This window comes from Homo sapiens, chromosome 1 (assembly GCF_000001405.40).
Source record: "Homo sapiens chromosome 1, GRCh38.p14 Primary Assembly".
NCBI classification, from domain to species: Eukaryota; Metazoa; Chordata; class Mammalia; order Primates; family Hominidae; genus Homo; species Homo sapiens.
The window spans coordinates 110860376-110999957 of NC_000001.11; the positions used below are offsets into that span (position 1 = coordinate 110860376).

General features: G+C 38.0%; 2 protein-coding genes across 10 annotated transcripts, besides 6 other annotated features; one reads left to right on the forward strand and one right to left on the reverse strand.

Moving 5' to 3' along the window:
- The first annotated feature begins 10834 nt into the window (after positions 1-10834).
- Positions 10835-39547, forward strand: CD53 (CD53 molecule). Of its 6 annotated transcripts, NM_001040033.2 has the most exons (9): positions 10835-10884; positions 12781-12873; positions 31017-31096; positions 31970-32158; positions 33952-34026; positions 34585-34680; positions 36278-36358; positions 37434-37517; positions 38749-39547. In NM_001040033.2, the coding sequence occupies exons 3-9, from the start codon at positions 31034-31036 to the stop codon at positions 38818-38820; spliced, it is 660 nt and encodes a 219-aa protein (NP_001035122.1). In that variant the 5' UTR covers positions 10835-10884; positions 12781-12873; positions 31017-31033; the 3' UTR covers positions 38821-39547. The 6 variants fall into 6 exon arrangements, with proteins under 6 accessions (NP_001035122.1, XP_047290970.1, XP_047290969.1 ...); XM_047435014.1 differs by lacking the exon at positions 37434-37517; XM_047435013.1 differs by lacking the exon at positions 36278-36358.
- Positions 11974-12023: an enhancer, noted in NCBI's record as "active region_1476". NCBI's record gives its function as "activates an Ori minimal core promoter by ATAC-STARR-seq in GM12878 lymphoblastoid cells {active_cell/tissue: GM12878}" and the evidence as "EXISTENCE:reporter gene assay evidence [ECO:0000049][PMID:35858748]".
- Positions 12624-12733: an enhancer, noted in NCBI's record as "active region_1477". NCBI's record gives its function as "activates an Ori minimal core promoter by ATAC-STARR-seq in GM12878 lymphoblastoid cells {active_cell/tissue: GM12878}" and the evidence as "EXISTENCE:reporter gene assay evidence [ECO:0000049][PMID:35858748]".
- Positions 14246-14295: an enhancer, noted in NCBI's record as "active region_1478". NCBI's record gives its function as "activates an Ori minimal core promoter by ATAC-STARR-seq in GM12878 lymphoblastoid cells {active_cell/tissue: GM12878}" and the evidence as "EXISTENCE:reporter gene assay evidence [ECO:0000049][PMID:35858748]".
- On the reverse strand, positions 14582-103547 carry LRIF1 (ligand dependent nuclear receptor interacting factor 1). 4 transcript variants are annotated; one of them, XM_017001769.3, is made up of 4 exons: positions 103246-103547; positions 90913-92440; positions 89476-89748; positions 14582-17310 (listed from the first exon to the last, which is right to left on the reverse strand). In XM_017001769.3, the coding sequence occupies exons 1-4, from the start codon at positions 103311-103313 to the stop codon at positions 17260-17262; spliced, it is 1920 nt and encodes a 639-aa protein (XP_016857258.1). In that variant the 5' UTR covers positions 103314-103547; the 3' UTR covers positions 14582-17259. The 4 variants fall into 4 exon arrangements, with proteins under 4 accessions (XP_016857258.1, XP_005271086.1, NP_060842.3 ...); XM_005271029.5 differs by lacking the exon at positions 14582-17310 and adding an exon at positions 86815-88021; NM_018372.4 differs by lacking the exon at positions 14582-17310 and adding an exon at positions 86815-88024.
- Positions 16852-17146: a silencer, noted in NCBI's record as "tiled region #4566; HepG2 Repressive non-DNase unmatched - State 24:Quies". NCBI's record gives its function as "represses a minimal TATA promoter and a strong SV40 promoter by Sharpr-MPRA in HepG2 and K562 cells {active_cell/tissue: HepG2 | K562}" and the evidence as "EXISTENCE:reporter gene assay evidence [ECO:0000049][PMID:27701403]".
- Positions 103135-103671: an enhancer, noted in NCBI's record as "H3K27ac hESC enhancer chr1:111506132-111506668 (GRCh37/hg19 assembly coordinates)". NCBI's record gives its function as "activates a minimal SCP1, AML or CMV promoter by ChIP-STARR-seq in primed H9 embryonic stem cells {active_cell/tissue: H9 hESC(primed)}" and the evidence as "EXISTENCE:reporter gene assay evidence [ECO:0000049][PMID:30033119]".
- Positions 103206-103415: an enhancer, noted in NCBI's record as "active region_1479". NCBI's record gives its function as "activates an Ori minimal core promoter by ATAC-STARR-seq in GM12878 lymphoblastoid cells {active_cell/tissue: GM12878}" and the evidence as "EXISTENCE:reporter gene assay evidence [ECO:0000049][PMID:35858748]".

Here is a 139582-nt window from a genome sequence, read left to right on the forward strand (position 1 = left end):
GGTGTCATCCAGTCTTGGTGGTTTCTCACTATCCACATCCATCTGAGCTCAAAGAAGATGAAACCTAAACAAGAAAGAGTCACAGCCTTCATGCTGAAATCAAGAGTCTGCAGCACAAGAGACCACTTTTTTTTTTATACTTTAAGTTATAGGGTATATGTGCACAACGTGCAGGTTTGTTACATATGTATACATGTGCCATGTTGGTGTGCTGCACCCATTAACTCGTCATTTACATTAGGTATATCTCCTAATGCTTTCCCTCCCCCTCCCCCCACCCCATGACAGGCCCCTGTGTGTGATGTTCCCCATCCTGTGTCCAAGTGTTCTCATTGTTCGATTCCCACCTATGAGTGAGAACATGTGGTGTTTGGTTTTCTGTCCTTGAGATAGTTTGCTCAGAATGACAGTTAAGGAGACCACTTCTTGTACATCCTCCTGGGACCTACCTGTCCCTCAACCACTGAGTGAGTCAAGTTTGTGATGGTTCCTATGTAGCTGACAGACCTGGGCCAGTCTCTTAACTGCTTTGGGGCTCAGACTCCAAATCTGAAAAACCCGGAATATTGGCTAGGTTTTTTCTAAGGAACATACTAAGAATAATAACTAATATTTATATTGTATTTTAAACTTTATAAAACTTTTCCACACAGTTACTCACTTGCTCCTCATTTAGTTGTAAAGTAGAAACCATCTCCATGGCACAGATGAAAAAACTAAGACTCAAAGATGCTAAACAACTTTCACAAAGTGTCTCTGTGAATGCCTTCAGGTTTCCAACATTCCATTACATCACACTCTTAGCTCTAAGATTTCATAATTCAGTGTTTTTCTTCTGGAGATATATATATACATACATACATACATATATCTCCATCCAAAGTACAGCAACTTCAAAGACTGAAGGAACATCAGCCCACACAGATGAGAAAGAACCAGCTCAAGAACTCTGGCAACTCAGAGAGCCAGAATGCCTTCTTACCTCCAAACAACCACACTAGTTTCCCAGCAATGGCTCCTAACCAGACTGAAATGGATGAAATGACAGAAAGAAATATAATTCATATATAATATATATATATATATGCACACACACACTTTTATATATATTTATATATAATTATAGCTATATAAAAATATATATATTTAATTACAGTTACAATAACCATAATACTGCCTTATCTTTGGGGCTTAATCCAATGTGATACAGATTGGAAAGCTTGCATCCATGGTAGCTGCATGCTGGTACCACTGTCCCAGATGCCATACTGCCAAATAGTTTGGTACTTTTTATATAATCTATGACATATTATGCTTAACTTGAATTAGGCACTAGTAATGATATGGGCTTTTGATAATACACACCCAATTTCTGAAATCCAGATTTTAATTCATATTTAATACGATTTTTTAAAACTTTTATTTTAGGTTTGGGGGTATATGTGGAGTTTTGTTACATAGATAAACATATGTCATTGGGGTTTGTTGTACATATCATTTCCTCACCCAGGTATTAAGCCCAATACCCAATAGTTATCTTTTCTGCTTCTCTGCCTCCTCCCAGACTCCACCCTCCAGTAGACCCAGGGGCTATTGTTTCCTTCTTTGTGTTCATAAGCTCTTATCATTTAGCTCCCACTTACAAGTGAGAACATACAGTATTTTGTTTTCTGTTCCTACATGAATTTGTCTAGGATAAAAGCCTCCAGCTCCATCCATGTTCCCAAAAAAGATATAATCTTATTCTTTTTTATGGCTGCATAGTATTCCATGGTATGTATGTAACACATTTTCTTTATCCAATCTGTCATTGATGGGCATTTATGTTGATTCCATGTCATTGCTCTTATGAATAGTGCTGCAATGAACATTTGCACGCATATGTCTTTATGGTAGAATGATTTATATTCCTCTGGGTGTATAGCCAGTAATGGGATTGCTGGGTTGAATGGTAGTTCTGGTTTTAGCTCTTTGAGGAATTGCCATACTGCTTTCCACAATGGTTAAACTAATAATTTACTCTCCCACCAACAGTGTATAAGCATACCTTTTTCTCTGCAGCCTTATCAGTATCTATTGTTTTTTGACTTCTTAGTAACAGCCATTCTGACTGGTGTGAGATATTATCTCATTGTGGTTTTGATTTGCATTTCTCTAACGATCGATGATATTGAGATTTTTTTCATGTGCCTGTTGGGCACATGTATGTCTTCTTTAGAGAAGTATTTGTTCATGTCCTTTGCCCACTTTTTTATTGGGTTGTTTTTCTCTTGCAAATTTGTTTAAGTTCCTTATAGATTCTGGATATTAGACCTTTGTCAGATGCATAGTTTGCAGATATTTTTTCCCATTTTGTAGGTTGTCTGTTTACTCTGTTGACTGTTTCTTTTGCTGTGCAGAAGTTCTTAAGTTTAGCTCTTAATCAGGTCCCAATTGTCAATTTTTGCCTTTGTTGTGATTGCTTTTGGTGCCTTTGTCATGAAATCTTGCCCATTCCCACGTCCAGGATGGTATTTTCCAGGTTATCTCCCACGGTTTTATAAAGTTTTATGTTTTAGATTTAAATATTTCATCGATCTTGAGTTGATTTTTGTATATGGTGTAAGGAAGGGGTCCAATTTCAATCTTCTGCATATGGATAGCCAGTTAGCCCACTACCATTTATTGAATATGGGGTCTTTCCCCATAGCTTGTTTATGTCAGCTTTGTTGAAGATCAGATGGTCATAGATGTGCAGCCTTATTTCTGGGCTCTCTATTCTGTTCCATTGGTCTACGTGTCTGTTTCTGTACCAGTTCCATGCTGTTTTGGTTACTATAGCCTTATAGCATAGTTTGAAGGTGAGCAATGTAATGCCTCCAGCTTTGTTCTTTTTACTTAGGATTGTCTTGGCTATTTGGGCTCTTTTTTTTGTTCTATATGAATTTCAAAATAGATTTTTCTAGTTTTATGAAGAATGACATTAATAATTTGATAGGAATAGCACTGAATCTGTAAATTGCTTTGGGCAGTGTAGCCATTTTAATGATATTAATTCTTCCTATTTATGAGCATGGGATGTTTTTCCATTTGTTTGTGTCTTCTCTGATTTCTCTGAGCAGTGTTTTGTAATTCTCTTTGTAGAGATCTTTCACCTTCCTGGGTAGTTATAGTCTAGATTACTAGATATTTTATTCATTTTGTGGTGATTGTGAATGGAATTTCCTTTTGGTTTCACTATTGTTGGTGTATAAGAATGCTAGTGATTTTTGTATTGTACAACTTTGCTGCAGTTGTTTATCAGCTGGAGGAGCTTTTGGGCTAAGACCATGGGGTTTTCTAGATATAGAATCATGTAATCTGCAGAGATGGTTTGACTTCCTTTCCTCTTATTTGGATGCCATTTATTTATTTCTCTTGCCAGATTGCTTTGGCTAGGACTTCCAATACTATGTTGAATAAGAGTGGCGAGAGAGGGCATCTTTGTCTTGTGCTGGTTTTCAAGGGGAATACTTCCAGCATTTGCCCATTCAATATAATGTTTCTGGAGTTTTGAAAAACCATTTGTTGTCCCACAGCAAATGAATGGTTTTTTGAAACTCCAGAAATATCCAGATTATATGAAGTCAAATATTAGAATTTTTAAACACTTATGCTTATTTCTAAGTAATAATAGAAATGAAATTATATGATACATTTTATTATTAAAGATGATGTTCTGGCACTGAGCTTAGTTGCTGTCTCCACTGCTCCATCTTCTCTGTTCCAGGAGTCCCTGAGTGATTCTACTGCAGCCTCTGTCTGTCATCCTGTGACCTGCAGGTACTGAGAGGAGATCCATAGAAAAGACTCCAGAACATATGGAGGCTGGGAAATGTACTGGTTGATTCCACCGTGCTGTCATGGCTGCTGGCATACATGAATGAACATAGATCCTGATAAAACACTTTGGCTAGAACCACCCATTGGAGTGTTGTGGCCAGTAGACTAGGAGCACTTTGGCCCCACCAGCATAGCAGGTTTCTAATCTCCAGGGACTGGAGAACAAAGCTAGAAGCTGAGTACCAGCCCCCCAGAGTCACAGCATGCAGATCAGAAGTGCTGAGCTGAGCCTTTGCCCTGTAAAACTTTCCAGATACGAATTCAGTTGACTGAACCCACCTCATGTTGCAATCAAACCACCAAGGGCATCAGAGAAGATAAAAGCCAAAAAAAAAAAAAAATCCAAAGTACAGCATCTTCAAAGACTGAGGGATCATCAGCCCACACAAATGAGAAAAAAAACCAATGCAAGAAGTCCAGCAATTCAAAAAGCCAGAATGTCTTCTTACCTCCAAATGACCATACTAGTTCCCCAGAAATGGCTTTTAACCAGGCTGAAATGGCTGAAATGACAGGAAGAGGATTCAGAATATGGATAGGAACAAAGATCATTGACAGGAGAAAGTCTAAACTCAATCCAAGGAAACTAAGGAATACAATACAATGATATAAACGATGAAAGATGAAATAGCTATTTTAGAAAGAACCAAATTGATCTGATAAAGCTGAAAAATTCATTTCAAGGATCTCGTAATAAAATGCAAGTATTAACAGCAAAACCAACCAAGCTGAGGAAACAGTCTCAGAGCTTGAAGACTAGTTCTCCAAACTAACTCAGTCAGACAAAAATAAAGAAAAAACAATAAGGAAGAATGAACAAAACCTCTGAGAAATATGGGCTTATGTGAAGAGATCAATCTATGACTCATTGGCATCCCTGAAAGGAGGCAGAGAAGACAAGCAAGTTGAAAAACATATTTGAGGACACCATCCATTAAAGTTTCCCCAACCTTGCTAGAGAGATGAACATTTAAATTCAGGAAATGCAGAGAACTCTTCTGGGATACTATACAAGATGATCATCCTCAAGTCACATAGTAATCAGATTCTCAGAGGATGAAATGAAAGAAAAAATGTTAAAGGCAGCTAAAGAGAAGGGAGGAGACACCTACAAAGGGAACCCCATCAGCCTAATAGCAGACCTTTCAGCAGAAACCCTATAAGCCATAAGACATTGGGGGCTATATTTAGCATCTGTAAAGAAGAGAAATTTCAACCAGTAATTTCATATCCAGCTAAACTAAGCTTCATGAGCAAAGAAGAAATAAGATCATTTTCAGAGAAGCAAATGCTAAGGCAATTCATTACCACCAGTCCTACCTTACAAGGGGCCCTTAAAGGAGTGCTAAATATGGAAATGAAAGGCTGTTACCAGCCCAACACAAAAACACATTTAAGCACAGAGACCATTGACACTATAAAGCAACCACACAAACGAGTCTGTATAACCAGCTAACAACATGACAACAGGATCATATCTTCACATATCAATATTAATCTTGAATGTAAACAGACAAAATGCCTCAATTAAAAGGCACAGAGTAGCAAGTTGGATAAAGAAGCAAGATCCAACTGTATGTAGTCTTCAAGAGGACCATCTGACATGCAATGACACCCACAGACTCAAAGTAAATAAGTGGAGAAAAATCTATCAAGCAAACAGAAAACAGAAAAAAGTAGGAGTTACTAGTCTAATTTCAGACAAAACAGACTTTAAACCAACAAAGATCAAAAGCAACAAAGAAGAGCATTACATAATGGTAAAGGGTTCAATTAAACAAGAAGACATAGCTATCGTAAATATATATGCACCCAACACAGGATACCCAGATTCATATAGCAAGTTCTTAGAGACCTGCAAAGAGACTTAGGTAACCACACAATATTAGTGGGAAACTGCAACACCCCACTGACAGATCATTGAGATAGAAAACTAACAAAGATATTTGGGACCTGAACCTGACACTTGACCAAATGGGCCTAAACAACATCTACAGAACTCTCCACACAAAACCAAAAGAATATACATTTGTCTCATCTGCACATGGCACATACTCTAAAATTAACCACACAGTTGGCCATAAAACAACCCTCAGCAAATTTAAAAAAGACCCAAATCATGCCAAACACACACTCAGACCACAGTGCAATAAAAATTGAAATCAGTATGAAGAAAATCATTCAAAACCACACAACTACATGGAAATTAAACAACCTGCCGCCAAATGACTTTTGGGTAAATTATGAAATTAAAGCATAAGTCAAGTAATATTTTGAAACGAATGAGAACAAAGATACACTGTACTAGAATCTCTAGGAAACAGCTAAAGCAGTATTAAGAGAAAAGCTTATAGCACTAAATGTCCACATCCAAAAGGTAGAAAGATCACAATTAACAACCTAACATCATACTTGAAGGAATTAGAAAAACAAGAGTGAAGTAACCCCAAAGCTAGCAGAAGACAAGGAATAACCAAAATCAGATTTGAACTGAAGGAAATTAAGATGCAAAAACCATACAAAAGATCAACAAATCAAAGGGCTGGTTATTTGAAAGGATAAATAAGATTGACAGACTGCTAGCTAGACTGATAAATAAAAAAAGAGAGAAGTTCCAAATAAACACAATCAGAAATGACAAAAGGGACATTACCAATGACTCCACAGAAATACACAAACTCTCAGAGACTACTATGAACACTTCTATGCACACAAACTAGAAAACCTAGAAGAAATGGATAAATTCTTGGAAACATACAACCTCCTATGTTTGAACCAGGAGGCAATTGAATGCCTGAACAGACCAATAACAGTTTCCAAAATTAAATCAGTAATAAAAATCCTACCAACCAGAAAAAGCACAAGACCAGAAGAATTTACGGCCAAATTCTACCAGATGTATAAAGAAGAGCTGCTACCATTCCTACTGAACCATTCCAAAAAATTCAGGAGGAGGGTCTCCACTCTAACTACTTGTATGAGACCAGCATCATCCTAATACTGAAACCTGGCAGAAAAAAAAAAAACAAAAAAGAAAATTTCAAGCCAATACCCCTAATTAACATAGACACAAAAATCTCCTACAAAATGCCAGCAAATTGAATGCAGCAGAACATCAAAGAGCTAATCCACCATGATTAAATAGGCTTTAACCCTTGGATGGAAAGTTGGTTCAACATACACAAATCAATAAATGTAATTCACCGCATAAACAGAACTGAAAACAAATACCACATGATTACCTCAATAGATGCAGAGAAGGCTTTTGATAAAATTCAACATCCCTTCATGTTACAAACCCTCAACAAGCTAGGCATTGAAGGGACCTACCTCAAAATAATAAGAGCCATCTATGACAAACCCACAGCCAACATCATACCGAACGGGCAAAAGCTGGAAGCATTCCCCTTGTGAACTGCAACAAGACAAGGATGCCCACTCTCACCACTCCTATTCAAATAGTACTGGAAGTCCTAGCCAGAGCAATTAGGCAAGAGAAATAAATAAAACCCATCCAAATAGGAAGAGAGGAAGTCAAATTATCCTTGTTCGCCAACAATATGATTCTATATCTAGAAAACCCCATAGTCTCTGCTCAAAAGCTCCTAGATCTGATAAACAACTTCAGCAAAGTGTCAACATATATAAAACCAATGTACAAAAATCACTATCATTTATATACATCAACAGCTTCCAAGCTGAGAACCAAATCAAGAATGCAACCCTATTCACGAACACCACAAAATGAATAAAATACCTAGGAATACAGTTCACCAGGGAGGTGAAAGATCTCTACAATAAGAATTACAAAACATTGCTCAAAGAAATTAGAGATGACAGAAACAAATGGGAAACATTCCATGCTCATAAATTGGAAGAGTCAATATTGTTAAAATGCCCATACTGCCCAAAGCAATTTGCAGATACTATGCTAATCCTATCAAACTACCAACACTATTCTTCACAGGACTAGAAAAAAACTATTTTAAAATTCATATGGAGCTAAAAACAAATAGCCAAGATAATCCTAAGCAAAAAGAACAAAGCTGGAAGCATCATGTTACCTGACTTTGAACTATACTACAAGGCTATCATAACCAAAACAGCATGGTACTGATACAGAAACAGATGCATAGACCAATGGAACAGAATAGAGAGCCCAGAAATAATGCTGCACACCTACAACCATCTGATCTTCAACAAAGCTGACAAAAACAAGCAATATGGAAAGGACTCCATACTCAATAAATGGTACTGGGCTAACTGGCTATCCATATGCAGAAGATTGAAACTGGACCCCTTCCTTATACCATATACCAAAATCAACTCAAGATGGATTAAATTTTAAATCTGAAACCTAAAACTTTAAAAACCCTGGGAAATAACCTAGGAAATACCATTCTGGACAAAGGCCCTGGTAAAGACTTGATGATGAAGATGCCAAAAGCAATTGTGACAAAAACAAGAATTGATAAATAAGGCCTAATTAAACCAAAGAGCTTCTGAACAGAAAGGGAAACTATCAACAGAGTAAATAGACAGCCTGGAGCATGGGAGGAAATATCTGCAAACTATGTATCTGACAAAGGTCTAATATCCAAATCTATAAGAAGGTTAAACTAATTAACAAGCAAAAACCAAACAACTCCATTAAAAAGTGAGCAAAGGACATGAATAGACATTTGTCAAAGGAAGTCACACATGTAGCCAACAGGCATATGAAAAAATACTCAGCATCGCTAATTATTAGAAAAATGCAAATCAAAACCACAATGAGATACCATCTCACACCAGTCAAAATGCCTATTATTAAAAAGCCAAAAAATAACAGGTGTTGGCGAGGTTTCAGAGTAAAGAGAATGCTTATACGCTGTTGGTGGGAATGTAAATTAGATTAGCCAGTGTGGAAAACAGTTTGGAAATTTCTCAAAGAACATAAAACAGAACTGCCTTTTGACCCAGCAATCCCATTACTGGGTACATATCTAAAGGAATACAAATTGTTCTATCATAAAGACACACGCATGTGTATGTTCATCATAGCACTCTTTACAATAACAAAGACACGGAATCAATCTAAATGCCCATCAATGATAGACTGGATAAAGAAAATGTGGTACATATACACCATGGAATACTATGCAGTCATAAGAAAGAATGAGATGATGTTCTTTGCAGCAACATGGATGCAGGTGGAGGGCCTTATCCTAAGCAATTTAATGCAGGAAGAGAAAACCAAATATTGCATATTCTCACTTATAAGTGGGAACTCAACACTGAGTACACATGGACGCAAAGAAGGGAAAAACAGACACTAGGGCCTACTTGAGGGTGGAGCGGGGAAGGAGGGAGAGGATTAAAAAACTACCTGTTGGTCACTATACTTACCCCCTGGGTGATGAAATAATCTGTACACCAAAACCCTGTCACATGCAATTTACCTATATAATAAGCCTGCATATGTACGTTTGAACCTAAAATGAAAGTTAAGAATGATGTTCTACAGCATTTTCTTCAAAACTTTACTCTTAGAGCCCATAAGCAAAATCCAATGTACTACTAGTTAACTTTAATCTCCCATTTGAAGTTTCCAATCTTATAATTCTCACAAAATCTATGCCTCTTAAACTCTAATATCCTTATATACTTAAATAACTCTGAAATAAACTTGGAAGTTCTATCTGTATTCTCATATTTCAACAGTGATTATCTTCCAATAATAAAACAGAACTACTCACTTAGAAGGCTTTTGAAAAAGGCCTAAATGGGGGCTAAATACAAAATGTCTATGTGAGTATTTGTCTATTCAGAATGTATTTTGGCAAATACGACTGCACAGTAGTAGAGTACTCATAATTTGTATTCCCGCTATTCGTCTGGCCAAGTTCAAGTTTCCTAAACTCTCAGATTCTATTATCATCTATGATGGTGATCAATATACCCCGTATTGAGAAGACCAAGCCATGAGTCTGAGCTTCTGCTAAATGCCTTTTCTAATTTAGTTTTTTCAAAGTTTTTGAGCGTTCTTTTGGGTTATTCAATAACATGGGGTTTCCTGATATTGTCTTATTCTCTATTTGTTTTTGTTCTTGTCCCTCCAAATGAATTCTAAATATCTGATGGTCAGAAACAGAATTAATTCTCAATAAAATTTTATAGGTATGGGTATAAGTGGGCACGTTGTTCTCTACCAAACCCCTAAACCCAGGAAACAGCCACCTCTAGTTGTCCGGCACTTGGAACAACCCTTCCCAGTGAAATGATGGAAAGAGGCACATTCAAGGAAAAATGTTCTGCATTAAAATGGTCACCTATTTTGCTGTGAACAATTTGTCTTGAGATAGTCTTCCCGATATTCCTAAGATTCCCCCTTATTTATCACTTCTCTCTCTGCAGATGTTCAGTCTACCTATCTCTTTCTTCTCCTTACTCTCTCTGCCTGTCCCAAATTTCTGGTTCCCCTAACTTGCAGGCCTCACATTACCTGAAACTATTCAAATATTTATAGAACACCTCTTATGTGCCAGACCCAATACCAGGCACTAAAAATACAGTCATGAGCAAGATCACCCAACATACACAGAGTAACACAGAACCTACAGAGCTTTCAGTCTAGTGGGGAAAACAATGAAAAACAAGGAATGACAGAGGGTGGAGGAATGCCTGTGGGCAATGGGAGCAGAGAGCAGGAGTAACTGTTCCTGCCTGGAGGGCTTTCTGGTGCTATGATGGGGGATGAGTAAGGAATTAAGTGAACAGGTGAGAGGATATTCTAGAGAGAGCTCGTGAGACAGAACTAGATTGATTTGTTTAAGCAACTAAAAGGAATTCCATATCCAGTGTTACCCAGTGTGAGGAGATCTTGGGGGTGGGGCCGGGGAAGAAATAGCCGGCTGAGAGTTTTAAGCTGGGGAGTCATGTGATTAAATTTGCATTTTAGAAGGCTCTCCTCCCTTCTTCCTGAGGACAGACTGAAGAAACATCCAAGGTGGTCTTGAAGGACACTGGGATCCTGTAACACAGGTAAAAGATAAAGACTAATGTAATTTCTATGGGGTTGGAGAGAGGTGGTCTGGTTTGAGAAATATTTAGGCAAAAGCATAACTGACAGGACTTGGTGGCTGATAATAGGTGGTGGTGTGGGAGAGAGAGTAGCTTAAGAGGACACCTGGTTTCTCATGAACGTGGCTGAAAGGCCAGTCAGGCCTTTCCTGGATGGTGGACATGGTGGGAGGAGCAGGCTTGAGTGTGGGGATGCCAAGTTAATCAAACTGAAGTTGGATATTGGATTTGAGGTGCCTGGGAGAGAGTGGAGCTCAAAGGAGAGATCATGGCATCTATATAGATTTGTGAATCTTTGGAACAGACAGATAGTAATTAGAGCCATCAGAATGGGTGAGATAATTAGGAAAATATGAGTTCAGCCAGAAGCCTCTCCTCAGCCCCACCACTTCAGGGACCTGTAAGCATGGCAGCAGCTCTGAGTGAGGGTCAGTGATTCCAGCCGAGGTGCAGAGACTTTTTAATAGCATTCCCTAAAGTGTAGTTACACTGAAAAATTGTTCCCCAAGAGAAACTACACACACACACACACACACACACACACACACACCACACAGTTCCATGCTCAGATAAGTTTGGAGAAATCTATATATTATTTCCCCTGCTTAGAGAATATTAAGGACTGACAAGTTCTGCAGTAAAGACCTTTTTACCTTCATTTAATTCAGTTTTCCCCACAAGACAGCCCTGGCTGGAGATTACTCTGGATCTGAATGTCTCAGGGTGAAGGAAGCGGGAGACAGCTAGCTTTCCCAGAGGCATGCCCGCAAGTCAGCACCGCAGAGTGCATCTATCTGTTCATTTATAAGATGAAAACATTGGGGCCCAGTGATTGCTTCCAAGTTTCATAGTTAGCTAGTGATACATTTGGGTTGTCACATACTCCTTTGACCCAATCTAAGAAAATTCCAGTGATGCAGCATAGTGAAACCAGAAACACATTTTTCAAAATATATTGATCACAGTGTTTCTCAAAAGGCCTTCTCTGTGACCTTGAATTTTAATCCTACCTCTGACATGTCTTAGTTGTATGAGCTTGGGCAAATTTTCTAACCTCTTTGAGCGCCTGTTTTCTTGTATATAAATAAGGATGTAACAGTAACCAGTAGGATTATTATTAGGTGTTACCATTAATAAACTGAGGCTGACAGATTGAGACTTGCTCAAGATCTCACAGCTAAAAGAGATAAAGCTGGAACTGAAACTCAGATCTTTGGCTCCAAATGTGGTGTTTCCTGTACTAACCAAATCATTTCTACCAGTGCCCCTGGGATTATGCCTTGGGGACTCACCTTAAGACAGTCTTGCTCTCGAGACAGAGAAGTCTGCAAATGGTGTCCAATTCAAGTCTAGAGACTGGCTGAAGCCAGACAGAGGGAGTATGAGGAGGGGGCAGAGAATCTTCAGAAAGACATTCCAAAGTCTCGGGCCTAGAAAATGTTTAGAAATATTGGTTCCTGTGTTCCCCTCCAGTCTGTCTACCTGAATGGGAAACTGGTGGTGGGGCCAGGCATACTTCTTTTTGAACAAATACACAGTTAATTCTGAGATGCCACCTTGATTGAGAAGCACTGTCCTTTTCTAAGCAAAAATCATTGCCAAATTACCCTAGAATCCACCACTGCTCACAGATCTGTGCCTGAACCAACTTGGTTTTGAAGTTTTCTTTTGTTTCACAAAACTAGTTTAGGGTGGGCTGTGAGAGGAAGCTTCTAAAAAGCCACTGGGAAAGTACTAAATCTCTGAGACTAAAGAGGGCGGACTCAGCCTCACTTCCTCCTTCTTCTCATCTGGGCTTCCTGTCGTCACAGCATGATCATATTTTTTCACCCTTCACTTCTCCTTTTACACAAATAGCCCCGGATATCTGTGTTACCAGCCTTGTCTCGGCCACCTCAAGGATAATCACTAAATTCTGCCGAAAGGACTGAGGAACGGTGCCTGGAAAAGGTAAGGTTGATGACGTTTTAACTTGGCTTGCTGTCTAATGTGGGGTAGGGCGTATTCTTAGGGGTCTCCATATACCTCTCTAGTAACCATAAAATCTCCGGCAACTTCTCTTTCACAAATATTTAGTGCACAAAGTAAAACAGATTAGCAAGATCCTAGTAACATCCCCAAAGGCAATCAGGCCAGAAATACTTTTACTTAATCAGGTTCCCATTATCTAAATCTCTGAGTCGAGGCATTCACATGCCTTAATTGCTTCAGAGCTTGAATTACTCTGTGTAGTAATTCCTGATGCCTGGAGCTTTCTATGCGAGATGACATTGGGGAGATTTCCTATGTGCTCTGGTCTTCAGAAAATTGGTCTTGTGATTTTAAAGTGAGGAAAGAACCCACAGCCAGAGCTGTCTTTAGAAAGACAGCTAGAAGACACAGTTCTTTTTCATTTGAGAAAATTTCAAAAGTAAATTTAGTGACTCCCACTGTGGTTCTTCAAAGCCACTAAATAGAAAGGTGGCTAAAAATCAAAACACCAGGATGTGCTCAGTAACTGTATTTTAAAAGGTGAAAGCTAGACATCTCTAAAGGATGCATAGATTGTTGGCTTTTAAGGAGCAGGAAGCACATTGGGATCCTCAGCATTTCCCCAAATTATCCTTGGTGTACAAAACATGACCACTGATAAATGTCACATGAAATGCACGTATAAAATGCAATCCCCAAAACTTGATACTGCAGTAATTTCCAATCATGTGCTGTAACTAATGACTGAGGTTGCATGGACTCAGCAAAGTGTTAGCAGAGCTTCGGTCCTGACTCTCTGTGACCACCATCGGAAACTCTATGTAAGAGCTTTCTTCTTCCAAGACCTGTGAGAATTTCACTTGATTATGCCCTGGAGCAGAAAGGAGAAAGTTCTCTTTGATTACACCCACCCATCTAAGTATGAGGATTGGGAACAGGGCAGAGGGCTCTAGATTTCCAAGAGGGGTGGGGACGGGGAGAGGGCTCTGGATTCCCAAAACACCTCAGAGTTTATTGAGCCTTGTATTAAAAAATAAAAAGCAGTCTTTTAAATAAATTCACTTAATAATCAAGTGGTAGGTGCCTCCTGAGGCCAGGCACTGTGCTTTGGGAATTGTGGGGGAGGGAGATGAAAAGGTAGAAGGAGAATATTTGTCTAGCAAACAGTCCTACTCTTAAGGAACTCCCATGGGAGATAAGAGATATCATACTATGCGTGTGCTTTGGAAGAAAGCTGAGAAAAAGCAAACTCCCAGCTGCTGGACAAACAAAGAGGTTTTGCTTTCTCAATCTTGAGGAGAATCTGTACTATTTTGAAATTGTGGTTGAATGGGAGCAAAGACTGAACTGAAACATTATTTCCTGTGATGTTTCCTGTGTGGGCCAGTTAAGAACACTTAATTTTTAAATGAAAGGATTGGGTACCTTTATATTCATGAGGAATGATTCCAAGTTCATGCCTTCACAGCTATGGTTACCACCACCTAAGTGACCTCACCTTTGTTCACTGACAAGAGGCACAAACTGGAAAGGACAAAGTCTGTTGGTCCTTGGTTTTTTGTGCCCTCTGATTGACCTCTGACTGCACAGAGGCCCTCGGACTCTGGTTCTCCTTTCCCACTCCTACCCCATGGCCAGATATGGCACTTGGTGCTGGAGATACAGGATAACAGAAAAGATTATCATCTGAAAGGAGTTGTAGAGTTTATTATGGATGACAGTCACAGCAATATACAAATACAGTGCAATGTGCTCTTTTCTATAATAGATGGAGAACGTGCACAAACTGTAGGAGTTAGGAGTGTGCCAAAAACTGCCTAGAGAGGTGACTGGTGGGTTCACTTTCACAGAAGTATGGGTTTGCTATGGAGACATTCTAGACCAAGGGTGCTGTATATTCAAATTCAAAGAAGTGTGTACCTCCAGGCATGTTAGAAATGAGAGAAAGCAAGTGAGACTGCAGTGTAACACACCATGTTTACAGAGCCACATGAAGTGGAAAGCCCTTTCTCCTACTTGGCACCAGAAAGTGGAGGGCAAGATCGCTCACCAGGCAGGTCCTAGGTCCAGCTCTGGGTGGGGCTATGCCCACCATGTTCACACGACAGAATTGATGGGATGTGGGTTTGAAATGAGGGAGAAGAGGCAGGTTTTTGCCTCCTCAACCTAGATTTTCACTTAGAGCAGAAGGAAGGGTGGAGCTTCTTGTGAGGTTACAGCCATTGTTTTCAGCTTAGCTTCTGTTCCAGGAAGTACTGCATTGATTCAGTTATAGTGGTTTGTTCTGCGTCCCTAGATTAGTCAGCCTAGGGCACTTCTTGTACCAAGCAAGCATCCACTGTGTGTAGATCACCCTGGGCCCTAGAGACTGGGCACCTGTCCTCAGGAAGCTCCTAGGACCCATCTGCCACTGCAGGTGCAGGGCACTGAAGCAAAGTAACCCAGAGAAAACAGACAGCTATGCAGAGCAGGACTCCAGCATGGCTGCTGGGGCAGAGGAGGGAAGGATTGAGCTGGAGGTTGGGTGGTCAGTTTGAGAAGGCTGTCTGGAGGTAGGTTTTGGGAAAGAGAAAGACATGCATTTGCAAAGCCAGTGGATGACCACTCAGAGTAAAGGCCAGGAATCTCTATACTGAGAGTTAGAGGTGAGTGCTCTCTCTTCATTATCCATTTCATAAGCACACAGCAGAATTTCTACCCAAGCAATAGCATCAATATGTCATAGCTCTGACCAAGAATTATTGTAAAAGAAAATATGACACAAGCATACATTTTTATAATCATTTAAAATGAGAGTGCTATATTCCAAGAATTAGAATATTGGTACTTCAAGCGAAGTTAGAGATTATTTAGATTCAAATAAAGTATCTTAACTCACAATGAGAGCCAATAAATAGGAGCTGTCGCAACTGTCCAATCTGCTTACTTTTCAGGTAAAATGACTTGTCCAAAAATCATAAAATTACTTAATAGTTATTCAGAATGTCTTCTGATTCTCTATGGCATGCTCTTTCTTCTACATTATACTATAGTCCCTTTTCTAAGAGATTTTTTATTAAGTAAGCATCATTAGACTGTATTCTTCATTTACATAAATTCCTAGTGCATTTTAACATAAGCAAACATAAAAATACCACTTAATTGTAAATGTAATTGATCTTAAGCTACTATGCTAGCAAACTAAATACTTAACATATATTTTATTTTCCAAACCTTTTTGTTTGGCCTTTTCTATTTCAGGAGAACTAGATTGAGGAATAGGGGTAAGAAATGATTTTAATGCCTCATATCTTTTAAAACTTGTTAAAGTTTACTTGTTAAAGTAAATTTGAACTTATGGCTTACCTTATATCAGGAGCAAATAAAGGCATTCAAGAATTATTCCATAGTTTAGTCTTCTTAAAATAACTATTGTAGAATCTCAGTATTTATAACATAGAAGACAAATTGTAATGATTTTGAGATGAGAATCCCTTAGATCATTTATTTATTTCCCATCCCTTTAAAAAAATGACAAAATTCAGACTGATAAAAAGGTTGAAAAAATATTATGAAAAATTTCTAAATCCTTTTCACCCAGATTTCCAAAATATTAACATTTTACTTCATTTGTTTATTCTCTGGCTCTCTCATTTGACAGTAATTAGTAATTTGATTGATGCCCTTTCCCCTAAGAATGTTAGTGTATATTTCTACAAACAAATGCATTCTCTTATATAACTACTTTACAATGATCAAAACCAGGAAATTAACACTTATGCAATATAATTAACAATCTATGTACTTTATTCAGATTCCACCAATTACCTCTTTAATATTCTTTATAGCAAAAGGAAATTTCTAGTCACGCATTGCCTTCAACTGTCACTTTTGTCTCCTTTAGTCTGGAACACTTCCTGAATTTTTCTTGCCATTGATATTCTTGAAGAGTAAGGTCAGTTCTTTTTTAGAATGTTTCTCCATTTGGGTTTATCTGATGTTTCCTCATGATTAGATTCAGGTTATTTAAATTTTTGATAGGAATACCAACAAAGTGGCTTTTCTTATCCCACAAAGAGTCTTGCTTAATCTGAGCATAGCCAGCCTGCAGACACCATGGACAGGCCTCTAGCCGAGGGACCCCGTATGTAAAGTTCTGCATATTTCTACCTAGGAGGACGGAGAACCTCTGGTCTCTTGACTCTGTAACAGTGCTAACTGTTTTAGGTAACTGTTCCTGATTTACGAAGTAAGCTTATTAGAAGAGTCCCTGTCCCACCTCAGCTGTTATTAGTATCTTGCTAAGCTCCCACATGGGAGGAAGTGAGCTTCCAAGATCATCTGGATTTGTCTTTCTTCACTTTTTCTCTCCTCTTTTCTTCTTCCTTATTTCTCTCTTCTTCTATAAATCGCCAAATCCTCTCCCCTAACAGCGACCTAGAAGAAACAAAATTTTTATCAGATTACAATTTTAGGAAGGAATAAGATAACAGATATTCCTTGATTAGTTGATGGAGAGATGAATGGACACGAATACATGAGAGTTGATGCTTTGGCTTCGTTTTATTTTACCCCTACTTCTTCCTCTACAACTGCTTATTACTCTTCAAAAGGACGTACAGCGATAACTTTGATTGCACCTCAGCCACTGCTCACAGGAGTTCAAACGAGCTGATGAAAAATGGAAGGTCTTCTCCTGGATGCTCAACACATTGCACCAAATGAGTTGGGAAGTAATAGGCACAAAACCAGAGCCTGGGACGGTGGAAAGAGCATGGGCTTTGGAGGCTGAAAGAACTTGGCCTTCACCCTGCCTTTGATGATTCTTAGCTGGGTGACCTTGTGCCAGTCCTCGGCTTCTCTATTTGCAGAATGGGGCTAATGACACCTAAGTTGTCAGGCCGATTTGAGGATTATAAATAAGACATTTATGAGGAACTTAGTTATTTTGTGGGATTCAGTGAACTATCTATTATGTATCTCAGTTTGTTTGAGCAAGGCCTACATTTGGGAGCCCTCACTGGGGCAGATTTTCGCTCCTATTTAGAAAAACTTTTTCTTAATCACAGCCTCAATTGTCTTTGCTAAGGAACAAAGACTGCCACAGGCTCTGTGTAGGAAGGGATAGGGAGCCGTAATTACCTTGCGAATGCTCTTGTATGTAAATTGACAATCTGTATATAGAGAAATGTATATGGAGAAGTGTCTGGAAAGACGTTTGCCAAAATGCTAATGATGGTTATCTCTGGGAGGTGGGATTTCAGAAGATTTTATGCTTTCTTCTTTATACTTTTCTTTATTTTTTAAATGTAGAATTTTTTTTTAAAGAAAGCATGCTTACATTTGCTTTCTATTGCTGGATTTTTCAACTTTTTCTAATAGGTTTGAATGGAGTAAGAAATGTGTTCTAATAATATATATTCTCAATCTTAGCTTACAAAGGTGTTTCTCTACCAAACACTTCCATTCACTGAAAGAAAACAATTTATGCATCTTAAAGAAACTGTGCTTACATTTGCCTTTTATTGCTGGGATTTTCCAACATGTCTTAACAGAGTTCAGTGGAGAAAGAAATGTGTTCTAATAACGTATTCTCAATCTTAGCATACAAAGGTGTTTTTCTATTAAACGCTTTTCTTCACTGAAAGGAAGTCTTACAGAAACTGTACTTGCATTTATTTATTTATCTTTTATTACTGAAATTTAACATTTTCAATTTGTTCTAATAGGTACAAATGGAAAAAAAACATGTGCTTTTCTTTATTGTTTGATTTCTTTTTGTTTTTTTATTTTTTTTACAAATGGCACACGAAACCTCTTTTTAAAACGTATGAAACAAGCAAGGGATTATTCTTGCCCCGTGTATGTTTTATTCCTAAAAATCTGTTAGAAGCTAAGGGTTACCCTTAGGAATGGACTGGTAGGTAAGGTCTGAACTTGATCTTTCAGTGAGTTTTCACTGAATAAGGCAGATACACAGGGACTGAGCCATCCTGGAAATAGTATCTCATTTAGCCCTCAGAACAACCTCTGAGGTAAGTATTAATAACCCTATTTCAAAGATATAGTGAAAGACAGGTTAAGCAAGTTGCCCAAGGTCACACTTCTGATAAGTAGCACTAACAGAATTCAAAACTAGACCTGTCTGATTCCAAAGCTAGTGTTTATCAAACTGTGTTCCACAGAATACTATGTTATTTGACCTGTTAATAAGTGATCTGCAACATAAAACTAGGTTTGTAGTTATATAAACATATTTTTGTCTTAGAGACTCACAGTGCACATTAGCATATAACAGGTTTTTCTCTTACACTGTTTTTTTTTCTTTATCTTGGCTTTTGTTTGAGGAGCACTTACTAATATCTCATAAGCGTAATGGTCTATGTAGCACCAAAGCTGTCTTATGTGGCTCCAGCCTAGCTTGTAATATTGGATCAGATAAGGCTGAAGATGAAGAACTGATAGAGGTTCTTTTTTTTTTAACTTAAAAAAATTTTAAAATAGAGACAGGGTCTCTCTATGTTGTTCAGGCTGGTCTTAAACTCCTAGGCTCAAGGGCTTCTCCCACCTCAGCTTCCCAAATGGCTGGGATTACAGGTGTGAGCCACCATGGCGAGCCTGATCGAGGTTCTTGAAGCCTCTATCCAACCTTAACCACTTCTAAGCTTGATTAAATTCAAGAGTAGATTACATGGTGCTGTTAGTACAGGTCAAAAAAAAGACAGGGATGGAATTAGAAATCCGCAGGTTCTACCAGCTCAAGCCCATTGGAGGAAACTAAAGAGCAAAGTTGATCCCTAACCTCCATGTTGAGTTGTGGAAGGTAGCCACAGTTAAGTGCAGTTTGGTCACGCAGGTTTCCTGGAAACTGATATTGGTGGCTTTTTGCATAGAACCATGAGTCATGCATCTAAGAGTCATAGACTTTGACTGTGGGAGGGGTGTCGGTTCCTCTAGATGGTAGTTGGAAGGGGTGGGAGGCTTAATCACTGCCCAGTAACAGTGAAAAGGGGAAGGGGAAACGGAGCAGCATTCTCTCTGGGGCCCTTATGGCATGTGGCAAAAGTAGTGACAATCTTCACCAGGTGAGAAGATTTTCTTACTCAATTTAGTATGAGTCTGGAGAGGTAGAAAGTGGGAGAGGAAGGAAGAAGAGGTTCTTCTTCCTGTCTGTGAAGGAAAGAATCAGTAGGAATGTCCCTAAGTTTGTGGGCACCTAGCCAGCTGGTGTTCTGTGGACAATCAGGTTACACGGGCCTGAACTAATTGTCACAGGATACCAGGATGTTGGGGCTGATGTGACTCTAGGAGGCATCTGGCTCAATTCCTTTCTGTTACTGATGGGTGAGTTAGTTATTTTCCTATGTCCAAAACATCAGTTTATTAGCAGACTGAAAATTCAAGCCCAAGGCTCCTGACTCTGCAGTGTCATGTTCATTCCACTACATCAGATAATTCTGAGGTAATGAGGCTTTGAGAATTCAAAGATGAATAGCATAGATCCTACCCTCAAGGAGCTCACATTCTAGTGAGGGAATAGTCACTTATAAAACAAAATGGTTAGTACAATGGCAGAGGTACACAGGTATTACAGATACTCCTTAGGGCAAGTGAGGGTTGGGTGTGAAGACTTAGACACAAACAGAGAGGACTTCCTGGAAAAGTGACACATCATTAGGATGATGAGTAACTAACCAGAATAAGAGGCCAGAAAGAAAAGAGAAAATTTCAGCAAAGAAACACATTACCAAAGTAAGGAAGGAAGCATTAAGACAAGGATTCAATATTGCTTTGCTAAATTTTAAAGTATAATACAGGGGGTGTTGCCATGAGTGTGGAGTGATGGACAGGAGCAAATTAGGAGGGGCCTTTGACGTAAGTGTACATGCATAAATCCATCACCACAGTCAAAACACTGAGCGTATGCATCACTCACCACAGATTGTTGTGGCCTTCTGTAATCCCTTTCTCTCACCCTTCCCTGCTCCCTCTCTACTCACCTCCTGCCCTCCCCCACCTTCATCCTCAGACAGTCATTGATCTGCTTTCTGTTGCTATAGATTAGTTTTCATTTTCTAAAATGTTATATAACTGGAATCATACAGAATGTACTCTTTTTTATTTAACCTCTTTCACTCACCATGATTATTTTTACATTCACCTGTGCTGTAGAGGGTAACAACAGTTCATTCTTTTTAATTGCTAAGTAGTTTCCATTGTAAAATTATACCACTATTTATTTATACATTCACTTGTTTATGGACATTTGGGTTGCTTCCAGTTTGGGCTATTACAAATAATACTACAAAACTATGAACCTTCCTGTACTAGTCCTAGTATGGACATATGCTTTCATTTCTCTTGGGTAAATACCTAGGAGTAGAATGGCTGGATCATATGATAAGTATATGTTTAACTTTGTACAAAACGAGCAAACTGCTTTTGAACATGGTTATACCATTTTACATTCCCACCAACAGTGTATAAGAGTTCCAGTTTCACTACATCCTCACCAACACTTGGTGTGGTCAGGTTTTGAAAACATTTTAGCCATTCTAGGAGATGTGGAGTGGTATCTTACCATGGTTTTAATTTGCATTTCCTTAATGAGTAATGAAGTAGAGAATTTTTTTCATGTCCTTATTTGCCATCCATATAGTATCTTCTTTGGTGAATTGTCTGTTCTGATCTTTTGCCCATTTTAAAAATTGGATTGTTTATTTTCTTACCATTGAGCTTCAAGAGTTGTTTTTATACTCTGGATACATGCCTTTTATCTCCTGTGTGATTTGGAAATATTTTGTCCCTTCTGTGCCTTGTCTTTTCATTCTCTTAACAGTGTCTTTTGAAGAGCAGAAGTTTTTAATTTTGAAGAAGTCCAATTTATCAACTTATTGTGCTTTTGGTGTCTTATCTGAGAACTCTTTGCATAACCAAGGTTGCAAATATTTCCTTCTGGAGAATTATAGTTTTGGATTTTACCTTTAGATCTATGATTCATCACTAGTTACGATTTCGTATGGAGAGAGGTATAAATGCAAGTTCATTTTTGCATATTAATAGACAATTGTTCCAGCACCATTTGTTGAAAAAAGTATTCTTCATTCTGTAATATATTAATTTTGTATTTTTTTTGAAAATCAGTTGTCCATATGCATATGGACTCTATTCTGTTCTCTTGATATATTTATTTAACACCAGTGCTATCCTGTCTTTATTGTTGTAGTTTTATAGAAAGCAATATAATTAGGTAGTGTTTGTACTCCAATTTTGTTCTTTATCAAACTCATTTTTACTATTCTAAGTCTTTTGCATTCCCAAATGAATTTTAGAATTAATTTCTTGAAGCCTACAAAAAATTCTGCTGTAATATTGATGGGGATTACAATCTATAGATAAATTTGGAAGAATTGACATCTTAAAAATATTGAATTCCTGGTAGATGGACGTGGTATATCTCTCCATTATTTGCATCTTTTCAATTTCTTTCAGCAATGTTTGTTTTTAAGTTTTCAGTGTACAATTCTTTCACAACTTTTGTCAGATTTATGCCTAAGTATTTCATATATGATGCTATTGTAAATGATACTTTTAAAAATACTTGATTTCTAATGGTTACTAGTGCATAGAATGCTATTATTTTTTGTGGATTGAATCTTGTTTCTAGCAACCTTGCTACACTTACTTGTTAGTTCTAGTAGTATTTTTGTAGATTTATTTAGATTTTCTACAAAGACATTCATGATATCTGTGAACAAAGCCAGTTTTACTTTTTTTTCTTTCCAGTTTGGATGCCATTCTTTTCATATTTCATTTGCACTGCCTAGAAACTCCAGTACAATGCCAAATAGAGTAGTTAAGAGTAAACAGACTTATTTTCCTCCTTATATAAGGGTAAGGCATTTGGTGTTATACCATTAAGTATGATGTTCTTAATTCTATGCCCTTCATAAATGCCTTTTATAAGTTTGCATAAGCGTTCTTCTATTCCTAGTTTGCTAAGAGTTTTCATCAAAAATAGATGTTGAATTTTGTCAAATAAATTTCCTGTATCTATTGAGATGATAATTTATTTTCTCTTTCAATTCATTAATATGACTAATTAAGTAGTTTTTTCAATGTTAAAATAACCTTGCATTCCTGAGAGTAGCCCCATTTGTTCATAATTTCTTATCATTGTTCTATATCGTTAGATGCTTTTTACTAAAATCTTGTTTATAATTTTCACATCTTGTTCTGAGGAACATTGGCCCGTGGTTTTATTTCTTGTAATATCTTTCTGCTTTTAGTATCTGAAAAGTCTGGCCTCACAGGATAAGGTAGAGAGTGTACCCTCCTTTTCTATTTTCTGGAAGACTTGATATAGAATCAGTATTATTTCTGCCTTACATGTTTAGTAGAAATCATCAATAAGACATCTGGACTAGCAGTTTTCTTTATGGGAAGACTTTTAAACTCCAAATTCAGTTTCTTATTAGAGATAGGATTATTCAGGTTATCTATTTTTTGAGTGAGACTTGGTAATTTGTGCCTTTCAGTGAATTCATCTATTTCATCTAAGTTGTATTGGCATGAAGTCATTTATTATATTGACTTATATTTTTGATATCTATAGAATTTGTAGTGTTGTTCTCTCAATCCTAATATTGATAATCTTTGTTCTCTATTTTAAAATTGATTACCTGTGTATAAGTTTATCAATTTTATCAGTCTTCTAAAAGAGCCAACTTTTGTGGGGTTTTTAAAATTGTTCTTCTGTTTAATTGATTTCAGTGCTTATCTTCATTATCTACTTCCTTCTGCTTATTTTGGGTTTAGTTTGTTATACTTTTTCTAGTTTCTCAAGATGCAATCTGAAGTCATTAATTTGAGACCACTTTCCTTTCAGCTATAGACATTTAGCACTAAAATTCACCCCAAAATATTGCTTTAGTGACATTCCCACATTTTCAACATGTTTTTAAAGTTTTTCTCAATTCAGAATTCTAATTTTCTCTTTGATTTCTTCTTTCATCTATGAACTATTTAGAAATATGCTATTTAGTTTCCCAATTTGAGGAAACTTTCTAGGGATATTTCTGTTATTGATTGCTAATTCAATTCCTTCTAAATTTGTTGAAACTTGATTTATGGTCCAGAATGGTCTATCTTGGTAAATGTTTCATGTAACCTTGAAAAGAATGTATGTTCTGCTGTTGTGGGGTGGAGTGTTCTATCACAATCAGTTAGTTTAAGTTGACTGATGCTGTTGTTCAAATATTTACTGCTTTTCTGTCTACTGATTCCATCAACTATTGAGAGAAGGATATTGAACTATTCAAGTATAACTTATACTTGTCTATATCTTCTTTCAGTTCTGTTCATTTCTGTCTCATAAATTTTGACTAGGTGCAAAAACACTTAGGATTTTTATGTTTTTTAGCTCAATCAGTCCCTTTATAAAGTAATCTTCTTTATCCTTGATAATTTTTTCTGTAATAGTGTTTGTTTTAGTCTAATATAGACACTCCAGCCTTTTTTTCCCTTTTATTAGTGTTAGTATGGTATATCTTTTTCCATCCTTTTACTTTAAAATGTATTCGCTTCTTTATATTTTAAATGCATTTTTTTGTAAACAACATAATTGGGTCTTGTTTTTTCAATCCATCTATTTATTCCTGCTTCATATTTTAAGTATTCAGACCATTTCATTTACTGTGATATTGGTATGGTTGGGATTTTAGCATATTTGTTTTTTATTTGTCTCATTTTTCTACTTGTTCTTTATTTTTTCCCATTTGTTGTTACCCCTTTTCTCTTTTTCTGGCTTCTTTTGATTAATCGAGTATTTTTTAAGATTTTTACCTTCAAGTGAGATTTCCACTTTACATATAAGAAGCTCACAGTAGTATACTTCCATTTCTCCCTTCCCAGTCTCTACACTATTATTATCATAAAGTTTACTTTTACATTTATTATTAATGCAATGCAATACTGTTACTATTTTTGTTTGAACAGTTCAGTATCTATTAAAGAGATTTGGGCAGGCGCGGTGGCTCACGCCTGTAATCCCAGCACTTTGGGAGGCCGAGGCGGGCGGATCACAAGGTCAGGAGATCGAGACCACGGGGAAACCCCGTCTCTATTAAAAATACAAAAAATTAGCTGGACGTGGTGGCAGGCGCCTGTAGTCCTAGCCACTCGGGAGGCTGAGGCAGGAGAATGGCGTGAACCGGGGAGGCGGAGCTTGCAGTGAGCCGAGATCGCGCCACTGCACTCCAGCCTGGGCGACAGAGCGAGACTCTGTCTCAAAAAACAAAAAACAAACAACAACAACAAAAAAAGAGATTTAAGACGAGGTGCGGTGGCTCAAGCCTGTAATCCCAACACTTTAGGAGGCTGAGACAGGCAGATCACCTGAGGTCAGGAGTTCGAGACCAGCCTGGCCAACATGGCGAAACCCCCTCTCTACTAAAAACACAAAAAATTAGCTGGGCGTGGTGGTGCATGCCTGTAATCCCAGCTACTCAGGAGGCTGAGGCATGAGAATTTCTTGAACCTGAGAGGCGGAGGTTGCAGTGAGCCGAGATCACACCACTGCACTCCAGCCTGGGTCACAGAGCAAGACTTTGTCTCAAAAAAATAAAAATAAAAATGAATTAAAGAGATTTAAATAACAAGAAAAAAAGTATTGCGCATTTATTCCTGTAGTCACCATTTCTGGTGCTCTTTGTTCCTTTGTGTAAATCTGTAGTTCCATCTGGTCTCATTTTTCTTCTACTTAGAGGATTGCTTTTAACATTTCTTGTAGTATGGATCTACTGATGAGGAATTCTTTCACCTTTTGTATATCTTAAAGTCCTTTTTTTAAGTTATTAAAATGTATTTTTATTGGGTATAGATTTTTAGTATGACAATTTTTTTTCTTTAGTATTTTAAATGTGTTGCTCCACTTTCTTCCAGCTTGCCTGTTTTCCAATAAGAAGTCTGCTCTTATCCTTACAATTGTTCCTTAGTCCATAACATGTCTTTTTTTCCCCTGGTTGTTTTAAGATTTTCTTTTTATCACTGTTCCTTGAGTACTTTGATTATAAAGACCTTAGTGTAGCTTTCTTCATGTTTCTTGTGCTTGGAGTTCATTGAGCTATTGAGCTTCTTGGTTCCATAGGGATATTATTTTCATCAAATTTAGGATTTTATTTAGTCATTATTTCTTCAAATTATTTTTCTATCTCTCTTCTCTCCTCAATTTTAGAGACTCCAGTGACATGTATATTAAGCCACCTGAAATTATTTCTCAACTCATGATGCTCTGTTCATTTAAAACATTTTATTTTCTGGCCAGGCATGGTGGCTCACACCTGTAATCCCAGCACTTTGGGAGGCCGAGGTGGGTGGGTCACTTGAGGTCAGGCATGCGAGACCAGCCTGGCCAACATGGTGAAACCCTGTCTCTACTAAAAATACAGAAATTAGTTGGGCATGGTGGCACGTGCTGTGGTCCCAGCTACTCGGGAGGCTGATGCAGAATTGCTTGAATCCAGGAGGTGGAGGCTGCCGTGAGCCAAGATCACGCCACTGCACTCTAGCCTAGGCAACAGAGCGAGACTCTGTCTCCAATATATATATATATATATATATATTTTTTTTTTCTGTCTGTGTTTCTTTGAGGATATTTTCTCTTGCCGTCTTCAAGTTCGCTAGTTTTTTTCTTCAGCAATATCTAATCTGCCATTAATCCAATCCAATGTATTTTTCATGTCACACATTGTAGTTTCATCTTTAGAAGTTTGATTTGAGTCTTTTTATACTTTCCATGTCTCTATTTATGTTTATTTTATTTTATTTTATTTTGAGACGGAGTCTCGCTCTGTCACCCAGGCTGTAGTGCAGTGGCGCGATCTCGGCTCACTCCAAGCTCCGTCTCCCGGGTTCACGCCATTCTCCTGCCTCAGCCTCCCGAGTAGCTGGGACTACAGGCGCCCACCACCACGCCTGGCTAATTTTTTCTATTTTTTAGTAGAGACGGGGTTTCACCGTGTTAGCCAGGATCGTCTCGATCTCCTGACCTTGTGATCCGCCCGCCTCGGCCTCCCAAAGTGCTGGGATTACAGGCGTGAGCCACCGCGCCCAGCCTATTTTTTTGAAAACATAGTATCTGGCTTAATGGCTTTACTAATCTAACACCTGGGTTGGTTTTCATCTATCGCCATATTATAGGTTGTACTTTCTTGCTTCTTGCATGCCTGATATTTTGAGTGAATCTATGTGTAAATTTTACTTTGTTGGGTGCTAAATATTTGGCATTCCTATAAATCTTATTGAGCTTTGTTTTAGGATGCACTTAAGTTACTTGGAAAGTGTTTAATATCTTGGGCCCTTACTCTTAAGATTTGTTGGGTAGAACAGTGTTCAGTCTAGAGCTATCTGTTCCCTATTACTGAGGCTACATCCTTCTGTGTACTCTAGCCTGTGAATCTTGGAGTTTTCCAGTCTGACTGGTGGGAATAGTCACTGGTGCTGTGTGAATGCCAGGCACTGCTCAGATGGTACCTATCCTTGGGCAGTTTTGTACATGCAGGTGCTAATCAGGACTCAGCTAAATTCTTAATGGACACTTTGGTAGACTGAATAATAGGCCCCAAATATGTCCATGCACCTTATAGGGCAAAGATGACTTTGAAGTTGTGATTAAATCAAACATCTCGAAATGGGGTGATTATCCTGGATTAGCCAGGTGGTTCTTATCTAATCATATGGGCCCTTATAAGAATGAAGCAGGAGATAAGAGTGGAAAGTAGCAGATGTGATGACAAAAGCAAGAAGTTGCACGATGCAAGAAAGGAGGTAAGGAATGCAGGTGACTTTAGAAGCTGACAAACACAAGGAAACAAATTCTCTCCCTGAGCCCTTAAGAAGAAATGTAGCCTAGCCAACAACCTGAATGTATACTTCTGACCTTCAGAACTGTAAAATAATAAATTTGCGTTGCTAAGGCACGAAGTTTGTGGTAATGTTTTAGCAGCAATAGGAAACTGATGCAAGCACCCGCTGCGAATCTCTGGGGTTTGCTCTCTGTGCACCTTTCTTTTGTACATTGCGGTGTCCTGTAAACCCTAGCTGCCTTGGTCTCCTCAAAATCTCAGCTCTGCCAGGCTCTCCCTCTATGCTCCATGGTTTGGAAACTGTCTGTGAATATAAGCTGAGGCAATCACAGGGCTCACACCATTTATTTCCCGTCTCTCATGGGTCCGTGCCCTTCATTGTCTCACATTCAGTGTTTTGCAGACCATTATTTTATAGTCTACATTTTTTAGCTGTTTCAGGTGAGGGGGTAAATCTGGTCCCTGTTAATCCATTGGCCAGAGGCACATTTCCCAAATATATGATTTTATATTTTTACGTTAAGAAAAGGAAAATGAAAAAGGTGAAATGAATTTTAATAACATTTTAGTTATCTCAATATGTACAAAATACTATAATTTAAAAATGTAATCCATATTGAAAAATTACTGATATAATCCTTTTTGTACTAAGTGTATATTTTACACTTATAGCACATAGTAATTCAGACTAGCCAGATTCTAAGTGCTCAAAGCTGTAGCACAGCTCTAGGGTACAGTGAATCATGAGAGTCTGTGTTTAGCTGCTCAAGGGGACTACATTCATTTGAATGTTTCAGCTTTTATGTCCTCCACCATGAAATATTCTTTGATCAACCCAGCTGCAAATCTTTGCATCTTCATGGCCTTTGTTACTGTTCTTTGGGACTTGACATATTTTATCTTTTATTGATTGATGTAGCTTGTGCAAAGGGCAACAGGAAGGATTCTCAAGAATTTGGAAATGAGGACTGGCAAATGTCACATTCTAAGAGTTAATTTAATTTTTTTAAAATTCTAGATAAAATGAATAAGATTATTTATTCATAGATGTGTCTTACTCTATGAGATATTTTGTCAGTGTGATACTGATAAAGGGCTGGGAAACACTCAAATTCATCATTCACTCCTGATAAACAGAGTAGTTCTTTAAGACTCAATAATTGGCCGGGTGTGGTGGCTCAAGCCTGTAATCCCAACACTTTGGGAGGCTGAGACGGGTAGATCACCAGGTCAGGAGTTCGAGATCAGCCTGGCCAACATGGTGAAACCCCGTCTCTACTAAAAAAAAATACAAAAATTAGCCGGGCGTGGTGACGGGCGCCTGTAACCCAGCTACTCGGGAGGCTGAGGCAGGAGAATGGCTTGAATCTGGAAGGTGGAGGTTGCAGTGAGCTGAGATCATGCCACTGCATGCCAGCCTCGGCGAAAGAGCAAAACTCCGTCAAATAAATAAATAAATAAATAAATAAATAAATAAAGACTAAATAATCATGGGTTCAATTTATTGAGTACCGGTCTTGCTGTATGCCAGTCTGTGTGATAAGATCATTTAATATTCACAACCACCCTATAAGGGATAAGTGTTGGCCCGTTTTACATAGGAAGAAATTGTGACTGGAACTGTTAAGTTGGTGTGCAATTCTCACACAGCTGTTTAGAGGCATATGTAAGAGGAAAATTCAAGTTTGACCCCAAAGCCTGGGTAGTAAATCATTACACTTTACTTCTGATATATATTCAAATGCATTTATAATCTAATTTATTTTATTTTATTAAAGTAATCATGTAGATTTAAGAATAATCCTGAGGAGTAAGACAAGAAGAAAAGAGGGGAAAAGAGCACAAAGTAAAGGAAAAGGATATGAGATAGATACAAGTATTTGGTGTTTACAACAGAGAAATTCACTTTATTGTGGAAGAGAAGTAGCTCATCAGGCTTATCTACAGCCTGGATGAACTATTCCCTCAAGACCATGTGATTCCCAGGTACCTTGAAACTGCAAAGGAGATACTATGGATTGCACAAGTGACCCATGCACTGGAAAAGGCATAATTTTAATGGAAAAAAATCACTGCCCCAACATTCTGCTTGATATATCAGTCCTGTGCACGGTTTTAAAAATGAGTCACTTTATAGAATATCATTACCTCTGACAGAAAATTCAAAATTCTGGCCAGGTGCGGTAGCTCATGCCTGTAATCCCAGCACTTTGGGAGGCCGAGGCAGGCGGATCACCTGAGGTCAGAAGTTTGAGGCCAGACTAGGCAACATGGTGAAACTTCGTTTCTACTAAAAATACAAAAATTATCCGGGCATGATGGTGCATGCCTTTAGTCTCAGCTACCTGGGAGGCTGAGGTGGGAGGATCACTTGAGCCTGGGAGGTGAAGGTTGCAGTGAATTGAGATTGTGCCACTGCACTCCAGCCTGGGTGACAGATTGAGACCCTGAAAGAAGAAAGAAAGAAAGAGAGAAAGAGAAAGAGAAAGGAAAGGAAAGCGAAAAGGAAAAGTCAAAATTCTGTATCTGGATTTCTAGAATTGAGAACCAGACATTGGACATTGATGTCCTCACTAAGAAAATGATATTCTAGTTGAAAAAAATAAAGCTTACATTGCTATCTCTTTTTACTTCCCCATTGCATATTTGTTGGCTTGTTTTATCTTTGCTGTAAGACTGTTGTCTTCTGGAGGATAGCTACTGCTTAGTCATGGTTGCATCTTCCACAACATCTAGAACAGAAAACATAAATGTTTCTGCAATAAAAGAATAAATGAGGCGTGGATATGTTCCCCCTACTTTCATGTGGAGAAGTTTACTGATCAAATGTAGCATGTACATAAATCACAGAGTATTTAAGAAACTGGCTGATCAAGCTGTTGGCTTTCTTGATGGCTGATTGACCAGTCCATCCCTGACTTCAAGGGCTTAAGTGCCCAGGCACTAGTTGCTAATGCTGCAGTTAGAGCTAAAGCACTGGCCTGGTCTCTGTCACTGTGACTCATCCTCTTCTAAGAATGGCTCTATTTTCTTCTACAATACTTAATTCAATGTTAAGCATTGTTGGCTTGCCGAATTGGGCAAAAACTGAATGTCTAAGATGAGCCAGTTGGTATTTCAGTTTAGAACTAGGAAAGCGCAGAGTTTGGGGAAACTTTCCAGAGGAGAGCCACAGCTCAAACCCAAGGTAATGCTAGAGATCCCTGAACATTTGTGCACTCTGATCTCTGGCTACCTTACAGAGTGAGGTAACTTACTTTCTTCTTCCTTATTCCTTAGGGCAAGAATATCACGGCATGGGCATGAGTAGCTTGAAACTGCTGAAGTATGTCCTGTTTTTCTTCAACTTGCTCTTTTGGGTAAGTGTATCTCTTCTGAGCACGGTTTAGCTCACCTTTACCCAGCTAAGCTCTCCTCATTCCTCTACTGAAGAGGCTGGTGTGGGGTAAAATGCATGCGTGTTTGGGTCATGTCCAGCACAACCATCCTAGAAACAAAAGAGTAATAATTTTTCCCCTCTTCCTGCCACAGAATAAACCTGCAAAATTGAAAGGTACCAGTGCAGTTATTAATGGAGGTGCTGTTTCTCTCTGAGGGCTTTAGTTTACTACTACTCGTAGCTAACATATATAGGTGAGAAACCTGAGACTGTGCTCTGGATATTGAGTGCCTCTGTTTTTCTTGTCTTTTTTTCTAGATTCCTTGAAACAATAAGTGATTGAAAGGAAAGTCACCCTTTCCAGGGAGGTTTCACTGTATAAAATTCAGCAATTGAATTTCAGATATAGGATGGGTTGGTACTTGTGTATATGAGAAGATTATTATAAGTTTGGCTTCTCTAGTTTTCTGCCTAGCAAGATGAGCTTCCTCAAGCAGGGCATCTTCTCTACATGGTCATGGTTTCTACAGAGAAAGCCATGTGTGAGCGACTGAAAAGATAAGGAAAAAGAAGTTAGACCTATATATGGTGAAGATACTGTGTGGCTCACAGAAGTGATCTTTCCTTGGTATCTGGAGATGGGTAGGAAGAGTTGTGAGTAGGTCTCCACATGAGAAAGCTGAGATTGCCTCTCCAATGTAAGCATGGAAAAGTTTGGTAAAGAAATTGTTCATGAGACTCTTGATTGAGCCAGTTAAAAATAAAGTGATTCTGATCTCAAGGAAGTGAGAATATGAGGAGATACCCAAGAACCACATTTTGCTTCAGGATGTTGTGGGATTCTTCCTTTCAGATCTGTGGCTGCTGCATTTTGGGCTTTGGGATCTACCTGCTGATCCACAACAACTTCGGAGTGCTCTTCCATAACCTCCCCTCCCTCACGCTGGGCAATGTGTTTGTCATCGTGGGCTCTATTATCATGGTAGTTGCCTTCCTGGGCTGCATGGGCTCTATCAAGGAAAACAAGTGTCTGCTTATGTCGGTGAGTCCTTACAGCAGATGTGGTGCCCCAAGTCGGGGAGATGGTGCCTAAATCCCAGGCAAGATGTTTCTTGGTAGATCACTTATAGGCACAGAAAGATCATAGGAAAATGAGATTGGTACCTCAGATCAGCCAAGTCTGCCCAGACCAATAGTATATTATGTATGACTAGGGTCCCACGGACAGGTGAAAGAGGGCATTGCTATCCCCCTTGTAGCCATTTTTATATTGCTAATAATGACTTTTGTCATTATTGTAATTCCCCTTTATAGCATTTTATTTTTTCTTTATGTCTGGATGAAATCAGGTGTCATCCATCTTCCAAAATCCTCCTCATGCTAGCTATTATTATGTACTTTCAGATTCTGACTGAGAGTCGCTAACTAATGGAAAATAATTTCTAGGCTCTTTCCTCCCCAAATGCCAAAGGATGCTTCCTTAACTCATGTCTGCACAAGATACTCCGTAGAGAGATCCAACTTAGGTGAGGGCTCTGGCTGCAGCCATTGAGGTCTAATGTGAGAGATGCTACAGCCTTTTGCATGTTCCCTATCAGGTACTATCCTGAGGAGTACCTTAAGGCTTAGGTTTTGCCTGTAAGCACAGTGCCTGTAGAGCACTGAGCTCTACATTTCTGTAGTGTTCCCAGAACAGAGCTTGGTGTAACAGTGCCACTCTACCAATAGGCGTGGGTTTCTAATCACATTGGTTCTTCCTTAAATCATTTGGTTAATCTTTTTTCCATTATGGTTCAACATTTTGGTGGTGGTTTTTTGTTTTGTTTTTTTCTTCTTGTTGTTGTTTTGGAGATGGAGTTTCACTCTTGTTGCCCAGGCTGGAGTGCAATGGCATGATCTCAGCTCACCACAGCCTCCGCCTCCCGGGTTCAAGCCATTCTCCTGCCTCAGCCTCCCGAGTAGCTGGGATTACAGTCATGCGCCACCATGTCCGGCTAATTCTGAATTTTTAGTAGAGACAGGGTTTCTCCATATTGGTCAAGCTGGTCTCTAACTCCCGACTTTAGGTGATCCACCTGCCTCGGCCTCCCAAAGTGTTGGGATTATAGGCGTAAGCCACTGCGCCCAGTCTGTATGGGTCAACTCTTAAACTGGAGCCAAGAGAAAGAATTTTTTAAAAAGTCCCTCTTCTCAGATAGTTGTCAGACTAATGGCAAAGGATGGAAGATAGCAGACATGGGGTAAGGCAAATGTTTTAAGCAGTCAAAATTAATGTTGGGGTAAAAAAGGTGAAGGAGAAGGAATAAGTGAAAATGTTTTCTGTTGTGTGTTATTAGCATAAAAGGAGTAAGCATCGAAAGCTGGAAACAAATATGAGTTAGAACCATGGCTAGGACCCTTCTTTCTACCATTGTACAGGGCTCCTCTCAGCCACTACCAGCAGTCCTCCACCCAGAGGTATCCCTGATCTTGTAGAAAGGACCAGGCCCCAAATGATCTAGTTTACCAACCTTTTGCTTAACTGCTTCAATAGGCAGATGTCAAAATTGCTTAACTTATTCAACAGGTGGTGGTGTGTATGTATTATGCATGTAGTGCTCTGATAGGCACAGCAGGTAGGAGAGAGCAAAGAAGACAGTTGATCTGCCCTCTAGAGTCTAATTGTAGAAAAAGAACACATATTTTCACAAAACAAAAGAAGGCTTACAACGGCCTGAGGAGGCAGAACAGGAACACCCTGTACTCGTGCAAATGCCCCTGGATGCTCCCAGAGCTGAGTGGGAGTGGGACGAGAATGGGGATCAGTGCTGTGAGAATGTATCTGCTTTGTCCCAGTTCTTCATCCTGCTGCTGATTATCCTCCTTGCTGAGGTGACCTTGGCCATCCTGCTCTTTGTATATGAACAGAAGGTAAGTTATAAAGACAACAACTTATTGTCTTAATACTGAAAGTGGGGAGTATGCAGTGGAGAAGTTGGTACAAAGTTACAGAATAAGTTCTATAATAGAGATAGAAATGAAGTGGAAGGATAGAGGAAACAGAGAGTAATTGTAATTGGGGGGAAAATTTGTATGAAAGAGATTGTATCTGAGTGGTATCTTGAGGGGTGCCTGGAAAGAGCAGTAAAACAAGTGTCTCTTCCTCTACTTGCTTTCCTCTGTGTGTTTGGCAGGAGAGAATGTCTGCCTCAGTGCCTAAGGATAGCCCTTGCTTTAATTGCTCCTTTTCCTCCCTTGTAAAGCCAGAGCTCTAGAAGGAAGCAAGCCTACTAAATACTTCTTCCTTCAATGCCACCTCATGCTCAGCCTGTATGCCCATAGATAAACACCCTCCCCTCACCCTTAGTTCTGAGGAGACCATTTGGAAGGGAAGCGCAAGTGGAACCACTAACCTATACTGGAAATTCCTTATTCCTTGAACTCACCTGCTTTTTACCATGTCTCCTCTGCTGGAATGTGCCTGCCCAGCTGAATGAGTATGTGGCTAAGGGTCTGACCGACAGCATCCACCGTTACCACTCAGACAATAGCACCAAGGCAGCGTGGGACTCCATCCAGTCATTTGTGAGTACAGGTGGAATCCTCTTCAGATCAGCCCAGACTTCATTTTCAAGCCTAAATCCTTGGGGGCTAGTTCCTTTTTCTGGAAGTTTCAGAATCTAAGGTCCACATCCCTGAATCCCAGAATAATGCCTTGGCTATCACAAACATGGGAGCCCAGTAATTAGTCTGATTAGTACAAAGTTCTCTACATTCTCTCTTTCATCCTTTTCTAACATGAATAGGTTTATTTTCTAAGTTCTGCTAGGATGTGAAGAAGACCCAAACACAGCAAACTGGATTAGTTTATGTATTTTCCAAAATTTTACTGAAAACAGCATTGTATAACACAAGAAATTGCCATTGAGTTCCCGAGTTGCCCAAATCAGGCTTGTTACCTAGCCCACCAACATCCCATTCCTCATGTGCTGTTTCCACCCACAAACGTGTATATGTACAGCATATACAAGCTCTGCATTCCTGACATGATGTGTTGGGAGATAAAGATGGAGCCTTGCACCAGTATAATCTATTTGTGTCTCGAAACAGTACCACTATGAAAGCACGCTGGCTTAGTGTGGAGTAGAAGAAATGGCACAGGAATTAGAGCCTGGAGACCAGAATTGGGTAGCCCTGGGGAAGTCACTTAACTTATTTAGATCTCCAATTCTTTATTTTTTTAATTCAGTTTAGAAAACTTTTTATTACATAATTTTTAGAAATATACAAAAGAGAAAAACAGAAAAATGAATCTCCCAACTCTTCAATAGTTAACATTTTCCAGTGTCATCTCATCTAATTCCCCACACTTTTTTCGTTAGAATATGTTAAAGCAAATACTAGACAATATATTATTTCACCCACTAAATATAAAAGAACTTCTTTTTAATACACCTAAAATTTTATAATTTCTTAATACCACTAATAAAGTCTATAATTAAATTTCCCTAATTTTCTCAAAAAATTTTAATTGACTTGTTCAAATCAAGATCTTAACAAGGCCTATGTGTTTATATTTGAATGATAGGTCTCTCTATTTATCTTTTAATCTATAATAGTACACCTCTTTGTTCTTGCTCTTTGTGGAAAGAAATTAGGCTATTTGTCCTTTAGACTTCTCCACTCTCTAGATCAGGCTAGTTGCTTCCTCGAGTATTTTGGTATCAGGGAGTCTCTGTCTCCCATAAGCCCCATGAACTTAAAAGTTTGATGTGGTTTTTGTTTTGTGGTAAGACTGCCATAGCTGTCACTTCCTGTTGCATCGTGTAAGCAGGTACATAATGTCTGATGGTCCTCCTTTCTGTGATCTTAAGATTGGTTGGTGGGTCCAGGGGTGGTCAGCCTAATCCCTCCATTATGCAGTCCCTGGGTGCCTTATTCTTGATCTGTAAAATGTGACTAGATTAAGCACAGGGGTCTCTACTCCACAGGGATCTTATGTGAATGAAATGGTATAACAGATTAGAAAGCACTTTGTTTTAAGGAGCCCATAGCAATCAGACCAATTCTGGACTTCTGCTATAGAGTCAGATCTGAAGGGCACACCTTTTCCTCTAAGGTCCACAGCTTTTTTTCACTGTTGACTTTCTAACCATCATCATTTTGGGGGTTTGGCTTTTAGCTGCAGTGTTGTGGTATAAATGGCACGAGTGATTGGACCAGTGGCCCACCAGCATCTTGCCCCTCAGATCGAAAAGTGGAGGTAATTTTGTCGGCAATGTTTCTGTTATTGACCTCTTTGTTTAAATGTTTAATTACCTCGGAAACTGCAGTCATAGAGGACCTAGACCTTCTATTGAGAAACAGGGGACCTTGAATAAAAGAGAGGCCAGGGCAACAACCTTGGGTAATTAGAAAAGTCAGAAAAACATACAAACAAACTCATTTAGACTAGAGACACTGTGATTGATCTTGCTACACTAGACTATTACATTAGAGGGGAACAGTTACTTTTGTGTGAAAGTAGGAGAGGGTTGTGTCTAGATATTTCTTAAGCAAGAAGTAGGTCTCCTTATGGTTAAAGTGAAATGTATAGGGTTGAGATAGAAAAGTTTCTCCCTCTCCCTCTTTCTCTGCTCTTCTTCCTTGGAGATGGCAGAATCCAGCCCCTTAGGGAAATGAATCATAGGTGAAGGAGTAAGGAGTTGAGGGAGACAGAGTTAGTGGAACTACTGAAACAACCTGTCCAATTAATTTGGACCTCCAGAATAGGCTCTGAGAAGAAGCCACAACTATCTTCCAACTAGACCGAATCCCTGAGGTCTTGTCTCCTCATGTTATCTGCTCCTGAAGGGGTTTGGAAATCTCCAGGGTTTTTCAGGTTTGTGGAGAAAGACTAGGACAACCACTGACCAGCAACTGCCCTGGCACTTGGTAGGGCTATGATGGATTTACTGAATGTTGAAGCAGAAAGTGAAATGCAAACCAATTTTAGTATTGCATGCCCTATGTTAATCTCTGGTCAGCACTGAGTGTTCAAAGACAGTAGGACGTCGGTTGCTGACCTGCCTCTTAGAAGCTAGTTTAACTCAGCGGGTAAGGATCTAGGACTTCTACATTAGTTACCACTGTAATGATAACACCACCAGAAAAGTCTGTAGTTTAATATTTCCCACCTTATGCCTGTTTCTTCATTCACGCAAAGAAAATAAAAATATAATACCTAAGCCTCTTTGTATTACATAAAGCAAAATGCAAAGCACTGTATCTTCCAAATACTTCCTCTTGATATGGTGGAATTATAGAGTAGTATCATTTGTAACTGAAATGTCTTCTAGGGTTGCTATGCGAAAGCAAGACTGTGGTTTCATTCCAATTTCCTGTATATCGGAATCATCACCATCTGTGTATGTGTGATTGAGGTAAGAGCTTAACCACAGGGTTATTGTGAGGATTACATGAGTTAAGTCAGGTAAGATTTCAGAATAATACCAGGTACACAGTATTTACACAATAAATGTTAGCTATTTTTACTAATATATGAATTCCCCCAGCCAAGTAGCAAATAATGTAATTAACAATTTGCTTTAAGGTATATAGAAAATGTGCTATAAGAACATCTCTTGGCCGGGCGTGGTGGCTCACGCCTGTAATCCCAGCACTTTGGGAGGCTGAGGCAGGCAGATCACGAGGTCAGGAGATCAAGACCATCCTGGCTAACATGGTGAAACCCCGTCTCTACTAAAAATACAAAAAATTAACCAGACGTAGTGGCAGGTGCCTGTAGTCCCAGCTACTTGGGAGGCTAAGGTAGGAGAATGGCGTGAACCTGGGAGGCGGAGCTTGTAGTGAGTCAAGATCGTGCCACTGCACTCCTGCCTGGGCGACAGAGCGAGACTCTGTCTCCAGAAAAAAAAAAAAAAAAAGAACATCTCTCTGGTCAATTCATTCCTCAGAGATATGAGTGATTCACATGATTCACAGTCAAACAAAAAAGCCACCAAGCAGAATCCCACTGTGATCCCTCCTCAGCTGGTCTGAAAAATACGAATTGATAAAGTATTTCATTTGAAAACCTGATCTTGCATGTTAAGGGGCTGATGACGAAAATTGTAATCAATTTCCTCTTTGTTTCTGTGCTTAGTTTGACAAGTGATGGGTGAATTGAGGGTAGTTTTTTGTCCTTTTTAATAAAAAAGGACAAAAATAATGTGATATTTCTAACATTTTTCTACCCAAAGTGTTGGGTATATCATAGATTAGTTAAAACTCAATCAGGAAGCTCAGAGAAAATGATTTTTCTCTGTTTGGAAACAAAGGAGGCACAGAGCATGGATAGAGATAACTCATTGCACAGTGTTCAGTGAGCAGAATATGACCATCCTAGCAGCAAGGCTTCTGTGACTTCCTCAGAAGATAAAACATGCTCCAGTACTTTACAGCCTGTTATCTTGTCATCATTGACCCCGTTTCTCTCCTCACTGCTATTCTTTAACCAAAGGAAAGAGCTCCTGAGAGAGACTTGAAAGTAATGGTTGGAAGGGTGGTTTCAGTGTAATGGATACATTCTTTTTCTCAGAGGCCAATCCCAGGCATTGTGAAAGAAATGGCTTTTCTTATGAAGACTTCAAATTTTCCCAACTCTTTTCACAGGTGTTGGGGATGTCCTTTGCACTGACCCTGAACTGCCAGATTGACAAAACCAGCCAGACCATAGGGCTATGATCTGCAGTAGTCCTGTGGTGAAGAGACTTGTTTCATCTCCGGAAATGCAAAACCATTTATAGCATGAAGCCCTACATGATCACTGCAGGATGATCCTCCTCCCATCCTTTCCCTTTTTAGGTCCCTGTCTTATACAACCAGAGAAGTGGGTGTTGGCCAGGCACATCCCATCTCAGGCAGCAAGACAATCTTTCACTCACTGACGGCAGCAGCCATGTCTCTCAAAGTGGTGAAACTAATATCTGAGCATCTTTTAGACAAGAGAGGCAAAGACAAACTGGATTTAATGGCCCAACATCAAAGGGTGAACCCAGGATATGAATTTTTGCATCTTCCCATTGTCGAATTAGTCTCCAGCCTCTAAATAATGCCCAGTCTTCTCCCCAAAGTCAAGCAAGAGACTAGTTGAAGGGAGTTCTGGGGCCAGGCTCACTGGACCATTGTCACAACCCTCTGTTTCTCTTTGACTAAGTGCCCTGGCTACAGGAATTACACAGTTCTCTTTCTCCAAAGGGCAAGATCTCATTTCAATTTCTTTATTAGAGGGCCTTATTGATGTGTTCTAAGTCTTTCCAGAAAAAAACTATCCAGTGATTTATATCCTGATTTCAACCAGTCACTTAGCTGATAATCACAGTAAGAAGACTTCTGGTATTATCTCTCTATCAGATAAGATTTTGTTAATGTACTATTTTACTCTTCAATAAATAAAAGTTTATTATCTCAATCACAACATTGCTATATATCAAACACTCCTTCCATGACCCAGCCTGATTACCCTGATTAATGCACCAAACCAGGTGTATTAATTGTCTCCTGCTGCATAAAATATTACTCCAAAATTTAGTGGCTGAGGACAACAAACATTTATTATCTCATGGTTTTTGTGGGTCAGGAATCTAGGAGCAGCTTAGCTGGGTGATTCTGGTTCACAGTCTCTCATGTAACTGCAATCAACATGTCAGCCTGGGCTGCAGTAACCTTAAGGCTCAACTGAAAGAGGATCTACTTTCAGGCTCTCTCACATCGCTGTTGGCAAGCCTCAGATCTTTGCCACTTGTGCCTTTCCACGGGGCTTCCTTATGACATGGAAGCTGGCTTCCCCCCATTTAAAGACATCCAAGAAAGGGCATGAGATTCGGCACCCAAAACAGAAGCCACAGTTTGTTGTTTTTGTTGTTGTTGTTTTGAGATGGAGACTTGCTTTGTCACATAGGCTGGAGTGCAGTGGCACAATCTCGGCTCACTGCAACCTCTGCCTCCCAAGTTCAAGCGATTCTCCTGCTTCAGCCTCCTGACTGGGACCACAGGTGTGTGCCACCATGCCTGACTAATTTTTTTGTGTGTTTTTAGTAGAGATGGGGTTTCACCATGTTGGCCAGGCTGGTCTTGAACTCCTGACCTCTGGTGATCCACCTGCTTCAGCCTCCCAAAGTGCTGGGATTACAGGCATGAGCCACGCCACAGTTTTTATTTATAACCCCAGATGTGCCACCACATCAGTTCTGCCATACACTGTTTTAAAAAAGTGAGTTGAATTGTTCAGCTCACACTCAAAAAAAAAAAAAAACAAAAAAAAAAGGAGATTATAGACAAGGGTATAAATCTGTAGCACATAGAGATCACTGGAGGTCATCTAAGAGGTTGCCAACCCCACCATATTTGTTTGGTCAAAAAAAGAAGCTAAATTGAATTGTCTATAAGCTAAATTTAATTATCTACGTATAACCACACTTTGTAAGGCAGAAAATAAGACCATATCTAATAGGGAGCCAAATGTAGAGAAGTCAGAGAAAGGAATAGAGAAAAACTGGTTTCTGTTCCTGAAGTTTTATGTATCATCTCCCCTCTCCTTTTAAAAAAATTAGTATTTCAGTGGTAGTCTGTAGAAAAACCTACAACTTTTGCATTTTCCTGAGACAAAGAAGTAGCAGAGGAGACATTCTCTCTCTCTGTTTTTTTTTGTTTGTTTTTTGTTTTTGTTTGTTTGTTTTTTTCTGAGACAGTTTTTTGCTCTTGTTGCCCAGGCTGGAGTACAGTGGTGCAATCTTGGCTCACTGCAACCTCCACCTCCTGGGTTCAAGTGATTCTCCTGCCTCAGCCTCCTAAGTAGCTGAGATTACAAGCACACGCCACCACGCCTGGCTAATTTTTGTATTTTTAGTAGAGATGGGGTTTCAGCATTTTGGTCAGGCTGGTCCCGAACTCCTGACCTTGTGATCTGCCCACCTTGGCTTCCCAAAGTGCTGGGATTACAGGTGTGAGCCACCTCGCACCCGGCCTTTTTTTTTTTTTTTTTTTAGACGGAGTCTCACTCTGTGGCCAGGCTGGAGTGCAGAGGCCTGATCTTGGCTCACTGTAACCTCTGCCTCCCTAGTTCAAGCAATCTCCTGCCTCAGCCTCCTGAGTAGCTGGGATTACAGGTGCACACCACCAAGCCTGGCTAATCTTTGTATTTTTACTAGAGACAGGGTTTCACTATGTTGGCCAGGATGGTCTCAAGCTCCTGACCTTAGATGATCCACCTGCCTTGGCCTCCCAAAGTGCTGGGATTATAGGCGTGAGGCACCGTCCCCGGTGAGACATTCTCTTGAGTATCACAAGTTTCAAAAGTATCTCACATTAAACATGCACAAAATGAAACTTATCATTCTATCTTCCAAATCTGCTTCTCTTCTTTGTTCCCCATATGAGTGAGTGATAACATCACCCACCTAGTTTTCCTAGCCAGAAGCCTAGGCTTTGTCTTTAACTCTAGCCTGTCCTTTACTCCCAAAAACAAGTCACAGTCAGTCATGAAGCTCTGAGGATTCACCCACCAAGTATCACCAAATTCATTAATTCTCCCTATTTCATTAACTTGCCTGTATTCCTTCAATAGTCTACTATCTGCTCTTCTAGTATTCACCATTGGCCCTTATCTACACCATTCTGCATATAGCAGCCAAAGTAATATTTCTAAAACATAAATGTAATAATGACACTTTTATGCTTGAAACTCTTCAATGACTCTGTTCTTAGGATAAAGTCTAGATTTTTTATTTATTATAGCTGTCAAGCCCTACATGAGATGGCTCACTCTTAGCTCTCCAGCCTTCCTCTTGCCATTCTCATTTTGTTTTACTCACCAAAATAATACAGCACATAGTGCATCTTAAAAGAAGCATGCTTAGATTTACCTTTTAAATGGGTATATGTAAACCTTTCATAATAAGGCTTTGTGGAACAAAGGCAAGAAACATCCCTTAACAGCATGCTAACACTTGCTTACAGTGATCAAATCGAACTAAATCAATCACTAAAAAAAAAAAAAAAAAAAAAAAAAGAAATACAGACAGAAAGGAAGAAAGAAGAAAGAAAGAATTCTAAAGAATAAATTTCAGGCATTAAAAACAGTGATCTCGGAACGTCTGAAATACAAGAAGGATCAAAGAGAAGATGTAAATATGTGGAAAATATAAATGACCACTGATTTCATAAAAGTTATAACAATGTGTTCCTTGAATTATAAACAAAAGATAGAAGGTATAGCGAGATGGTGGAATAGAATACCAGTTTCCCCTCCCCATCCAAGGACACCAATTTAACAACTGTCTAACACAAAAAACCACCTTCGTATGAACCAAAAATTAGGTGAGTCCTCATAGGACCTGCTGTTAAGTTGGTATCACTGAAAGTCATGCTGGAGAGGTGAGTAAAACAGTTTTGAATCTCTAATGCCACCCCTGGCAGCAGCAGCATGATGCGGAGAGTGTCTCTGGGTGCCGGGGGAGGGAGAACACAGCAATTGTGTGGCACTGAACTCAGTACCATCCCGTTAGAGCAGAAAGGAAACTGGACCAAACTCTGCTGGTGCCTGCCCATGGAGGGAGCATTTAAATCAGCCCTAACCAGAGGGAAATCGCCAATTCCAATTGTCAAAACTTGAATTCCTGCAAACCTCATCACCAACAGCTACAGTGCTATGTGTTTCTAAGTAAACTTGGAAGGCAGTCTAGGCCATAAGGATTGCAAATCTTAGGTAAGTCCTAGCATTGAACCAGGCCCAGAGACAGTGGACTGGGAGGGGCATGTGACCTACTAAGACACCAGCTGGGGTGGCTAAGAGAGTGCTGGCATCACCCTTCCCCTAACCCCAGGCTGCACAGCTCACAGCTTCGAAAGAGACACCTTCCTTCTGCTTAAGGAGAGGGGAGGGAAGAGAGAGGAGGACTTGTTTTGCATCTTGGATACCAGGTCAGCCACAGCAGATAGGACACCGGTCAGAGTTGTAAGGTCCCTGTTTCAGGCCCTAGCTCTTGGATAGCATTTCTAGACAACCTCTGGGCCAGAAGGGAATCCATTGCCTTGAAGGGAAGAACCCAGTCCTGGCAACATTCATCACCTGCTAAGTGAAAAGCCCCTAGGCTCTGAATAACCAGCAGTGAAACCAAGTTACTATGTCCAGGGCTTTGGGTGACCCTCTGAGACTTGCTTGTTTCAGATGAGATTCAGCACATGGCTAGCTGTGGTGGCTATTGGCTGAAACTCCTTCTACTTGAGAAAAGCGGAGGGAAAAGTAAAGGAGACTTTGTCTTGCACCTTAAGTACCAGCATGGGCACAGGGGAATAGAGCACCAAGTAGGCTCCTGAGGTCCCTGATTCCAGGACTCAACTCTTGAACGGCATCTCTGGACCTGCCCTGGGCCAGAAGGGAGCCCACTGCCCTGAAGGGTGAGTCCCAAGACAGGCAGCATTCACCACAAGCTGACTTATGAGTACTTGGACCTTAAAGGAACATTAGCAGTAGTCTGGCAGTACTCCCTATGGCTTGTGGTGGTAGTGGCTACAGGGTGAGGCTCCTCTCCTTTGGAAAGGGGAGGGAAGAGTGGGGAAAACTGAGTCTTATGGTTTGAATGCCAGCTCAGCCACAGTACAATAGAATATCAGCTAGAGTTCTAAGGTTTTCCACTCTAGTCCCTGACTCCCAGACAGCACCTCTGGAACCACCCAGGGTCTAGAGGGACTTGGCACTCTGAAGAGAAGGACGCAGGCCTGGTTGGCTTTGCCATCTGTGATTGTAGAGCCCCAGGGCATTAAGTGAACATAGGCAGTAGTCAGGGAGTGGTTACAGCAGGCCTTGGGCAAGACTCAGTGCTGTGCTGGCTTGAGGTATGACCCAGCACAGTCATAGTGGTGGTCATAGAGTGACACAGGCGTGCTTGTGTCACTCCATCCCCAGGTTTAGATGGCTCAGAACAGAAAGAGAGAGAGAATCCCTTAGTTTAGGAGAAAGTGAGGGAAGAGAACAAGATTCTCTGCCTGGTAATCCAGGGAATTCTCCCCAATTTTATCCAAGACCATCAAAGTAGTACTTCTATGAGTCCATAAGAACCACAGTATTACTGAGCTCGAGGTGCCCCTAAAGCAGATACAGCTTAGATTACAACACTCAAGTCCTTTTGAATATCTGAAAAGCCTTCCCAAAAAGGACAAGTACAAACAAGCCCAGACAGTGAAGACAACAATAAATACCTAACTCTTCTATGCTCGGACACTAAAGGACATCTATTAGAATCAACACCATCCAGGAAAACATGACCTCACCAAAAAAACTAAAGAAGGCAGCAGGGGCCAATCCTGGGGAAACAGAGATATGCAAGCTTTCAGACAGAATTCAAAATAACTGTTTTCAGGAAACACAAATTCAGGGTAACACAGAGAAGGAATTAGGAATTCTATCAGATAAATTTAATGAAGAGATTAAAATAATTAAAAAGAATCAAATTCTGGAGCTGAAAAATGCAATTGGCATATTAAAGAATGCTTCAGAATCTTTTAGTAGCAGAACTGATCAGGAAGAAGAAAGAATTAGTGAGCTTGAAGACAGGCTATTTGAAAATACAGTCAGAGGAGATTTAAAAAAAGAATAAAAAACAAGGAAGCATGTCTGCAGGATCTAGAAAATAACCTCAGAAGGGCAAATTTAAGAGTTATTGGCCTTAAAGAGGAGGTAGAGAAAGAGATAGAAGTAGAAAGTTTATTCAAGGGGATAATATCAGAGAATTCCCCAAACCTAGAGAAAGATATCAATAACCAAGTATAAGAAGGTTATAGAGCACCAAGCTGACTTAATCCAAAGAAGACTACCTCAAGGCATTTAATAAGCAGACTCCCAAAGATCAAGGACAAAGAAAGGACTCCAAAAGCAGCAAGAGAAAAGAAACAAATAACATACAATGGAGCTCCAATACATCTGGTAGCAGACTTCTCGGTGGAAACCTTACAGGCCGAGAGAGTGGCATGACATATTTAAAGTGCTGAAGGAGAAAAACCTACCCTAGAATAGTATAACCAGCAAAAATATCCTTCAAAAATGAAGGCAAAATAAAGACTTTCCCAGACAAACAAAAGCTGAGGGATTTCATCAACACCAGTTCTGTCCTACAAGAAATGCTAAAGGGAGTACTTCAAACAGAAAGAAAGGGATGTTAATGAGCAATAAGTAATCATATGAAGATACAAAGCTCACTGGTAATAGTAAGTACACAAAAAGACAGAGAATATTATAACACTGTAACTGTGGTGTATAAACTACTCTTATCCTAAGTAGGAAGACTAAATAATAAATCAAAAATAATAACTACAATAACTTTTAAGACATAGACAGTACAATAAGATATAAGTAAAAACAACAAAAAGTTAAAGAGCAGAAGGATGAAGTTAAGGCATAGAGGTTTTATTAGTTTTCTTTTTGCTTTTTTTAAATGCAGAGAGTGTTAAGTTGTTATCAGGTTAAAATAATGGGATATAAGATAGTATTTGCAAGTCTCATGCAAAAACATATGATGGATGCACAAGGAATAAAAAGCAAGAAACTAAATCATATCATCAGAGAAAAATCTTCACTAAAGGAAGACAAGAAAGAAAGAAGGAAGAGAAGACCACAAAACAACTAGATAAAATGTAAACATTTACAGATAAACTGTAAGAATTAATAAGAGATTTTGGCAATGTTATTGGGTATAAAATCAATATACTAAAGCCAACTGTATTTCTACTTACCAGAAACATAAAATAAAAAAGAGACAACAGACATGGTGGCTCATGCCTATAATGCCAGCACTTTGAGAGGTTGAAGCAGAGGATTGCTTGAGGCCAGGCATTTGAAACCAGCCTAGTCAACATAGCGAGACCCCATATCTACCAAAGAAAAATTAAAAGCCAAACGTGGTGGCTCATGCCTGTAGTCCCAGCTCTTCAGGAAGGTGAGGCAGGAAGATCACTTGAGCCCAGAAGTTCAAGGCTGCAGTGAGCCACGATTATACCACTGCACTCCAGCCTGGGTGACAGGGTGAGATCCTGTCTCAAAAGAGAGACAGAGAACATTTATGATCGCATCAAAAAAATAAATAAATAAACCTGAAAAAGATGTACAAGACCTTTACACAGAAAATATTCTAATTTGATTGGAATTCTAAAGAAGAGAGCTATATCCTGAAGATGTATACCCACAGGAAACTATCATACTCACTAATAGGAAGACTCAATATTTTATATATGTCCATTCTTTCCAAATTGGGCTATAGATTCAATGCAGTCTCAAAAAAAAATCCCAACAAACTTTTTTAATGGAACTTGAACAAGCTGATTCTAAAATTTACATGTAAATACAAAAGGTCAAAACAACTGGGATGCTCTTGAAGAAAAAACACCAAGTTGGAGAACTTACTTTAAAAATATTGATACATATTTTAAGGTTATTACAATAGTATGGAAATTATAATAGTTTATGTTGTTTCAGGGACAGGTTAAACAGACCAGTAGAATATATTAGAGTTCTTAAAGAGGCCCCATGCTGAGAAGTACAAAAGAACTCTCAGCATATAACAACTCAGTCCAAACCCCTGCACTAAGAGACCTGACCATACTCTAGCATGGCTTCTAGCAGCCTAAGGTCGTGTCTTGAAAAATAGCCAAATCCCCCTTTTGAGCTTTAAGAAAGCTCAAAAATGATGGGATAATTTCCTGTTTGTTCCAGCCAAAACCTGGTGATACGTAAGTAGATCCCTGAACCTCCTCTTAAAACATTGACTTTAGAAGGCTTGCAATTATATATTTTTTGCTACCCTTTGAGATGTAAATGTTCTACCAGAATTTTCTTCTCAGAGATTTTAGAAATGCAAACATTAAGGTAGATAACTTACTGTCAGTCTCTGTGGGAGGATAAGGACTTAATTTTGGTGGGCATCTTGCTCCAACTTCCACCACTGCCTCCTGTGATTAAGATTTGAGCCAGGCGCGGTGGCTCACGCCTGTAATCCCAGCACTTTGGGAGGCCGAGGTCAGGAGTTCAAGACCAGCCTGGCCAAGATGGTGAAACCCCCTCTCCACTAAAAATACAAAAAAAATTAGCTGGGCTTGGTGGTACACACCTGTAATTCCAGCTACTCAGGAGGCTGAAGCAGAGAATTGCTTGAATCCGGGATGCAGAGGTTGCAGTGAGCCGAGATTGCACCACGGCACTCCAGCCTGGGTGACAGAGTGAAACTCCATCTCACACACACAAAAAAAGTTTTGAGAAGTTTTTTTCTTTTCCAGTTAAGTGCCAGTTAGTAAACCCAGATGGCCCACTCACACACACCAACCCACTTTAACATCCTTCAGCACCTTACCATTAGCATACTCTAGATGTTAAAAAATCTCTTGCCTTTTGTTTCAACAGAGTTGAACTAAGATGACATGTGGTTCTCTCCCCTATTGCAATAGTTATTACTGAATACAATTTGCCTTTACTGCTTTAACTAGTGCCCAACTTGTTTATATTTCAAAATGCTAATATGTTTGATTTATATCACGGTGACCTTTCAGAGAGATGATAAAAGAAGGGTCTTTTCAACAAATGTTCCTGGGAAAACAGAAATTCTATATAAAAAGAACAAGTTTTGATTCCTATCTCACATCACAGCAATTCGTAAATCAATTTCAAGTGAATTAAATATTTAGATGTAAAAGACAAATATAGAAAGCTTTGGGGAGTCTGGGCATGATGGTGAAGAATATAAAAGCAAAAAGCCCCATTCAAAAGACAATAACTTTAAAGATTAAAGGAACATCAGCCTACACAGGTGAGAAAGTGCGAGTGCAATAACTCCAGCAACTCTGAAAGCAAGAGTGTCTTCATACCTCCAAATGATCACACTAGCTCCCCAGCCATGGTTCTCAACCAGACTGAAATGACTGAAATAACATAGAATTCAGAATCTCAATGTCAAGGAAGCTCATTGAGATACAGAAGGTTGAAACTCAATCCACAGAAAACAGTAAAATGGTTCAAGAGTTGAGAGAGGACATATTCATTTTAAGAGAGAACCAAACTGAACTTCTGAAATGAAAAATTAGCACAGGAACTTCATAATGTAATTGGAAGCATTAATATCAGAATAGACCAAGCTAAGGAAAGAATCTCAGAACTCAAAGACCATTCTTTTGAATCAATACAAGCAGATAAAAATAAAAAAAAATAATTTTAAGAAAATGAACAAAACCTCTAAGAAATATGGAATTATGTAAAAGAGACCAAACTCATTGGATTCTTGAAAGAGATTGAGAGAGAGCAAGTAACTTTGGAAACATATTTAAGGATATTGTCCACGAAAATTTTCCCAACATCTCTAGAGACGTCAACGCACAAGTTCAGGAAATTCAGAGAACCCCTGTAAGATATTATGCAAGATGACCATCCCCAAGCCACATTGTCATCAGATTCCCCAAAGTCAATGTGAAAGAAAAAATCTTAAAGGCAGCTAGAGAGAAGGGGCAGGTCATGTACAAGGGCTAACAGTGGACCTCTTAGCAGAAACCTTACAGGCCAGAAAAGGTTGGGGGCCTATATTAAGCATCATTAAAGAAAAAAAAATCCAATCAAGAACTTCGTATCTAGCCAAACTAAGCTTCATAAGCAAATGAGAAATAAAATCCATTTCAGGCAAGCAAATGTTAAGAAAATTTGTTACCACCAGACCTGCCTTACAAGAGGTCCTTAAGGGAGGGCTAAACATGGAAATGAAAGCCTAATACCTGTCACCACAAAAACACACTTAAATACATAGAGCTTACTGCCATTATAAAGGAACTATACAATCAAGTCTACATAACAACCAGCCAACAACATAATGGCAGAATAAAATTCTCACATATTAATATTAACTTTGAATGTAAATGGGCTAAACACCCCACTTAAAAGGCACAGAGTGGCAAGTTGAATAAAGAAGCAAGACCCAACTCTATACTGTCCTCAAGAGAGTCATCTCACATGCAATGACACATATAGGCTCAAAGTAAAGGGATGGAGAAAGATCTATCAAGCAAACAGAAAACAAAAAAGGGCAGGGGTAGCTTTTTTTTTTTTTTTTTTTTTTTTGAGACGGAGTTTCGCTCTTGTTGCCCAGGCTGGAGTGCAGTGGCGCGATCTCGGCTTACCGCAACCTCTGCCTCCCGAGTTCCAGTGATTCTTCTGCCTCAGTCTCCCAAGTAGCTGGGATTACAGGCATGCATCACCACACCTGGCTAATTTTTGTATTTTTAATAGTGACGGGGTTTCTCCATGTTGGTCAGGCTGGTCTCGAACTCCTGACCTCAGGTGATCCACCCACCTCTGCCTCCCAAAGTGCTGGGATTACAGGTGTGAGCCACTGCGCCCAGCTGGGGTAGCTATTCTTATATCAGACAAAACAGACTTTAAACCAACAACAATCAAAAAGGACATTATATAATGATAAAGGGTTCAATTCAACAAGAAGACTTAACTATCCTAAATATACATGCACCCAATATTGGAGCATCTAGATTCATTAAGCACGCTCTTAGAGACCTACCAAGAGACTTAGATAACCACACAATATTAGTGGGAGACTTCAGCACTCCACTGACAGTTTCACAGATCATCAACGCAGAAAACTAAGAGAGATATCTAGAATCTAAACTTGACACTTGAAAAAAACAGACCTAACAGACATCGACAGAATGCTCCACCTGAAAACAGAATATTCATTCTTCTCATCTACACATGGCACATATTCTGAGATCAACCACACATTCGGTCTTAAAGCAATTCTCAAAAAAAAAAAAAAAAAATCCCTGGGGCGGACACAGTGGCTCACGCATGTAATCCCAGCACTTTGGGAGGCTGAGGTGGGTGGATCACCTGAGGTCAGGAGTTCAAGACCAGGCTGGCCAACATGGTGAAACCCCGTCTCTACTAAAAATACAAAACAATTAGCTGGGCATGGCAGCACAGGCTTGTAATCCCAGCTACTTGGGAGGCTGAGGCAGGAGAATCGCTTGAATCCAGGAGGCAGAGGTTGGAGTGAGCTGAGATCGTGCCATTGCACTCCAGCCTGGGCAACAGAGTGAGACTCTGTCTCAAAAAAATCAAAACAAAACAAAACAAACCTGAAAATCATACCAACCATGCTCTCTAAGACCACAGTGCAATAAAAATAGAAATAAATACCAAGACGATTTCTCAAAACCACATAATTACATGAAAATTAAACAACCTGCTCCTGATGACTTTTGGGGTAAAGAATCAAATTAAGGCAAAAATTGAAAAAGTTCTTTGAAATGAATGAAAACAAAAATACAACATACCAGAATATCTGGGACACAGCTAAAGTAGTGTTAAGGAGAAATTTTATAGTGTTAAATATCTACATCAAGATGTTAGAAAGGTCTCAAATTAACAGCCTAAGATCACACCTAGAGAAACTGAAAAATAAGAACAAACCAACTCCAAAACTAGCAAAAGGAAAGCAATAACCAAAATCAGAGCTGAGGTAAATGAAATTGAGATGTGAAAATTCACACAAAATATCAATGAAGGCAAGAGTTGGTCCACCAAAAGAATAAACAGGAACAGTAGCTCACTATAGATTAATAAATGAGAATAAGAAGATACAAATAAACACAATAAGAAATGATAAAGTTTATGCTACCCTCAACCCCCCAGGGAAAAAAAAAACCTGGAGACTATTATGAACAGTTCTATGCACACAAACTGGAAAACCTAGAAGAAATGGATGAATTCTTAGAAGCATACAACCTCCCAAGACTGAAGTAGGAAGAAACTGAAATCCTGAACAGATCAATTAATGAGTTTCAAAATTTAATGAGTTATTTTTTTAAAATCCCTATCAACCAGAAAAAGCCCTGGACCAGAAAGATTCACAGCTGAATTCTTCCAGATATGTAAAGAAGAGGTGGTACCAATTCTACTAAAATTACTCAAAAATATTGAGGAGGAGGGGCTTTTTCCTAACTCATTCTACAAGGCCAGCATCATTCTCATACTAAAACCTGGCAAAGATAAAAAGAAAAAAGAAAACTTAAGGCCAATATACCTGATGAACACAAACACAAAATCCTCAACAAAATACGAGCAAATTGAATCCAGCAGCAAATCAAAAAGGTAATCTACCAAACAATCAAGTGGGCTTTATCCCTGGGATAAAAGGTTTGCTTCAACATATACGAATCAGTAAATGTGATTCGTCGCATAAACAGAACTAAAAACAAAAACCACATGATCATCTCAAGAAATGCAGAAAAGGCTTTTGATAAAAATTAACACCCCTTCATATTAAAAGCCCTCAAAAAACTAGCCAATGAGGGAATGTACCTTAAAATATTAAGAGCTATCTATGACAAACCCACAGCCAATATCATACTAATGGGCAAAAACTGGAAGCATTCCCCTTGAGAACCAGCACAAGACAAGGATGCCCACTCTTACCACTCCTATTCAGCATAGTACTGGAATTCCATCCAGAGCAATCAGGCAAGAGAAAGAAATAAAAGACACCCAACTGGAAAAGAACAAGTCAAACTATCTCTCTTCATAGACAATATAATTCTATACCTAGAAAAATTCATAGTCTCTGCCCAAAGGCTCCTAGAATTGGTAAACAAGTAAAGTTTTAGGATACAAAACCAATGTAAAAAAATCAGTAGCATTTCTTTTTTTTCTTTCTTTCCTTTACTTATTTATTTTTTTTTAGACCGAGTCTGGCTCTATCGCCCAGACTGGAGTGCAGTGGCATGATCTTGGCTCACTGCATCCTCCACCTACTGGGTTCAAGCGATTCTCATGCTTCAGCCTCCCAAGTAGTTGGGATTACAGGCATGCACCACCACATGTGGCTACTTTTTGTATTTTTAGTAGAGATGGGGTTTCACCATGTTGGCCAAGCTGGTCTAAAACTCCTGACCTCAGGTAATCCACTTGCCTCAGCCTCCTGAAGGGCTGGGATTACAGGTGTGAGCCACTGCACCCAGCCAGTAGCATTTCAATACCCCAATGATGTCCAAGCTGAGAGCCAAATCAGGAATGTAATCCCATTCATGATAGCCACAATAATAATAAAATATGTAGGAATTCAGCTAACCACGGAGGTGAAAGATTTCTACAAAAAGAATTACAAAACACTGCTGAAAGAAATCAGAGACCACACAAACCAATGCAAAAAACATTCCATGCTCATAGATAGGAACAATCAATATTGTTAAAATGGCCATACTGCCCAAAGCAATTTGTAGATTAGTGCTATTTCTATCAAACTACCAATGTCATTTTTTACAGAATTAGAAAATACTATTCTAAAATTCACATGGGTCTAGAAAAGAGCCCAAATAGTCAAAGCAATCATAAGCAAAAAGAACAAAGCTGGAGGCACCACACAATCTGACTTAAAACTATACTGCAACACTATAGTAATCAAAACAGTATGGTACTGGTACAAACACAGACACACAGACTAATGGAACAGAATAGAGAATCCAGAAATAAAGCAACACATCTACAACCATCTGATGTTTGACAATAACAAGCAATGGGGAAAGGACTCCCTATTAAACAAATGGTGCTGGAATAACTGGCTAGCCATATACACAAGACTGAAACTGGACCTCTTTCTTTCACCATATACAATAATCAAATCAAGATAAATTAAAGACTTAAATGTGAGACGTAAAACTATAATTAAAACCCTAGAAGAAAATCTGGGACATACCATTCTAGACATAGGTCTTGGCAAAGATTTCATGATAAAGTGCCCAGAAGCAACTGAAACAAAACCAAAAATAGACAATTGGGACCTAATTAAACTAAAGTACCTGTGCACAGCAAGAGAAACGATCAATCTACAGAATGAGAGAAAACATTTGCAAACTATACATCTGACAAAATTTATTATTCAGAATTTATAAGGAACTTAAATTAACAAGGAGAAAACAACCCCATTAAAAATGGACAAAGTATATGGTCAGACACTTCTCAAAAGAAGGCATACATGTGGCCAACAACCATATGAAAAATGCTCAACATCACTTATCATTAGAGAAATGCAAATCAAAAAAGATACCATCTCACGCCAGTCAGAATGGCTATTACTAAAACGTCAAAAAACAACAGATGTTGGTGAAGTTGTAGAGAAAAGGGAACACTTAGACACTGCTGGTGAGAATGTACATTAGTTTAGCCACTGTGGAAAGCAGTTTACAGACTTCTCAAAATACTTAACACAGAAGTACCATTCGACCCAGCAATCCTATTACTGGGTATATACCCAAAATAATATAAATTGTTCTACCAAAAAGACACACACACTTGTATGTTCATTGCAGCACTATTCACAATAGCAAAGACATGGAATCAACCTGGATGCCCATCAACAGTGGACTAGATAAAGAAAATGTGGTACTTATACACTATGGAATACAACACAACCATAAAAAAGAACAAAATTATGTCCTTTGCAGCGACATGGATGCTTCTGGAGTCCATTATCCTAAGCAGACTTGCTTAGGATAATGCAGAAACAGAAAACAAAATATTGCATGTTCTCACTTCTTTTATGGGAGCTAATCATTAAGTACACATGGACACAGAGAGGAACAACAGACACCGTGGTTACTTGAGGGTGAAGGGTTACTTGAAGGAAGGTGAGGATCAAAAAAATGCCTAGTGAGTACTATGCTCACTCCCTGGGTGACAAAATTGTTTGTACATCAAACCCCAGCAACACACAATTTACCCATGTAACAAACCTGCGCATGTATCCCCTGAACCTAAAATAAAAGTTGAGAAAGAAAAAAAGGGACAACTCCTACAAATAAATGAGAAAAAGACAGATAATCCAAAAGGAAAAGTGGCAAAAGGCATGAAGAATCAATTCAAAGAAGAGGAAATCTAAACAGCTAATAAATATGTAAAACTGATTAAACTCATCAGCCACTGGGATAATGCAAACAAAAACCACAATAAAATACTGATTAGATTGGGAGGCTAAGGTGGGTGGATCATCTGAGGTCAGGAGCTTGAGACCAGCCTGACCAACGTGGTGAAACCCCGTCTCTACAAAAATCGTAAAATTAGCTGGGTGTGGTGGCAGGCACCTGTAATCCCAGTTACTCAGGAGGCTGAGGCAGGAGAATCACTTGAACCCAGGAGGCAGAGGTTGCAGTGAGTCGAGATCACACCATTGCACTCCAGCCTGGGTGACACAGCCAGAATCCGTCTCTAAAAAAATACTGATCAGATTAGAAAAATAATTAAAAGATCAGATATATAAATAATACAGATCTTACCAAGGATATGGAGCCTCAGGAAACCTGATTAACTGCTGGTGGAAATGTTTCATGGTACAACAATGTTTCACCACAGTATGTCATTACATAGTAGAATTGAAGATATGACCCAACAATTCCATTCCTAAGTATATACTCAACATAAATGCATGTTTATGTGCACCAAAAGAAAGTATAAGAATGTCAGTAGCAGCATTATTTTTAACTACCCGTGACTAGAAATCATCCACATTATCATAAACTTACAATGGGCAAATAAATTATGGTACAGCCACGTAAGGAATTATAGTACATAGTAAAAATAAGCTACAAATATTTCTAACAACATAGATGAATCCTACAAATAAAATATTAAACAATAAAAAGGCTATAAAATAAATTTACGGCCGGGCGCGGTGGCTCAAGCCTGTAATCCCAGCACTTTGGGAGGCCGAGGCGGGCGGATCACGAGGTCAGGAGATCGAGACCATCCTGGCTAACACGGTGAAACCCCATCTCTACTAAATATAGAAAAAAACATTAGCCGGGCGCGGTGGCAGGCGCCTGTAGTCCCAGCTATTCGGGAGGCTGAGGCAGGAGAATGGGGTGAACCCGGGAGGCGGAGTTTGCAGTGAGCCGAGATAGCGCCAATGCACTCCAGCCTGGGCGACAGAGCGAGACTCCGTCTCAAAAAATAAATAAATAAATAAATAAATAAATTTACTTACTATGTTCAAAAATGTACAAAACCGTATTATTTAGGGATACCCTCACCAACAGCAAAAGCACAAAGTAAAGGAAGAAAGTCACTATCATAAAGTCAGAACAGTGACTATCCATGGAGGAGGAGAACAAGTGGTGATTGTGAAGGAATATGCAGGAAACTCTTGGGATGCCAGTAATGTTTCATTCTTGATCCGGGTGTTATACACAAGGCCAGTGTTTCTTTTATCACTACTTGTTCAAATGCTATTTATGTCTTATTCATTTTTTAGATATTATGTCACACAAGGGTAAAAAATTTAAAAAATAATAAAAGCTGTGAGAACAAAAAGACAAATTAACTTTTAAAAAGCAACAGATTGTCAACTGTCTTCTCAACAGCTAGTAGTAGATGCCTGACTGACAACAGCACATCTTTGATGACTGTTGCCTATCTTCGATGTGGTAGGAGAAAATAAATGTCAATGTAACATTTTACACGTGGTGGAAAATATCTTTTAGCATGTATGTGAAATGTAGACCTTCAAAAAAACAAAAACTGAATGTGTTTATCAAGAGCAGGTAAAGGAATTTCCTTTACTCACTAAAAGAAATTCTAAAATATGTACTTTAGGCAGAAAGTGATCCCAGATGAAAAGTCTGAAACCAGAAAAAAATGAAGAGCCTGGTAAAATGATAAATATATAAATAATCTAAATATATTTTGACTTTATAAACAACAATAATAATATCTTGCAAAGTTAAGAGTATTGTAGACACAGGAAAGGTGGCAAATGAAGTTAAAGTGCTTAAATGTAATTTTATTGCTGGAAAGAAGATGAACATATTGATTAATTTTAGACTTGTAGGGTCGAATAACACATTACATCAACTAATATTAAATATGTGTGGTTACATGAACTAATCAGTAAATGCAGAGAAACAACATATAAAACTCAAAAATGATAAAAAGTAAAACCTAATTCGGTCAAAGTAATATAAAATGATACCAAAAAAGAAATATTGAAAAGATTGGAAAATAGAAAGCAATAAAAATAAGAAGAGTCAACACTAACATCTTAGTAATTATAAGTAATGTAAATATTCTAAATGTACAAATAAAAAAGACAAAACTTGCCCCAAACTGTCTGTTTAAAAAATAAATTCCAATATATGCTCTTTATAAGAGATACTCTAAAACATAAAGATACTGAAATTGAAAGTGAATAGTTGGAAAAATATGTCTTGCAGGCACTAACCAAATAAAAGCCAATGAAGCTGTATTAGATAGACCTCAAGGCAAACAGCATTTATAGAAATAAAGAGGGTCACTTTATAATGAGAAAACTGTCAACTCATAAGGAAAAAAATAAAACTTCAAATTTGTAAACTCCTGCTGTGACTTTGTCCAACTTGTCTAAACTAAATTATGTTTCCTGCTTAGGGTGTGCCACAAGACATATTTTCACATGAGATTTGGAGGATGATAGTGAAACTGCAGTCATGTTTTTTACACTAGCGAGTTCAGGGCAGAGTCACCATATTTGCTGACTCACCTTGTGGGTGTGGGCAGCAGCCAGTCTAGCAATTGTTTCCCCTTCTCCTGGATCCTCCTTCAGGTTCTCCTACTCCTGAGCCAGAGTTATGTTTAGCATCAGGACAAAGTTTCTCCTGCAGGACACCTACATTATCCATTATTGGAGCAGTGAGAACTGACAGGGGCTCGTGTGTCCTCATAGATTCCAACTTACATTAGTTGGTTCCTACTTGTTGCCACTCTCTCCCAATTTACATCCATCTTTCCTTCCCAATTGCTTACCCTGCAGACTTCCAGCTCTAACATCAGACAGGAAGACAATGTCTTTTCAGAGATTGTTTAACCAGCTCCCAAAATTGTGTAAGTAAAATTTATGTAACAAGTTATGTGTGTATTTGTATATTCAAGTGCATGTGAAACATCTGCAGAAACTGACCACAATTAGGGGCATAGGGTAATTTGTACCACAATCTCTGTCTTCAACTCATTTATTTAAAATATTTACTCAAAGTTTATGATATGCCAGGAATTTGGGTGCTTGACATATATCAATGCACATAACAAAAATCCCTGCCCTTAAGGAGCTTATTTTTTTTGTTTTTTTGTTTTTGTTTTTTTTTTTTGGAGAGAGGTCAACATAAAAAAATAGCTGTAGTAAACAGTTAAACTGTATAGTATGTTATAAAGTTATATGTGCTATGGAAAAAAATTAGATCAGCTAAGGGGTGATATAGGTAAGGGACTGGGATTAGTTTGAGATCTATAACTTGCAAAGAACAATATGAGAGAGGAAAATTATAGCACCATCTTATTCATAACATACAAATCCTAAACAAAATCCTAACAGAATTTGTTCAGCAACATATAAATGGTGTTTTATGCTCAAATAATTTTGTCTCAGAAATTAAAAACATTAGTTTTAAAATCATTAAATGTGATTTAATTCATTGATAGATTAAATATGTAAGATTATCTTAATATATCAAAATGCACTGAATGAAATTTAAAATTAAAAACTTTTAACAAAATTACTTTAAAAATTGACTTTCTTAAATTTATAAAAGGTATCTAAAAACACCTACCTCCCCTCCACTACACAAACATAAATACACACACATACAAAACCAAAAGAAATCCTAAACTCTGCAACAAACACCTTGCTTAATGATGAGGTGCCGAACATTCCCTTTGAGACTGATGTCAAGATAAGATTGTGTGCTGTCACTAATACTCAGCACTGTCCTGAAGATCAGGACTGTGTAGTAAGACAGGAACAAAAAATAAGAATGGAAAGGGAGAAATAATATTGTTATTACTCATAGATGATAATGATTTTATTTTATAGTCAATCCATTATTACTAATAGACAAAACATTTAAAAATGTATCATAGTTGATAAAGATATATCAAATCCAAAGATTAATTAAACGTTATGTATAAATGACAAAGAATTATAAAATGAAAGAAAAAAACTCAGGAGATTTAGTTTTCTGATAATTGTGATGAGGTTATTTGGATATACTATCTCACTGAAAATAATAGAAATGAGGGATAAAATATTTGTAAAATCACCTTAGAAGAATGGACAACTTGAAGAGACAGTGAGAAAACTCCAAGGCCAATTTTATGAGAAAGATAGGCAAAACATCAGCACCCAAAAATGTATTGAGCATTTAGAGACCTCACACACTTGGGCTTTGGTTCAGAGTCTTCATGGTACAGAAGTCAGAGGAAGAACTTCCCCAGGCAAGGAGTCTTACAGGAGATCTTCTCCACACATTACACTGGACACTAAAGAACTACACACTCAGATTAAGAGCCAACCAGAAGAAAAACCACTCCCTCCACCCAGTTGGAAGGAGTTTCTCTGCCAGCAAACAGAGCATAATATTTAGGGAATATAAAACTGGACATAAGAAGTGGGGGCCACGGCCTGGCCCTCCAGTTTACACCTGAGTTAGACATAGCTTAGGTCAGCCAAAAAATTGCTGGCTATACATTTACTTTGAGGTGGTTTCTTATGAGTGGTACCTACAAGTACCTGACAAAGTAAATGGCACAACAGAGTGAAACTAGAAAACCAAAGTCAATGAGAAAAATCCTTAAAACATCTGTGATGGTTAATACTGAGTGTCAACTTGATTGGATTGAAGGATGCAAAGTATTGTTCCTGGGTGTGTCTGTGAGGGTGTTGCCAAAGGAGATTAACACTTGAGTCACTGGGCTGGGGAAGGCAGACCCACCTTTAATCTGGTGGGCACAATCTAATCAGCTGCCAGCGAATATAAAGCTGGCAGAAAAACTCGAAAAGGTGTGACTGGCCTAGTCTTCCAGCCTGCATCTTTCTCCTGTGCTGGATGCTTCCTGCCCTCAAACATCGGACTCCTAGTTCTTCAGTTTTGAAGTTTGGACTCTCTTGCTCCTCAAGCTTGCAGACAGCCTATTGTGGGAACTTGTGATCGTGTAAGTTAATACTTATTAAACTCCCCTTTATATCTATCTATCTATCCTATTAGTTCCGTCCCTCTAGGGAACCCTAACTAATACAACCTCCAAACAAAAAAAAGATTATCTTCCAAAAAGTGGTAAATTGGCTAAACTTTTCTGGAGGCTAAAATCAGTAGTATGATAACTTCAAAGCTAAAGAAAAATAACTGCCAAATTAGAATTCTATGCTCAATGAAAATGTCTTTCAAAATGAAAATAATAAAAAGAGAATTAGAAGGCAAGCCACAGACTAGGAGAAAATATTTGCAGGCACATCTGACAAAGGGTCGTTATCCAAAATAACCCAAGAACTCTTAAAACTGAACAATAAGAAAATGAGCCACCTAATTAAAACTTAGGCAAAAGATCTGAACAGGCATCTCATCAAAGAAGATATACAGATGACAAATAAACATATAAAAAGATGTTCAACATCATATGTCATTAGGAAATTGCAAACTAAGACAATGAGATATAATACATATCCAATAGAATGGCCCAAATCCAAAATGCAGACACCATCAAATGCTTGGAGGATGTGAAACAACCAGAAGTCTCTCATTCACTAGTGGCTGGTGGTAATAAAAAAGTACACCCACTTTGGAATATAGTCTTGCAAAACTGAGCATGCTCTTACCGCATGATCCAGCAATCATGCTCTCTTTGGTGTTTACCCAAAAGAATTGAAAACCTATGTTCATACAGAAACCTGCATATAGATGTTTATAACAACTTTATTAATAATTGCCAAAACTTGAGAGCAACTAAGACATACTTCAGTAGATGAATGGACAAACTGTGGTACATCCAGACAATAGAATATTATTCAATGCTAAAAAAAATTACCAAGCTACAAAAAGACATGAAGGAACCCTAAATGCATATTACTAAGTGAAATAAGCCAATGTGAAGGCTACCTAATGTATGATTCCAGCTATGAGACATTCTGGAAAAGGCAAAACAATGGTGACAATAAAAGGATCAGTAGTTACCAGGGGTTAAGTGGGGAGGGAGAAATAAATAGGCAGAGCACAGAGGATTTTTTATGGCAGTGAGATTATTTCTTATAATACTACAATGGTAGATACGTGTCATTATAACATTTGTCAAAACCCATAGAACGTACAACACCAAAAGTGAATCTTAAACTCTGGACTTTGGGGTGATAACGATGTGTTAGTGCAAATTCATTGATTGTAACAAATACACCACTATGATGGGGGCTGTCGATAGTGGAAGAAGCGGTACATGCGGTGGGGAAAAGGCATATATAGAAAATTCGTACTTTCCACTCCGTTTTGCTGTGAACCTAAAACTGCTCTAATAAATAAAGTGTATTAATTTAAAAGGTTGAAGTGAAATAAAAACAATTTGAGACAAGTGGGAGAATTTACGACCAGCAAAATCTAGTTAGGAGAAATTCTAAAAGATATACTTCAGGCAAAGGGAAAGTGGTCCTAGGGAGAATGTCTAAGATGCAAGAATAAATGAAGAGAGGGAAAAAAGTGGGCAAGTACAAATGAACATGACTTTCCAAAACCAGAATCATGTTTATGAAGTTTAAAATATACTTAAAAGGTCTACTCAAATTCCCAGACAATAACATTTGAATTGTGAGGTGTGTATATGAAGTTAAAGTGTTCTAAAAGCTTTGTATCATCTGGTAGGTGAGTAAAGGTTTTAATTAAGTTACGAATTTGGTAGTTAAGTGTTCATGTTTTCAATGCTTGGGTTACCAGTGAAGTGCAGAAATAGTATGAATAACTTCTAAACTAATAGAAAAAAAATGAAATGATTAAAAAGGAAAACATATTCAGTCAAAAAATATCAAGAAAGGACTTTTCTGTTGGGACTAATAAACAATAAAAAATAAAATGGAAATGTGAATCCAAATATTTCAATGGAAACACCAAATGTAAAACAATTAAAGGTCCAACTTTTTTAAAAATCATAAAATTGAATAAAAACAAAATTTAACTAATACAACAAAAAAGCATTATTAAAATCAGGCAAAATAATAGTTTAAGGAAAATAACATTATTATAAGTGAAAGACCACTTCAAGTCACCAAAATAATAGCAATTTAAAAAATGTTATATGTCAAATTATATAGTCTCAAAATTTATAAAGGCAATGACTGACAGAACCATAGAGAGAAATAGACAAGTAGATAATTATAGTGGGATATGTCTAGCAAACTTTTTTTCAGTGATAGTGCTATGGTTTAGACGTGCCTCCTAAAGTTCATGTGTTAGAAACTTAAGACTCAAGACAACAGTGATGAGAGGTGGTACCTTTTTTAAAAAAAGCTTTTATTTTAGTTTCAGGGGTATATGTGAAGGTTTGGTATACAAACTTGTGTTATGAGGGTTTGTTGTACAGATTATGCCATCACCCAGGTGTTAAGCCCAGTACTCAATATTATCTTTTCTGCTCCTCTCCCTCCTCCCACCCTACAACCTTATGTAGACCTCAGTGTCTGTTGTTCCTTTCTTTATGTTTATGACTTGTCATCATTTAGCTCCCACTTATAAGTGAGAACATGTGGTATTTGGTTTTGAGTTCCTGTGTTAGTTTGCTAAGGAAAAGGATAAACCTCCTGCTCTATCCATGTCCCGGCAAAAAATATGATCTTGTTCTTTTTTATGGCTGCATAGTATTCTATGATGTATATGTAGAGAGGTAGTACCTTTAAGAGATGATTAGGATTTGAGGGTTCTGCCCTCATGAATTGATTAATGCCATTATTGGGGAAGTTAAATCATTATTGTGGGAGTGGATTCCTTACAAAGGATGAGTTCAGCCTTCTTCCCTCTCTCATATCAGTGCCTTCTGCAATGTTATGATGCAGCAAGAAGGCCCTCACCACATGTTGGGGCTTTGATCATGGACTTCTCAGCCTCCAGAACTGTGGGGAAATACATTTCTGTTTTTAGAAATTACCTAGTTTCAGATATTCTGTTATAGCAGCACAAAACAAAAACAGGTAAATAGAATAAGTAGATGTAAAAAAAAATCAGTAAAGATAGAGAAGATTTAGGAAACGTGATTAATAAAATTGTCCTAACAAACCCATATATAAAGTTATCCGTCCAATATGAATAATACAAATTGTTTTCAAATAAACACACATTGTAGTTGTTTTCTATTGCTACTGTAACAAATTACCACAAACTTAATGGCTTAAAACAACACAGATTTGTTCTCTCATAGTTCTGGATATCAGATGCCCAGAATGAGTTTTAAAAGGTTAAAGTCAAAGTCTCAGCATTTCTGTTCATTCTGCATGCATTAAGGGAGAATCTATTCTTTGCCTCTTTCAGCTTCTAGAGGCTATGGCATTCCTTGGGTCTTGGCCACATCACTCCAGACTCTGCTTCCATCGTAACATTGCCTTATCTCCTCCATAGTCAAAGCTCTCCTTCTCTTCCTCTTGTGATTACATTGGACCCACCTGGATAATCCAGGATAACTTCCACACCTCAAGAACTCTAACTTGGCCAGGTAGGGTGGCTCACACCTGTAATACCAGCACTTTGGGAGGCTGAGGCGGGCGGATTGTCTGAGTTCAGGAATTCCAGACCAGCTAACATGGTGAAACCCCATCTCTACTAAAAATATAAAAATTAGCCGGGTGTGGTGGTGCACACCTGTAGCCCCAGCTACTCTGGAGGCTGAGGCAGGAGAATCTCTTCAACCCGGGAGGCGGAGGTTGCAGTGAGCCGAGATCGCACCACTGCACTCCAGCCTGCGAGACAGAGCAAGATTCCATCTCAAAAACAACAACAACAAAACTCTAACTTACCATATCAACAAAGTTTCTTTTACCATGTAAGAAAAAATATTCATAGGTTCCAGGTATTTGGACATCAACATCTTTGGGGAAGGGGCATTATTAGTCTACCAAATAAATGAACATTTACCAAATTTTATCATGTGCAAGGGTCATAAATCAAGTCTCAAAAAAATAAAAAGATAAAAATCACATGAAAATTTTTTATCATGATGCAATTTTGGTAGAAATCAATAACAAAAAGAATCAGAAAATCTTTATACATTTGAAAAATAAGAAATACACTCCTAAGTAGCCATGAATTAAAGAAATAAACAATGGCAATTAGAAAATGTTTAAACTAAAACTCAGAGAAAATACCATTGAGAGATAGTGGCCAAAAATTTTTCAGAACAGATAAAATGTAGGAGATGCAGTTAAACAGGTGCCAGAGTGACATTTGTTTTCTAAATTCATATATTAGAAGAGAAAAAAGAGTGAATATTAAAGAGCTGAGCATTCACCTTAGGAAGTAAAAACAGAATGGCAAAAATAATCTGTAAGAAGTAGAACAAAATAAACATTAACATTCATACAGGAATTAAAGATATGTAATAACATGTAGAAGATAGGATCAATAAAACTAGAAACAGGTTCTTTCAAAAATTTAGCAAAAATGAAATTTTCTGGTAAGATTGTTGTAGATAAAAAGGAAAAGTCACATTACAAATACAAAGAATGAAAAGGAGATATCACTAGAGATTCTAGAGACATTAAACAGATATAAAAGTATTGTGAATAACTTTATGACAATACATTAAAAGTTAGTTGAACTGGAAAAATTCCTAGGAATTTAAGTTACCAAAAATATTTCAAGCAGAAAACATGACTAGTCCAATAGCCATTTACAAAATTGGATCAATAATCAAAAATATTATCATAAAGAAAATCTAGTCCCAAATGGTTTCACTGGTGAATTCTACAAAATATTAAAAAAGAAATTATTGTAATGTTTCTCAAAAAACTCCAGACTAAAAAAAGAGAATACTCCCCAGGCTTATGTATTAGTCCGTTTTCATACTGCTATAAAGGAAAGAAGTTTAATTGACTCACAGTTCCACATGGTGGGAAGACCTCAGGAAATTTACAATCATGGCAGAGGGCAAAGAGGCAGCAAGGTACCTTCTTCACAAGGTGGCATGAAGAAGGGCCAAGTGAAGGGGATAGAGCCCCTTATAAAACCATCAGATCTCGTGAGAACTCACTGTCGTGAGAACTCACTATCATGAGAACAACATGGAGGAAACCGCCCCCATGATTCAATTACCTCCACCTTGTCTCTCCTTTGACATGTGACAATTATGGGGATTATGGGGATTGCAATTCAAAATGAGATTTGGGTGGGGATACAAAGCCTAACCATATCAGCTTAATACCAAAACTTAAAAAGAACATTATGATAAAGAAAAATTATAGCCATTCTCACTCATGAACATAGATGCAAAAATTATAAACAAAATATTAGCAGCATTTATCCTAGAAAAATGGATAAAAGATTATGATCAAGTTAAGTTTATTTTAGGAATGCATTAGAAAACTAACGTAATTCATCATATTAATCAAATAAAAGAGAAAAACATATGATCATCTCAACAGATGTCCAGAAAGTATTTCACATAATTTTAACATTCACTAATTATTAAAACAAACACCTTTTAATGAACTAGTAGTATAAGGAAACTTTTAAAATCTACAATGATGATTAATTTTATGTATCAACTTGGCTAGGTCACAGTACACAGATATTTGGTAAAACATCATTCTTGATGTTTATGTGAAGGTTTTTATAAATGGGATTAACATTTAACTCAGTAGTTTTGGGTAAAGCAGATTTCCCTCTATAATGTGGGTGAGCTTCATCCAATCAGTTGAAGGCCTTAAGAAAAACAAAGAAACAAACAAACTGACCTTCCTCAAAGAGGGAATTCTGCCATCAGACTGCCTTTGGACTCAAATTGCAACTCTTTCCTCAGGTCAGTCTCCAACCTGTCAGCCTACTCTGCAGATCTTGGGCATGCCAGCCTCCACGGTCACATAAACCAATTTCTTAAAATCTTTCTCTCTCTCTCTCTTCACACGCGCATACACATACACATACACACTCTATTGGTTCTGTTTTTCTGTAGAACCCGGACCAATACACAGTAAAAGAGAGTATTTACAAAAAAACATACAACAAACATCATTCTTCATGGGGAAATGTTGAAAAATTTCTCTCTGATATTGAGAAGGAAATAATAATTTAGTATCATACTAGAGATTCTACAGCAAGAGAATAAGACAAAAAAAGAGAGATAAGATAAAAGGATGAGAAAGGGATAAACAAAACCATCATTCGTTACATATAATATGTAATTGTATATGTAGAAAATCCAAAACATCTGCAGGTAAACCAATCTGTTAGAATTGGTTTATCCAGTTTAATCTAATGAGATGAATTATCTAGAATGAGAGAGTTTAGCAAGGTTATTGGGTACATAGTCAATATACAAATGTAAATTATATTTTGATATGCTAACAATAATCAGGTAGAAAACAAAATTGAAGCCAGATATTATAAAAATACTTTAATCAAGCAAATAAAAGAATAAATCTAATAACAAATGTGTAAGAATTCTATGGAGAAAACCACAAAATTTTACTGAGAGAAATTAAGATAGACCAAAATAAATAGATAAATATGATGGATGGAAAAGATTGGTAAAAATGTCATTTTCACCCAAAATTGATTTATAGTTTTAAATATCATCATAATCAAAAGCACAATATTGTGTATGTGTAAGACAACAATTCTAAAATTTATATGGAAATTCAAAGAACTGGAAATAGCCAATATATCCTTGGTGAAGTATAAGGTAAAAGACTTGATCTATCAAATATAAAGACATAATGAGGCTAGGGTAATCATGACAACACAATATTGGCACAAGGATAGTTAGGCTAAGGGAATAGAAGATAAAAAGCCCTAATGTCTATCAACAATAAAATGGAAATGGTGGTATATTCATACAATAATATATCACATGGCAACAGAAAGAAACTGATGGATGAATCTAGAATATTGAATGAAAAATTACACAATATATATATTATATTTATACTAAGCACTTTTAGAGTTATATATTACACTTCACACTAAAAATATTTTAATTACTGTTTTTAATATATCAAAAGATTAAGAAACTAAAAATAAATCTCCAAAAAGTTGTACAAGACCTTTTAAAGAAAATATTAGAGTTTAAAGTAAAACTTAGAAAGACATTACAAAAGACTTAAATAAATGAAGAAATGTACCATGCTTAGAGATTGCATCTCTCAACATTGTATATGTATCAATTACCTCTGCATTAATCTATTGTTTCCATTCAACCCCAATACATAGCCAACAGATGGCATTATGGAATTTGACAAGATAATTCTAAAATTTGTATAAAAGTACAAAGGATCAAGAATGTCAAGATACTGCTGCGGAAAAAGAATAAATAGGGTATCTGCGAAGATTTATGTTAAAGCTATTGTAATTAAGACATAAGTGTGCACTGAGAAATAGATATACCAATGGAACCTAAGAGAAAGACTAGAAAATAAACCCAGACATATATGGACACTTGCCATATAATAAATTTGGTATTACAGATCAGTTGAGAAAAGGTAGACTTTTCAATTAAGAATGTTGGGACAATGGTTAACCATATGGAAAGAAATGAAACTGGACTCTTCATTCACACTATACACATAAAATCAGTATGAGGTGAATTAAAGACCAGTCTTTGTTTGAAAGGCGAAATTCTAAAAACTGTTAGAAGAAATTATGCGATAATTTCTTTGTAAATTCAGAATAGTGTATAGTTACGTTTCAATCAGAGGAGCAGAATCACTAAAATGTGGAGTATGTGTGTGAGTCTGTATGTGTGTGTAAAGTAATTTGCTCCAGGGATCTGAACTTCTTGCCTCCTTGTGAGGAGCTATTGTCTTTCCTCCTGATCCTAGAACTTGGAGTCCATAATATAAGAAGTCAGGAATTAAAAAAAGATAAATGTAGTGTGAGCGAGCAAGAACACGCTGGAACACAGAGGAATAACCTGAAGCTCATGAGGACCTATTGAAACCTATGTTGGTTTTTAGTGTCTCTGACATTAATGGTATGGGTGGGCTCCAGTAGCCAGAAGTCTTTGTTACAGAGCTAAACACAATTACCTGGCCAAGGAGTAAGAGAAGCTGAAGAAAGATCCAGGGGATGATGGAGTAGTTTCAGATGTGGCCACTGCTTCATGCCAATGAGATGAGTCAGTAGATCAGAGACAATACGGGTCAGCTACAAAATGGCTGCTGCTTCACTTTTACCTTCCAGGTTTTCCACAGTAGTGTCTCTTGCAGCCCACCCTAACTAGAAATATACAAAAAAGTGAATTCTGGGAAATGTAGTTCACCCTAGCCAGGCTGACATATTACAAAACCATCAGAGGTAGAAATAGTTTTCTTAAAAAATACATAATAAGCAGCTGTTATAGTACATATTTTAAAAATTTTATTTAAAAAGAAAAGGTGAGTATCTTTTCTGAGTTCTTGAATACTTGAAAATATCTTTTCCTTCATCTTATACATCATTCAAAAAGTGCATGTGTAGAAAATCCTTGATCTACGTTTTTTCCCTCTGAACTCTGTAAAAGTGCTGTTTTCCCTCAGTATTATTAAAACAAAAGTAAAAATTCCTGGCAGTTTTTGGCTATCTTTTAAGTAACACTAGTTTTGGCGGAGTAGGTCTGAATAGTTTTTGTATTCATTCTTTGTCTTTATAACCTAACCCTTTTGTTACAAGTGTCTAGATATACTGATATTATCAGTAGCTATCCAGTAATTTGCCCCCTTGCTTTCTTACCAACAAAAACTAAATTTTGTTTGTTGAATAGTAATGTTCCTAGCCTTCATTGCAATTAGAGGTGGCTATGTAACACAGTTTTGGCCAGTGATCCAATGACGCATGAAAAGAGGTTTTGCTTTTCTAACATATTTCTTCCTTTATTACTTCCTTCTTCCTGGTCTTAAAACTAGAATGAGACATTGGAGGTGAAGCAGCCTTCATGTGACTATTTATGCCTTCTGCATTTATGTTCAGTGGTAATTCATCAGTGAACAAAACAGTCAAATGTCTCTCCCTTTGTGTGTCTTAAACTCTAGTGTGTATCAACAAACAATAATAGAATTAAATAAGTAAACTATTTAGAATATGAACAATGATAAGCGCTGTAGGAAAAAATGTTAGAATACGAGATTCTAAGAAGCTAGTGAGTGTAATATTAAACAAAGTGGTGGGGACAGGGAGCAGGCCATGCAGCTAGCTAGAAGAGGAACTTTCCAGAGAGTGAGGGGGAAAAAATCAATGCAAAGACTGGGAATATGCCTGCTATATTTAACAACCAGCAAGCAGCTAGTTTACTGAAGTTCAGTGGTGACAGAGGACTAGTAGATGAGGTTAGAGAGGACAGACAGATGGGGAAAATTAATGTAGGCCTTTTAGGTCATTGTGTAGAATTTGCCATCTACTTTGAGTGAGATAAAACATCACTAGAGAGTCTGAACAGGGGAGTGACTTGCTGTGATTTATATTTTTAAGACTTTGCTTTAAACCTTTTTATTTTCATCGAATTTTATACCTACATAAAAATTGCAAACGTAATACAGAGCTTCCTTATATCCCTCACTGTACTTTCCCTAATGTAAACACCCAACATCAAAACAGGAAATTGTTTATGGCTGCATAGTATTCCATGGTGTACACATACCACATTTGCCTTATCCAGTCTGTCATTGATGGGCATTTAGATTGCTTCCATGTCCTTGCTATTGTGAATAGTGCTACAATGAACATACATATGCATGTGTCTTTATGATAGAATGATTTCTATTCCTTTGGGTATATACCCAGTAATGGGATTGCTGGGTCAAATGGTAATTCGATTTTGGCTCTTTGAGGAATCACCATACTGCTTTCCATAAGGATTGAACTACTTTACACTTTCACCAACAGTGTATAAGCATTGCCTTTTCTCCACAACCTCACCAGCATCTGTTATTTTTTGACTTTTGAATAATAGTCATTCTGACTGATGTAAGATGGTATCTCATTGTGGTTTTGATTTGCATTTCTCTACTGCTCAGTGATATTGAGCTTTTTTTCATATGCTTGTGGCCCGCATGTATGTCTTCTTTTGAAAAGTGTCTGATCATGTACTTTGTCTACTTTTTAATGGGTTTTTTTTCTTATAAATTTGTTTAAGTTCCTTATAGGTGCTGGATATTAGATCTTTGTCAGAAGCATAGTTTACAAAAAAGAATGAGATCATGTTTTTTGAGAAACATGGATGGAGCTAGAGGCCATTATCCTCAGCAAACTAACGCAGGAACAGAAAACCAAATACCACATGTTCTCACTTATAAATGGGAGCTAAATGATGAGATCACGTGGAAACAAAGAGGAAACAACAGATACTGGGGCCTACCAGGAGAGAAGGTAGGAGGAAAGAGAGGAACAGAAAAAAGAACTATTAGGTACTAGTCTCAGCACCTGGGTGACGAAATAATCTGTACATCAAACTCCCATGACACAAGGTTACCATATAATAAAGCTGTACATGTACCCCTGCACCTAAAATAAAAGTTTTTTGAAGAAAAGGAAATCAACGTTTGGTGCGATATTATTAACTAAACTACAGACCTTATTTGATTTTCACACATTTTTTTCCTATGTGTTCTTTTTCTGTCTGGCATCCTATCCAGAGTCATATACTGTTTTTGTTTTCCTTTCTTAGTCATTTCCAGTCGGCAACAGTTCTTCAATTTTTTCCTTATCTTTCATGACTTGACACTTGGAAGATTGTTAATCAGCCATTTTGTAGAATGCCCCTCAATTTGGGTTTATTTGTTAAAGCATTTTTCTCATGATTGGAAATTGTAATAGTCTGCTCAAGCTACCATAACAATGAAACACGGATTGGATGGTTTAAACAACAGAAATTTATTTCTTACGGTTCTGAAAGCTAGGATCAAGAGTTCAGCTGATCCGTTTGTGGTGAGGGCTCTTTTCCCCGCTTGCAGATGCCTACCTTCTCACTGTTTCCTTACATGGCCTTTCCTCTGTGTGCAGGCATGGAGCGGTGGGGAATTAGAAAATGAGCTGTCTGATGCCCTTTCTTATAAGGACTCTAATATTATACTATTGGATTAAGGTCCCACCTTTATGATCTCAAGTAACTATAACCTTAATTACTTTCATAGAGGCATCATCTCCAAATACAGTTATACTGGGGGTTAATGCTTCAATCTATGAATTTTAGGGGGGACAAAAACATTCAGTCCATAACAGAAGGCTTTGTATTTTTGGCAAGACTACCACAATATGCACAAAAAATCTTTCATTATGCATCATATTAAGGTATTGATGATGTTGATATGTCTTTTTTTAAATAATAGCAATGTTTATTAGAATATCCTATTCAAAACCAGCAATCTGTGCAACATACTCAGCTTTTAGGAGACGGGCTGGCCCCAAGTTTCTTTCTGATAATGGACTTAGGGGGCTGGCATCTTGACCCTGTCGTCCAGCCTGTGGTACCATCAAAAGGCAGCATGACATTTTTTTTTTTAATACTTTAAGTTCTAGGGTACATGTGCACAACATGCAGGTTTATTACATAGGTATACATGTGCCATGCTGGTTTGCTGCATCCATCAACTCGTCATTTACATTAGGTATTTCTCCTAATGCTATCCCTACCCCAGCCCCCCAACCCCTGACAGGCCCTGCTGTGTGATGTTCCCCTCTGTGTGTCCATGTGTTCTCGTTGTTCAATTCCCACCTATGAGTGAGAACATGCGGTGTTTGGTTTTCTCTCCTTGTGACAGTTTGCTTAGAATGATGGTTTCCAGCTTCATCCATGTTCCTGCAAAGGACATGAACTCATCCTTTTTCATGGCTGCATAGTATTCCATGGTGTATATGTGCCACATTTTCTTAATCCAGTCTATCATTGATGGACATTTGGGTTGGCTCCAAATCTTTGCTATTGTGAATAGTGGCGCAAGAAACATATGTGTGCATGTGTCTTTATAGTAGCATGATTTAAAATCCTTTGGGTATATACCCAGTAATGGGATTGCTGGGTCAAATGGTATTTCTAGTTCTAGATCCTTGAGGAATCACCACACTGTCTTCCACAATGGTTGAACTAATTTATACTCCCACCAACAGTGTAAAAGTGTTCCTATTTCTCCACATCCTCTCCAGTATCTGTTGTTTCATGACTTTTAAATGCTCGCCATTCTAACTGGCATGAGATGGTATCTCATTGTGGTTTTGATTTGCATTTCTCTGATGACCAATGATGATGAGCATTTTTTCATATGTTTGTTGGCTGCATAAATGTATTCTTTTGAGATGTGTCTGTTCATATCCTTTGCCCCCTTTTTGTTGGAGTTGTTTGTTTTTTTCTTGGAAATTTGTTTAAGTTCTTTGTATATTCTGGATATTAGCCCTTTATCAGATGGGTAGATTGCAAAGATTTTCTCCCATTCTGTAGGTTGCCTGTTCACTCTGATGAGTTTCTTTTGCTGTGCAGAAGCTCTTTGGTTTAATTAGATCCCATTTGTCTATTTTGGCTTTTGTTGCCATTGCTTTTGGTGTTTTAGTCATGAAGTCTTTGCCCATGCCTATGTCCTGAATGGTATTGCCTAGACTTTCTTCTAGGGTTTTTATGGTGTTAGGTCTTACATTTAAGTCTTCAATCCATTTTGAGTGAATTTTTGAATACGGTGTAAGTAAGGGATCCAGTTTCAGCTTTCTACATATGGCTAGCCAGTTTTCCCAGCACCATTTATTAAATAGGGAATCTTTCCCCATTTCTTGTTTTTGTCAGGTTTGTCAAAGATCAGATGGTTGTAGATGTGTGGTGTTATTTCTGATGCCTCTGTACTGTTCCATTGGTCTATATATCTGTTTTGGTACCAGTACCATGCTGTTTTGGTTACTGTAACCTTGTAGTATAGTTTGAAGTCAGGTAGCGTGATGCCTCCAGCTTTGTTCTTTTTGCTTAGGATTGTCTTGGCAATGTGGGCTCTTTTTTGGTTCCATGTGAACTTTAAAGTAGTTTTTTCCAATTCTGTGAAGAAACTCAGTGGTAGCTTAATGGGGATAGCATTGAATCTATGAATTACCTTGGGCAATACGGCCATTTTTACGATATTGATTCTTCCTATCCATGAGCATGTAATGTTTTATTATTGATGCTTATCTTGATCATTTTTGTTGGTATCTGCTAGGTTTCTCTGCTACAAAGCTGCTATCTTTCTGTTTATATTTAATAAGTATCTTCTTTGGAGGCTATGGAAATCCTATTTCTCCTCGAACTTTTGCCCACTCATTTTAGCATCCATTGGTGAATCTTGTCTGCAGCTACTATTACTAGGGCATTTGCAGTGATGAATCTCTATTTTCTCTTTCCATCAACAATTATTAATTGGAATTCAACTGTAATGAAGAATGCTTCCTCTCCCCTCATTTATTTACTTGATTTTTATATTGGTATAGATTAAAAAGTTTCCCTCTTGGGATAGTTGGCAGTGCTTCAGTCTCATATTGGTATAGATTAATAGGTATATTTTATTCTAGAGGTCAAATACTATTTATTTTATTGTTCAAATTATTCCAACTTTGGTTGTTAGTAACTTCTTTAGGTTGGCTCCTCTGTTTCTTTGATAAGCCCCCATTTATTACAAAATATTTAATTACCTTCTGACATCACAAGATGCTCTAGGCTCATCTTATATTTTCCTTGCTCAGCTCCGAAATCAGCTTCTCCAAAAAGCACTGGTTTCTCATGTTGAGAATGTTGTTTAGAAGCCAAGATCTTGAGGCAGAGCAAGATGGCAGAATAGACGGCTCCACCAATGGTCCCTGCTGCCCCCACAAGGTCACTAATTTAGCAACTATCTACACAGAAAGAACACCTTCATAAGAACCAAAAATCAGGTGAGCACTCAGTACCTGGTTTTAACTATGTACTGCTGAAAGAGGCCTTGAAGACATAGAAAAAAAAGCCTTGAATCACTGACACCACCCCTCCCCAAACCCCCCAACAGCAGCCAGGTGGTGTAGAGGCCAGGTTGTGTGGAGGGCATCTCTGGGTGCTGAGGAGGGAGAGCACAGCAATTGCGGGGCATTGAACTCAGTGCTGTCTTGTTGGAGAAAACGAAACTCACCTGATGCCCACCCATGGAGGGAGAACTTAAACCAGCCCTAGCCAGAGGGGAATCACCCATCCCAGAGGTCGAAACTTGAGTTAATGCAAACCTTGCCATGGAGAGCTACAGTATTCTGAGTTGCTTAGTAAACTTGAAAGGCAGTCCAGGCTATAAGGACTACAACTCACAGGTGAGTCCATGTGCTGAACTGGGCCAAGAAACAGTAGACTTGGGGGACATGTGACCTATGGAGACACCAGCTGGGGTGGCTAAAGGAGTGCTGACATAACCTCTCCCCTAACCACAGGGTGCACAGATCACAGCTCCAAAAGAGACCCCTTCCTTCTGCCTGAGGAGAGGAAAGGGAATAGTAGGAGGGACTTTGTCTTGTATCTTGTATACCAGCTCAGCCACAGAAGGATGGGGCACAGGTCAGAGTTCAGAGACCCTTGTTCCAGACCCTAGCTCCTGGATGACATTTCTAAACACACCCTGGATGAGAAGGGAACCTGCTGCCTTGAAGGGAAGGACCCAGTCCTGGCAGCATTCATCACCTGCTAACTGAAAAGCCCTTCAGTCCTGAATTACTAGCAGTGATACCCAGGTACTATGTTGAGGGCTTTAGGTGAGCCACTGAGACTTGCTGGCTTCAGGTGAGACTCAGCACATTACCAGCTATGGTGGTTATTGGATGAAACTCCTCTGCTTGAGAAAAGCAGAAGGAAAAGTAAAGGAGACTTTGTCTTGCACCTTAGGTACCAGCATGGCAACAGGCGGATCAAGAACCAAGCATGCTCTTGGGTTCCCCGATTCCAGGATTTGACTCTTAGATGGCATCCTTGGACCTGCCCTGTGTCGGAAGGGAGCCCCCTGCCATTAAGGGTGATTCTCAGGCTGGGCAAGATTCACCACAGCTAACTGACAAGCTCTTGGGCCTTAAGAAAACATTGGAGGTCCTCCAGCAGTACTCTCCATGGCTTGTGGTGGCAGTGGCTACAGCATGAGGCTCCTCCGCCTTTGGAAAGGGGAAGGAAGAGTGGGAAACACTGTGTTTTGTAGTTTGAATGCTGGTTCAGTCACAGTATAATAGAACACCAGGTAGATGTCTAAGGTTTTTTACCCTAGTCCCTGACTTCCAGGTGGCACCTCTGGACCTACGCAGGGCCTGAGGGAACTTTCCAACCTAAAGGGAAGGAGGCGGGCCTGGCTGGCTTTGCCACCTGCTGATTGTAGAGTCCCAGGGCCTTAAGTGAACATAGACAATAGCCAGGGGGTAGTATCTTGAGTGAGATCCAGTGCTATGCTAGCTTCAGGTATGACACAGCATTGTCATAGTGGTGGTGGCCACAGAGGTGCTTGTGTCACTTCATCCCCAGCTTTAGGTGGTTCAGGACAGAGAGAAACACTCTGCTTCTTTGGAAGAAAGTGAGGAAAGAGAACAGGAGCCTCTGCCTAGTAATCCAGAGAATTCTGGATTTGTCCAAGACCGTCAAGGCAGTACCTCTATGAGTCTGCAAGAACCACAGAATTACTGAGCTTGGGGTGCCCCATAAAACAGATACAACTTAGAGCACAACACTTAAGTCCTTTAGAATATCTGAAAAACTTTCCCAAAAAGGACAGGTACAAACAAGCCCAGAGAGTGAAGACTATAATAAATACCTAACTCTTCTATGCCCAGACACCAATGAACATCTACTAGCATCAACACCATGCAGGAAATCATGACCTCACCAAATGAACTAAATAAGGTACCAAGGACTAATCCTGAAGAAACGGAGATATATGACCTTTCAGACACAGAATTTAAAATAGCTGTGTTAAGGAAACTCACAGAAATTCAAGATAACACAGAGAAGGAATTCAGAATTTGATCAGATATGTTTAACAAAGAGATTGAAATAATTTAAAAGAATTACAATTTTTTCAGCAGAAATTTTGGAGCTAAAAAATGCAGTTGGCATATTGAAGAATGCATCAGAATATTTTAATAGCAGAATTGATCAGGCGGAAGAAAGAATTAGTGAGCTTAAAGACCTGTTATTTGAAAATACAGTCAGAGGAGATAAAAAAGAATAAAAAACAATAAAGCATACCTACAGGATCTAGAAAATAGCCTCAGAAGGGTAAATTTAAGAGTTATTGGCCTTAAAGAGGAGGTAGAGAGAGAGAGAACTAGAAAGCCTATTCAAAGGGATAATAATAGAGAACTTCCCAAACCTAGAAAAATATATCAATATCCATATACAAGAATGTTATGGAACAATGAGCAGATTTACTCCAAAGAAGACTACCTCAAGGCATTTAATAATCAAACTCCCAAAGATCAAGTATAAAGAAATATTTCTAAAAGCAGCAAGAGAAAAAAAAAATAACATACAATGGAGCTCCGATATATCTGGCAGCAGACTTTCCAGTGGAAAACTTATAGGCCAAGAGAGAGTGGCATGACATATTTAACATGATGAAGGAAAAAACTTTTTAACCTAGAATAGTATATTCAGCAAAAATATTCTTCACACATGAAGGTGAAATAAAGACTTTCCCAGACAAACAAAAGCTGAGGGCTTTCATCAACACCAGGTCTATTCTACAACAATGCTAAAGGGAGTACCTCAGTCAGAAAGAAAAGGACATTAACAAGCAATAAGCAATCATCTAAGGGTACAAAACACACTGGTAATGGTACACAGAAAAAACACAGAATATTCTAACACTGTAACTGTGGTATGTAAACTACTCTTATCCTAAAAAGAAAGACTGACCAATGAACCAATCACAAATAGCAATAACTTTTAATGACATAGTACAATAAGATATACATAGAAACAGGAAAAAGTTAAAAAGTTGAAGGATGAAGTTAAGGCATATACTTTTTATTAGCTTTGTTTTTGCTTCTTTGTTTGTTTATACACACAGTGTTAAGTAGTTATCGGATTGAAATAATGGTTTAAAAGATGGTATTTGCAAGCTTCACGGTGATCTCAAACAAAAAACATACAATGAATACACAAAAAATAAAAAGCAAGAAACTAAATCATATCACCAGAAAAAACTACCTTCACTAAAGGAAGACAGGAGGAAAGAAAGAAGGAGGAGAAGACCAGAAAACAAATAACAAAATGGCCAGAGTAAGCTCTTACTTATCAATAATAACATTGAATGTAAATGGACTAAACTCTCCAATTAAAAGAGAATGGCTGAGTGGATGAAAAAACAATATTCATTAATCTGTTGCCTACAAGAAACACAATTCAACTATAAAGACACATATAGACTACAAATAAAGGGATGGAAAAAGATATTCCATTCCAATGGAAACCCAAAAAGAGCATGAGTAGCTATACTTATATCATACAAAATATATTACAAGACAAAAACTATCAGAAGAGACAAGGAAGGTCATTCTATAATGATAAAGAGGTCAATTCAGCAAGAGGATATAACAATTTTAAATATGCATGCCTTGAGCACCCAGATATATAAACCAAATATTATTAGAGCTAAGGCGAGGGATAGACCCTAATACAATAATAGCTGGAGACTTGAACACCCAATATTCAGCATTGGACATATCTTTCAGACAGAAAATCAACAAAGAAACATCAGACCTAATCTGCACTATTGACCAAATGGACTTACAGATAATTATAGAACATTTCATCCCTCGGCTGCAGAATACACATGCTTCTCCTCAATACATGAATAAATCTCAAGGATATACCATATTTTAGGTAACAAAACGAGTCTTAAAACATTCAAAAAAATTGAAATAATATCAAGCATCTTCTCTGATCACAATGGAATAAAACTAGAAATTAATAACAAGAAGAACCTTGAAAACTATACAAATACATGGAAATTAAACAATATGCTCCAGAATGACCAGTGGGTTGATGAAGAAATTAAAAAGGAAATTGAAAAATTTCTTGAAACAAGTGATAATGGAAACACAACATACCAAAACTTACAGGATACAACAAAGGCAGTACTAAGAGTGAAGTTTATAGCTATAAGTGCCTACATCAAAAAGGGGAAAACTTCAAATAAACAATCTAACAATGCATCTTAAAGAACTAGAAAAGCAAGAGCAAACCTCACCCAAAATTAGTAGAAGAAAAGAAATAATAAAGAGCAGAAATAAATGAAATTGAAATAGAGAAAATACAAAAGATCAATGAAACAAAATGGTTTTTTGAAAAGTTAAACAAAATTTACAAACCTTTAGCCAGACTAAGAAGAAAAAAGGAGACACAAATTAATAAAATCAGAAATGAAAAAGGAGCATTACAACTGATACTGCAGAAATTCAAAGGATCATTAGAGGCTACTATGAGCAACTATATGCCAATAAATTAGAAAACCTGAGAACATGAACAAATTCCTAGACACATATAATGTTCCAAGATTGAACTATGAAGAAATCCAAAATCTGAAAAGACCAATAAAAATAGTAAGATCAAAGTCATAATAAAAAGTCTTCCGGTAAAGAAAAGCCCAAGACCCAATGGCTTCACTACTCAATTCTATCAAGCATCGAGAGAAGAACTAATACCAATCTCACTCAAACTATTCTGAAAAAATGAGGAGGAAGGAATACTTCCAAACTCATTCTATGAGGCCAGTATTTCCCTGATACCAAAACCAGACAAAGACACATGAAAAATGAAAACTACAGGCCAATATCTCTGATGAATATTGATGCAAAAATACTCATCAAAATACTAACAAGCCAAATCCAACAATATATTAGAAAGATAATTCATCATGACTAAGTGGGATTTATCCCTGGGATGCAAGGATGGTACAACATACACAAATCGATTAACATGACACATCATATCAACAGAATGAAAGATAAAAATGATATGATCATTTCAATTGATACTGAAAAAGTATTTGATAAAATTCAACATCTTTCATGACAAAAACCCTCAAAGAACTTGGGATAGAAGGAACACACTTCAACATTTAAAAAAGCCATATATGATGGTCCCATAGCTAGTATCATACTGAATGGGGAATAACTGAAAGCCTTTCCTCTAAGATCTGGAACACAATAAGGATGCCCACTTTCACCACTGTTATTCAGCATAGTACTGGAAGTTCTAGCTAGAGAAGTCAGCCAAGAGAAAGAAATAAAGGGCATCCAGATTGGACAGGAAGAGGTCAAATTATTTTTGTTTGCAGATGATATGATCTTATAGTCAAAAAGCTTAAAGACTCCACCAAAAAACTATTAGAACTAATTTAAAAAATCAGTAAAGTTCCAGGATACAAAAACAACATAAAAAATCAACATCAGTAGCATTTCTATAGGCAAACAGTGAACAATATGAAAAAAGTAATCCCATTTACGATAGCTACAAATAAAATTAATATCTAGGAATTAATCAAAGAAGTGAAAGACCTCTATAATAAAAACTATAAAACACTGATGAAAGAAATTGAAGAGAACACCAAAATAAAAATTCCACGTTCATGGAGCAAAAGAATCAATATAGTTAAAAATGTCCTGGCTCACGCCTGTAATCCTAGCACTTTGGGAGGCCGAGACGGGCGGATCACAAGGTCAGGAGATCGAGACCATCTTGGCTAACACGGTGAAACCCCATTTCTACTAAAAATACAAAAAATTAGCCGGGCGTGTTGGCGGGCGCCTGTAGTCCCAGCTACTTGGGAGGCTGAGGCAGGAGAATGGCATGAACCTGGGAGGCGGAGCTTGCAGTGAGCCGAGATCGCGCCACTGCACTCCAACCTGGGAGACACAGCGAGACTCCGTCTCAAAAAAAAAAAAAAAAAAAAAGTCCAAACTACCTAAAGCAATCTATAGATTCAATGCAATCCCTATCAAAGTACCAATGACATTCATCACAGAAATAGAAAAAAAAACTATCCAAAAACTTATATGGAACCACAAAAGACCAAGAAGAGCCAAAGCTATCTTAAGCAAAAAGAACAAAACTGGAGGAATCATATTACCTGACTTTAAATTATGCCACAGAACTATAATAACCAAAACAGCATGGCATTGGCATAAAACCAGACAGACCCATGGAACAGAACAGAGAACCTGGAAACGAATCCACACATTTACAGTGAACTCATTTTTGACAAAGGTGCCAAGAAAATATACTGGGGAAAAGACATTCTCTTCAGTAAATAGTTCTGGGAAACTAGATATCCACATGCAGAAGAATGAAACTAGACTCCTATTTCTCGCCATATACAAAAGTCATATACAAAGTAGACTAAAGGATTAAATCTAAGACCTCAAACTATGAAACTACTATAAGAAAACATTGATGAAAATCTCCAGGACATTTGTCTGAGCAAAAATTTCTTGAGTAGTACCCCACAAACACAGACAACCAAAGCAAAAACGGACAAATGGGATCACATCAAGTTAAGAAGCTTCTGCACAGCAAAGGAAACAATCAACAAAGTGAAGAGACAACCTCCAGAATGGGACAAAATATTTGCAAACTACCCATCTGACAAGGGATTAAAAACCAGAATACGTAAGGAGCTCTAACAACTCAACAGGAAAAAAAAATCTGATCAAAAAATGAGCAAAAGATTTGAATACACATTTCTCAAAAGAAGACATACAAATAGCAAGCAGGCATATGAAAATGTGTTCAACATCACTGATCATCAGAGAATGAAAGTCAAAACTACAATGAGATATCATTTCTCCCCAGTTAAAATGGTTTTTATCCAAAAGACAGGCAATAACAAATGCTGGCTAGGATGTGGAGAAAGGGAACTCTCCTACACTGTTGGTGGGAATGTACATTAGCACAACTACTATTGAGAACAGTTTGGAGGTTCCTGAAAAAAATAAAAATAGAGCTACCATATATCCAGAAATCCCACTGCTGGGTATGTACCCTCCAAAAAAAGAAATCAGTATATTGAAGAGATATCTGAACTTCCATGTTTGTTGCCACAATGTTCACAATAGGCAAGATTTGGAAGCAACCTAAGTGTCTATCAACAAATGAATGGATAAATAAAATGTAGTGCATTTACACAATGGAGTACTATTCAGTAATTAAAAGAATGACACCCTGTCATTTGCAACAACATGGATGGAACTGGAGGTTATTATGTTAAGTGAAATAAGCCAGACACAGAAAGACAAACATTGCATGTTCTCACTTATTTATGAGATCTAAAAATCAAAACAATTGAACTCATGGAGATAGTAGGATAGTTATCAGAGGCTGGGAAGGGTACTTGGGCACTGGAGGGGGAGGTAGGGATTGTTAATGGATACATAAAAATAGAAAGAATGAATAAGACCTACTATTTGATAGCACAATAGCATGACTCTAGTCAACAATAAGTTGATTGAACATTTTAAAATAACTAGAAGAGTGTAACTGGATTTCTTGTAACACAAAGGATAAATGTTTGAAAAGGTGGGTACCCTATTCTTCATGATGTGATTATTTCTCATTACATGCCTATATTAAAATATCTCATGTATTCCATGAATATATACACCTACTATGTACTCACAAAAATTAAAAATAAAAAGTTTAAAGTAAAAAAAGAAGATAAAAAACAAGATCTGGTGTTAAATGTGCTCATTACTCTGAAGTTTCACTGCTTCTAGGCCCTTTAAGAGTTAGGAAATGTATAAATGTATATACTATGCCACAGATATAGTCACATGTATATTTCTTAATCTGTCTACATTTATATTAAGAACCATTAATTTATACTGACACCTCTTACTCCAATCCAACATTACAGGGTGTATTTTGGCCTACCTCCTTTCTTTTAATAAGTCTTTCTCCAACAGTGAGAAACCTGGCTCTTATTATCTACAATATATGTACTTAGTTGTTCAATTCTAATGTACATGTAAAGGTAGCTTCAGTAGCACTAATTCATACCCCTGCAAGAAACCCTTTTACTAACTAGATTACAGCACTTTAGTACCATTCTTTTTGTCATTAGCCTTTTATTGCCCAGAAAAGATACTTAGAGTTACCTAGTTATTTTCTTCCTCACTTGCTTAACTGTGGTTGTTATTCATTCTTAATACATTTACTTTCATTTGTTAGTATTTGTATTCCATTTAGGGTTTCCCACACTTCTTGGTTGGTTTTATCATTTATTTATTTGGGATTATGTGAAGGGTATGTGAGACATAATTATGATTCCAAGAGTCAGAGCTACACAGAAAGATATAATCAAAGAAATGTTACTGTACTTCATCCTTGCTAACCTCATTTCCTTCTTTATTCCTTTCCCTCTAGGTAATCAGCCTTACTAGTATTTTATCTTTCCTGTATTTCTTTTGAACAAATGAGCAGATAACTATTTACTTTCTATATCCTTTCTTTCCTACATGAAGGTAGCATGCTATGGATACTCTTTTGTGCTTTGCTTTTTTCATTTGACAGTCCATCTTGGAAATCACTCCATATTAGTTCATAGAGCTCTTCCTCATTCTTTTCTTATACCTATTTAATATTCCACTGCATGACATGCTATAGTTTATTAAATCACTCTCCTGTGGATGGGAATTTAGGTTGCTTCCAATACTTTGCAACTAAGAACAATATTGCAACTAATAAACTTTTGCATTCCCATCAGCAATGTATGAATGTACCTATTTTCCCACAGCCTTCCCAACAGAATGTATTGCCATATTTTTACATTTCATGGAGTCTGGAAAGTGATAAATGGTATCTGAGTGGTTTTAATTTGCATACGCCTAGTTTCAAGTGAATTTAAACATTTTCCCTATGTTTTAAGGTCATTTTTATTTTTTTAGGGTGAATTTTCTCTGTGTATGTTTCGTTTCTCATTTCTCTATTGAGTTTTTGGTCCTTTCTCCTTCCTTAAATTTTAACAAAATCACTTGGCTATTGTGCTGAGGACAAGCTGTAGGACACTGGTAGAAGCAGAGAGACAGTTAGTTGATTATTCAATAATCTAGATGAGAGATATAATGCAAGCTAATCACAGTAGAGGTGGTGAGCAATGGTCGGATTCCAGGTATAATTTGAATGTAAACCAAGAGAATTTCCTAACAGACTGGTTGTAAGGCACGAGACAAAGGAAAAATTAAGGTGGACTCCAAAGGATTTCCACCTGATCAAGTGGAAGCCTGAATTTATCATTAACTAAGATACAGAAGATCTTGGTTGAGGCAAATTTTGGGTGGGTAATAACCAGAAGCTGATTTTGGCCTGTGTTGATTTTGAGATGCCCATTAGACTTCCAAGTAGAAATGTCAAGAAGGCAATTGGATATACAATTTTGGAGTCAAAAGAGGAGTTCCTGAATATAGACGGTATTTTGATCCATGAGAACTAGGTAAGATCATATAGATGTAAAATAAGAGACATAAAAAGATTGAGCTCTAAATAACTCCAACATTAAGAGATCATAGAGAAGGGGAGGAACTAGCCAAAGAGACTAAGAAGAAGCAGTCAACGAGGTATGAGGAAAAAAAAGATTATTATGTCCCTGAAGCAGAGTGAAGAACAAATTGCAGTGAAGACAAAATGATCAAAAGTGTCAAATGCTATTGACAGGTCAAGTAAGAGACTAAGAATTGACCATTAGATTTAGCAATATGATAGTTATTGGAGACCTTGACAACAGCAGCTTTAGAATGCTCTTGCAGAAAAGATAAAACTCTAATTTGACTGAATTTCAGAATAAAGTTAAGTAAGAGACCAGCAGCATTGGACAAATTATGAAGAATAATGTTGTGAAGTATTCAAGGCGCATTTCAGTATCATGAAATACAACATCAGAAGAAATACAGGTGTTTGATGACTTTCATGAGCAGCAAAGCTTTAATAAGGAGCAGAAAAATAAAAAAGGAGGCTAAATTTAAGTCAAAAAAGGTAGATGCAATATATTTATTAGGATTTATTTAACCAAACATTGATGATTACTACGTGTCAGGTACTATTCCAAGTATTTATAAATATAACTAATTTAATCTCTTCTTCTTCCAGTCTTTAAAATTAACTAAAATCATTTTTTTAAAAAAGAGGCCACAATTTTTTCTTTTCTGTTTATACTACTTCCTAAGTACTTAGCTAGACCTTCTAGATGTCTGGATATCTGGCCACTCTTTTGGTTCTTCATATATGCCATGCTCTCTTGTGCCTTAGAACCTTTAAGTTTGCTGTTTCCCCTGCTGGGAAAGTTATTTTAATCTGTCCCTTTTCTTATTTAATTCCTGCTTTTTCTTCAGATCTCAGTTCAACCATCATCTTTGAGGCAAAAATTTCAACTTCTTTATCTAAAGACAAGTAGAGGGCTACAATAGCATATTACAGAAATTTTAAGAGCTGTGCTTAATCCACTTTGCTCACCTTGAATCTCTAGTCCTCAGATAGTGGTTCTTATTTTCCATGAAATGAGGAAACATTGAAGGGTAATGGGGAATGGCTTAGGTTATGTTTTAAAAGGATCACTCTGACTGTTTTACTGAGATGAAAGTAGGGGCACAAAAGTGGAATAAGAAAGATAACTTATGAGGCTACCAATAATCCAATTCAGGGCTGATGATAGCACTGACAATAAAAAGTGGTCATATTTGGAGTATTTTGAAAGCAGAACCAACAAAATTTGTATTGGGTGTGAGGTGTGAGAGCAAGGAGTAAAGCATGACTTCAAGATTTTGCCTGAGCAACTGGTAGGATGCGGTTGTCATCAGCTGAAATGAGAAAACCTGTGGGTGCAGCTAGTTTGAGGGAAGAGCAAGATTTCTGTCTTGAACATAGGTTTGAGATGTCTATTTAGACATCCAATAGAGATATTAAATAGGCAGCTGGAATTCAAGAAAGCCTGGAAATAAAAGATAAAAACTGCAAGTTGGCAGTACATTGATAGTACTTAAAGCCATGAAACTGGATGAGATCACCAAGAGAGTGAGTATAAGCAAAGAGGCAAACCGTGGACTGAGTCCTCAGGTGTTTTAATGTAAAGAGATTAGGGAGAAGGAAGGGATCAGCAAGGAGACTGAGAATGACTAGTCAATGAGGCAGAAGTGTGGTCTTTCAGAAGTGAAATGAAAGTATATCAAGGAGAAAAGGAGTCAGGACAAATAGCTGGTCTCTAAATCAATGTCATTAAAAATTTTAAAAACAAAACCACTCACTTAAAAGCTCTACAGGGTATAACAGCTAGATAAGACACATAGACCTAGATTTAATACTGCTTTAGAAAAACCAGTGGTAAAAAACGTTTTGAGGCCAAATTGGTAAATTTAGCTTTAGTATTAGAGATGAAAACACTGAAAGGGAAAGCTCAAGGTTGCTGTTTTTTTTTTTTTTTTTAAAGGTATGTTCTCACTCTGTCAACCAGACTGGAATGCAGTGGCATGTTCACAGTTCACTACGACCTTGACCCACTAGGCTCAAGTGATCTTTCCACCTCAGCCTCCCAAGTAGCTGGGACTACAGGCACATGCCACCACACCTGGCTAAATTTTTGGCAAAGATGGGGTCTATTGCCATTGCCCAGCCGAACTCCTGGCCTCAAGTGATCCTCCTGCCTCAGACTTCCAAAGTGTAAGGATTACAGGTATGAGTATGCCAGGCCAATTCTTGACTTTAAAAGCAGGATTCAGAATAGTGTAAATAAGGACCTCATTTTGATCAAAAATATATGTATGTATGACGCACACAGAATGATCAGAAAGGATATATAAGGTATTAGTGGTAAACTTTGGATGGGAATATGAAGTTCTAGTTTTTAATATTTTGCTTGCTATATTTTCAATTTTTAATATTTCACTTGCCCTTCCCTCCCCCTCTTCCTTCTTCCGTTCCTCTTTCCCCTCCCTCCCTCCCTCTCTCCTTCCTTTGAGACGGAGTCTCATTCTGTTGCCCAGGCTGGAGTGCAGTGGCACCATCTCCACTCACTGCAACCTCCACCTCCCGGGTTCAAGCAATTCTCCTGCCCCAGCATTCCCAGTAGCCGAGATTACAGGCATGCACAACCATGCCCAGCTAATTTTTCTACTTTTAGTAGAGACGGGGTTTCACCAGTGTTGGTCAGACTGGTCTCAAACTCCTTACCTCAGGTGATCTGCCCACCTCGGCTTCCCAAAGTGCTGGGATTACAGGTGTGAGCCACTGCGCCTGGCCTATATTTTCTACAATACATTTGCACTGTTTCTATGACAGAATGTTTCAACATTTTTCAAAGGAAGTGATGATTCATGAAATTACATTCTGCTGATAAATCAAGAAGACTGACAATTGACTACTGAATCTAGTAATATGGAAGTCACTGGTGACCTTGACAGTATGTTTATGTGGTGTGGGGAGAGCAAAACCTGACTGAAATAGTTTGGCAGTTCCTCAAAACATAGTTAAACACAGTTATTGTATGACCCAGCAATTACAGTCCTAGGTATATACCCAAGAGAACTGAAAATATATACCCATTAAAAAACCTTGTACACAAATATACACAGCAACATTACTTGTAGCTGCCAAAAGTGGAAACAATCCAAATATTCATAACGAATGGATAAAATGTGGTATATCCATGATGGAATATTATTCAGCAATAAATAATGAAGTGCTGATAAATGCTACAACATGGATAAACCTTGAAAACATTAGACTAAGTAAAAAAACACCAATCACAAAGAAAAACATATTGTATGATTCCATATATATGAAATGTTCACAACAGGCAATTCCATAAAGACAGAAAGCTTTTTAGTGCTTGCCTATGGCATAAGGAGAGGTGATGGGGAATGACTGCTAATGGGTATAAGGTTTGTTTGGGGGATGTTTTGAACATTTTGAAAATGTTCTAAAATTATAGTGTTGATGGTTGTACAACTCTGTAAACATATTAAAAACCAGAGAACTGTGTACTTTAAAAAGCTGGATTTTACAGTACATGAATTATATTGCAAAACAGCTGTTAATAGAAAGCAGCAAAATCTAGCTGATCTGTGTATTTCACTTCTTTACAGTATTTTCTGATTTACTCTTTTGTTGCCATTGCACAGATTTTTTTTTTCTTTAACCTCTCTTACTTCCAGAGATTTGATCCTTTTTTTTTTTTTTTTTTTTTTTGAGACGGAGTCTGGCTCTGTCGCCCAGGCTGTAGTGCAGTAGTGGCACAATCTTGGCTCACTGCAACTTCTGCCTCCCAGGTTCAAGCGATTCTCCTGCCTCAGCCTCCTTAGTTAGGATTACAGGTGCCCGCCACTGTGCCCGACTAATTTTTGTATTTTTAGTAGAGACAGGGTTTCGCCATGTTGGCCAGGCTTGTCTCAAACTCCTGACCTCAGGTGATCCGCCCGCCTCGGCCTCCCAAAGTGCTGGGATTACAGATGTGAGCCACTGCACCCGGCCTGATCATTTTTTAATAACATTGTTCTCCTCCTCCTCCTTTAAGAGACAGGGTCTCACTGTGCTGCCCAGGCTGGCCTCAAACTCCTGGGCTCAAGCAGTCCTCCCCACTCAGACTCCTGAGTAGCTGGGACTACAAACACACCACCACGCTCAGCTAACTCCCCATCTCTTAATCCCTATCCCTACACCATTCCCAAACTTTCCCAAATCAAAGATTAACCAGACAGAGAAAATACACTTTTACAGTTTAAGAAATATTAAATGTGATAACTGTTCAGGATCTACTTTTTACACAATCTCAGTAACGTATGTACATAGTCCCAAAAAAAAAAAAAGCAGCATTTGCCTGGGAACACATCACTATAAGCAAACAAAACATCAAATGGCCTGAATTCTAAAATACCTTTGGATTATATAAAATTACATTGTAAAGTTACAAATGTTGCTCATTCTTGAGAAATGTTTGAATGTTTAAATAATGTTGCCATAATACATATTATTTCACGACATTAAAAAAAACAATGGTGAATACAAGGTATCATCATTTTAAGGGTAAAGAGATAAAGCAAGTACATATACAAATCCACTGGAAAAGCTAAGTTTGGAGCTGATTTCCTCTCTTGAATTGTAAAATTTCAGTAATACACAGTCACTATCTACTGCTGGAATAATGCCTGAGCAATTTAGGTAAAGATACAAACAATAACAAAAACCCTGCCCAAATATTCAAACTTGGAGAATTCTAGTTAAAATAATAGAAAAATATAAAATTTATCCTTCCAAAAAAAGGTATCTAAGACAAAGGTATAGATACCCCATGTAAATTATTCACAAGTCATATGTGAATCAACCTTTTCTGTATTCCTTAAAGTTGTACAATCGACTGATGAAAAAACAAGCTTCATATTCAAAGACACTTTCAGAACACACCTACAATTAACTTATTAATGCTGAAGTATATTTTAAAAAACAGCTATTTCACTGAAGTCTTTACAGGAGATTTTATTTTTGGTGCATCTTCTTACGCATTTCTTCAAGAGCTGCTTCTTTCTCTCTCAGCACCTGCTTAAGTCTTCTTATTTTTTCATCTCGAATGGTTTCTTCTAACTCCGGTGGTGTCACTGGGAAAATATCTTCGGTATAATTTTTATTGAAGAAATGACTTTGTTCATAAGCTGCATTTGAATTCAAAGTGCCTTTCTCTTGCTTCTCATGGGTATAGTATTCCATCTCAGTTCTCTTTTCTTGTCTGGTTTTGCTGTGACTCGTGAGAATGTTATGTTGTGACACATCTGAAGTTGGTAAAATACTGCTTAGGAGTTGGGAACCGGTGACATTAGCTTCCCCATTTATGATTGCGTTATAAGCATTCTCTGTTTTTCTCTTCTTTATGTGATCCATCTTCTTATTAGTTTTTGCTTTTCTTTTCTTATCAAAATTCTGCTGCAATATTGAATAACATTCCAAAACAAAAACGAAATGTTACTGCTAAATGCACCGGGTACTACCAAACTTAACAACGTCTGCAGAAACAAATATCTAGCTATTACAATTAACAAAATTTATGGAAGACAACTACAGCAAGAGGGAAATATTTCCCACTGTATGGTACCAAAATGTCTTAATCATATTCAGTAAGAAGAAATTGCCTAATTCACATTTTCTTGCTCAAGTCAAGTATTAGAAGGCATACTGACTCACCACAGAAATATAATAGCACTTGTAAAGTGCCTGAGATATAAAATTGATTGTTTTTTTCTTTTCCTTTGCACAGCAGGCACATATGGAGGATTTTCATTCGAAAAGGTTTACTAGTCTCTGATCTAAAGTTCAGAATATTACATGATAATGACATACTCATAAGTCAAAGTATAACAGTAGGCAAAGTTATAGACATTTCTTTTTATCATTATTAGCTATATAAGTTGCTTAAAAGGTTATTATTAAGAACATATGCATGCTTATATCTTCTACTACATTTGAATTATTTCCTTTAGATAGAGTCCTCAAAGTAGGATGACTAGTTAAAAAGCTATGGCCATTTTCTTGTAACATAATGGGAAAAAAATGTAGTAGGTGAATAAAAAAAATTAAAACATATCTTTAACTGGGATGCATTTTTACCTGTGCGTGTGTGTGTGTGGGGTGGGCGGTGTTTATATATATATAATTTTTTTTTTGAGACAGAGTTTCGTTCTGTTGCCAGACTGGAGTGCAGTGGTGCGATCTCAGCTCACTGCAACCTCTGCCTTCCGGGTTCAAGCGATTCTCCTGCCCTCAGCTTCCCAAGTAGTTGGGACTACAGGTGCGTGCTACCTCACCCAGCTAATTTTTTGTATTTTTAGTAGAGACGGGGTTTCACCATGTTGGCCAAGATGGTCTCGATCTCTTGACCTCGTGATCCGCCCGCCTCAGCCTCCCAAAGTGCTGGGATTACAGGCGTGAGCCACTGCACCTGGCCTGGTTCTTTTTTTTTTTTTTGAGATGGAGTCCTGCCCTGTCGCCTGGGCTGGAGTGCAATGGTGCGATCTCGGTTCACTACAAACTCCGCCTCCCGGGTTCAAGTGATTCTCCTGCCTCAGCCTCCTGAGTAGCTGGGATTACAGGCAACCACCACCAGGCCCAGCTAATTTTTGTATTTTTAGTAGAGACGGGGTTTCATCATGTTGGTCAGGCTGGTCTTGTATTCCTGACCTCAGGTGATCCACCCGCCTCAGCCTTCCAAAGTGCTGGGGCCTGGTTGTTTTAAATATCATTTTGGTATTATGTATTTGCAAAACCAGTAACAACCATCATTTATACTAATGCACAAGGGTTAAAACCAAATCAAGAAAAGTAATATTCATGTATCATTTGTAGTACCTATGAAGAGCACATTAAAATGTATTACCTACCTGTTTTCTCTCTCCTTCCTTCACCATAAACTCTGTCTCTTTGTAAGTACCACTCTTTACCAAACTGCTAAAGGAATCGAAACCTTCTCCAGAGGTCAAATGGTCAGGAATTCGAGTAAGGCACACTCTCAAATCCTTAGTAAGGCCAAATATCTTTTTAAATTCAGCATCACTCTTCAGATGTAATGCCTTATTACTTCTTCCTTGAGAATCTTTCTTGTCATTTCTTCCTTGGGCACCTTTATCTGATGTTGATGCCATCTCATTATGGATCTGGAATTAGGAAAAGAAAACACACAAACAATACTGCTAATTATTCAAGTTACTTTATTAAGCAACTAAGTGATTATTTCATCTTACATAAAAGAACATATCATGCTTTATGATTGGTTTGTATTATCCTTGCCTTACCACCCACACTCAAAAAACTGAATATAAGGAAGTACAAACTTAAAATATTCCCCCCTACAATTTCTCAATTAATTTGTTGCACTAGAAAGGTAATAAGTAGTCAATTCTAAAACAACTAAAATGAGAATACAGACTAATGACAACGTTAAAATAACATATATGACATTATTTAGAAATTGTAGTCTTCTGGAAAAGTCACACATGCCTTTAATCGATCTTGTATTGAACAATCAGAATTTACCTCCTTACATCTCTGGAGTTCAATGAATTCTGTACTGAAGGGGAGAAATGCTGACATTATTGAGTAGACCTCTAAGTAAGCAAGGAAAAGATGGGTACAAATATCTAGTAAGCACACAGACAGACAAACCTTAAGTCGAACATAAAGGTAACTATGTGGGCATGTTGGGTAACTGGCTGAGGAGTCACAAAGAGCTAATAAAAAGGAAAATGAAATTTGTCTACCAAAAAAAAAATCAACCCATCAAAGATGCTGATAAAATCTTATTTCCACAAATTACTGAAAGGTATTGATTAGCCCTGTCTCACCTTTTCCATGGTATACCACCACCACCACCACAAAAAAACCCCACAAAACCCCAAAACCAACTCTTTTACATGCATATTGATCTCCTCATATACTAAAAAGGCTATTATATATGAACATACATATATACATGTATGTATATACATATACTCACATATTTTTACTAAGCTTTGAATTCACATTATCCTTCCCCAACTCTTCTAAACCTTTTTGCTCTGTGAATTTTTTGTTTTAAAGATTTGGCATGCCAAGTGATTCAAGAGAAAGACTGTACTCCTTTGTACAAGATTGTACCCAACTGTACTCCTCCTCAAATTTGCTCAGATGGAAGTTTTGACTTAAATACTCATATGTGTATAGTCTGTGTGTGATGGGGTTGGCAGTGGGGGAAAGAGGTATCATAGATAACTTTGAGAATTAAGAAAACAAACTTTTCTATATAGATATATAAAAAGAGCACCCTGACATGGGAAAATTACCTTTGGTTCTTGGTCTCTGAAAACACACTGTTGTGAAGTAACAGTTGTTGCATCAACAGAGGAACTTATTTTCTCTATGCTCTGGAGGACACTTCCTTTTCTAGCATAAATGACGGCTGTTACTTTTCTGGGGGCATTGTGTCCTGTACTAAATCCAACTGGAAAGATTGGATTTGTGAATAAAGTCTTACTCTGTTTTAAGTAGTTACTGGATTGGTTCATATGTGGATTTGTGGTAGAAGGAGATGGTTTCTCCACTTTATTCTTCTCTGCCCTTAGATTGGCCATGGAAGCAAGCTGGGTATTGGAAAGTGATTTTGTCTCCATCTGGGAAGATTTACTTTTAGCCAAAACAATATTTACAACCTCTCTGGATATTTCTGTGACTGGACTTGAACTCACTGTCTGTAACGTGTCTTTTCTTACTGGAGTATCAGGAGAAACAGAATTCTGTTGGTCAATTTGTGATGGCAGAACATCTGTCCCCTTTTTAGCCAACAGATAGACTTTCCCATTAAACATAACCAAAGCATTATCTTTAATAGGCATATTTTTGGATCGCGTCCCACTAGGATCGATGGTACTCAATGGTGGCATATTTATAGTATTATCTCCCAAATTTTTCCTATCTACAAAAGTTTTTAAAATCTTTGAAGCCACATTATTTGAAGACTTAACAGGAACAAGAGATGGCGTAAAAGGCTGTAGATTATCTTGGAAAATCCATTTCACTGGAGCAGCTTGAGAATGCTGACCACCTTTCAATTGTGTCTCTGTAGCAACATTCTTTGGAATTTGTGTGGTATTTAGTATTACTGGCTTTGCTATTTCTGTAACAGGTTTTGGGTAAATGTTTTGAAAGTTCTTGGTAACTACATTTTTCACTGTATTTACAGGAGATACATAAATAACGGTTGGCATTTGGGAGGCCTCAACCATTCCTGAGGTACTGGTGGTGGCAGTTGCAAGTATCTTTTGCTGCACTGAAGGAGGCAATGATGACGCTGGTACAGATTTCACTTCAGCATGGGCTGGAATCTGTAAATGATGCCCAGAAGGCAAAACTGGAGACTTCACAGTCACTGGAAGACTCTGGGTATTAACTACAATAAAAGATGAGTCTTTTTGTGTTGAGGGAGGAACAGCAAATGTTTGCATGGTGAGTCCATCAATTTTCACACCATGACTCTGAACTTTAGAAACTGATGAAGAAAAATTTCCAGTTCCCACAGAAGTAACTCTACCTTTTTCTGATGTATCTACTGTTCTTGTAAGAAAATAGTTTGAAGAACTGGCTGGCTGAAAAATGGGCAATTGAACTGATGCACTTGTGGAAGAGCTGGAAATCTGAGTCTGAAAAGTAACTTGAACTGGTTTTCCTGTATTCCCTTTCAAAGCATCAGACATGACTGAAGATTGAACTAGTGGTATAAGATTTCCAGAAGACTTAGGAATTGGAAGTAATTGCAGAAGATTTTTTCCATCCGAGCCAATCGTCTGAACTACTTGGTACATGCAGCCTGAAACACTTAAAAGAACATTGAGTAAATAAATACAACATACTACATGGTATATACATTTTATTTAAAAATAAATATTTGTAAATATTTGTAAATATTAAAATAAAGTATATAATTTTCCATTTTGAGTTTTTAAAGTGAAAGACTGCAAAACAAATATTTTGAAGTAGAAGAGATAATGATATAGTCAACTGCTTATATGATTAGGCAATGGGTATGAGATAATAACATTTATTCCTAAGACTAAAAGTAGACATTTCTAAGGTTTTGCCCTATATAAAATTATACTACTAAAGTAAGCTCCTCTTAAAATATTAGCATCCTCCCTTCCCCCTTTCCCTGAATTCCTTCCTCTTGTCCTCCTCCTCTACTCTAACTGAAGATTCTCATTCCCTCTCCCCTTACTCTTATTCCATTTCTCTCTTTTCCCCCTCAATCTGTTCTGTCTTCTTCCTTCAATAACTCACAAGTTCTGCCAGCCATTCTTCTTTTGCCTAAGCTATCTCTCATGGTGTTACCTTAGTTTGCCACATTTTTGTGCTATAGATTTCACTGAACTGTTTACATAGGAATCATTTTCTTCTGATTACTGTTTCAGCACATTTGAGGTTTAGTGCTACATAGTCTCTGGTATAGCAATTATTTATATTAGTCAATTGTCAATCACCTATCAACCCATACATATAATACCACTGCAATTTCAGCTGAATGGTTTTCAATCAATGTGGAACAGACTGGAAATCAATTTTTTTTAACTGAATCAATTCTGACCCCCATGCCTTGAATTATTTCTTAGTATAGACTGTCTAATCTTAAGAAAAATCAATATATACTAATCTCTGTTTGCATAATTAGTTATTTGGAGATTACTTGAATGTAAATACCTTACCTTATTTATATCTAAAACATTTTTCAGCTCCTGGGAAATATTGAGCTTTCATGTCACACATACTATCACTCTACCTAGGTACGCCTCACCCAACTCAACTCTTCACATAGCTCAAGTCTTGGCATAAATGATATTTCTCAAGAGATACATTTTCTGACCACTTTATCCTTGTCTTTCCTTCATAATTAATCCATAACATTATGCTTGTTAGCTTCCTTCATGGTATATATCATAGATTGTCATCATATATTAATATGTTTGTCTATAGACTGTCTCTCATATTATATTCTACCAATATGAGTGCAGCATCCATATACCATAGACCTAGCATGGTCTTAGATAACTAAGATCAAATAAATACAAAAGTTCAAGGGCAAATAATAACGATAATAATTAGGATTCTCAAAAGCATAAAGGTATGTTTTTAAAACTCTCAGGTATTAATAAAAATCAATACCCAAAATTCTATGTATCCGTAGAAATTTGGTTTACCTTTCTGCAGCCCGAATAACATTATTATATCCTTACAAAAATTTAAAAGTCTTTTGGACACGTGAGAGTGGGTCAAAATATTACATTGACATTTTGTTATTGTTGCTGTTGAGACAGGGCCCGGCTCTGTCATCCAGACTGGAGTGTAGGTGTACAATCTTGGCTCACTGCAATCTCCACCTCCTGGGCTCAAGCTATCCTTCTACCTCAGCTTCTCAAGTAGCTGAGACCACAGATGCACGCCACCAAACCCGGCTAATTTTTGTATTTTTTATAGAGGCAAAGTTTTGCTATGTTGTCCAGGCTGGTCACACACTGACTTTTAATAAATTAAAAGTTAACTTCTAAAGAGAATAAACCCAAAGAAAAGGATGAATTCTTGCTTTCAGGGTTTTAAGAGGAAAAATCTACCTTTATTACCTCCCTGCACCACAAGAAAAGCACATTTGACCTGGATAAGAACATATTCAATATTAAGTCATTACACAAAAATTTACCAAGTGTCTGTTTTAAGTTAAGCACCAGGCTCATCAGGAAAAAAGGGTCAGTAAGCTGTAGCCTCTGGGCCTAATCTGGCCCACTCTGTTTCTGTGCATTCTTATATTTTAATTGATTTTTAAAAATCAAAAGAGTAACAGTAGCCTCTGTAGTGGCTCCTCAGTCTTCTTTGCCAACTCATACTTTTGAATCAACTTTCAAATGTTGGGAGTTTACCAAAGCTTAGAAAGAATCCTTCTCTTCCTATTCTGTACTCTTTTGTTAGATGCTTTCTTCTCAATGCATAACTTCAATTAAATTATCACTTACGCATGAACAATTTCAATATTTCTATCTGTGGCTTCTTTGAAATTTAGGCTTATACATCCAAATTCCCTTTTAACATTTTCATTCAGAATCTCAAACGTTCCTAAAATTCAACATGGCCAGCAGATCTCTGCCCATCCTAATCCCCCCAAGTTCCATCTTCTGCAGGGTTTTCTTTGCTAAATAGCATCTCATCTACCTTAGGTGCCTTAAGTCAGAATAGATAAATCCTCCTTTCTTATTCCTTATATTCAGTGATCACAAAATCCTGTTGATATTGTCTCCTAAATTTCCTTTCATCTGTTCAATTCTCTCCAAATCAACTGTTACCACTCTACTCCAAGCAAACATCATCTCTGGCTTAGAATACTACAATAGCTTCATGACTGATTTTTTTCTCCAATCATATCTTCTACCTTTCAATTTACTCAGCACACTAAAACTGATCTTTCCCTGCTTAAAACATTGCAGTGGCCTTCCATTATTCTTAGAGTCGTAGGAAGAAAACCATTGCTTCTGATGCAATGTTAAGCCAAAGGAACAGAGGATTTTAAGAAAATTGGGCAATTATACTAAAAGTTTCTGAGATGCCAAATAGGATAAGGATTAAAAATGTACACTGAAAACAGTGCTGTGAAGATCACTGATGGCTTTAATAAGAGCAGTGTGGTAGGGGAAAGAAGTTGCTGAGGAGTGGGTATGAAGCAAGTAGACAACTCTTTTTAAACTTTGACTGTCAAGGGGAAGAGAACGACTGGCAGGAAGCTACAGGAATAAATGGAATCAAAGAAGGGATCTTTCCTTTTTCTTTGTTTAAGGTTAGATTAACCAGAACATATGTAAATACTCAAGTGAGCCAGTTCAGGGAAGAAACTGGTAATAAAGGAACAAAAGGGATACACAATGAGAAGGAGGCAGGAAATGGAAACCAGAGAGACAGGTGGAGGGACTCAACCTTAAAGAGAGCTGGAGACCTATCTCCTTCCATTGCAACACTGGAGGAGAGATTATGTGCATTTTCAGGTAAGCATACAACTTTGGGGTTAGGAGGCTGAGGTAATTCTCATTTAATGGGTTTTATTTTCTTTATGAAAAATCACATGACATCATCTGCTAAAAGTAAGAGCAAAAATATGGAAAGATTTGAGGATAATCAAAGATTGGAACAGTCTTCGTGAAGGAGTAAACTGACCACAGAAGATATTAGAGTTGCCAGGATGTGTTGATGGCATGGGGAGACAGGTAGTGGTTATGAATTTATAGTGGTACTAATCTGTACTCGAGATTTTTCTTGTCACACCAAGCACAGATAAAGAGAAAGCATACTGAGTTCATCCAGGGTTGGGGTGGCATCAGGAAGGTGCAACAAAAAAATCAAAGAAGAGCAAAAGAATTTAAGGTATTGATAAGAGTTATTAAAATGAAACAGAGTCTAAACTGGATAGGAAGAAAATGAGAGAATAAAAGGCTAAAGTATAGGGATAAAATAAAGGGATTATTGGTCTGTAGGGCCAGATAAAGTTAACAGTTACAGTAGGAACAGTTAAACAACTCAGCTAGAAATACAGGAACTGGCATTTAGAAAACAGGATGCGTGAAACAGTTTCGTAGATGCAGCAATTTCATCTAATAATAAGTACTACAAAAGTAGATAGGTGCAACAGAACAGAGAATAAGATCACTGGGGGAAAAGATCTCTGTAATAAAGATGAGGTGACAAAGAGATTATCCATACGGATATTGAAATCACATGAGGGAAGATGGTGAGCTAGATGGTGAACTAAGCGCCAAGTTCAGTGACAGGAAGTTGGTAGATGGTGTTAACAAGCTGCAATTAAGTGATATGCCAGAAAGTTATCTTGAAGCCTACTTTCTTCTGCAGTCTATTTTCTTTCCTATTATTCTACTAAAACTTCATTCTCAAAGATTACCAAATATGTTCTCACAGTTAAATTTGTCTTTATCTTCATTCCCTAGGTACCTCTCTGTTGCAACTAATTATCCCTCCATATTGATCCTCTTACCTATCATAGTTTCCACTGTGTACAACCTCTGTTTCTCTTGACTTTCCTAATGCTCCCTTACTCATTTTCTGCATTCTAAGCATTCTCCTTTAACTATCCCACATTTCTTGACCCTGTTTTTCTCCTTCAAGACATTCTTCCTTAAAGACTGCAACAATTCGCCAGGTGCGGTGGCTCACGCCTGTAATCCCAGCACTTTGGGAGGCCGAGGCAGGTGGATCACGAGGTCAGGAGATCGAGACCATCCTGGCTAACACAGTGAAACCCCATCTCTACTAAAAATACAAAAAAAAAAAAAAAAAAAAAATTAGCCGGGCGTGGTAGCAAGCGCCTGTAGTCCCAGCTACTCAGGAGGCTGAGGTAGGACAATGGAGTGAGGAGGCGGCGGAGCTTGCAGTGAGCTGAGATCGCGCCACTGCACTCCAGCCTGGGCGACAAAGCAAGACTCAGTCTCAAAAAAAAAAAAAAAAAAAAAAGACTGCAACAATTCTCACGGCTTCAACTATTTTCAACTATCTTCTTTGGAATAATGACTCCCATAGTTATATCCTTTTATTCCTGTCCCCTACTGGAATTGACATCAGTTCCATATTTGTGATGTCTTACCAAACATTTTAATCCCATCACTTTAAATCTACGAAGTTAAAATTACTCTCTATTGAAAAGTAGTAGTCTATCCTACCATTCAATCATATGGCAGCGCCAATATTTTCCACATCATATAGGTTTCAAATCACCTAGTCATTGCTGATTTGTCTTTATCATCATTCTTATTTACTTTAAATTCATCCACAGAACCTTGCATATGTCCTTACAAAAGGCAAACATTTAATAAATGCATACTGAATCATCAAGTCTATACGGTTTTCTTTTTAACCCATTTCATCCATCTTTTCTTTCTTCATCATTGTGACTTCCACCATCTACATGAGATCCTCATCAGATGTGTCTAGCACTCATCATTCTCATCCCTACAGTATTTTGCTGATGTTGTTTTTCTGATTGCAGCCACTATTGACTATTATGTATCTCTGGCAGACTAAAATTGTTTTCATCCTGTTATCTCTTGTTCAAAGTTTTAGTATTCATCATTGCCAATTCAGCTGGACGCGAAAATCATCTACAATCTAGCTCCAACCAATCTCTACAACAATACCACCCACAACTTCTCAATGTGAAATCTCTGCTCTTACCAGAGAGATCTCTTTGCTATTCTGGAATATGCCATGTATATTACATTATTTACTCAAAGTATTATTATTTTTCTTCTCCAACAATATAAAATTAGTTTCCAATTCTATCTTTTCCATAAAATATCTGCCAGTCACTCCAGCTTAATTTCTTCCAACTTGGAATCCCGAATGTACTCCCATTGGTGCTATTAATGTTGGAAATTATATAATGCTTTCTTTATTGACTTTAATCTATTAGCTAATTTTTTAAAATGAGTATTGTTTCATTCAATAAGACTGAAACTCCTTAAGGTGAGAGGCTTTATAATTTATTTTGCAAATATCCTTCCAATACCAAGCATAGTATTTTATATGATGTCTATATTTCTGCTTTATAAAAAAAACTATACTGTGTGAGCTATTTTCCAATCTGATCACTAAATTTTTCCCTCTCTTTTCCTCTATTTCACCTCCAAAAAATAAAAAAAAGGAAGAAAAATTAAGCTTCTTCCATGTCAGTGTATCAGTGAGAGTCACATAATCTACCACAGACCATAAATTCCTGCAGGGTAGATTATCCTATTCATATCTATATACTCCGCATCTAATTCAGAAACTGGAAATTGCACACAATAATGTTAGCTGAATTGAATCCTACAAGGTATAATTTTTTTAAAAATCCATGATTTCTTGGCAACAAAATGTAATGAGTTCTAAAAATTAATCTGCAGAATGCTAAGAAGTAATAACTCAGGATGAAATTCGTACTCCTTCTATCAATATACAGTTTTTCATATCTAGAAGGAGCCTTCCATTGAAGAGATTAAATAATTAAAGTCCTACAAAGATTCTGTTTTCTGAAAGATCATATTCTGCGGGCTAATGTCAGAACTAAAACTAGAACCAGATTCTGCATCCCATTTTCTAGTCTGGTCACCTAATTACTTTAAAGTAATTACTTTAAACCAGCTGGTGTTCAAACTGAGAAACTACATTTGAAAAATAATACAGTTTAACAGTTTAAAAGAGAAAAGAGGAACATATTAGAAAGATTACAGGCTACTAATTCTGGTTCTTATAATTACAAGTTGACTAGAAAATGTACTTATCCTCTTTGAATCTGTTTCTTCATTTGTTAAATAGGGGAAAATAAAGCTTACTAGGAGAAGTAAATGAAATAACTGCCTGGGAGCATAACAGTTATCATCTTCCATTAAAATATGCAATTGGTCTCTGAGAATAAGGTAAGATAAGGTCTTTTAAAAATGTAATGAGAAATATGGCCGGGTGCAGTGGCTCATGCTTGTAATCCCAGCACCTTGGGAGGCTGAGGTGGGCGGATCATGAGGTCAAGAGATCGAGACCATCCTGGCCAACATGGTGAAACCCCGTCTCTACTAAAAATACAAAAATTAGCCGGGCGTGGTGGCACACGCCTGTAGTCCCAGCTACTTGGGAGGCTGAGGCAGGAGAATCACTTGAACCCAGGAGGTCGAGGTTGCAGCGAGCCACTGCACTCCACCTGGCGACAGAGCGAGACTCCATCTCAAAAAAAAAAAAAAAAAAAAAAGAATGAGAAATTTAATAAAAAGGCACATTAAACATATTGGTAATGTTATATAACTTCTGACATTTTTTACTATTCTAATATTGATATGAGGCATTCATATATTAGAAATAGACTAATAAAAATGTTGAAGGCTGATGAACATTTTATAGATATTTTTGCAAAATATATTTTTTTCAACTGCTAGGAAATCCTTTTCTTACTATCTATGACATAACATTATATACATATAGAACATAATATATCTAAGTACATAACATAGTTATCTATCCAATAATATGTACCATGTATTGCGTACATGATAGATATACCAGTTGTTACTAACTCTAATCCTAATAAACAGTCAAGAAAGTTATGAACTGCCATTCCCATTTTATACTTGAGAAAATGGAGATTTGGAAACATTTAATAACTTACTTAGAATTACACACTCCCCTTGAGAAAGCTTATCTACTTTCTATATTTACTTTAGCATAACCCCATTATAACAGGGTCCAAAAAATTCAAATGTATAAACTAAGAGATTAATGACAGATTTCATTTAGACTCTATAGTATGTGTGTCTGTCTCTCCCTCACACACACACAGACACACTCAAATCACAAAATAAAACACTGTACACAACAAAATGCATACTGAACTGACAATGAAGCATCATCATTCCAGTCAAACCAAACCCCCTGCTGAGAACACTTAAGTTTAGCTCCCCATTTGAATACAAATGGTTATGGGAAGATAGCTGCCAATGGCCAATCACATGATGTCTTAATTCTTATTATTGTAGGATATATAATCACAGGCTTTCATTATAGTACCTCTAAGGTGATGCTTCCCAAATCTCTAGTCTCAGCTCTGACTCAGCCTGAGTTTCATATTCAAATATCTGACTGCTTTCTTGATGTGTTCCTCATCTCAGTTAATTTACCAATATCCACCCAGAAAACTGGCATCATAATTGATCCCCCTTTCTTCCTGCCAATTCATTAACGAAGTCGGTCTATTTTCCCTTCTATATTTCTTTGAATCCAACCCCTACTGTACTGTACCAGCTAGTTCAGGCCCTCAGAATTTCTGAAAAGACAACTGAAATAGGATCCTTATATGTAGATCACTCACCCTCAAATCCAGACTGCCAACGTTATCTAAAATGTACACCTGTGTCAGTCTTTTTCTTAAAATACTCTGACCTATTTCCAATAGATGAAGTCTAATCTCCTTAGCAGGGCAAACAGAACCCTTAAGAGCTATCTATCTATCCTACTTGTACAGAATCAAGCAACAAGTATCAATCATAAACCATACACGTCCTTTATTTACCAGTTCTCTGCATAAGCATATCCTGCTTTTATCTTTAACTGGATAGCTGATACTTATGTTTCCCAACTCAGCTGTTCTTGGAATCTTTCTTCCAACTCCCTTTCTCTACTCTCTTCCTTTACTACATCAACTCTACTTTCCTCCTCCTCCACCATGACTGTAAGGTTTTCCCTGGCAACAGCCCATATCCTATTATTAATCAGTCTTCCCATTTAGCACAGTCTATCACATAGATAGTAGGCACTAAATGAATGTTTTTTCATCAAATGTTTAAACTGTATTGATAGTAAGTGGTAAGCTAGGATATGAACCCAAGTCTCTATGACTTAAAAGGTTCTTTCCACTATAGCGTTCTGACTCCTGCTTTATTCTTCGACAATAAAACCCAAATCAATATAAATTAAATGCATACCATCACAAATATCTTCCAGATTTTTCCTTTGTACTCTAAGATTAAATTTGGGTTTTACATGTGATGTTCTGATGAATTAAGAGATACTTCAAACAATATACAACAATATACAATTCTGTATTATGCTACTGAAAAATTTTAAATAAGCAGTAACAGGAAATATTTAAGCTACAAACAATAAGAAAATCATAGTCATTTAAGTTATAAAAATAAATGATTTAGTACCATCAAACATGTTACCAGAAAAATAAGAAAACTAAGTTTCCAATAAACTACAAGGGCCGTTAATATTATTTACAAAATTATATTTGGATGTTTTATTACTTACAGAACAGAATGGAATCAAATACGCAACCATTAACCAAAGTAAATGTCGAAGCTTCAGAAAGTCATCTGGTAAATGTCCCAAATATATGATGTAAAACCTCAATGATTTAAATAAATACATTCAAAAATAATAAAAACAATGCATAAATCAATGAGTTAATGAACTCAAAATGACTTATGAATGTAATTTGTAATTTAAAAATCTCCAAATCCCCAAAAGGATTAGAAACTGGATAACAGAGTTAAGGGTACACACACACACACACACACACACACACACACACAAAGTAAAGTTGTTTATCTTACTTTTTGTATTTAAAAATGCAATCCTAAAACAAATTTTCTATAAATTAAGCTAAGTCAGAAGTCAGTAAGTATTCAGGTACTAAAATAAGGCTGCAGAAATTAATCATTTAAAAAGTAATTCTACTTTCTCATATGTACACAGGGCACTCTCTGCCCCTTCCCCCAAACTTCCACCACAAAATTAAAAAAAAGAAAAAAGAAAAAAACACACAAGTACACCAAAAAATGGCTCTTTTTATGATTTGAAATACAATGGTTCTATCTTGACAGTTCAACAGAATTTTGGCTCATTACTATTAGTGACCATTTCCTTTTATAATATTGCTTTTAAGGACTCACCATTACTTACGGTCTTTATTGCAATGGAGTTTTCTACTTGCAATTAAAGAAAACTACCTGCTGGGCTAAAATCTGTACAGAATTAAAGTTGTATGCTTATAATAGTAATAGTTAACATTTAAATTGTGCTTTACTATTTTCCTACACGACGTATTTTACATTATTTCATTCTCCTAATCTTTAAAATATTTCTAAGTGCTATTATTTACAGACTGGAAACAGGTACCTGGCCTCACAAATGCTAACTAGCAAAGTTGAGATTAACCCCAGGTAGCTTGATTTTCTTCAAACGAAAATCCTCTTCCATGAGTTTTGCATCTTAGTTCTTCATTTTCTTATTAGAGTCTGCAGACCCTATTTTTTCCTCATCACTTAATCTACTAACCATGTGAGAGTACAAGTGAAAATATTCTGCTTTAGCTAACATTGTTTCCAATTCATTTCCTTGTAATACAATTTAAAAAAAAAAACCCAAAAACTAAGTTACTGATCATCTATTTTCTAACTTTACAAGAATATCTTCCTTAGAAATACTGGACTCTCCTCATGCCAAATATAAATAGCCAATGAAATGGCACTTCATTACACCCTACTTCAAAAAGGCTGTTCAAAAGGACTGACTTTACACGAGGATTTCTCCAGTCTTACTTCTCTCTCTTCACATAAAACTATTACTTGAAATTTTAAATATTCGATCTCCTCATTCTAAAGCCCTTTTTCTTCAATCACACACCCTTTCTGTCTCACTATTAAAATCTATTTTCACTGAAGGTCCAGCGCCACCAGGGCTGCACTTGCTAATCCGTGCTGACTGCTGCGTTTCTGCGTGTGCGTGAGAATCTTCCAGAAGGTTTGAGTCACATAAGAGCGTCGGCCATCTTGGTTTTCATCTCCCGTGGAGATCTACTCGGTCCGCCTATTAAACTTGAGACGCTGGGGTCCCGCGGAGCCGCTGTGTCAGGCTCTAAAGAGGTTTTACATTTCCCAGAGGAAAGCGCTCTATGGGCTTTAAGCGCCGCGGAGACAAGCGCTTCCCGCCTGGGTGGCGCACTCTGCGGGCTCCAACTCCTCTCAACTACACAGCGTCCGGAAACGACGGCCGACTCCACATCCCTAAGACGGACAGAGGGGCAGCCGTGGGGAGGATTCGAAACCGGTACTTACCAACGCGAGGCGTTGCCTGAATTTTCCTCTGCGGGTTTCAGGAAGACCCTCCGTAGGTTATTTGACATTTTAGTGGGGAGAAAGGGGACACCTCATCCAGAAAAGTGGGAAGCGTGGGGCCGAGTTTCCCAATGGGGCGAGAACCAGAGCGAGGGAATGTTGGGCTGGAGTTGCCCACAGCAACTGTGAGGGGTTCGACCTTAACGGAGGGCGACAGCGGGCTCTCGAGAGGGTGTATCCCCAGGCTTCGGGACGAGGTCGCGCACCGCGCAGAAACCGGAAGGCTCCTGGCGGTGGACTGCGCCCTCACAGCCCTACGCTGAGAGAGAATCGGCGTGAGTCTCCGCCCTCAGAGCCTACGACAACTCTCCAGACTCCGCCGGAGCAGGCGCAGGGGGCGTGGCCTTGGTGGCACCACCCCCAACAGAGCCTGGTCAGTGCTGAAGACTGCGTCAGTCTGGCTCTGCCGCCCCGCCCACTGAAGCCGATAGCTGGAGCAAAGCTCGGTCGGGCGTCTTCCGGGGTCGTCACGTCCGGTTGCCAAGGTGACTGGCTCGCTAAAGCCCAACCCTTATGATGCAATCCAATGGCAAGTGATATTTGCTATCTTTTCTTCCGGATCAAGGAACAAATCGCAAAAGAAAGCTCTCCCGACACCTACGCAAAATAAAATGTTTCCGGGGTCAATCATAAATTTTCTGCTTCTGTGCTCGCCGCTAGCGTACGTTTTTCTCTCCCGTCAGTGCATTAAAAGACATCGGCGCGCTTTTTTGGAGTCATGCACTTCTGGCCTGAGAAAACTTAAAACGCCTGCCTGTGGCCAGCGATTATTGTTGCTGCTTCTCTGAAGGTTTCCCATTTACTCCTCTTTCCTGAAGCTTTGCCTCTAGACTTACTTAACTCTTTCCTCCAGCCTACGTTCATCGAAACTATCACTTATTGTCATATAGACCTTTATTTCTGAAGGGAGATCTGGGAGTTGCATCAGAACATCCATTGTATTCATTAAATCATTTATTCAGCTGTCCATTGCAGTTGATGCTCTTTATCTCACACTATTTGAGAATTTTTCCTCGCAGCACTATTAATTAGTCCCTCATCTTGACGCCATTGGCAATATACTTTCCTGGTTTTGCTCCTACCTTTTTGTCTACACCTTCTCAATCTCTTTTGAAGATATCTCCCTTTTCAAGGGAGTTCCTTTCAGCTTGATCACTGATTCTCTTATGTTTTCAAACTGTCTTGTCTCGATTCGTGGTTTTATTCATGCTCCTGGATTGAATTACCACCTCCACCCATTATTTTACCACCAAACACATGTATGTCCTTGGCACTGATTTAAGTGTTTTACAAAATTAATTTACTCCTAACAGCTAATAAAATAATTATTATATGCAGATGAAGTAACTGATGCTCAGAGAGGGTGAACAAATTTTTAGAGGTCATAGAGCTTGTGAGTGATGGAGCCAGGCTCCAAATCCAGGTTGTCTGGCTAAACACACCATGTACTACTGCATTATGCTGCCGTGTGACTCATAAATTTATGTTCCCAGTTCTGATTTCTCTGAGATCTATACCTGGATGTTCAAGTGAATTGTTGAGATATCCTTTTTGCTATTTTAAAAGCCCCTTCAAATGAAACATGTTCAAAACCACACTTATGACTTGCTTCTCTTCCCCCCACTACACGTTTTCTTTTATCAGTGCTATCTCAGAAAGAAAGAAAGAAATAACTTCCTTCCATTAAAGTTGCCTAAATCCCAGTGTCATCCTTAACACTTTCCTTTTTTTATTCCAAAATATACAATTCACCAACTTTTGCAGATTTTATCTTCTAAATATCTTACAAGTCTGCTTTATATTTCTATTACTACTACTGTAGAGCAAGCTTACTTGGTCTAGTAAAGCTTTAACGGATACCCTCATATCCACTCCTTTTTTATTTATTTATTTTTTTAGAGGGAGTCTCACTCTGTCACCCAGGCTGGAGTGCAGTGGGCAATCTCAGCTCACTGCAAGCTCCGCCTCCTGGGTTCACGCCATTCTCCTGCCTCAGCCTCCTGAGTAGCTGGGACTACAGGCGCCCGCCACCACACCCAGCTAATTTTTTGTATTTTAATTAGAGATGGGGTTTCACTGTGTTAGCCAGGATGGACTCGATCTCCTGACCTCCTGATCTCCCCGCCTCAGCCTCCCAAAGTGATGGGATTACAGGCGTGAGCCTCATATCCACTCTTGTATTCCTGTAAATGCTGCAGCCAGAGATACCATATGGAAACACAAATCTGATGGTGTCATCTCACTGCATTAAAAAAAAAAATCAGTTTCCCCATTGCTCTTATGATAAGGATCAAAATCCTTGATTCTTTTCCTTTTTTTCTTTTTCTTTTTTCTTTTCTTTTTTTCTTTTTCTTTTTTAGACAGGGTCTCACTCTGTCACCCCAGACTGGAGTACAGTGGCGTGATTTCAGCTCACTGCAATCTCCATCTCCTGGATTCAAGCGATTCTCGTGCCTCAGTCTCCCGAGTAGCTGGGATTACAGGTGCGCACTACCACGCCTGGCTCATTTTTTGTATTTTTAATAGAGACAGGGTTTCACCATGTTGGCTAGGCTGGTGTCTAACTCCTGACCGCAAATGATCTGTCTGCCTTGGCCTCCAAACGTGCTGGGATTACAGGCATGAGCTACTGTGCCCAGCCAAAATCCTTGATTCTAATCAAGATGTTGAACTAGTACAGACGGCTGACACCTGGAGAAATAAAAAAAAAAAAAGGAAGTTTAGATTTTTAGGAATTAACAGCAACAACCACCACACACACACACACACACACACACACACACACACACACACAAAAAGCAGCTGTGAAAATTTCGATCTGTAGGACATTTTCAGAACTGGTATGTGAGTGTATAGAGTGTTACAGGCTAAAGCCAAGGGCCACCACGAGAAGCAGAGGGTGGAGGCAACTATTTGAATTTTTCTCTTGTAACAGATATGATCATTAATTGTCCTTTGAAAATAAACCTGTAGCAATAGCCAAGCCCCTGGTATGGACAGGATAAAGTCAAGGCAGGAAAAACCCATGCTAAGGTAAGGCACTGATGAAAACAGATGCAGGATTACCTGCCAGTGTTGGGAAGTCACTACTCCATCCTTTCCGCAAAACCACCCTGGCTGGTATATTATAAATAGGTAACTTGACTTTTATCAGTGTGGTCTTGCACTACAATTTAAATATAACTCTTACCATGGAAATTGCCTTTTGGAGTGGAAGCTAATTGGTATGATCAGCAGTGCTTCTTTGAATTCCTTAGGACATACACTTTTCTTCTAAATTCATTGGGAAATGCAGACTGAGGCTTAAATATCTTTTTGTTGTTGTTGTTGTTGAGACAGAGTCTCGCTCTGTTGCCCAGGCTGGAGTGCAGTGGCACGATCTTGGTTCACTGCAACCTCCGCCTTTCAGGTTCAAGTGATTCTCCTGCCTCAGCCTCCTGAGTAGCTGGGACTACAGGCACGCATCACCTTGCAATTCAGTTAATAAAGACTAGTTTAAAGACATATTTAGAAATGAAATGACTGTTACTAAATTAGCATTACAAAAACAGATCAAAAATGTTAAATGTACAATCAAGTTACATGGAAAATTAAAGTAATAGAAAACTACAGTAGACCCTGCTTATTCAGTTTTACCTTCTGTAGTTTCAGTTACCCATGGTCAACCATGGTTCAAAAATATTACATGGAAAATTGCAGAAATTACCAATTCACAAGTATGAAATTGTGTGCCATTCTGGGTAGCATGATGAAATCTTGAGCTGTCCTTTTTTGCCCCACCAGGGTGTGAATCATCCCTTTCTCTAGCATATCCCCACCTGTTAGTCACTTAGGCGCCATCTTGGTTTTCAGATCCACTGTCATGGTATCACAATGTTTATGTTCAAGTAACCCTTATTTACTTAAAAATGGCCCAAAGTACAGGAGTAGTGATGCTAGCATGTTGTTCTATTTTTATTATTAGTTGTGATTAATCTCTTACTATGCTTAACTTATAAATTAAACTTTATTATAGGTATGTATGTATAAGAAAAAAAAATGTAGCCCGTATCCAGTCTGGTACTATTCATGGTTTTAAGCATTCACTGGGAGTATTGAAACATATCTCCCACAGATATACTACAGTATATCAGTGAAAATCAGAAAAAAATGAACATATTTGGGGGATGAGAGTGAAGCCAAATATGAACTAAAATAAACACACTAGATGAGATAAATAGTTGAATGCATGCAGCTGAATAAAGAATTAGGAGACTGATAGAAGAGAGTAAAGAAAATGTTGGAGGGCAGTAGGAAAGGATAAAAAGAGAGCAAATATAAAAATAAAAGTTAAAATTTGTCTAATAGAAAAGTAGAAGTTTCAATATCTGGAAAATAGGATTGCAGAAGGACAGAAATTAAAACAAATATTTTTTAAATCTAAAAACTATTTTTCCAGAATTAAAGAAAATAGAAAGATGTCAGTTAAAGCATGTCCTAAGGTATCAAGTGAGAGAAATAAGAAAAAAAAAACATGCCTTAAGAAATTAAAACTAGAATATCAAAAAGAAAAAAAAATAAAGCCCTCAGGGAGGAAAAATGTATTATTTTCTGCATACCAAATAACCATATATTTCTGCATAACAAATAACCATAAATTTAGCAGCTAAAAATAACAAATGTCAGTTAGGAGTCTAGGCACAGCTTAGTCAGGTCCTCTGCTATAGAGTCATTTACAGGGCTGCAATCAAGGTGTTGATCAGGGCTACTGTCTCATCTGAAGGCTCAACTAGAGAAAAAGCCAATTTCAAGCTCTTTTGTTGTTGGAGGGATTCAGTTCTTTGCAGCAGCTGGATTGAGGGCCTGTGTTTCTTGCTGGTTGTTGGCCAAAGGCTGCTGCCCTCAGTTCCTTGTCATGAGGGTTGCCAAAGATAAACCCAACTGGACATTAGTTAAAACATTGAAACAGATTTTATTCAGTAACTACTGATAGTAAGAGAAACAACTGAGTTCCACTTTTATTTGTGCAGAGGTGATTGGGTGTTTTAAAGGGAAAATGAGGGACCCATGAGCAGAGGCTCAAGAAAAGTCAGAGAAGTAAAAAATTACAAAAGATTGATCTACATAAATGCATCTAGGCCAGCTGTGTCTGCTCTCTGGCAGTTATTGAAGTTAGGACTCTATTTGCTTAGAAACTGAGAGACAGGGGTCTTATCCTTCCTGATGATTACATTTCAAAGGAATGTCCTTCAGTTTCTTCAGAAGGACACTTCTGAGTTGTAGGAGATACATATACATTTCAAAGGGAAATGAAAAGGACACATAATTATAAGCCCTTTTTAGTAAATGTTCTAAGAAAGAACTTATCATCAGGTGTTGGCTAGAGCAAACAGTAAATTCTTGTAGCAGCACTGAGCTTTGTCAGGCAGGCATTTTAATGGGAGGCTGAAGTAAACTTAAGGACATGGCCTTATCTCTTAAAAGCAATGCTAGAGTTTGGATGCCTTTTAGTGCAGAGGTTTGGACACAGTTTTTCTGGCCAAGAGTGTTGTAGTTCTCACATCCTCTCCAATTTGGCAGCTTTATCAAAGCTCACAAAGAAGAGAGTCTAGTAGTAAGATGAAGGTCATAATCTTAATGTAGCTTAAGTATGGAAGTGACATCCTATCACCTTTGATGTATTCTGTTGGTTACAAGAAAGTCACTAGGCCAGCCTACACTTAAAAGGTAATGATTACATAAGAGTGTGAATACCAGGAGGTAGGAATAATTGGGAGCCGTCTTAAACTTGACCTATCACAAGGAGTAAGCATTTTAAAAAATCAAATTGGCATTAGATATCTTAATAGATAATAGAATATTTGATGCAAGAATACAATGAAACTTTAAGCTATTAAGGAACAATTGAAAAAAGATAAAATTACGAGTCATGCAAAAGTAAATGAACATGTGTTGTGTTTTTTCCAGTGTCTTTTTTGTTGTGGCAGAGACACAACAAAAAAGAAGACATTAGGCCAATATCCTTGATGAACATCAATGCAAAAATCCTCAAAAAAAAATACTGGCAAATCAAATCCAGCAGCATGTCGAAAAGCCTAACCACCATGATCAAGTAGGCTTTATTCCTGGGATGCAAGGTTGGTTCAACATATGCAAATCAATAAATGTGATTCATCACATAAACACAACTAAAGACAAAAACATGATTATCTCAATAGATACAGAGAAGACTTTCAATAAAATTCAATACCCCTTTATATTAAAAACCCTCAACAAACAAGGTATTGAAGGAACATACCTCAAAATAATAAGAGCTACATATGACAAACCCAGAGTCAACATCATACTATTTGGGCAAAAACTGGAAGCATTCCCTATGAAAACCAGCACAAAACAAGGATACCTTCTCTCACCACTCCTGTTCAACATAGTATTGGAAATCCTGGCCAGTGCAGTCATGCAGGAGAAAGAAAGAAAGTACATCCAAATAGGAAGAGAGGAAGTCAAACTATCCCTGTCAGCCAATGGCACAATGCTATATCTAGAAAACCCCATAGCCTCAGCCCAAAAGCTCCTTCAGCTGATAAACAACTTCAGCAAAGTCTTAGGATACAAAATTAATGTACAGAAATCATTAGCATTTCTATACACCAACAGCAGTGATGCAGAGAGCCAAATTAGGAATGCAATCCCATTCACAATTGCCACAAAAAGAAAAAAGTATCTAGGAATACAGCTAACCAGAGAAGTGAAAGATCTCTACAAGAGGAACTACAAAACACTGCTCAAAGAAATCAGAGCTGACAAAAACAAATGGAAAAGCATTCCATACTCATGGATAGGAAGAATCAATATAGTTAAAATGGCCATACTGCTCAAAGAAATTTATAGATTCAAGGATATTCCTATTAAACTACCAATGATGTTCTTCAAGGAACTAGAAAAAACTATTTAAAAATTCATATGACACCAAAAAAGAGCCTGAATAGCCAAGGCAAGCCTAAGCAAAAAGAACAAAGCTGGGGGTATCACACTAACAGACTTCAAACTATGGTAAAGGCTACAGTCACCAAAACAGCATGGTGTTGGTATAAAAACAGACACATATATCAATGGGACAGAACAGACAGTCCTGAAATAAGGCTGCACACTACAGTTATCTGACCTTCAACAAAGCTAACACAAGCAATGGGGAAAAAACTCCCTTATTAATAAATGGTGCTGGGATAACCGGCTAGCCATATGCAGAAGATTGAAGTTAGGTGCCTTCCTTACACCATATACAGAAATCAATGCAAGATGGATTAAGGACTTAAATGTAAAACTCAAAACTATAAAAATCCTGGAAGACAACCTAGGCAATACCATCCAGGACATAGGAATGGGCAAAGACACAAAAAGCAATTGCAACGAAAGCAAACATTGACAAATGGGATATAACTAAACTTTCGAGCTTCTGCACAGCAAAAGAACTATCAGCAGAGTAACTAGACAATCTACAGAATAGGAGATAATATTTCCAAACTATGCAGCTGACAAAGGTCTAATATCCAACATTATAGGGAACTTACACACATTTACAAGAGAAAAACAAACAAGCCCATTGAAAAGTTGGCAGAGGACATGAACAGACACTCTTCAAAAGAAGACATACATGTGTCAAACAAGCATATGAAAAAAAGCTCAACATCACTAAGCAGTAGAGAAATGCAAATCAAAACCACTATGACATACCATTTTGCACCAGTAAGAATGGCTATAAAAAGTCAAAAAATAACAGATGCTGGTGAAGATGTGGAGAAGAAGAAACACTTACACACTGTGGTGGGAGTGTAAATTAAGTCAACCAGTGTGGAAAATAGTGTGGTGATTCCTCAAAGACCCAAAACCAGAGCTACCGTTTGACCCAGCAATCCCATTACTGGGTATGTACCCAGAGGAATATAAATCATTCCACCATAAAGACACATGCACACGGATATTCACTGCAACACTATTCACAATAGCAAAGACATGGAATCAACCTAAATGCCCATCAATGGTAGACTGGTTAAAGAAAATGTGGTACATATACACCATAGAATACTATGCAGCCATAAAAAAGAGTGAAATCGTGTCCTTTGCAGCAACATAGATGGGGCTGGAGGCCATTATCCTTAGCAATCTAACACAGGAACGGAAAACCAAATACCAAATATTCCCACTTTTAAGTGGGAGTTATGATGAGAACACATGGCCCCATAGAGAACAACAGACACGAGGCCTATTGTAGGGTTGTGGGGGAGTGAGGAGGGACAGCATCAGGAAAACTAACTAATGGAGACTGGGATTACTACTTGGGCGATGAAATAATCTGTACAACAAATTCCTGTGACACAAATTTACCTATATAACAAACCTGCACATGTACCCTTTAACTTAAAACTTAAATTAAAAAAAAAAAAACTCCCACACATTTCAAAAGGACAATGAGCCACACCCATCCACATAAGGCGTTTCAACTTTTCACCTTAATTCAGTTAACCCCCCTCCTACTACTTAATAACTCACAAGCTGCAGCTCTTCAAATTGTCACCTTGGCTACTCAGTCCTCTGTATCCTCTCCCTTTAATTTTCCCCTCTTTCCTCTTTGCTTATTTGTATTTGCCTCCATGTTCTTCCATTTTATCTCTTATTTCTTTCACCTTTTCTATCTCTCTTTTGTTCTCTTCCTTACACAGGCTGGGTGGTAGGTGTGGGAGCTGGGTGCAGTGGCAAGAGTATAGGCATACACTTCCAAAAGCAAATTCAAGGTCTTTTACAATGTAAAGTATCCTGTCCACATATTATTTATGTACTTACTAACCACTTAACATGTTAAAAACTGTACTTCCATTTTTTTGGCAGTTGCTGTATTTTTGTTTAATGTATCAGTATTTTATATTGTTTCCCTAACTTCAGTTTCCCATGAACCCTGGGGTTTTTATTGTATGATTCTGCATAATGTGGTGATGTTAGGAATGTATATGTCATGTTATATCAGAACTACCTACAAAGATAATTTAAAAACCTTTGTAAAGCCACTTTGGGTGAGATGAGCAACAGGGGCTGGATTTACTCTCCTACTTGAAGCAACATCTGTAGCAAAAACAACAGCAACAAAACAAAAATGTGTGAAACAGTACCTTTTAAGATACTGGAATCAGGCAATGAAAGACAGTGATTTTGAAATATGGGAAAAAATGAGGTAAGCGTTACCATTGCCTCAGCTTACCATCTTGAGAGATTTTCAGCCTACAGCTGAAGGAAGAGGAACTGAGGCAGAGCCTGTCAGACTAGCTGTGTTGAGAAATGGAGCTGAGTCCTGGGAAACCAAGGCAAAGTTGATAGGACAGACTATAAAAGAGAGGCGATAACTGCATGGAAGGAGATATATGTGTGTGTGTGGTGGTGGTGAATTGGTGGTGTGAAGAGAGAGACAGAGGGAAGAAGAGATTTATTATGGAAATTGTTTCATGTGATTATAATGGTCAAGAAGTTCCACCATCTGCCATTTGGAAGTTGGATAACCAGGAAAGCCAGTGGTGTAGTTAAGTCTGGATCTAAGGACTGGAGAGCCAGAGGAGCCAATGGCATAACTCTCAGTTTGACTCCAAGGCCTAAGAACTCGGGAGTGGGAAGGAGAGTGCAGGTGTAAGTCTCAAAGTCACAGGGCTTGAAAACCAGGAGTGCTCATGTCTGATGGCAGAAGTGGATGAACCTATCTCAAGAAAAGAGGGAATGCATCCTTCTTCCACATTTTTGTTCTATTCAGACCCTCAACTGATGGGATGGTGCCTGCCCACATTGGTGAGGGTAGATCTTTTTATTTAGACTACTGGTTCAAATGCTAATCTACTCCAGAGACACCCTTACAGGCACACACAGTAATAATGTGTTCCCAGCTATCTGAGCATCCCTTAGCCAAGAGAAATTGATACATAAATTAACCAGCACAGTTCATGTTGAATATTCAGTAGAGTACTGACAAGCATTTGTCTGTAATGAAACTCAATGCTGGGGAATGAACTATCAAAAAGGATAAGAAGGAATAGTACCTAACACACAGGGCTGGAAACAGTGCATCTTTCCACTACGGACTGGCAAAATTCATATTTCATGTGTGTGGAATAGAGTACTGCTACACTCCAGATGTACCTAACAAATCACAAAAACAAGACCTGAAAGTATCAAACTTCTTCCAGATAAAATAACTGTATCTCAAAACAAAACTCAAGAGAATGTATAGCAATACAAAAATAGCCAGCATCCAACAAGGTAATATTTACAATGTTAGAGCCTAATCAAAGATTACCAGGCATACAGAGGCAATACAATATCCACAATGGAAATAATCAAAACTGACCCAGATATTGGAATTAGCAAATAGGGATATTAATACAAATATTACAACTGTATATGTTCAAAAAGTTAAGTAAACATATAGAAGATATTTTTAAAATTCAAATAAAATTTCCAAAGAGGAAAGCTATAGTGATAAAATAGGAAAATACACTTTACCTCATTTCTATGATGATTTTGATGTCATTTACTTTATTGAATTCAGCCAACTCCTATTTTATTTTACAGTTTTTTGTTTGTTTGTTTTTGAGACAGAGTTTCACTCTTGTTGCCCAGGCTGGAGTGCAATGGCACGATCTCTGCTCACTGCAACCTCCAACTCCTGGGTTCAAGGGATTCTCCTGCCTCATCCTTCCAAGTAGCTGTAATGACAGGCATGTGCCACCACACCCAACTAATTTTTTTTATTTTTAGTAGAGATGGGGTTTCACCATGTTGGCCAGGCTGGTCTTGAACTCCTGACCTCAGGTGATCCACCTGCCTCGGGCTTCCAAAGTGCTGGGATTACAGGTGTGAGCCACTGCACCCAGCCATATTTGTTTTTATGTCCACTTCTGCTATGAGCTTTGAATTTCTAAAGTATTTTTACTGTTTTATGAAGTCTCACATTTTTCTTTTGCCTCATGCTTGATTTGGGAAGAAGCTTTTATCACCAAAATGTTTTGATTCTAATTTTCTGATTGTGTTCACAGTACCTATATATGAATATTGACAGCCACTTTCAGTTCATTTTTAAATAAAATACTTTCCTGCACAGCAGTTAAAAAAAGAAAAATACACTTTATTAAATTAATGGAAGATTACATCTTACAGAAGAAATAATAACTGAGCTTTAAGCTTAGTCCCTGATGTGGTTCTGTTTGTATTTATCTTGTTCGGTGTTTATAGGGAATTTTGAATCTGCATTTTGTAAACTTAAAAAAAACTGGCCAGGCGCGGTGGCTCATGCCTGCAATCCCAGCACTTTGGGAGGCTGAGGCGGGTGGATCACGAGGTCAGGAGATCGAGACCATCCTGGCTAACACGGTGAAACCCCATCTCTACTAAAAATACAAAAAATTAGCCGGGGGTGGTTGTGGGCGCCTGTAGTCCCAGCTACTCGGGAGGCTGAGGCAGGAGAATGGCGTGAACCTGAGAGGCGGAGCTTGCAGTGAGCCGAGATCGCGCCACTGCACTCCAGCCTGGGCGACAGAGTGAGACTGTCTCAAAAAAAAAAAAAAAAAAAAAATTAATATGACAGTTCTAGGATATAATTCCATAGTTTAGTTAAATATTTACTCTTCTTTGGTAAAAATGCCTCAAAGAGTTTTTACACTTATTTCTTAAGCAATTTCTTTTCAATTTTCAAAAATTATTCACCAGTATTTCTTCAAATACTGTATCTTTTTCTTACTCTCTCACTTCTATCTTGACTCCAATTACCCATATGTTAGACCTTTTATCAATGTCCCATGTGTCTCTTATGTTTTATTCAATATTTTATATCTCCTTTTATGTTCTTGATTCTTTTATATTTCCCAGTTCACTAATCATCTGAAAAATCATATCTAATGAACTATTTACTAATCTATTAAACTTCTTATTTTAATTATAGTCGTTTTTCATTTTAGGACTTTCATTTGACTCTTTTTTTATATTTCATATCTCTGATCAAGTTTTCCATTTTAAATCTTTATTTGTGTCAATTAATCATAATTTAAAATATCTGTTAATGCCAAATCTTTTCTGAGTCTGTTTTTATTGTCGATTTTACTCTTTGTTTTTGTCTTTTTGCTTATGTTGTATAAGATGTCTCACAATTTGTATTGGGTGCTAAACATTGTCCATGAAAACTTTAAAGAATTAAGTTCTAAGTACTAATGACCATATCAATCCTGCAGAGGGTTGATTTGAGACTTTGTTATGACTACTCCATTTCAATTTATTATTATTTATAGAGAGTGGTCCATATTTCTAGAGTGTGATCATTCTGGGATCTCAATTGAAAACCCAGTTTTTACCAAAACCCCTTGACCTTGGCAAATTTTGAACTCCAATCTCTGTCTCATCAGTACAACATAATTGCTGAAACTTCTGTACAGTTTGTTAGCCTCCTAGCTGCTGTTTTCTGCTGGATTTATTGGATTCCTGCCCCTTAATGTGAAGCTCAGAATTTGGCCAGTGATTTGATGTGAATTTGTAGCCGGCTTCTTCCTCTATGATTTATTTCCCTTTGGGAATTTGCTTAAGTCCCAGCCACTTGGCATCCCTGAATTCTGATCTCTGCTTCCGCATTCCAATATGACTATGCTGTATACTTTGACTATAGTCCTCATGTTAAAAAAATTTTTCAGAAAATAGGTTAGGATAAATATGAATCTTTTCTCTTATGCTTTCCTTTTCTCAAGGATCATGGTTCCTCAACTCCTAACATTATCGATTACTCCTCAATGCCTTAAACCATTGTATTATACAGACTGTTCCCATGCACACACACACACAGACACACATGTATATGTATATGTTTGTATGTGTATATGTAAAAGGGTTACTAAAATATAAGCTATTCCATCCTATTCAGAACTAAAAGTTTTCTCAAGAAAACATTGATTCTGTAATCTCAATATTTATAATTTTCCTTTCTAGGATATTTAGTTCCTTTTTGATTCTGTTAATTGTCTGTAGTTTTTGGTACATGCTTGTTTTCCAACTTTATATATTCCAATATTCCAATATATTCAGTAAATATATTTTTTATAGTTTGATTCTGATTATTTCAGTATCTAATATCCTTAAGAAGCTTATTATGCATCATTTCTGATTATAATTTCTGAATGCAAGATGAGGTTTTTGGAAATTTATGTTAATTTTCTAGTCTTTTTATAAGTTTTTCATTATAGATTTATAAAAATTAAAAGTCTAGCCTTTCATTGCTCCATAGATAATTTGCATTTTCTTTTAAAAATAAGATTTTAAAAATTAAAGTATTATTTACATACAATAAACTAGAGAAATCTTAGGTACACAGCTCAGCAAATTTTTCACTTATGAACACATCCATGTAGAATATTTTCTTTTTTTTCTTTTTTTTGAGATGAAGTTTCACTTTGTTGCCCAGGCTGGATTGCAGTCACATGATCTCGGCTCACTACAACCTCTGCCTCCTGGGTTCAAGTGGTTCTCCTGCTTCAGCCTCCTGAATAGCTGGGATTACAGGCATGCGCCACCACAGCCGGCTAATTTTTGTAGTTTTAGTAGAGATGGGGTTTCGCTATGTTGGTCAGGCTGGTCTTGAACTCCTGACCTTAAGAGATCTGCCCACCTCGGCCTCCCAAAGTGTTGGGATTACAGGTGTGAGCCACTGTGCCTGCCCGGCCCATGTAGAACATTTTTTGGAGCCTGCAAAAGGCTCCATGCTGTATGTTGCCACTCAGCACTCCACCAGTAAGGAAAAGCACTATTCGCACCACTATTACATGAGTTAGCTTTGCCTTTTCTTATAAGGACACCAGTAAGATAAGATTAGGACCTATAAAAGTAGTTGGCTTTTATATAGAAAAAAATTTATAGCATATCATGGCTTCTTTTGCTCAACATTATGTCTGTGATATTTGTCTATGTTGTTACATGTAGCAGCAGTTTATTTTTTCTTTGATATGTAATATTCCATTATATAAGGCCATAAGTTATTTATTCTTCCTAATAATGATGGACATTTGTGTTCTTTCTAGCTTTTGGCTATTTGCATTTTCTTTTGCTAGTCTTTGGAGGAAGATGCCCATGTCAGAGTACTTTAAATGACACACTTGATTTTTTTAGAACCACATAGGTAACTTTAAGTTTCCCTTCACTAGTGACAAAGGTAAGACAAGCAATATCTCTTGCCAAACCCTTCACATAGATCCCTGAGTTATTTACACTGAGTATTTACCACTTTGAGATCCTAGCGTTATATAGGGGAGGAGCCTCCTTTTAGATTGCTACCTTGGATAGGATCTAGATTTTATCTGCTTTTCTCTGTTCCCTGAATTACTTCTATAGGCTGAATTGTATTCTGCCAAAATTCATATGCTGAAGCCCTAACTGATCTTTGTGAAAGATCAGTTGGCTGTAAATATGTGGCATTATTTCTGAGTTCTCTATTCTGTTCTAATCTGACACATTGATCTAGGTGTCTATTTTTATACCAGTACCATGCCGTTTGGGTTATGATAGCCTTGGAATACAATTTGAAGTCAAGTAATGTGATACCTCCAGCTTTTTTCCTTTTGGTTAGAATTGGTTTGGATAATCAGGCTGTTTTTTGGTTCCAAATGAATTTTAGGATTGTTTTTTCAAATTCTTTGAAAAATGACAGTGATATTTTGATAGTGCATTGAATCTATAGATTGCTTTTGGCAGTATGGTCATTTTAATTATATTAATTCTTCTCATCCACGAGCATGTTTTTCTATTTATTTGTGTTATCAACAATTTATTTTGTTAGTGTTTTGTAGCTTTTCTTATGGCAATCTTTCACCTCCCTGGTTAAACTTATTCCTAGATATTTCATTTTATTTTTTTATAGCTATTGTAAATGGGATTGATTTCCTGATTTTATTCTCAGCTAGTTATTGGTGCATAGAAACACCACTGATTTTGTACACTGACTTTGTATCCTGCAACTTTACCCAATTCATTTATCAAATCTAACAGTTTTTTGGTGGAGCACATGTTTTTGGAAAAATCGCACTGATAGACTTGCTTGATGCAGTGTTGCCACAAACCTGCAATTTGTAAATAAAAATGCAGGTATCTGCAAAATGCAATAAAATGAAGCACAATAAAATGAGGTATGCCTGTAAATGACTTTCTGGGAAAGGTAAAACCCTGGAGACAGTGTAAAGATCAGTGGTTGCTGGGGCTAGGGAGAAGAGAGGGGAATTTAAGTACGGCACCAATTTCTAAGGCAGTGAAATAATTATTCTGTGATTCTATAATGCTGGATACATGTCATCATACATTTGTCAAAATCTATAGAATGTACAACACCATGAGTGAATCCTAATGTAAACTATGGACTTTAGTTAATAATAATGTATTATTGGCTCATCAACTCTAACAAATATACCACAATAATGCAAGATGTTAATAGGGAATTAAAAGTGAGTAATAAAGGGTATATGGGAACTCTGTACTTTTAGCTCAGTTTTTTCCATTTATCTAATGCTGCTAAGAAATAAAGCCTATTGATTAAAAACATTATAGAATACCTCTCAAGCTGTATTTAAAGGAAAACTTATGACCGTAAATTTCTATATTAGAAAAAGGAAAAAAGTATCAAATCAATGACGTCAGTTTGCTTGTATTAATCAGGGTTCTCCAAAGAAATAGACCCAATAGGAGAATGAGACAAGATCTCATTCTGTTGTCCAGGCTGGAGTACAGTGATATGATTATACCTCACTATAACCTTGTAACCTCCAACTTCTGGGCTCAAGCAATCCTCCTGCCTAAGCCTTATGAGTAGCTAGGACTACAGATGTGTGTCACCATGCCTGAATAATTATTTTTATTTTTTATATAGATAGGTTTTCACCATGTTGCCCAGGCTAGTCTCAAACTCCTGGCCTTAAGTGATATTCCTTCCTTGGCCTTCCGAAGTGCTAGGATAACAGGAATGAGTCACCATACCATACTTGTATGTATGTATTTATTCACAATGTTGTGCAAAACATTTTTTTTTTTTGAGATGGAGTCTTGCACTGTCGCTGGGGCTGGAGTGCAATGGCACGATGCCAGCTCACTGCAACCTCTGCCTCCCGGGTTCAAGAGATTCTCCTGCCTCAGCCTCCTGAGTAGTTGGGATTACAGGTGCCCGCCACCACACCCGGCTAAATTTTTGCATTTTTAGTAGAGACAGGATATCTCTATGTTGGCCCGGCTGGTCTCAAACTCCTGACCTCAAGTGATCCACCTGCCTCGGCCTCCCAAAGTGCTGGGATTACAGGCATGAAACACCGTGCCTGGCCTGCAAAGCATTTTTATTATCTCAGAAGATATGTTATGTCTATTAGAAGTCAGCTTCCATTTCCCCCTCTCCTAAGCTCCTGGAAACCACTAATCTGCTTTTGCTCTCTACAGATTTACCTAATCTGGGTATTCCATATAAATGAAATCTTAATATGTTACCATCTGTGTTTGGCTCCTGTTACTTAGCATAATATTTTCTAGGCACATATCTGTTGTAGCATGTATCAATACTTCATTTTTATAGTTGAATAATATTCCATTGAATGGATATACCACACTCCCTTCATGCATTCATCTTTTGATGGCCATTTGCATTATTTCCACGTATTGGCCGTTGTGAATAGTGCTGCTATAAACATTTATGTACAATTTTTTGTTTGAACACCTGTTTTTAATTCTCTGAAATTACTGAGTCACATGGTAATTTTTGGTTTAACTTTTTGAGGAACTGCTAACTTATTTCAGCAGTGGCTGCATCATTTTACATTCTCAGCAAAAAATGTATGGGTGTTCAAGTTCCTCCACATGTTTGTCAACACTTGACATTTTTCTATTTTTTAAAATTGTAGTCATTCTAGTGGGTGAAGAGGTTTTGATTGGCATTTTCCTAATGACTAATAATATTGAGCATCTTTTCATGAGCTTATTGATTATTTGTATATCTTCTCTGGAGAAATGTCCATTCAATTCATTTGCCCATTTTTGAACTGGTTTCTTAAAAAATGTTAAGTTGTAGGAGTTCTTTATATATTCTGGATATGAATCCCTTATCAGTAATATAATTTGCAAATATTTCTCCCATTCAGTAGATTGCCTTTTTGTTTTCTGTTCTGTGTACTCTTAGGTCATGATTGGTCAGGTATGGCCACAAGATGGGGGAAAAGGAGAGGCTCAGGAAAACAAAGTTTATTACATCGTGGACCCTAAAGAGTAACTGCCTGTCAAGAGGGGTTCACATAGGAAGAGTGCCAAGGGAGTGGGCTCAACCATGCAAGAGGGAGCCAAATAAGAGAGAAGACCCACGCATAAGTGCCTTTATTAAGGGCCATGGTGGAGTAAACAAGCAAGAGGCACAAAAGGATTTCATTTGTGCATTTGAAAGTTGGTAGATCACAGTCAGGGAGGGCAAGAAAGGAAACTTACGGCAGAAGCCAACCTTATCACACTGGTACACCTGGTTACTTGGGTGTGGTGCTCATAGCCTGTTTGTGGGGATGTTGAGGCAGCAAGAAAATATAAAGTTTTAAAATTTACAATACTTTCAACCCTGTGGTGCCTCAACATCATTAACAATACTAATTGGGAGGAAGAATACTTGCCACCTGGATTGTGGAGAGGTTAAAGGTGACTAGTTAGCCACTGAAGGCAAACTTTGATGCAGGTGGCAACTAGGAAAAGTTCTATTAGCCATATGGCAAGTGGTTGAACTCAATTCACAACCAGGCATGTAGCCTTGTGTGAGAAAGCCAAGAGAACAGGTCAGACCCCTGTGGATTTAAGGAAATACATTGGTAGATTTTGGTTATATTATAAAAGTTCCTTACTTCTTAACCTATTCCTCATAGCCTGTACCTGTCCGGAGTTATTCATGTATATATGGCAGGAGGTGCCTTGCATGGCACAAACCCCTCCCTCCCTGGCTACTGAGTAGTCAAGAGCAGTGTGTTATCCATTATCACTTGGGCTAGAGACAAATAGGCTTGTTGTGTAAAGGACAACGTTTCGTGTAGCCTTTGAATATGATCTGAAAGGGCCTATGATCTGAAAGGTACTGGTTGCCAGCTATGATTTTATTTTGTATGCAAAAGCTGCTGTTCTGGTGCCAATACTGGCAGCTCCCGTGGCTATGGTAAGCCCTATTAAGATGGGAATAAATATTACCTATTTTGCCTAGTGTTTTGGGGTTGATGGAAATGAGCAGTTAGCTGGTTGGTAAAGAACTAGGAGAATCCTCAGTGTAACCACTGAACATGGGGGTATGGTTTTATTGGGGAAAATATGGGGGATTAAGCAAGGAAAATATATAAGGTGCTATGCCTATGAGTTTGGGCCACAGTAGAACCTGAAAGTGCCATTATTTAGAGTATAATGTACCCATGAAGATATTATAAGGAGGTTGAAGGCCCCAATGTGGAGAATGGGCCAAGTGTAGTGGGCTCCTGGGCACAAGTGGTAAGCCTAAGGGGGTAACTTGACTATAATGTGCAGCTGTCCCTGGTGAGTATAGCTAGAAATGAAGGTAGCTGGTATATTGAAGCAAATGGGAAATTTAAGAGTTTTATTGGAAGCCATGATAGAACTTTGCCTAAGGTGGTGTCAGCAGGAAGGTCATTAAGGTAGGCCCATGCCCACTGCGACTTAGTGGTAGGCTCAACAGTTGTGAAGGGTTATGGCCATAGCTGAACCTTTGGCAGCCTGTACATATGTGTTGGAGATCTTGGTCTGTACCAGGTTGGTGTAGCGGTTGTGACATAAGTGTGAGGAAGACAGGAAGTAGAGGTATTTATGGGTGTGGTATCTGTGGGTATAGGTTCCTGGGCACCAGCCTCAAAAGTGCTGGGGTGCATGGGTGTTTCTGCCATGGTTGGTGTTGCAGGCAAACAGAAATCGCAGGAAATCATTAGAAGTGCACATAGGAATAGAAAATCTGGAGGGTAAGTGGCTAGGCATGACACAGAAGACATACTAGGAGGAATTCTACCCTGAGTGGCATTCAAGAGGAAATGCTTTGCATCCCACAGAGGCTTAATGCACTCTAGGGCTGCTTTGCAATAGTAGGGCTTTGAACTCATAGTTTCACAGGCAGGTGTCAGCAGGGCAGGATCCAGGGTCAAACAAGTAACAATCTCAAGGAAATAGTCTTCCCAGGGTTCATATTCATATGGGGCAATATAAGGTTGCAGTATATTTGGATCAGCCATGGGTAGCAGGGGAATCAAGAGTGAGCACTGAGTGTGGGAGTTGTTTAAAGGGCAAGTGTCTAAAACAGTCCAAGTCTGGAGTAGAAGCAGTTGTCTGAGGTGAAATCAATTCCACTGGCAAACACTTCAGCTGGGATCACGTTGTCTGAGATGATGTCATATCTATCAATGACCTCTTGGATTGGGTTGATGTCAGGAGCAATCCAGGAAAAGGGTGTCCCTACCATGTAGCAATCCATAGGGGATAAGAGGGAGCCTCTAAGGGCTAAGAATTATGGTAACATGGGAAGGCCTTGCCCAAAATAGATTCACAGATGACTCTGCAGCTGCTGGAGACACAGATTTCTTTTTATTATTATTATTATTGTTATACTTTAAGTTCTAGGGTACGTGCGCACAACGTGCAGGTTTGTTACATATGTATACATGTGCCATGTTGGTGTGCTGCACCCATTAACTCGTCATTTACATTAGGTATATCTCCTAATGCTATCCCTCCCCCTCCCCCCACCCCACGACAGGCCCCAGTATGTGATGTTCCCCACCCTGTGTCCAAGTGTTCTCATTGTTCAATTCCCACCTATGAGTGAGAACATGTGGTGTTTGGTTTTCTGTCCTTGCGATAGTTTGCTCAGAATGATGGCTTCCAGTTTCATCCATGTCCCTACAAAGGACATGAAGTCACACTTTTCTTATGGCTGCACAGTATTCCATGGTGTATATGTGCCACATTTTCTTAATCTAGTCTATCACTGATGCACATTTGGGTTGGTTCCAAGTCTTTGCTATTGTGAATAGTGCCGCAATAAACATACGTGTGCATGGGAGACACAGATTTCTTTCAAGTCTGCTGGGTCATCAGTGACACAACGGGCAAATGCCCTAGCCACTTTGGTCTGGGACTGCCCTTCCTAGTCTATCCATAAAGGATGTATATTCTGGGAGCACTGATAGGCTGTGTTCAGAGAGACCCTATGTATGATTCTACATTCTGGGGCATACCTTCCCGTAGAGATCTCAGGTACCATGGAGCAAAGAGTTAACAGCCAGGGTTTAATCCACAGACATGAATTCAGTCAATCTACAGAGGCCATGCTCAAGAGAATGTCCACTAGCATATACTACTGCTCAAAATTGTTTAAACACCAATATCATTTGAGCTATTCATAATGGAAGTCTGCCAGCTTGGGAGGGATTCAGTCATGAGCCAGGCTCAAAGATAGGCTGCTCTCATGGAGCTCAGGATAACCTCCAGGCAGGTCCAATTTCCCCAATTTGTGGTACACTACTGAAGGGGCTCTGTGGGGCTGTTGCACATTCTACAGGTCAGGTTGAAACCTTATGGGTTGACCCGTATCCCCAGTGCCCAACTTAAGTACAAGCAAACTAACAAACACAGCCAAAGGGAGTACCAATATTTTATTCATTTGGCAGAGACTGTACCCTGGACCTGGGGCAGTTGTAGTAACACCAGTGGGGAATCTTGGAGTCTTAAATACATCTGTAGGTCCTAGCTAAGTACAAATCTCCTAGTAATGAGAGTTGGGAACTAGTACGGTGGTGGCTGTGGGTCACTTTTGGAGTTTGTAATTTCCAGAAGTGGCTAACATTCTCCAGATGTAACTTGCTGTCTCCACAAATAGCAACCCACACATTTCCACTACTCAACCCTGTATCTATAATTTCCAATTCCTATCTCAGCATGTAATGGGGATTAAGCAGGCACCCTTTATATCCTGAGTACACAGGCAGGGTCTCAGTCTCTGGCATCAGGTTGTCCAAGTACTCTTGTGCGCAAATTAAATGTCTAGGGCATTTCAATGGGCTTTCAGTCGTTAAGGGATCATATTTAGTAATCTGTTCCTTGATTAAGCATCCAAGTCAAAGAGGTTGGAGGAACAATTGAAAAGTCAAATTTATATGAGGAGAAATCATTGACAGAGTAACAGGTACAATCCTCCTGGACAGTAAAATGAGCCAGATTGCCCTTGTGAGCAAACAGGAGCAGAGCAGAAGGCTATATAAAATTAGTGTAAGGGATATAGAATCCTGTGGATAAAGAGTTGAGATAAATGATGGATTGTAGGAGAAAAGAGACCTACTTAAAGATCCATTTACCAAAGAGTAATTTTAGTAGCATGTCTTTCAACAGGCCATTGTTACATTCAGTGAAGCCTGAGGTTGTGGTTGGTATGGCAAATGAAAGTTCCATAAGATGCCCTGTTCTAGTGTCTGGTTCTGGGTAGCATGGGAGGGAAAAGGAGTCCCTTGGTCAGAATCTATGATATCTGGAACAACAAAGGAAATGAAAATGGTTCTTGTTAGGCTAGGGGCAGTGGAAGGCCAGCATACCCCATAAAGGAGTCAATCATAGTAAGGGTACACTAGGGAGCACCTGCAGTCGGGGGCAAGGGATCAATGTAATCAATACAACACCAGGAAAAGGGATAGAAATTCTGTGGAAAAGATCCCCATTGAGTTTCACACCGATATTTGATCTTGAAGCATATGTCGCAGTTGTCAGTCTCTGTCTTGGTCAGAGAGGCTTGCAGGGGAATGCCTTGTCTATGGGCCTATTCAACAAACACACGCATTCCCCAATGCCCAGAGGGATTATGTGGCCAAGTTACCAGCAGGTATGGAAATGAGGAGGGATCCAGGGAGGCAACAGAAGTGGCTAGACAAAGTGTGTTAATCTTAGAAATCAGCCTGCTGTGTTGAAATGTGCCTCTGGAATATCACGTGAAGTTTGTGCAAAAACTTGTGACAAAAATAGAAATAGGCCAAGTTGACAATACCTTACAAATTTAGGATCCCCACAAGGGACAGCCTTGTATTAAGAAATCATCTCTCTGCCATTGGCCTTACCAGATGCAAAGCTGTTAGCAATCAGTAAAGATCTAGAAGAAGATCTATGAAGAAGCTACCTAGTAAGGGCATTCTGTAGGGCCAAGTGTACAGCTTCTAAGTTGAGCAGACCTGATGACACTGAACCTGGCTAGAGAGGTACTCAAAACCAAGTGATAGGCCATGGTTCTCCAGCAAGCTGCATTGCATACAATGGTGACAATATCATCAGTAAAGTATATTGACTCCTTTTTCATGTCAGACAGTTGGTCCCAAGGGGCGCCTCATTTTCCAGATGAGGAGGCGGTGGTGATGCCAGTACCAGTGTCTCTAGGTCCATGGGCAAGAGGCTGAGCATGGGGCAAGCTACAACCTCCTAGAACTTGTAAAAGACCTGTTTGTCCAGTTTAACCCACTCCTGGAAGTACCATTTCCATTTAAGCAAGGAAACTTCCACAGCTGTGCTGAGCTGTTTCCGAGAGGAATCTATCCATCCATGACAAGGTAAGGATCTGGGTGTAGAGTTTTACCTGCTGGTGGCCAAAATGAGCCTTGGTTTCTATCACTCATCAGTAAGCATTTGATATTTGGCATGTATCAGGCAGCAGCTGATGGCAGCCTCTGGATCCAAAATCCCATCAGGAGCCATTTTTGACCATGCTTATTCCATATGCTCCAGAAAGCATTGTCAGGGTTGGCCAATATCTCAAATCTAAAACTGGCTTCTGGGGGAACCAACTGCCTTATACAGCCTGCTGAGTGTCTTCTAATGCTCATTGCTGGGGCTTCCCCCAATGGAAGGTGGTAGACTTGCAAGTGACTGTGTAAACAGGCTGAAGTAAAATGGAAAGGGGTGGAATGTGTTGTTGCCAGAACATGTAGAGACTTAACAGATGTTGAGTCTGGCAAATGTCTGGGTTGGGCTGAGCTGTAAAAGCTAATGTTTAACTGTGTTAGAAATTTGTTGGCCATTGGAAGACCAGACTATGCCCAAGAATTTCACTGAGGTTGGCAGACCTAGGATTTTGTGTAGAGTTATTGCTTGCCCCTGTTCTTGGAGATGGTGCATGCAAATCCTCTTTGACTGCCTCCTCAGAGGGCCCTCATATCAGGAAACCACCTATGTAGTGCCATTAGAAGCCTTATGGGGAACTGTGTCAGGGTCCTGAAGTACAAATTGTAAGCAATGGCTGAACTATTTAGATAGCCTATGGGCTCAATCCTGCCACAAAAATAGGGACACAGGAAGAGACATGTCCACCTGAGTCATTAGGGCAGGTTTGCTGGCCTCAACCCTGGTTGTGGATGCTGAAACAGCCCTGAGACTTGGCTCTAGCCCCTCCCAGCAGTGGTCAGAGAAGAGTCCTGCCAGCAGCACAGGGACCCAAAGGAAGAAATATTTGCCAGGACATGCTTGCTGACCCCAGGCCTACAGCAGATCCTGAAATGGTTCTGAGTCTCAGCTCAGCCCCTCTCAGTAGTGGTCTGTGATCAGTCCTGCCAGCAGCACAGGGACACAGAGGACTACATGCAGCCTGAGTCCTCTGGGCAGGCCTGCTGACATTGGTCCCAGCTATAGACCCTAAAATAGCCCTGAAACTCAGTTCCAGATCCTCTCAGATACAGATTAAGGCAATACTGCCTGCCTAGGGATCCACCCAGTGACCCAGCAGGATAATTCATAGTGACCCAGCAGGATAATTCATAGGAACCCAGAGAAAGCCACACCCATCCTCACACTTAGTAACAGGTTCACTGTTTGTGGCCCCTGAAGTGGATCCTCATCTCAGCACCAGCCCTATGGACCAAGGCTCTGGAGGCAGCCCAGACTATCCAGGGGCCAGACAGGATCTAAACCCACTTCAGCCCCTGTTAACAGGCCAACCAAACACAAGTCATTTGAAATTAGACAATTAGAGGAACAAAAAGAAAAAAAGAATGAGAAAGAGTGAAGAAATATCAAAGGACCTACAGGACACCATCAAACATGCAGATATTTGAATTATGGAAGTCCCAGAAGGAGAAGAGGAAGTGAAGGGGAAGAAAGCATATTTAATGAAATACTGTATGAAAACATTTCAAATTTGGTGAGGGATATCGACATCCAAATTTATGAATCTCAAAAGACTCCAAGCAGGATCAACCTAAAGAAGAATACTCTGAAGCATATTATAATTAAATTTTCAAAAGTTAAAGACAATGAGAATTCTGAAAGCAGCAAGAGAAAAAGGTAATCATTATATAGAAGGGAAATCCATAAGGCTAGTGAAGATTTCCCACCAGAAACTTTGCAAGCCAGGAAGGAGTGGGATGATATATTCAAAGTGCTGAAGGGGAAAAAAAAAACAACCTGCCAACCAATAGTACTAAACCCAGAAAAGATGTCTTTTAGAAATAAAGGAGAGATAAACACATTCACAGACAAACAAAAGCAGAGAGAGTTCATTACCACTAGATTTGTCTTACAAAAAAAAATGCTTAAGGGAGTTATTGGAATTGAAACAAAGGATGCTAAGCAATAACATAAAACATAAGTAAATGAAGGACTCAAAACTACAGTCAAATATGCAGTCAAATTCATAATACTCTAATACTGTATTGGTTGTGTATAAATCGCTTACATCTATATGCCGATGTTAAAAGACAAAACTCTTAAAAATAACTATAGCTGCAATAATTTTTAAGGGATGTACAATATAAAATATATAAGTGGTAACATCAAAAACATAAAATGTGTGAGAGTAAAACTGGAATTTTTAAATGCAATCAAAGTTAAGTTGTTATCAACTTTGTGTTGGAAGAATGAATATTGTTAAAATGTCCACACTACCCGAAGTGATCTACAAATTCAATGCAATCTCTATCAAAATTCCAATGACATTTCTGACAGAAATGGAAACAAAATTCTAAAATTCATATGGAGCAATATAAGACCATAAATAGCTGACGCATTCCTGAGCAAAAATAACAAAGTTGGAGGCATCACACTACCTTATCTCAAAATCTACTAGAAAGCTGTAGTAATCATAGCAGTATGGTGCTAACATGAAAGCAGACAGATAGACAAATGGAACAGAATAGAGACTAGAAATAAACACAAGCTTATGTGGTCAACTATTTTCAACAAGGACACCAAGAAGACATCACGGAGAAAAGACAGTCTCTTCCATAAACAGTGTTGGGAAAACTGGCGTTGGGGATACATGCAAAAGAATAAAATCGAATCCCTATCACACCATATGCAAAAAATCAACTAAAAAATACACCAAAGATCTGAGTGTAAGACTTAAAATCACAAAACTCCTAGAATAAAACATGATGGGAAAGTTTCTTGACATTGGTCTTATCAGTGATTTTTGGACAATATACCAAAAGCACAAGCAACAAAAGCAGAAATAAATAAGTGGGACTGCATCAAACTTAAAAGCTCCTGCACAGCAAAGGATACAATCAAGAAAGGGAAAAGCAACCTATGGACTGACAAATGTTTGCAAACCAGTTAACTCTTAAGGGATTAAAATCTAAAGTATATAAGAAACTGATGTAATTCAATAGCGAAACAATGAATAACCCAATTTAAAAATGAGCAAAGGGAAGTTCCACCAAGTAATGGTGAGCATTCTGGGCTCTGAAAAAATGAGCAAAGGATCTGAATAAACATTTCTTAAAAAAAGACATATAACAACAGATATATAAAAGGATGCTCAACATCACTAATCAGGGAAATGCAAATCAAAACCACAATGATATATCATTTCATATTGGTCCATTTTGCATTGCTATAACAGAATATCTGAGACTAGGTAATTTGTAAAGAAAAGGGGTTTATTTGGCTCATAATTCTGCAGGTTGTACAAGAAGCATAGCACCAACATCTGCTTGGCTTCTGGTAAGTATCTCCGGAAGATTTACTCACTGCTCTTTGCTCATTTTTCAACTGGGCTAATCATTGTTTTGCTACTGTGTTAGGTCAGTTTCTCATATAATTTAGATATTAATCCCTTCAGAGTTAAATGGTTTGCAAACATTTATCAGTCTATAGGTTGCTTTTTCACTTTCTTGATTGTATCTTTTGCTGTGCAGGAGCCTTTTAGTTTGAAGGCAGAAAGCAAGGGGAGCCAGCGTGTCACATGGTGAAAGAGAAAGCAAGAGAGAGAGGACAAGGTGGCAAGTTCTTTTTAACAACCAGATATTATGTGAACTAATAAAACAAGAGCTCACTCATTACTGTGAGGGAGGACACCAAACCATTCATCAGGATCTGGCCCCATGATCCAAACACCTCCCACTAGGCCCCACCTCCAACACTGGGGGTCACATTTCTGCATGTGATCTTAAGAGAACAAATATTCTAACTATATCACATCTCTCACCTGTTAGGATGGCTTTCGTCAAAAAGACAAGAGATAACAATTGTTGGCAAGGGTGTGGGAAAAAGGGAACTCTTGGACACCATTAGCAGGAACGTAGATTCGTGTAGCCACTGTAGAAAACAGTATACAAGTTCCTAAGAAAATTAAAAATAGAACTCTCATATGATCCAGAAATACCCCCATGAAATGTATGTTGGGTTCTTTGAATGGTAAAGGAGGCTGTGACTGATTATTGATAAGTACTGAATAGAACATGGTGGCCAGATCCACACAGTCAACACACAAGTTGGTCATTGGAGATCTTCAACTAATTTCATTATGTTAAGTATTGAAGCCTTGATGGTGGAAACTTGAGCACTGGGATTTCGATAATTAATAGTTCAGTGCCTTTCATTGGTGAAATCCTTTTAAGACTGGCCAAATAAAACTACTGGAAGGAGAAATTGTGATAACAATCACCTTTTCTTCGAGTAAATCTTGAATACCAGGTCAAAGGCCAGCAGTACGTTGTTTCAAGAGATATTGTGGTATGTTCACTACCTTTACCCACAGGGCCAGCTCTACAGGTTTTCACTCTGTGGCTCTAACTGGGCCAGGGACTTGGGCTTATTCCAGTGTCACAGGCAGCATGCAATGGCATCTTTTCTATGCCTATAATAGGAAAACTCAAAGCAAGAGGAGCCACCACAATGGACGGCTGTTATTTATTTGTTGCTTGAAATAATTATTTTAATTTTTTATTTTTGTGGGTATATAGTAGGTGTATATATTTATAGGGCACATAACATATTTTGATACACACATGCAATGCATAATAATCACTTCAAGGTAAATGGGATATCCATCGACTCAAGCACTTAATCCTTCATGTTACAATCCAATTATACTATTGTAGTTATTTTTAAAGGTACAATTATTACTGACTATAGTCACTCTGTTTTGCTATCAAATACTATGCCTTATTCATTCTTTTTATTGTCTGTACACATTAACCATCCCCACTTCCCTCACCTAACCCCCACTACTTTTCCAAGGTAATTATCCTCCTTCTATTTCCATGAGTTCAATTGTTTTAACTTTTAGCTCCCACAAGTAAGTGAGAACATGTGAAGTTTATCTTTCTGTGCCTGGCTTATTTCACTTAAAATTATGATCTCCATTTCCATCCATCTTGTTGCAAATGACTGAATCTTGTTTTTGTTGTTGTTGTTGTTGTTTTCCATGTTATCAGGGTACAGGTGGTATTTGGTTACATGAGTAAGTTTTTTAGTGGTGATTTGTGAGATTCTCCACATTGTTTCCCATAGTGGCTATACCAGTTTACATTCCCACCAGCAGGGTACAGGTGTTCCCTGATCACTGCGTCCACACCAACATCTACTGCTTTTTTGATATTTTGATTATGGTCATTCTTGCAGGAATAAGGTGGTATCACACTGTGGTTTTGATTTGCATTTCCCTGATCATTAGTGATGTTGAGCATTTTTTCAAATGTTTGTTGGCCATTTGTATATCTTCTTTTGAGAACTCTCTATTCATGTCCTTAGCCAACTTTTTGATGGGATTGTTTGTTTCTTTCTTACTGATTTGTTTGAGTTCGTTGTAGATTCTGGATATTAGTCCTTGGTCAGATGTATAGATTGTGAAGATTTTTCTCCCACTCTGTGGGTTGTCTATTTACTCTGCTGACTGTTCCTTTTGCCGTGCAAACACTCTTTAGTTTAATTAGGTCCTAGCTATTTATCTTTGTTTTTATTGCATTTGCTTTGGCTTCTTGGTCATGAAATCCTTGCCTAAGCCAATGTCGAGAAGGGTTTTTCCAGTGTTATTGTCTAGAATTTTTATAGTTTCAGGTCTTAGGTTTAAGTCCTTAATCCATCTTGAGTTGATTTTTGTATAAGGTGAGAGACGAGGATCCAGTTTCATTCTCCTACATGTGGCTTTGTTGAAGATCAGTTGGTTGTAAATATTCGGGTTTATTTCTGGGTTCTCTATTCTGTTCCATTGGTCTATGTGCATATTTTTATACCAGTACCATGCTGTTTTGGTAACTATGGCCTTATAATATAGTTTGAAATCAGGTAGTGTGATGTTCCCAGAGTTTTCATTTTGCTTAGTCTTGCTTTGGCTATGCAGGCTCCTTTTTGGTTCCATATGAATTTTAGAATTGTTTTTTCTAACTCTGTGAAGAATGATGGTGGTATTTTGATGGGGATTGCATTGAATTTGTAAATTGCTTTTGGCAGTATGGTCATTTTCACAATATTGATTTTATCCATCCATGAGCATGGGATGTGTTTTCATTTGTTTGTGTCGTCTATGTAAGAACAGCTGTTTGATAAAGATTTTTCTAATAGTGACATCTAGTGGCATCTGTTTGTCATGAAATGATTTTACTGGCAATACCCTCTAGTATAAAAGAGGTAGCTCCTTTAAACTTGGATGGTTTGCCCAGAATGACAGTAACGTGGGCTGCTGTATCTAATAAAGCTAGAAAATGTTATCTACTTGTAGAATTCCAATGAACCACCAGAGTCATACAGAGGAAATTGTCACCGGGTGGTGGGACAAGGCACAGGGATTGCCTGAATCCCTATTTGAGAGGCCATGGTGATTACCAGTTTCAGGGGTCTGAGAATTAGCCAGAGGCATAATTAGTTGGATTTGGAGGCGTGGTCTCAAGAGATCCCAGATCTGTGGGCAAGTGATGAGGACTTTTTAACGTAATCTTCTTTAGTTGTTGCAATTTGGGTGTGGCCTGGCTAGTAATTCTTCATGAGGCACACAGGGGCCTCTAAATTGCCAATAAACAGGATGAGCTGGATCACCCAGAGGTAATGGGGTAATCTGAGAGTTGGAAAAGAAAGGGAGGGCTGAATAGTCCACTCTAGGGGTTCCCATGCACTAGGAGGCAAGCTTTGTTAGGTCAGAATTGTGAGTCGGGATGGACAGAACCCTCACATTGTGCCAGCAGACCAATTTCATTCATGGCCCTTAGGATGGTATAGGACCTGTGAACAAGGTTAAGCAACATGACCCTGCAGTTGGATGGGGGCACCTGCAAGAACAGCTCTCAGGAGTCTATGTCAACAGGGGCTTTTTCAAAATTAGCAATGTGTTTAGTCTTCCTTCTCTGAATATTTGAAGAAATAATAGACCCATTAAACCATACCAATTTCATGGAGGAGCATGCAGGCCTCCTCAATAGTTTTCCACTAGACATCCTTAGCAGCAATGACCACATGGAAGAGTGAGCCAGACTCTAAGCCTTGAAATCAGTCAGTAAGGAAAGGGCTCTGGAATTCTTAGTGGTGGTAGAAGTTTTGGGTTCCTTATTTGAGGTTTCCATAACCTCCTCAAAAGTATTGGTCTCTTTATCAAGCCTGCCCTTGTGTTTTGGATGCCCTTTACCCTCTTTGGGTACCTCTGGCTCCAAAATATATAAAATCTAAGCTTGAAAGCAAAAGGATCTTTAAGTGAATTATGCATCTCAGGATCTTAAGTAATGTTGATGAGCAGCCTCATCTCTGGGGTGATGACAAAAGCTTCATGCCTGTGTTAAACACTCTCAGTAACTAATTGGCTCCTTTCTTTTTTATCTTTTGGAAAAAAACTGAGAATAATTTGAATTCCTAGACTCGTGATTTTAGGTGTTTCAGCTTTTAGTTCTTTATGATCTCTCATGCTTTTTCTGGTTCTTTTTATTGTATCTATTTAAGGTGTACAACTCTCACCTTTTCTGTTTAACAATAAGCAATCAGATAAGAAAAGGAAATAAAAGACATCCAAATAGTAAAGACAGAAGTAAAATTATTGCTGTTTGCAGGTGACATAATCCTGCATGTAGAAAACAAACTCCAAAAAGAGGACTCAAAAAAAAAATCTTTAGAACTGTGAAAGCTGCTGATGCTAAGACGCAATCACTTAAATCAAACCCAAATCAAAGTAGAGCCAGCAGATCATAAGGGAGGGGATCTCATGCTTGTATGTGAGATAACAACTATAACAAAGACTCTTTGATGGTCCTTCTGCACATATGACTATGATAACAAGTATTACAAGAACTATCTGACAGCACAAAAATTCTATATAAATTGTTTCTATGAAGACATCTCCCCAGCAACAGTGTCATCAGCAAGTAACTGCTCGCTTCTGCAGTGAGCCTCTGTAACTAGTAAACTTTGATTTTTTTCATCATCCTCTTTTATTTTATTAGTTTTGTAAGAATTAGATTTGACTCGTGGATGTTCTTAAAGGGAGCACTACCATAGCCCATGGAAGCAAGAATCAAATAAATGATCAAGTTAAGCTGGTGAGGCTTTATTCATCACAGGTTGAAGCCACTAAAATTTTCTGCATAAAGAGAGAACCACCAGTCTACATTCAACAGCCTAAACCAACAATTATATATTTATACATGTGAAAATTTAGCTTGTCCTTTAACTCTTTCTTAAGTTGAATTGTCAATTATGATTGCAGCTTTAAAATCAAGATACTTAACTAGCTGGCTGAGTGACTGGCCAAACCACCAATCAGGAAAATTGAATTAGTTAAGAGAAGAAATGCAATAAGACTTGAAGAACTGAATGGTGCCTTGGAGGTTACCTGGTTCAACCTTTTCCCTTAGCCTGGACACACACACACATACACACACACACACACACACACAAACACACACACACACACAGAGAGAGAGAGAGACAGAGAAAGAGAGAGAGAATATAAATTAAGACCCAGAACTGCAGAACTGGTAGGTGATAAAATCTGTCCAGGACCAAAATTCATACATCTTGACAACATAATGTCTTTCAAAGGGTAATAAGCTGCAAGGATATATCTCCCAGATCCTTTCCTTTTTCTCTGTTTCTCTTGGTAGCAATGGTCATATTGTTGAAACCTCTTGCTTATCACAACACTGCTGGAGGATTTGTAAAACTTGATTTGGATGGTTTACCTCCTCCACTCAAAAATCTTCCATGTCTCTGATTACTTAGAAAATAACAAAATCTTTAGCCAGCATTCAAGGCCCTCAACCATCTGGTTCTGCCTTCTTATTCTTTTTATTTCCCTTTAATGTAACTCTTTTTTAGTTTTTAATTTTTGTGGTTACATGGTAGGTGTATATATTAATGAAGTACATGAGATATTTTGATACAGGCATGCAATGCATAATAATCACATCAAGGAAAATGGGGTATCCATTCCCTCAAGCATTTACCTTTGTGTTATAAACAATTCAATTGCACTCTTTTAGTTATTTTAAAGTGTACAATTAAATTATTTTGACTATAGTCACCCTTTGTGCTATCAAATACTAGGTATTGTTCTTTTTTTTCTATTTTCTTTGTACCCATTAACCACTCCCACCTCCCTGCCACACTCCACTACCTTTCCCAGCCTCCAGTAGAAGGATGTTAGCCATCCTTCTACTCTCTATCTCCATAAGTTCAATTATTTTGATTTTCAGATCCCACCAATAAGCGAGAACATGTAATGTTTGTCTTTCTCTGCCTGGCTTATTTCACTTAACACAATGACCTCCAGTTCTATCCATATTGTTGCAAATGACAGGATCTCATTCTTATTTATGGTTGAATAGTACTCCATTGTGTGTAAGTATGGCATTTTGTTTATCCACTCATCTGTTGACGCTTAGGTTGCTTCCAAATCTTGCCTATTGTGAACAGTGCTACAACAAACATGGGAGTGCAGATGAGTCTTTGATATACTGATTTATTTCTTTTGAGCATACAGTCAGAAGTGAGATTGCTGGATCATATCATAGCTCTATTTTTGTTTTTTTGAGGAACCTCCAAACTGTTCTCCATAGTGATTGTACTAACTTACATTCCCACCACCAGTGTACGAGGGTTCCCTGTTTTCTTCATATCCTCACCAACAATTGTTCTTGCATGTCTTTTGTATAAAAGCAGGGGCCAGATGATATTTCATTGAAGTTTTGATTTACATTTCTCTGATGATCAATGATGTTGAGCACCTTTTCATATACCTGTTTGCCATCTGTAGCTCTTCTTTTGAGAAATGTCTATTCAAATCTTTTGCACATTTTTAAATTAGATTATTAGAGTTTTTACTATAGAGATGTTTGAACTCCCTGTATATTCTGGTTATTAATCCCTTGTCAGAGGGGTAGTTTGCAAGTATTTTCTCTTATTCTGGGGGTTGTCTCTTCATTTTGTCATTTCCTTTTCTGTGCAGAAGCTTTTTAACGTGATGTGATCCCATTTGTCTATTTTTGCTTTGATTGTCTCTGCTTATAGGGTATTATTCAAGAAATCTTTGTCCAGACTGAAGCCTTGAAGTTTCCCCCCAGTGTTTTCTTTTAGTAGTTTCATAGTTTGAGGTCTTAGATTTAAGTCTTTAATCAATTTTGATTTGATATTTGAATATGGTGAGAGATATTTCACCATATCTTTCTTTCATTCTTTTGCATATGCATATACAGTTTCATTCTTTTGCATATGCATATACAGTTTTCCCAGCATTGTATAAATGTCTGAAGACACAGCCTTTTCCCCAGTGTATGTTCTTGACACCTTTGTCGAAAATAAATTCTCTGTAAATTATGGATTCACTGTAGGCATGTGGATTTGTTTCTGGGTTTTTTATTCTGTCTCATTGGTCTATGTGTCTATTTTATACCAGTATCACACTGTTTTGGTTACTATAGCTCTGTAGTATAATTTGAAGTCAGGTAATGTGATTCTTCCAGTTTTGTTATTTTTGCTCAGGATGCTATTCTGGGTCTTTTGCAGTTGCATTTTTGGATTGTTTTTTCTATTTCCATGAAAAATGTTATTGGTATTTTGATAGGAATTGCATTGAATCTCTAGATTGCCTTGCATGGTATGGGCATTTTAACAATGTTGATTCTTACAATCCATGAATATGGAATATCTTCCCATTTTCTGGTGTCCTCTCCAATTTCTCTCATCAGTGTTTTATGGTTCATTGTAGAGTTCTTTCACTTCTTTGGTTAATTCCTAGACATTTAATTTTATTTGTGGCTATTGTAAATGGGATTACTTTTTTCCATATTGTTCATTGTTGGTGTATAGAAATGTTACTGATTTTTATATGTTGATTTTGTATCCTGAAACTTTACTGCATTTACCAGTTCTAGCAGTTTTTTGATCCAGTTCTTAAGTTTTTTCCAAATATAAGATTATATCATCTGGAAACAAAGATAATTTGATGTCTTTTTTTTTTCCAATTTGGGTGCCCTTTATTTCTTTCTCTTGTCTAATTGCTATAGTTATGACTTTTATCACTATACTGAATAACAGTGGTGAGCGTGGACATTCTTGTCATGTTCCAAATCTTAGAGGAAAGACTTTCAGTTATTCCCCATTCAGTTTGATATTAGTGTGGGTCTGTCATATATGGCTTTTATTATGTTGAGGTATGTTTCTTCTATACCCAATATTCTGAGAGTGTTTCATCATAAAGAGATCTTGAATTTTACCAAATCCTTTTTCAGCATCAATTGAAATGATTATATGGTTGTTGCCCTTCATTCTATTGGTATGATGTATCACATTGATTGATTTGTGTATGCTGAACCATTTGTACATTCCTGGGATAAATCCCGCTTGGTCATGATGAATAATCTTTTTAAGGTAATGTTGAATTTGGTATATTGTGGAAGATTTTTCCTGGTATATTGTTGAAGATTTTTGCATCAACTTTCATCAGAGATATTGGCTTGTAGTTGTATTTTTTAACATTTCTTTGTCTGGTTTTGAAATCAGGGTAATACTGGCCTTGCAGAATGAGTTTGGAAGTATTTCCTCCTCCTATTTTTTGGAATAGTTTGAGTATAATTGGCATTAGTACTTCTCTCAATGCTTGGTAGAATTCAGCAGTGAAGCCATCAGGTCCAGGGCTTTTCTTTACTGAGAGACTTTTGTTTGTTTGCTTGTTTGGTTGGTTGGTTTTTTGTTTTTGTTTTTGTTTGTGTTTGTGTTTGTATTTTTGAGATAAAGTCTCGCTCTGTTTCCAGGCTGGAATGCAGTGGTGCAATCTCGGCTCACTGCCATCTCCCCCTTCCAGGTTCAAGCGATTCTTCTACCTCAGCCTCCCGAGTAGCTGGGATTACAGTCGTGTGCCACCATGCCATGAAGAAATCCAAAACCTGAGCAGACCAATAACAAGTAACAAGATCGAAGCTGGGAGACATTATTATAGCTTCAATATTATTATTCGTTATTGGTTTGTTCAGGTTTTGGATTTCTTCATGGTTTAATCTTGACAGATTTTATGTGTATAGGAATTTATCCATTTCCTCTGGATTTTTCCAATTTATCGACATATAGTTGCTCATAATAACCACTAATGCTCATTTGAATTTCTGCATTATTAGTTGTAATGTCTCCTTTTTCATCTGTGATTTTATTTATTTGGGTATTCTCCCTTTTGTTCTTTATTAGTCTGGCTAAAGGTTTGTCAATTTTGTTTATCTTTTCAAAAAACCAACTTGTTGTTTTCTTCATTTTGAATTCATTTATTTCTGCTCTGATCTTTTATTCTTTTCTTCTAATTTTGGGTTCAGTTTGCTCTTACTTTTCTAGTTCTTTAAGACCTATTGTTTTTTCTTTTCATCAACTTTTATTTTAAGTTCTGGGGTACATGTACAGGATGTGCAGGTTTGTTACATGAGTAAACCTGTGCCATGGTGGTTTGCTGCACAGATCAACCCATCATCTAGGTATTAAGCCCAGCATCCATTAGTTATTCTTTCTGATTTTTCTTCTTTTTGGATGTAGGCACTTAGAGCTATAAATTTCCCTTAGTACTGCTTTTGCTGTATCCTATAGGTTTTGGTATGTTGTGTTGCCATTATCATTTGTTTCAAGAAATTTTTAAATTTCCTTCTTAATTTCTTCATTGACCCACCTGTCATTTAGGATCATATTATTTAATTTCCATGTGTTTGTATGGTGTCAAAAACTCCTATTATTGATTTGTAGTTTTATTCCATTGTTTTCAGGGAGTATGCTTGATATTATTTCAATTTTTGAATGTTTTCAGACATGTTTTGTGACCTAACATATCACCCAACCTTGAGAATAATCCATATGCTGAGGAGAATCATGTGTATTCTGCAGTCTCTGGGTGAAATATTCTGTAAATATCTATTAGGTCAATTTGTTCTATAGTGTAGCTTACATTCAATGTTTCTTTATTGAGTTTCTGAATGGCAGATTTGCCCAGTGTTGAAATTGGGGTATTGAAGTCTCCAGCTATTAGAGTATTGAGGTCTATCTCTCTCTTTGGTTCCAAAAAAATTTGCTTTATATATCTGGGTACTCCAGTGTTGGATGCATATATTATAGTCATTATATCCTGCTGCTGGCTGATCCTTTTATCATTATATAATTATTTTTTGTCTCTTCTTACAGTTTTCATCTGAAAATCTATTTTGTTTGATATAAATATAGCTACTCCTGCTCTTTTTTGGTTTCCATTGGCATGGAATATCTTTTTCCATCCCTTTATTTTCAGTCTATGTGTCTCTTTATAGGTGAAGAGTATTTCTTGCAGGTACCAGATTACTGAGTCTTGTTTTTTCATTCATTCAGCCAGTCTATGTCTTTTGATTGGAGAGTTTAGTCCATTTACATTCAATGTTACTGTTGATAAGCAGGGATTTACTCATGCCATTTTGTTATTTGTTTTCTGCTTTTTGTGTTATTCTCTTCTTTACTGTCTTCCTTTAAGTGAAGGTAATATTTTCCCTAGTGGTATAATTTTATTTTGCTTTTT

Bases quoted from the DNA above. Each gene is read 5' to 3' on its own strand.
- CD53 (NM_001040033.2), top strand. From the start codon at position 31,034: ATGGGCATGAGTAGCTTGAAACTGCTGAAGTATGTCCTGTTTTTCTTC. The intron at 31,097-31,969 runs GTAAGTGTATCT...TCTTCCTTTCAG, and splicing joins TCTTCAACTTGCTCTTTTGG to ATCTGTGGCTGCTGCATTTT. The intron at 34,681-36,277 runs GTGAGTACAGGT...TTTGGCTTTTAG, and splicing joins GGGACTCCATCCAGTCATTT to CTGCAGTGTTGTGGTATAAA.
- LRIF1 (NM_018372.4), bottom strand. From the start codon at position 103,313: ATGTCAAATAACCTACGGAGGGTCTTCCTGAAACCCGCAGAGGAAAAT. The intron at 92,441-103,245 runs GTAAGTACCGGT...TGTTCTTTTAAG, and splicing joins TCAGGCAACGCCTCGCGTTG to TGTTTCAGGCTGCATGTACC. The intron at 89,749-90,912 runs GTAATTTTCCCA...TCCTAATTCCAG, and splicing joins TCAGAGACCAAGAACCAAAG to ATCCATAATGAGATGGCATC.